The 102,334-nt window shown below is 46.1% G+C and overlaps 2 protein-coding genes and 1 non-coding gene across 10 annotated transcripts; 1 reads left to right on the forward strand and 2 right to left on the reverse strand.

The window, feature by feature from the left end:
- Positions 1–596: 596 nt before the first annotated feature.
- On the forward strand, positions 597–85,532 carry LZTFL1 (leucine zipper transcription factor like 1). 3 transcript variants are annotated; one of them, XM_042236380.2, is made up of 11 exons: positions 597–1,305; positions 2,197–2,330; positions 70,963–71,087; positions 73,107–73,301; positions 76,720–76,780; positions 77,818–77,889; positions 78,940–79,005; positions 79,093–79,170; positions 81,149–81,325; positions 82,071–82,174; positions 83,442–85,532. In XM_042236380.2, exons 3-11 carry the CDS (start codon positions 71,011–71,013, stop codon positions 83,458–83,460), a joined length of 849 nt encoding a protein of 282 aa, XP_042092314.1. In that variant the 5' UTR covers positions 597–1,305; positions 2,197–2,330; positions 70,963–71,010; the 3' UTR covers positions 83,461–85,532. The 3 variants fall into 3 exon arrangements, 2 of the variants coding, with proteins under 2 accessions (XP_042092314.1, XP_004018566.1); XR_001022818.3 differs by lacking the exons at positions 597–1,305; positions 2,197–2,330 and adding an exon at positions 66,318–66,475 and having other exon boundaries at positions 83,442–83,522; positions 84,613–85,532; XM_004018517.6 differs by lacking the exons at positions 597–1,305; positions 2,197–2,330 and adding an exon at positions 66,318–66,475.
- On the reverse strand, positions 5,675–25,527 carry CCR9 (C-C motif chemokine receptor 9). Of its 6 annotated transcripts, XM_060402034.1 has the most exons (4): positions 25,386–25,486; positions 18,812–20,673; positions 18,487–18,531; positions 5,675–12,032 (listed from the first exon to the last, which is right to left on the reverse strand). In XM_060402034.1, the coding sequence occupies exons 3-4, from the start codon at positions 18,505–18,507 to the stop codon at positions 10,950–10,952; spliced, it is 1,104 nt and encodes a 367-aa protein (XP_060258017.1). In that variant the 5' UTR covers positions 18,508–18,531; positions 18,812–20,673; positions 25,386–25,486; the 3' UTR covers positions 5,675–10,949.
- TRNAC-GCA (transfer RNA cysteine (anticodon GCA)) lies at positions 60,200–60,271 on the reverse strand. The gene has a single exon. It is a non-coding gene; the product is annotated as a tRNA-Cys (tRNA).
- Positions 85,533–102,334: the final 16,802 nt, after the last annotated feature.

The following is a 102,334-nucleotide window of genomic DNA, read 5'->3' on the forward strand; positions in this document are numbered from 1 at the left end:
CATCTCCCTGCTCTGCCTCATCCTGCAGCAGGGAGCACAGAGCACGGTGCTCACCAGCCTCTGAATCAGTGAAGACACTGGGCACCACGGTCAGCCCTAGGCCATCAGCAATCCCGGTGGCCAACTTGGCCGGAGACCAACCCCCAAAACCCCCATGGTAGAGAAGGACAAGGGCAAGGCCACAGGGCCGATTTGGGGAGGATGGACGTGAGCTGGTTACTGGATCGGACACGTATAGCCTCCTGTGCCCTCAAGCCTCTCCTGTCCAGGGATGGAAGAGTGCTCGATCCAAGTGCCTGAAACAGCACCGCAGAAGGAATTCTGTGTTCATAGGAAAGGCCCTGCAGAGAGGCCACGTGGACTGGGAGAACGGACCGGGACACAGATACAGGCTGCTCCATCTGGGCTGGGATCCGGGGCCTCCGTGCCACGCTCCTGGTGCACCTCTCCGCCCCTGCTGAGCCGCCCCAAGGTGAGCAAACCAAACCTCCGCTCCTGGTTTTCCAAGCCCCCACACAATTCTGGGAATTCTGGCCCCTCTCGGTGTCTGTAGACGCGTGCCGGTGCCTGCAATGCCTCTTCCGCCCAGAGGATGTAGCGATTCCCCCGGGTGACTCAGAAGGACACTTCAGCCAGGGTCAGACCTCTCGGTTTGAAGATGCGTGGGAAAAATCTGGCGAGTGAAGCCCGCCACCCACACACATCTGCAAAGCAAATAGATGGTGAAATCTGTCGCCTGAAATGAGAAAACGGACTTTTATTGAGAGAGCGGTTAAAGCTGAAGCTATCAAAACCCAGGGGAGAGCAGAGCTGTTGTGAAAGCCGCTCAAAGTGGGTTAGGGTTGAAAGAAAGGTCAGCCTTTTACTTTTCCCACACTCGCTGGTTGCTGAAGAAAGATAGTAAAGCCGAGCCACAGTATGATCACCGGTCTCTGGGCTTTGATGTGTGTCCCCTCGTCCCTCCCCCATCCCTCGAGCTCCGGGGGGAGGCTGGAGGCTGGAGGCTGGTGTGGTTTCTTCAACCTTCTGGCAGGTTCATACTGAGGTTATCGCAGACTTGGCAGCCTATCTGAAGCCTGGAATGAGTTGTCTTAGCTCCATAATGAACAAAGGGAGCCAGGCCTCTCCAAACCCGAGGTGCGGTGAGTGCCCTTCCCCAGGGAAGGCCTCATTTCCAGAGCACCTTTGGCTTTGGGCCTGCAGCTGCTGCAGGATGCTCCAGGGAAAGGCGATTTCAGGGAGATCTCCCACAGCCCTGAGGAGAGAAGGACACCTTTTCTGGGAGGTCACCCATCCGTCTGCCAGGTCAGTGGGGCAGGCGCTGGCTTCTCCTTGGCATGAGAAAGGAAAGTGGGAGGGGGTAGGGGAGGCCCAAAGGCTAGCAGAGCGAAGGAGGGGTGAGAAAGGAGGGTCAGCAGCAGGAAGGGCCTTCTCTTGGGGCCACGCCGCAGGCCAGGTGAGCAGAAGCCACCTTTCTCGTGGGAGGGAAGGAGCAGTGGGGGAATGGCAGGTGTACCGAACAGACAATAAAGGCAGTGACTGCAGGCCTGGAGAAAGGAATCCAGTTTGTTCCTCTGACCCTGAGGCTGACTTCAGGGCCCCACGTGCTTTCTCATAGTGGCCGCAGCATCAGCCCTCAAGTGGCCTTTGCATAACAGGGTCTATGTGTGAAACCAGAAGTCTTTGTAAAGACAGCCCTTCTGCACCAGCAAGGGCCCCCACAGACCTGCTATATGTTCTCAGAAGGACCACGCATTCATGCCCCCAAGATGAACCTGTGCAAGAGGGACAGGGGCCCATTAGGCGCAGATCAGGCGCACGGGCTCCTTGGCTATCAAGGGTTCAGGTGTTATCAGGAAAAGCCCAAGGCTCACCCAGGGCTCAGTTTTACTCCATAGTCAAACTGTTCGTTTATTAAGTGTCAGTAAATACAACGTAAGTAGCAGAGAGTTTCTTAGAAGAAAGTGCTTATCTTTGGGTTACATTAAAATACAGAGTCATGGGCAGGCGGCATGTCAACTCTGGTTCACTGGGTCCAGTTCATTCACAAGTCTGCCAGATGAAGATACTGGCGGAGGTGAGATCCATGGACCACGCCAGAAAGTCCTTGATGATCACCACTCTGTCACCATTTTGGTTAGAACTTGAAGGGGTAAAATCAGCTAATGGATCTGTCTCCTAATTCAACTTTGCCAGTGACCCTCAAATCTTGGAGCCAGGACCTCTCCCTCAGCTCATTGGTCCAAGCACTGGGATGCAGTGATGAAAATGTCATTCTTAGAGAGGAAGATATTTCCAAATGAACCACCTCGTATGAAACTATCCTACAGGTAAAACCTTTTTACAACCATAACTTTTTTATGGCTTATGTTCTTATTCAAGGGACATGTTACCCAACCGGTCATTTGTAAATGGAAAAACATTCCCTTCCCCAAGCCTGAAGTAGTTCCGTACGTGTCCACAATTTAAGATTTAGAGGAAGAACTATGAGTTTGGTATCAAAGGGTCTGGGTTAAATAGGGATTCCTAAACTGGTCCATACACAGAATTCAGAAGGTCTTTGAACTTGGGAAAATGACACCTTTCCTCTACTATCTAGCTAAAATTTAGCTCTTCCTTCAATTATGAATATAGACTACATGCCACATGAGTATTAGCAAGACCTGTGTCTCTGCCACTGGTGGGAGTGACAGATATTTTCTTGTTACTTAAAAGTTGTTGCAGACCCTTTACATATTATTTATGCTCATCTTCACTGTGAAGTGAAGGTGGTTGTTATACCTGCTGTAGATTTTTTTTTAACTGTGTTCATGAAGAGACGTGTATTACTAGTTCACAAATTTATTTTAATAGAGAATTATGCTTCCGTGTAATTGGCTTCCCTTGTAATCATATATATTTTATTCATTCTAAAACATCCTGAGAAGGCTTTGTCAGATTTTCAAAGGGGTATATAAGGGAAAAAAAGGTTAAGGACCTTTGGGTTCTGGCAGGTCTTCATGGAAAAGAAGAGAAAGATCAGCTCATTGCAGCACTGGCTTATTATTTATAACATATAATCAATAGCAGCATAAGTAATTTAATAGGCTCTTGCCATAAGTCAGCCACCTGTTACAGATGAGGAAACCGAAGACCCAGGGAAGCTGGTAAGTCTGAACCATTTGGAAAACATGTTACTACAAGGCTGAGATGGCTGTGGCAGCAGTTTCCTCCAGACCATTCTCATTTCACTGGGAAGTAGATTCTCCAATGATTAAAAACAAAAAACAAAAAACCTTCCATAAACCAAGCTATGCTGTGGCAGCCCTTGACTTGTAAACCCTTACTATGTATCATCCTCCCTACAAGAGGTTTATCAGTTATGTGCTGAGAATTACAGCTCATGGTCCCACACCGTCTCAGTGGATCAGATCTCTTCTGGCTCTGAGGTTTTCTGGATTCCAAAAGTTGAACAAGGGACAGTGCTGGGGCTCACTCTACCTTTGTTGGCCTTGCCAGAATATTCTGAGTTCCCTAGATTGTTAGTCCCACTAAGAAAGTGTCACCCACAGTATGAGACCTTGTAGTGTCTGCTCACTCATTCCCAACTAGCTTCATACCTCCCTTGGTCCCTTTGGTAAGAGGTGGCCTAGCCAAACAGGAAGTTTCCATCAGGTATTCATTCACTCATTTATACCTGGAGCTTTATAAGGGTAAGAGCATGATTTTATTATTATTTTTTTTTATTTTTGGCTGTGCTGGATCTTTGTTGCTGCACGCAGGCTTTCTTGTGATGCAGCGTGGGCTCTAGGCACTCGGGCCTCAGTAGCTGCGGCAGCCAGGCTTTCTTGCCCCACACCATGTGAGATCTTCCCGGATCAGGGATGGAACCCGCGTCCCTGAGTTAGCAGGTGGATTCGTAACCACTGGACCGCCAGGGAAGCCCCAGGAGCATGATTTTTGAGGGGAAGTATATGATGTCTTGGATTTGCTGTAAAATACCGTAGCAAAGGGAGGAGCTAACGGAGAAAGGTAGGAGTGAAGGAAGAAAGGGGGGAAGGGAGGAGCAAATGCAGGAAGGGGGGCAAAGGAAGCAAGAGCGAAGAGAAAGGGAAAGGAGGAGAAGGTGGGTGTTGTGGGCGGGACTAGAATGCAGAGAGTGTGGATTGCTGTTGGAGCTATGTTTTCTTACTTGGACTTCCCTGGTGGCTCAGATAGTAAAGTGTCTGTCTACAGTGTGAGAGACCTAAGTTCAATCCCAGGGTTGGGAAGATCCCCTGGAGAAGGAAATGGCAATCCACTCCAGTATATCACCTGGAAAATCCCATGGACAGAGGAGCCTGGAAGGCTACAGTCCTTGGGGTCGCAAAGAGTCGGACACGACTGAGCGACTTTTATTTTTTGACTGTGCTGAGTCTTTGTTGGTGCGTGGGCCACTCTCCAGCCGCAGTGCACGGGCTCCTCATTGCAGTGGCTGCTCTAGTAGAGCACAGGCCCCAGGGCGCACGGGCTCAGCGTTGCTGCCCCCAGGCCCTAACTGGACCGCAGCCTTAGTAGTTGTGGTGCACAGGCTCAGTTGCTCCAAGGCACGTGGGATCTTCCGGGATCAGGGATTGAATCCATGTCCCCTGCATCAGCAGGAGGGTTCTGTACTGCTGAGCCACCAAGGAAGGCCTATGTGTGTGTGTTTTTTAATTTTCATATTTAAAGACTAAAACGAGAAGAGCATGAGTGGTGATAACCTGAACTAGCTCAGTGGCGGGGGCACTTGGCCTGGCAGTGTCACACAGGCATGGGCACCGCAGGGCCTTTGCACATGTTACCCCATCCTCCCCGTGCACCCTCCCTCTCCTTCCTCCTGTAGCTCATTTCTGCTCATCCTTTAGCTCTCAGCTTAACGCCGCTTCCTTGGGGAAACCTTCCCCGCCTCTCATCCACACAGTAGGTCAGAGCCTCTTGTAACACACTAGCATCTCAAAACCCTCTCTTCATGATGGTCTGATTGTCGTCTGTGAACTGTGAGCTTTGTGGGCACTGGACCTGTGTCTGCTTTTCCTTAGCATCACCTAAGCCCAGTGCCTGACACCTAGAAAATGCTCCATAAGTTTTTGTTCAATGAGATTGGTAAAATATCGTTATCAAGTGCTGTATTTTCCCAAGACAGCAGGATTTCACAACAGTAAGTGCACTTCCCAGAACCAAATATTTGAAATTGGAGGGGCCGTTGATTCTCTCAACACATTGACTGAGTGTCCGTCATGTGTGGGGTCTGTCGTAGGCACTTGGGAAATAGCAGTGAACAGAAAAGAAGAACAGTCCCTGCCCGAGTTTATACTTCTGAAGCGTCAGGTGGTGCCAAGCGCGGAGAAGAGCAGAGCAGGGAAGGGGACTGTGGATGGGCCGGGATGGCCTGGAAAAGAAGGTGGTGTTTAAGCAGAGACCTCAGCAGGTGGCGGAGGAAGCATGTGGCTGGGAGAGATCCAGCCAGAGTCACCTAGGGGATTGCGGGGTGGACTCTCTGACACCTTATCCAGCCTCTTCTATAACGCTGGGTCTGTGCCATGAGCTCCTGCGGGTTCAGCCTAGGTTGCTCACGTCATTGCTTTGGAGTTGAAAGACTAATGGCAAAATTGTTGGCTCCTTGGTATTCCATTTATCAACTGCTATGTAACAAATTACCCCGAAACTCAGTGGCTGAAAACAATAATACATTTTATTGTATCTCATGATTTTATGGGTCAGGAGTTTGAGTAGGGCTTGACAAGATGCTTCTTCTGTTCCTTGTGGTATTGTCACACTTTGAGGTGGCGTCCAGCGGGCAGATGGACTGTTTGTGAGAAAGGAGCTAGGAAGACCAACGGGGACAGCGTGGGGTGAGGAGGACGGTGGGTGTCCAGAATTCTGGCCAGGTTTGGCTGCAGAGTCGTTGGATCTGCGCATCCTCAGACCTGCAGCAGAATCTGTGGCTCCCATATGAAGAATTTGAGGCCCCACAACTGCACGTGTTTGAGGAGGAGCCTGTGAGAATGATGTCATTGTCCCGTGGCCCACTTTTGACAGAGGGCTCAGCAGGGCCTCAGCTGTCCCATGTCATTGTTGAGTTTGTGTGCAGTGGTATCTAAAGCAGTGCCAGCCCAGTCTCTGCCCATGCATCTTTGCAGCCCCTGGTACTCAGCCTGGAGCTTGGCACAGTGTTGGTCAACCCTTCAAAGCAGCGGCTGATTTGTCTGACCGTGTCACACATGCAAGGTGGGACAGCCTGGTGGGCAAAAGTCAAGGCTTGAGTGCCAGACATGCCCGGGATGATGTCCTGGCCTTGTCGGTTGCTACAGTGTGATGCTGGGTGGGTTCCTGATCTCTGAAGCGCTCAGCCCCTTCGTCTGCAGACTGGTTGGAATTACGTACAGTATTATGTATGTGCCCAGCACAAAGCAAGCAAGCAGGAGATGACAGCCAGAAGACGCAAGCCCGTGTCTGTCCGGTGCCCACGGGGCCTGGCAGGCTGCTGGTATGCACAGCGGTCTGCTGATGGTTGAATTAAGATCAGTCAGGCCTCTGCTCCCAGCCTGCAGAGATGAGCTCTGTGACGGATGTTCACAGAACACTGTAGCTCTGGGTACCCTGTGCTCTTTGCCTGACAGGTCTCAAATGTGCTTTTGCTAGGCCAGCCTCTGATGAAAAGGTTGTTGCAAGCTGACTTCTCTAGAAGCAGATGCTGAGATGGAATCTTGGGGGCAAATGTCTATTCAGGATTGCCAACAGTGAAGGGAAGTAGGAGGAAATAGGATTGGGCAGAGAAACCTTGCCAGCCTGGCATGAAGCTGTGTGCATGCTAAGTCACTTCAGTCATGTCCAACTCTCTGTGACCCTATGGACTGTAGCCCACCGGGCTCCTTGTCCATGGGATTCTCCAGGCAAGAATACTGGAGTGGGTTGCCACGCCCTCCTCCAGGGAATCTTCCCGACCCAGGGATTGAACCCATGTGTCTTACATCCTGGAGAAAGAAACGGCAACCCACTCCAGTATTCATGCCTGGAAAATCCCATGGACCGAGGAGCCTGGTGGGCTACAATCCATGGGGTCGCAAAGAGTCAGACACGACTGAGCGACCTCTGTGTGTGTGTGTGTCTTGCATCCTCTGCATTGGCAAGCGGGTGCTTAGCCACTTGCGCCACCTGGGAAGCCCAAATATGTCAAGAGAGAAGGGGAACTCACAAAGAGTCACATGTTGGAGAGAAACATTTGCTCGTCTTTTGTAGGTTTTTATAATACATTGAAAGGGACATTAGCTATTTGGGCTGTCTGTAACAATAATACAGAATTGATTAGAGAGACATTCCCTGTCCCAGGAGATTGCTGGGCTCAGACCACAGTTGGAACAGGAGGGCCATATGGAGTCGGGCCAAGGAAACTGTTGCAGAACCACCAAGTCTTGGTTGCAATGATAATTCTAAAACCATGCTATTTATTAATCACTCATGGTAAACAATCAGTAACTACCTGTCAAATGAAGAGAGAGATTTCTCTGGAGTGTCTAAAATGTGTGAGGTGCAGATACTGGAGGCTGTGATAATCTCCCTTTTGTCAAAGTCATTTAGCACCCCTTGACCAGACCTCACTTTGAAACAGGGTATATTGGAGCTTCAGCATCAGTCCTTCCAATGAATATTCAGGACTGATTTCCTTTAGGATGGACTGCTTGGATCTCCTTGCAGTCCAAGGGACTCTCAAGAGTCTTCTCCAAAACCAAAAGCATCAATTCTTTGGTGCTCAGCTTTCTTTATAGTCCAACTCTCACATCCATATCTCACATCTTACATCAAAACAGCATTCCCCTTTGAATGTACACATTGTCATGTGTTGAAATTTTAGTAGGTAAAGCAGTATCTTTTCTGATGTATTTCATTCAGTTTCCTGATTTTTCTGATCTATAGAGTTCCTGTAAAAATGTAATTATATTATAATCCTTTTTTATCATTACTTCAGGAAGGTACTCACAGACATATTTCCTAGAAATGTTGAATGGGTGTCCTAGTGGGTGTCCCCTTGCTGATCCTTCCAATGTTTTTATCTTAGGATAAATCTGCTTCTAAGATCTAGTTTAATTTGAATGTAAAATGGTCCTATTTATGCAATCCTTTAAAAACTGATTTACCAACAGAGGATACTTAAAATCTTTAAAATATAATGCAGCTGCAGTGTATCTTTAGTCCTCCTTTGCCGCTGTGGTAGGACTGGGACAGTCAGGCGGGTGCTAACGGAGGCCCTTGGAACTAAGGGTGGTCATCGCGCTCAGTGCAGGGTCCGTGGTTCTTGTGGCGTTCATCTCCTTCCCTAAAAATCAAAGGGGGGAAAGTAGAGTCCGTGGCACTTTTTCCTCAACTAACGTTCATTGGTCAAAGCCTTATCCACCTCTGTTGTTGTTCAGTTGCTCAGTTGTGTCTGACTCTGTGACCCCACGGACTGCCGCACACCAGGCTTCCCTCTCCTTCACCATCTCCTGGAGCTTGCTCGAACTCATGTCCATTGAGTCCGTGATGCTATCCAACCATCTCATCCTCTATTGCCCCTTCTCCTCCTGCCCTCAGTCTTTTGCAGCATCAAGGTCTTTTCCAGTGAGTCCGCTCTTTGCATAACGTGGCCAAAGTATTGGAGCTTTAGCATCAGTCCTTCCAATGAATCATTCGGGTTGATTTTCTTTAGGATTGACTGGTTTGATCTCCTTATAGTCCAAGGGACTGTCAAGAGTCTTCTCCAGCACCACAATTTGAAAGCATCAGTTCTTCGGTCCTCGGCCTTCTTTATGGTCCAGCTCTCACATCCATATGTGACTACTGGAAAAACCATAACTTTGACTGATTGGACCTTTATTGGCAAAACTAACATGTAGTTCAGTTCAAACTACCTCTGAACTGCCACTTAATCTCCATCATGATGTCCCATAAGTGACTCTAGGCTGGAGGAGATTGAACAAGCACAGTCGTGGCTCCTTCCTCCCTGCTTCCATCCCTCTCCCCATCCTCAGCTCCAGTGGAGCCCCCAGGACACATAGTGCCAGAACCGCAGTATCAAAAGGGCATGGGATGAATAAGCCAAACCCAGTCAGGTTCTCCCACTGAACTGCACAGGGTTACTTAGGCTTGGCCCATTCCTGTTGCTTATTCTAGGTTTCTCAGAGGATATCTGAGTCGCCTTCTGGAAGAGGTGGGCACATGGACAGCTCTGTCCATAGACTGCCTTGGGAAGTTCAGCCTCCCCTTGACTGTAGGTGGTTCTTATTGTGCTGGGACCCACGTTGGCCTGCTGGTCCCAGGCCAATGCCTGTTTGCCACCAGCTGCCCACACTTGGGGTGGGTTGGCAGGGCCTGCGCATCGACTCTTGCTCTTCTTGCTGCTGTCCACTTTCTGCTCACTTTATTCCTCACTGATGTGTAGTTTAGAAGTGGGTGGGGAAAGGACGCTGTTGCAGAGTCCAGCACTTTGGTGTCCCCTTTGGAAGGGATGGCCTTGGAACGGAAACCACGGCAACTCACAATGCACTGGGAAAATGAGATGCCTTCTCTGAAGCAAGTGGCAAAGCCGGAATGGTTCATGATCCTGTTCTGATCATCCTCTTTGGAAATACCAATGGACTCACCTGGAGAAACTTGGAAGATAAGTTTGCCCAGAGAAGAAATTAGGAATTATTCAGCCAAAATGGTTTTATGGTATTTTGGAAGTGTTATTTCCTTATCCCAGTCTCTTATTCTTCATACTCTAATGTGGCTGTTTGATCTGTATACACATTTAAAATATAGAGACAGGGTAAAAAAAAAAAAAAAGTGAAAAGTAATGGATATTTGTAAACAGTCATTTAAAAAGCACTTTTCTAATAAATGAAAATATTTAATGTGATAAATTTGCCAAATAGTAAAAAGAGACACAAAGGTAAGTTACATTTTTTTTCAGCCTAATCTCTAAGTTGAAAGCTTTTTTAAAAATGTTAGCATTATACAATATGAAAAAGAGAAGCATGGAGGCAAATATCCGTCCAGTGGCCTCAGAAACAAGAGGGCAAATAGGGCCAGTCCATTGTGTAGGGAACAGAGTGGACCATCATACCAGCCACTCAATAGAGTGAGCCCATAGTGGAGCCAGGTCCCCACCAACCCAGGTTCTTAATCTCCCTGCACGGGTTGTGAAGACCACTTCCATGGCACCAGGGGACAAGCTGACTCCTGCCCAGATCAGCGTGGCAGTCAGGTGAGGAATCACAGGGCCTCCAGAAGACGTGGGTTGGAAGCCAGCAGAGTTCAGGTGACATGCTCGTACGGCCAGTCGCCCAAAGGCTCACTGACCAGTGCTGCAGATAGTTTCAGAACAGGAACAAGGACCCTCACTGGCCCCAAAGAGATCAAGGAGAGCAGAAGGGAATTAGATCCGAGGTTGTTTGGAAGGATCTAGATCAACACCTGCCATGGGTATCAGCCCCCAAAACCAGAGCAGAAATTCTCCAAAGACAGAAGCTTTCATGAAGCCTTGTGCATTCATGGACTGTGGCAGTGGCCGATGCTTCTGTGTCTTCTTTTGGAAGAGATGCCTTCAAGAACTAAAGCCACAGTGATTCCCAGGGCTCCGAGAAATCAAATGCCTCCTCCAGGGCTCAGCTGCATTAATGCTCAGGCAAGTGGCAAAGCCACGGAGGCCTGCAGTGTCTGTCATTCATTAATCCTCCTCTGAAAACCACAGGCTTTGCAGCCAGGAGCCAGGCAGCAGTCTCCTGGGATGGCCAGTCAGTTTTAAAGAGTCCAACTTGGCAAATCCTGCCCAAAAGTAATAATGCTATTCAAATTCATCCCTTTCTGAGTTTTCTATTTCCCTTTTCTCACTGCTTCTCGTTCTCCACTTTCCCTCTGGCCTGTCAGTAAGGGAAGCTGTCTCTGAATTTCTGGACACTTCCAAAAGGACCGCCCACCTCAGAGAAGCCACCTCAGAAGGAGAGAGCCCCTGAGGTTGTCTCCAGCAGCATAGATGACAGCTTCAGGCTTCCCTCTCTCCTCGTGAATGAAACCCACTGAGCCTGGCTAATGCAGCCCAGGTTCTTCAGGGTCTTCACAAGATCCCGGCGGAACCTCTCACCCACAAAAACGTAGAGAACAGGGTTCAGGCAACTGTGGAAAAAGGCTACGGTCTGAGTGACCTGGAAGCAGATGTCAATTTTGATGGAGAGGGCACAGCTGGAGATGAACGTGGCGTAGGCATCGATGGTCTGCACCAGCAGAACACAGTTGTGGGGGAACTGAGACAGGACGAAGACGGTGAGCACAGTGATGGTAACCTTGAGGGCCTTGTGCTTGGAGGACTTCTTGGCCCGGATCAGGGTGTGGATGATGATGGCATAGCAGCAAGCCATGACCACAAAGGGGAGGAAGAAGCCCAGGGTGACCTTCAGGGTCAAGACCGCCGACTTGAGTTTGGTACTCTCGTTGCTGGAGTAGACCACGGTGCAGATAGCAGTTCCGTGTTCCTCCTTGACCTGGCTGTACAGGAGCTCCGGGAGGCAGAGCGCGGCCGCCATCACCCAGATGGTAAAGCAGACCATCTTGCTGTACAGGAGCCTTTTCTGCCTCCACATCTGCGCCCTCATGGCCTGCGCGATGGCGATGTACCTGTCCACACTGATGCACATGATGAGCAGCACGCAGCTGTAGAAGTTCATCTTGTACATGCTGTTGACCACCTTACACATGAAGGTCTGGAATTTCCACTGGTCAGCGGCGGCAATGGCCCAGAAGGGCAGGGTGGTGAGAAAGAGGAGGTCAGCGATGGCCAAATTGAGAAGGAACATGTCGGTCATGGTCTTCACTCTCGTGCAGTACCAGTAGACCAGGATGACGAGGCTGTTGCCCACGGCGCCCACGATGAACACGAGCCAGTACAGGGGCGGGAGGAAGTGGCCCGCAAACTGCCTGACGTGGCTTTTCTCACAGAAGTAGTCTGTCAAGTTGGTGTCATACTCCATGGGCGGCGTGCCATCGTAGCCGTAGTCATCTGACGGGTTAAGGATTAGGCTCTGCAAGGAGACACAGGCGACACTGGGTCAGGGGCTGGCTTTTCAGTCTGATGGCAAAGGCACGGAGCCCTTGAACCTTCCAACCCCAAAAGGCTATGAGAAGGCAGAAGAAATGTGTGTGTAGGAAATAGGAATTCTGAGAGCATCTGCTTAGATTGTAAATGATTTATTTATTCAACAAATGTTTATTAAGCAGGTGCTGAAGAGTCAAGTGTGGTTGCCACTCTCAAGGAACTTTCCCCCTCTGGGAAGAGACACGCAAGCAAAGGAACAGTCACAGCCCACGTGACAGGTGCTCCATCGGGATGGAGGAGGGTCTCGGGGCCACTGGCCGGCGAACTTATCCAGCGAATTCACGAGCCTGATTGCTCCTTCTCCTGCCTACTCTGCACTCCCTGAGAGGTCCCCAGAGGCTTTCACACTTCTCTGGCTCCAGATTCCCCCGAATCCTCTGAAAGCTATGGATCCTCTGTTGAGCAGCAGCAGTCACACACGCACCCAGTTACACGTGTGCACACACATGAGCACACACGCTTATGTATACACCCTCACGTACATGCACATACACAGGAACCAGCACACGCTGCGTGATTTCAGGGCCCCTTGTTGAGAATTTGTTACGAATTTCAAGACAGTAGAGCATTAAATCAAGCAACACTTCTAAGCATGAGGCCCTTGCCACCCGCCCATGAAGCCAGCCCTCACAAGTCCTCACATTTACAGACGCATGCACACAAGCGTGCCTACACGAATACACATACATATTCACATGTACACACCCCTGCACATACGTGCACACATTCAGACACCTGTACTCACACCCTCACAATGTGCATACAAGCACGCATGCACACACACACCCCCTTAGATACAGCTAAGGACTCTCCAGGCATATTTTCAGAGTGATTGAATTCACACATAAAAAACCTGGAATTGAATGAATTTCGTCAAGACCACAAGGCCAGCCTGTGTCATCCTTACAGGGTCAGAGTGCTGGGCATCTTTAGGGTGATGACAGAGGAAGGGTTCGTGTCCTAGGCCAGGGGAAGCCTGGACACGCCTGTGTCGAGACTTGCACTCATAGCTTTGTCCATCACTGGTGGGTAAACACCCTTTGGCTCTCAGGCACAGGATCCTCTGAAAATCTCCCTGCAGATATAAATGTCAGGTATTTAGCAGCTTATTTGCTTCCCTACTGTCAGAGCACCAAGTGCATGCCAGACCTTGTGTGGAGTACAGGATATGCATGCATTTAATCCGGGACCTTCCAGGTAGGGGTGGGCCCCTCGTCCAGATGAGGGGCAGCTGGCTTCCAGGAGGAATTCTGAGGTGGCCAGGCCATTTCTTCTGTCCTCTCTGCTCTCTCAGCCCTGGATACACTGCTCTGGCTGGAGAAGCCATCCACAAAGGCTGTTCTCAAGGTCTGGGTCGGAGTAAGACCTAGAGAGGTCACTGTAAGGATCTGAAATCCACTCATTTCCCACTCACTTTCCATCCAAGAGCACGCACTGGAGCCCCCTGGCTGAGGACTGGGTTGAGGATTTCCCACAAGCTGCCCTGAGTTTATCCCAGGGACTGTGTCGAGGTGGCTTCTAAGGAGCTTGCCGTGCACCCTACCTCCAAGGGCGTTTCCGTCTAGCTCTGTGTCCACTCATCAAGACCTAGCTCAGACGTGCATTTGGCATTTACATATAAAAGAGATGTAAAGCAACACTTTCATATTTCCTGAAGAACAAGTGAGAGTTTTTTTTAAGTCATGAACCATATGAATTTTGTGACTGACGAGGATTCCCTTTGTAATTGGGAAGCTCAGTCAAACTGGTAGCCCAAGTACAGTAACCAAGTAAAACCCTTTGATCAGTGCTGCCTAATAGGAAATAAGGCAACTCCTTAATTTTGCATTTTCTAGTAGCCAAGTGAAGTCAAAAGAAATAGGTAGGTCTCACCGTAATAATGTGTTTTATGAAACCTAGCATGTCTAAAATAATTCCGTTATGTAAGCAATGACTTCCCTGGTGGCTCAGATGGTAAAGTGCCTGCCTTCAGTGCAGAAGACCCAGGTTCAATCCCTGGGTCGGGAAGATCTCCTGGAGAAGGAAATGGCAACCCACTCTAGTATTCTTGCCTGGAAAATCCCATGGACGGAGGAACCTGGTAGACTACAGTCCATGGGGTTGCAAAGAGTCGGACACAACTGAGCAACTTCACTTTCACCTTCAAGCGGTGTAAAAGTTATCAAGATATTTCACATCCTTTTGTTGCATAGACTATTTTTGGACTAAGTGCATTTTGCAATCAAGGGACATCTTGGAGTGACCACATTTCAAGTGTTTACAGCCCCTGCGTGCCTTGTGGCTACCGCATCAGACAGCTCAGTTTTAGGCTGAAAACTCAAGTTCTAACTCTTCCTGTTTTCTCGCTGTTCTGTCCATTTGCTCTGACCCTGTTTGAACGTATGTCCTTTCTTTTCTGTTGTATGCACTCAGTAACTGCCTCTTGCCTCTTATGGAACATGACAGGGGCTGTGGGAACAGAGTAAAACAGGGTGTCATTACTGCTGGGGAGTGCTCAGTCTCTCTGTGATGGGGCTGATCATTCTCTTCCACATCTTACGGAATGTCTAGAGAGCAAATTGTGTTGTTCTTAGACCCTTTTAAAAACATGACATCTTCACCAACTAGACCACTGCTCACAGCCTGTGGTCCCCCATGAGCAGTGGTCTGAGCCAGATCTAGAATCTTCTCTCACTGTGAGGAGCAGCAATCCGTGGCAGGGGTGGGGGGTGGGGGTGGGCCCAGACCTGGCCAGGATGGATGGTGTTTGTGTGAAGATCCCACCATCTTATTCCTTGACTAACTAAGAGGTCAGCATGATCACCTTAAGCTTGAGAAACAGCTGTTTATTTCTTGTTCATTGGCAATAAATAATGTGATTTGTTCACTCATTCAGCAAGAATTTACTAAGCATAGTAAAACTACATGCCAGGCAAGGAAACCACTTGCAAAGGACAGTGTTCTTGCCAGTGATGGTAAGAGCAGTGGAGCAAGTCACGAGAAAGGTCCCTGACTCGCCTGTCATGGGATGGGGGGAGGGTGGTCCGCCTGCATGCGGGGTCCTGAGCTCCACAGCACAGAGGGGCCCTAGACAGGGCAGTATCGTGGGATGGCTCTAATTCCCAGCGGGCTACTTAACTGGAGTATTGATATCACTCGGATGATTTTTAGAATTTTGATCAAGAAGAGAAGTGCCTTATAGTCACACATCTAAGTAAGTAAGAGACTGTCTCACAGCATGCCCAGGGACTGGCCTGGAACTCAGCAGCGGGGGCCGCCTTCTGCTCACATGGGCTTTGGTTTCTGCCCCAGACAGAGCTTTTAGAGGCTCAACAGGTTTTAGAATGATTTTCAGATGTTAGAGACCATCTTATAGAGAGGGGCTTCCCTGATAGCTAGTTGGTAAAGAATCTGCCTGCTATGCAGGAGACTCGAGTTTGATTCCTGGGTCGGGAAGATCCGCTGGAGAAGGATAGGCTACCCACACCAGTATTCTTGAGCTTCCCTTGTGGTTCAACTGGTAAAGAATCCGCCTGCAATGCGGGAGACCTGGGTTCGATACCTGGGTTAGGACGATCCCCTGGAGAAGGGAAAGGCTACCCACACCAGTATTTTGGCCTGGAGAATTCCATAGACTGTATAGTCCATGGGGTTGTAGAGTCGGACACGACTGAGTGATTTTCACTATAGAGGAGGAGACAGACCCAAGGAACAGAAGGTTCTGGCCCAAACCCTCTCCCCCTGGGGGACAGTCAAGGCCAGAGCCAGCCCCCTGCCCCTCAGCCCCAGGCTGGGCCACTTGTAGCCCCTCCAGACCCGGCACCTTGCCCTGCACCTTCCAATGTTGTCACTGTCATTTGTTGTTGTTCAGGCACTAATTCTTGGCTGACTTTTGTCAGGCTCCTCTGTCCTTTGTCTCCTGGAGCTTTCTCAAACTCATGTCCATTGAGTCAGTGATGCCATCCAGCCGTCTCACCCTCTGCGGCCCCCTTCTCCTCCAGCCCTCAATCTTTTCCAGCATCAGAGTCTTTTCCAATGAGTTGACTCTTTGCATCAGGTGGCCAAAGTATCAGAGCTTCAGCTTCAGTCCTTACAGTGAATATTCACGGTTGGTTTCCTTTAGGATGGATTGGTCTGATCGCCTTGCTGTCCAAAGGACTCTCTCAAGAGTCTTCTCCAGCACCACAATTCGAAAGCATCATTTCTTTGTCGCTCAGCCTTCATGGTCCAACGCTCATCTCTGTACGTGACTGCCGGAAAAGCCATACCTCGCAGTGGCCACACCAAGCCTGAGCCTCAGTGTCTGGGTCCCAGCACCTGAGCCGAGCGCCTGTCAGATCCCCCATCTGCATCCTCCCCCCACCCATCCCGGAAAGACTGTGGGCACCAGAGGATGCCCTGTGGCTTCCTCTGCCCAGGGCAGCTGGGAACTGCCTTTTGCTGGGGGCAAACCTCAGTGCACAGCAGATAAGGGGCCTGCCCTGCCTGCCAGTGCCCACCGCCAGGCGCTCTACCCGACAGGCCCTGGCTCCCGAGCCTGTGCAGGTGTGTCTTCCTCCCTTTGGCAGCCCTTGGCCCAGACATTGAAGAAGCTGCAGCTCCTGGACTCCATCTTCCCCCGACTTTCCGAGGCCTCCCTCCTGACTCTTGTCTCGGGATACCCTCCCCCGGCTCCAGGCACCTCTGGGAAAAGGCCACTGTGGAGGGCCAAGGCCATATCCTTCCCTGCTCCTTATACCAGGATGGGCACCTGGAGAGGAGACGGGGGCCTGGAGAGAAGAGGAGGGAGACAGGCAGGGAGAGTGGTGGGAGTGGGCAAGCCCCCCCACTTCGGGGAGGGGCGGCTTTCAGCCAGTGAGCCGCGTGGACACTCGCCTTCAGGGAGGAGCCTGGGAAGCCGGGGCCACGCCCCCAGCGCTCCTCGTCCTTTGCGCCATTTGACCATGAACCTTCCACCCCTCCTCCCGCGTGGCTTTCCTCGTCTGTTAGCGTGGCTCCGCCTTTGCTGTGAGACCACGGCGCCCTGGGTGGTGACTGGCACACGGCCGGTCTCAGAAGAGCGGCCCCAGGAGAGTCATGGCTGTTGACCAAGGTCATAGCCACAGAGGTCACAGCTTGTCCCCGTGTCGGCGGTGCTGGACGCCTCTTGACCACAAAAGGGCATTATCTGAGCGCATTTCCTTCCTTTCTGGGGCTGCCTTGCAAAGTTCGGATATTTTTCCAAGATCCCAAATGATAAAACCGAATGACTGACGTTATCAGCCCTGTTTCCAGCATCAGGGATAAAGAGCAGATTCTGTCTCAGGAGAAACTACGGTTCTAACTTTGGTCAGAAAAATAGAGACTTATTTTGTTAGTTCATCTTTCCAGGTGGCACTAGTACAGAACCTGCCTGCCAGTGCAGGAGACATCAGACACTCAGTTCGATCCCTGGGTCAGGAAGATCACCTAAAGGAGGGCACGGCAGCCCCAGGCCCTAGCCCGGCGGATCCCACAGACAGGAGCCTGGCAGGCTGCAGTCCGTAGGGTTGCAGAGTCGAACACAACTGAAGTGACTTAACGTGCACCTTGTTACTTCAGCAGGTCCAAAATAATCATCTTTTTGTCATTGCTGTTGTTACGGGAAACATGATGACGTATGCTATGCTGAATATCATCAGCATATGATAAATAACTTGCTTGACGGTAGTGGTGGCAACCACCACTCTCCATACAGCATGGAGGTCATTTGTCAACTCCACTAAGACTGTTTGACTTCAATACCTACATGTAAAACCCAGATTCTCCCTTTGAGAAAGCAAAATTAAAATCCTTAGATGTTTTTGTGAGCATTTAATATAAGTAAAGCATAGGAATTTTATTAGATTCTATAATTAATTATATTTGGCTGTAAACTCATGAATGATTCTCTGGATCATAGCTGTACTCACTCATTTCTATGAGCCTCTTTCAGAAAAATATATATCATTATTTGCTTTTTTGTAAAGACTATATAAAGTTTGATAAGAATCACGACTAACATGCCCACCATGGGTCTTTTAAAAGCAAATGAATTCTCCTTTGCCGTCTTTTGTCTGAGTTTCAGAACAGACACATGGGACTAGGCACATTGTAAAGATCATAAAACCCTCACCTATGAGTAAAACCTGAACCAGCCTTCTCCTCTGCCCCCGCACCCCCCACACACACACACACATACCGCAGAGCTCTTCCAGAGCTTCGTGTCCACAGAACCCTCTGTGCTGGGCACTGACCAGCTGTCTGGAGCACCGCTCAGCAGAACTCTTGCCCTGGGAAACCATAGAGCACTCCTTCCCCCACAATGGAGCCCTTCCCACTCCCTGAAAAGAGGCCCCAAAAGCAGTGTACTTCAAGGAGCCCAAGGGTGTGGCCATACTCACTGTGGCTTCCGTGGGGACCATGGTGGGTCAGACTCAGACTTGCTTCTAGAAAGAGAGGGCAAAAATCAAAACGAGGACTGGCTTTTAACTGAACAGTGGCAAGTACCGAGAGATGGAGATGAAGCATTAAATTTCTTTGTTCTCATGAACAAAAAAAATCTGCCAAGCCAGAGTTAGAATCCATGTTATACTGATGCCGACTTAAATAGATTTCAAGTCGAGTCTAGATTTCACAGTCATCTAGGTTGTTAACCTAGAGTTAAAAGAAACCTCTCCTTTGAGAGCACTTGGGGGCTTTGACGTCTTCCCAGCGCATCCTTTTTACCTTAACCCTTCTTGTCATAACTCAGCTTTTCTACCAGGCGCCGCTACTCCAATTTTATCCACCAAGTGTCCCCTGAAGGCGGCAGGACAGCAGACTTAAAAGAATGCTCCAGCTGACTGCTGGAGGGGCCTCTCGGCAACCAGGTGGCAAGAACCCCAGAGTGAGGTGGCCTCTGCCAGCGTCAGAGTCCCTCACCAGGAGGGGCCCAGCACCCCAACACCTCCCTGCGTGCTCAGTTTACAAATTCAGGGCCTGTTTGCTCTGTACCTTGACTTCAGCAGGAAAAGGAAGTCCTGCATTTCTTTACCAAAGAAAACACAGTTGTCTCATGCAGAGGGCCTCCAAACTAACTGAGGTAAATCTCTGCTGTTGTTTTCTTGTGTTTTGAATCTCTGCAAAACCCACCCCTCTGTGGCCAAGCAAACAACAGCTTGGTTCCTTTCAAGGAAGGGGTCTGTGCGCGAGTGGGGCATTTCTTTTTTTATACACCTTCAGTGAGTGTGTTTCCGAGAAGCATGTTCAGCCCACACCCCAAGCTTCTGGAAGGAAATTGCTCCCTCATACATCCAACCGTAACCTGTTGGGCTTTTTTATTCTTGTTTTCATAACACAGCCTCGTGACTCTCCGTGCTTTTCTAAGAGTGTAGTTGTTTTAGAAACATAGCACGTGAATGGGGAGATTGAGATTGACATATATACAGGACTGTGTATAAAACAGACAAGAACTGGTGAGAACTGCTGTATGGCACAGGGAACTCTACTCCATGCTCTTTCGGTGACCTAGATGGGAAGGCAATCTGAAAACAGTGGATGTGTGTGTATTAACTGATTCACTTTGCTCTATAGCAGGAACAAACACAGTGCCGTAAAGCAACTATGCTCCAATTAAAAGAAAGAAAAAGAAACATACTATGTGGGCTAGCCACTACGGAGACCCGTTAAACACATGTCATGCGGTATCTGCCTAAGAAAAGTGCAAGCTCATATCCATACAGAGACTGACGTAGGAATGTTCTGGCAGCTTTGTTTGTAATAGCCAACTACTGGGAACAGCCCAACTGTCCTTCAAGTAGAGTGAATAAGTCACCGTGGAGTATCCATACAGTGAATTCGGAACAGCTGCTGATACACACAGCAACGTGGATAAATTTCAAAATGACCCGGAAAAAAGTACATACTGTGTGATTCCACTTGTATAAAATTCTAGGAAATGGGAGCTAATCAATAGTGACAGAAAGCAGATAAGTGATTTCCTGGAGAGACAGAGAAGGGCAGGGCAGGGCAGGGCAGGGCAGGGCAGGGCAGGGCAGGGCAGGGCAAGAGGACAGGAAGGGACAAGAGCAGGCCAAGAAGCCTCTGGGGTGAGCGGTATGCCCACTGAATTGATGGCGTGGTGATCTCACGGGGGCACACGAATGTCAGAACTTGGGTTCTGTCCTTCAGACATTTGCGGTGCTGGTAGCTGGACCTCAGTAAAGTGGTCAAAGCAAAGAAAGGAAAAACAGCAAGATCTGATGAGACCTTTCTTCCTTCTGTCCCTCTTCAGAGTCATATCGGGCCGTTAGCAGGCGGGGGAGAGACACCCAGGACTTCCTCCTTGTGGCCTTCCTGCCAGTAGCCCCTCCGAAGTGCCTTGAAGTGCCTTGGGCTGTTGGGTGGGAGCTGAGGGCTCAGTATGAACCCATGGCTTTTAGGGTTAGAAGAGATTCAGCAGATGATGTTTGATAGATCAGTCGATCGATTGATAAATAGATACAGATAAGTTTGCGTGGATGTGTTTTGTTCAGTCACTTCAGTCGTGGCCGACTCTCTTTTGCGACCCCGTGGACTGTAGCCCGCCAAGCTCCTCTGTCTATGGGATTCTGCAGGCAAGATGAATATGAGAGTGGGTTGCCGTTTCCTCCTCCTCCAGGGATCTTCCTGACCTAGAAATTGAACCCACGTCTCCTGCATCTCCTGCCTTGCAGGTGGATTCTTTACCCGCTGAGCCACAGGTGTTCTGTATTTTAGCTTATTTCCTGACTCTCTCTGCTGAGACGACGTAAAAGCAAGGACACACAGTATAATGGCCAGCAGGTGCCCAGATCTTGGTATCTAAATACCTTTCTTCCTGACAAGGAACCAGGACCCCATGGAGAAATGCCTGATTCCAGTGCTAGGGCAGGGAGACTGTAAGATGAACTTGGGACTGATTTTTAACCCAGAAAGCAAGTGTTTAAAGGCACTGAGGACTTGTCAAAGGACAGAAGCACCAACTTGATAGGGTTCCACTAGCCAAATCTGAGGCAGTTTGAGCATCAAATTAAATAATGATGGCAGTTATTATAGCACATTCAATTAAATAAGGATCCGTGGATCCATACTGAGAAAAATAAATGAGAAAACTAAGCTCTCCTTATGGTGCCAACTAATAAGTACAGAGGATTACTGTAATTAGAAAAATCACCAATGGATGATGAAATTAGCAGGTGAACACTTGATAAGAAATTTGCTTAGTCTCAAAGGATCTCCCCCCAAATTACATATTGCCCCATGGACTTTATGATTTTTTTTCTCTTATGCTCTGAAACAAATCTTTGTAAAAAGTTGCCTAGTTAAGATGGGAAAATCTCAACTTACCTAATTTAATTTCAATACATCTTGGGAAATAGGGAAATAGTTTTTAAGACACTTGTTAGAAAACACTTCATATATTTCTAGTATCTATGTAGCCCCAGACTCTTTTCCATCCCATGTCACCTCCTTTTAACTTGCATAAAAAGACTAAATATTAACCAGATAATATCTGAGAAAACAAATTCCTGAAGGAGGAGGCCACACGAAGAATAAAGAATGGATTTGGTTATAGCTAGTTATAGGTTGAAAATAAGGACTGATGGTAATGATGCTGGTGAGAGTTTGAGGGAAAGGCCTCCACACAGCAGTGGGGAGTGTAAATTTGTGTGACCTTTTCGGAGGATTAAACCGTATCTGTCAAAACATACAGAGCACAGCAGCTCTGACTCAGCTGTTCATCTGCTGGGAACACGCCCGCCCTCCTAGTACTCACACAAAAGAACATAGAGGTGCATGAATGGGCTTCCCTGGTGGCCCTGATGGTGAAGAGTTCACCTGCAGTGCAGAAGACCCAGGTTCGATTTCTGGGTCAGGAAGATTCCCCAGAGAAGGGCATGGCTACCCACTCCAGTATTCTTGCCTGGAGAATCCCACGGACAGAGGAGCCTGGTCAGCTGTAGTTCATGGGATCGCAAAGAGTCAGACACCACTGAGCGAGTAACACACAAGATCCTGTATGTTGTTCCCCCGCCACCCCCAGAATCAGAAAAGCTAAAAGCAACCTATGTATCCAGCAGTAGGTGATATTCTGATACACTCATTCAGTAAATCGCAGGTAGCCAATAAAGAGAATAAATCAGACCTCACACTGATGCAAGGAGGTCACCAAGATTTTTAGGTATACACATGCGAAATGTAGATTATGATGCATGATCTTTTAAAAAATACAGAAAAGGTTATACACTTGATAGCTGGCAGTACTGAAGTGTTTTCTGGAAGGAGGTTAAACAAGGATGACCAGTGGGAAGTGTGACTTTCATTTTTTTCCTTTAGGTTTTGTAACCTATTTACATATTCTACTTTGTGTGCAACATTTTATTTTAAGGGCTATCTTAAAAATAACTTGTCAGCTTAAAAAAAGAAAAAAATAAGCCCCAGCGCTCTTCCGTCCTGTACACCTGTTTGCAAAAGTTGTCCATAGGAGGAACTCGTCCCCTCCTAACCCTGGAAGAAAAAATCTAGCAAGTAAATTCACTGTGGCTACTATTGGCAACTTTGGAATGCTACACTGGCTCTCTGTAAAGGTTTATCTTCCTTCCGTTATAAAGGTGCTTTGGGCTCATAGACGATTTGGAGAGAGCCCAGGGGTGAAACCGAAAATGAAAAACATTCCTCCCTAGACCCACCACCTAAAGACCCCCCTCGAGTCTTTGCATCTGCTCCTCCTGCCCTTTATCATATTGTTTGCCTCTGTCTTATTCCACAAACCGCACAAGTGTTAAAGCTTGCTTTCATTTTCTTCTGACCCCTGAGAAGGAGAGAAAAACAGAAGGGGAAAACCCACAAGTGACAAACACACTGAAAGCAAGAGACCTCTCTGCCGTCTGTTGGGAGAACACGAGGGCTGGGCTCGGTGCCCCCTCAGGTCTCCCCGCCGCTGCTCCACGAGGCCTCGCTGGGGTGCGCGAGCCACCCTGTCCGCAAAGCCTGCTTGTCTGTTGTCTCCTGGGGGAGGGAGGTGGGGGAGCACGCCGGCCCCCATCTGCTCCTTGGCCCATCTTTTGCTGCCTGTGGGACCTTAGCAAGGAGTGACCTGCCCTCCCCTAGCCTTGGTGTCCTTGTCTGTAAAATGAACTTGACCACCCGACCTACTCTAAAGGCTTGCTTCCAGGGTCAAGTGCAGTGCTGTGCGTTAAGGCTCTTAGTGGGATGCAAAGAACTCTGCAATGATGAGGAAGCAGGCTTCACCCCACAGCTCACTTAAACAATGCGCCTGGACACCGGATACACTTTCTTGGCTTAAATACTGTGCAAGACATGATCCATGTCTTCAAGAAGCTCACATTCAAGTACAGCAGATACATCATGGCTGCAAATACCAATAATGGGAAATGCTATGAGATGATTTTGGAATTGGGAGAAGGAAGCCGAGTCCCCAGCTCCGGGGAAAATCCAGGAGGGCTTCATTGAGAAGGCAACAATTTTGCTGGCTCTTGTAGGCTGAAGAGGGCTTCCCAGGTGGGGCTAGTGGTAGAGAACCTGCCTGTCAATGCAGAAGACACAGGAGAACTAGGTTCGATCCCTGGCTCGGGAAGACCCCTGGAGGAGGGCATGGCAGCCCTCTCCAGAATTCTTGCCTGGAGAATCCTGTGGACAGAGGAACCTGGTGGGCTACAGTCCATGGGGTCGCAAAGAGTCAGACACAACAGAAACAACTCAGAGCGCACACATGTAGGCTGAAGAGCATGAGGGCATTCAGTGAAGGGAGAAAACATGACTCCAGGTCAGGGAAATGTAAAAGACATCCACAAAGGTGTGAATGCCAGAAAGCAGCAAGTATGTGCCGGGTCCTGGGAAGTGGGGAGCTGCGCGTCTCTAAGAGTGGAAAGTGCCTATTAGAAAAGTTAGCCTGGGATCCACTAATATCTATCGTTTTTCTATTCTCTGCTGTCCTTCAAGGTAACCAGCGTGAAAATCCACATGGCGTTACTCATAGTAGCCCCAAAAAACTGGATACCGATACTAAAGTGAGTCAGGAAGGCAGGTCCTGACTTTGATCTTTGTCCAACTTGCCACACGGAAGTTGAATCACCTCTTGTGTTTTGTTTTTGTTTGGAAGCTCTGCTTTTTCACGTTGCACGACAGCAGGGACTCTGAGCTGTCCCTCGGGCTGTCTGCTCCCTAAGTGAGAGCCGGGCAGGCACTGTGCTGGGCCCGGGGGCTGTGAGTGAGGGGCATGTGAGGGGGCTTCGGAGCAGATGGACAGATATTTGGAAAAATAGGCTGTCAGACGCCAGATGCTGAAATAGCAGGTGAACTTGGGTTTGTGGGATGAGGGGAGGGAGGAACAGGCCTTGCCCACTGGTGGCTGTACCACATCCCAGCCCCACACCCAGCAGCTGCCCTCCCACAGAGGGTCCAAGGGGCCAGAGCCAGCTAAGAGCTGGACAAGTATGTTGACAGGACGAAGCAGTAGTCAGTGAGGAGTCACTTACAATAGAGCAGCTTTACTTTTATCTGATTGTAAAGGACTGTATTCACAATGAAGAAAAAATAATCCCCCAAAGCAAGCATATATAGTGAAGAAAATAAAATCTCCCCAAACACCCCTTTCCTAGGATGGCCAGTGTTAGTCTTCCGAGATGCGGTCTTTTAGACATTCTAACACAATCCCACATACATGCACACACATATAGCCCATAAAGGAAAGGGAATCAGACTACCCAAAGCGTTTTCTGTCTTGCTGTCTAGTTAACAGTCTGTCATGGACCACTTTTAATGCCAGTTCAGTGTGAAGTTATGTCACCAGATTGAGTGGCTGCCAAGTGTCCCACTCTCTGAATTCTATATGATTCATTTAACCAGTCACCTCTTGGTGCAGAGTTCACTTGTTTCCAGTTTTTCGCTGCTACAGAGAATGCTGCCAAAAACACACTTTCCCTGGGACAGCCCCTCAGACCCAGGGACCTCATCGGGGCTTCACTTTCCCAGCCCCGGCCCGCCTTCTTGTCACCCGTCCCCCACTCTTGTTTCTCCCTCCTTCAAGGAACAGATGACTGAACAGACTGTCTTGAACCCGAGCCTCACACGTGTGGGTGGGAGACAGTCTTATTACTCACCCTGGAAGCCTGGGCAAGGCACCCCCCTGGCTCACCTCCGCCTCCCTGGCAGCTTCTAGCCAAGTACCCAGTGCTCAAGGCCACTGAGCAAGCGAGTGGGTTTTAGAAGCCATCGTGGCAGCACACAGCTGAGGACCCAGTGCCCCTGGGATGGGGAGGAGGAAGAAGGTGGTACTCACGGGGAAGGGCAGCGAGTGAGGCTCCAGGAGGAGGCGGCCCCGCCAGCTCTGGGGAAGGGCCTGGCTTGCTCTCTGCCTGGGACGACGGGCAAGCCTTCTGTGAGCTCTGAGCAGGCTGCTACCCATAGAAAACACCCAAAAGGAAGCCAGGCCACCCCTGCCTGAGTTGTCACTGGTGGGGTGGCCAGGAGGGTGGGGAGAGGGAGTCACCAGCTGCAGCTTCCAGCAATCAGCAGAGTTGGTGATGTGCAACCAGAACTGAAAAGCCAAGAAGTGCTGGGCTAAGGGAAAACTGTCTTCTCTGAAGTTGCTCAGACAAGCCAATTGTCTGACAGCCACTTCTTTTCCTAGACAGCATGGCTCCTTTCAGGGAATGGGGAGGTGGAGAGTCCCATCGAGAGAGATCAGGCTGGCCCAAGTGTATCTTTATAAGGTCTCATTGTCTGGACAGGCCTGTGAGGGGTTGGTTATCACCCCTACCCCCTGCTCTGGGCATCACAGTGTGACCCGTTAGACCTTCAGTTCAGTTCAGTTGCTCAGTCATGTCCAACTCGGCAACCCCATGAATCGCAGCACGCCAGGCCTCCCTGTCCATCACCAACTCCCCAAGTTCACTCAGACTCGCGTCCATCGAGTCAGTGATGCCATCCAGCCATCTCATCCTCTGTCGTCTCCTTCTCCTCCTGCCCCCAATCCCTCCCCAGCATCAGAGTCTTTTCCAGTGAGTCAACTCTGCGCATGAGGTCGCCAAAGTACTGGAGTTTCAGCTTCAGCATCATTCCCTCCAAAGAAATTCCAGGGCTGATCTCCTTCAGAATGGACTGGTTGGATCTCCTTGCAGTCCAAGGGACTCTCAAGAGTCTTCTCCAACACCACAGTACAAAAGCATCAATTCTTCGGCACTCAGCTTTCTTCACAATCCAACTGTCACATCCATACATGACTACTGGAAAAACCATAGCCTTGACTAGATGGACCTTTGTTAGCAAAGTAATGTCTCTGCTTTTCAATATGCTGTCTAGGTTGGTCATAACTTTTCTTCCAAGGAGTAAGCGTCTTTTAATTGCATGGCTGCAGTTGCCATCTGCAGTGATTTTGGAGCCCCCAAAATAAAGTCTGACACTGTTTCCACTGTTTCCCCATCTGTTTCCCATGAAGTGATGGGACCAGATGCCATGATCTTCGTTTTCTGAATGTTGAGCTTTAAGCCAACTTTTTCACTCTCCTCTTTCACTTTCATCAAGAGGCTTTTTAGTTCCTCTTCACTTTCTGCGCAAGGGTGGTGTCATCTGCATATCTAAGGTTATTGATATTTCTCCCGGGAATCTTGATTCCAGCTTGTGCTTCTTCCAGCCCAGCGTTTCTCATGATGTACTCTGCATATAAGTTGAATAAGGGTGACAATATACAGCCTTGACATCCTCCTTTTCCTATTTGGAAGCAGTCTGTCGGTCCATGTCCAGTTCTAACTGTTGCTTCCTGGCCTGCATACAGGTTTCTCAAGAGGCAGGGCAGGTGGTCTGGTGTTCCCACCTTAGATCCACCTGAACCCATACAGCTGTGCTAATACCATGGCTACTCGTCACGTCTGCCTGTTTAAATTCAAATCAATTACAATGTGACTAGTTCTGAGTCACAGTAGCCACAGTTTGGGTGCTTGACAGCCGTGTGTGGCCGTGGCTACCGTGGAACACGGCATAGGTGAGGAGCAGGCCCGTCATCTCCAAAAGTTCGTCGGATGGCAGTGCCACCTTCGAAGGTCACGCATGGGACAGACACATCTGGGAACACAGGGAGTGTTGGAGAGCCAGGAACTCCTTAAAACTGAGGTCAAATACAGTAAGATTGTATTCTGACGTGACCACTATCCATGAGATATATCAACATCAATGATGCATTTCATCTTGCTGATCATGGATGTGCAGGCGACATTTTGAAAAACGCCTAAACAGATGTTATATTTTTGATGAAGTCACACGTGCAAGTCTTCACCAGCCACAGCAGCTTCGGTGGAGCCTTCAATCATGATACAGTTGCACCTCTCTGGGTTCCAGGGCCAGGCACCATGCCTGGCATTTGAGGGGCATTTGGGGAATAATTGTGAAAGAGAAGCTACAGTCAACAGCCTCTGATGCCCAAAAGAGAGAAAAGACTCAAGTTGATTCTTTGTTGACATTATGGCAAAGACTCTTTTTTTTAGATTTGTCCTGGGAGAGAAGTCCCCACAGCACTGCAGTGAGACCGAGTTCGCCTTGTCAGTATATCATATATCGGCCTGTGGCCTTGGCGGTGTTCTTCCAGGCACAGGACCCATCCATCACAGCCACCATCAGTTCCTACAGAACAAAGCCATGCAGAAGACGCAGCTGGGTTTCTTATCTGAATGGAAAGGCCAGCAAGTAGCCCAGACGAAACGTGCAGCGCAGTGAGCAGTAAGAATGAAAGCAGTGGCTGATTCAGCAGCCTTGAGGGAGCTGTGAATTCCCTAACGCCGTCCACATTCATTGAGCATCGTGTCTAAAACAGGGCCTGACTGAGAATCGGCTGAACGCCGTGGCCTTTCACTTCTCCCTTGGAGTTGGCAAATGATGACAGAGAAGGAAGAGGCCACAGGGGGACACAAATGCCCCCTGAACTGATTTCTGGGGGTCTTGGCGGAGGGAGTGGTGATGTTGCCCCTCCCTTATGTTTGCTTGGGACCCGGGAAAGCTACCAGGAGGCTGAGCGTGCACTACAAGGGCAAACGCCCTGGGCAAGGAAGATGGCTGTGCTTTCTACCTCCTCTTGACTCGGGCTGCTTGCCCACCACGTGGCTGGTGAGTCTGGTGGGAAGAGGCGCGTAGGGGGCGGTGGTCAGGGAAGAAGAGAAGGGGTCAGTGTGCTGCAGTGGGAAGAATTCTCTCTTCTGTGTGGCCCTGCGCCCGCCCCCGCGGTCCACGTGTTCTGGAAGTCGGTCCAGAAGTTCTAGATGAGCCACTTTGGAATTGCCAGGTTTTCCCTGGGTCGCAGAGGAGGCTGGGATGGCAAGGCTGGGGAGGCAGGAAGACGCAGGGAGGCAGCAGGGAGAACTTCTGGTGTCTCCAGTGAGCCTGGCACAAGTGGGGTTCCTTTGTCTGTCACTCAGTTTGGTTTCATTCCTCAGAGGGGACTCCCCATTCTTTTGTTTTCTTTGCTGTGTTTCTCTCTCTGCAGGTAGAATTCGGAGCTGGGTGATCATGGGCCATTGCTGGCTCCCTTTTGCAATGGGGATTTTTCTCTCTGCATTCTCACCTAGATGAGTTCTAGAGGGCAGGGGGTGGGTGCAGGCCCTCTGGGTCCCAGGGCTTGGGGCTGCACTGGAGTTGAAGGTCAACGAGGGACTAATGGTGAAATGAAATCTGTGCCCCACAGCGTCTCAAGTCTACCTCAGAGGAAAGGCCCACGGTGACTTTGTCGCAAGGGCCAGTGGGAGAGCCACGTCTGGGTTCCCCCTGTTTGTCCCCACATTCCGAGTGTCTAGCACAGTCTCTGGCAGAGAATAAATGAGTTTTGCTTCAGTCCTCTGCTTTCCAAGGTCTCCAGATCTAAGGCTAGGTTTGTAATCCTGCTCTTCTTCCTGAATCTTCGTTATGTATTAGGAAAGTCATCTTCCAAAAGCACAGGGGGGTCTTTGGAAGAAGGCAATGGGAGATTTCCGCTCCTCCTTGATTAAAGCCTTATCATCCCTTGGGAAGTCCAAACTGTCTTGAAGGGGTTGGCAGTCGTTTGGTGGTGAGGGTCTGACTAGTGTGGGTACAAGGAATTCCAGGGATAAACTTCCAAGGAGTAAAGTTCATAAGGATTTTCTTTCCCCACTAACTCTGTGAGCACAGGACCACGAGGTCTTGGCATAGTTGCAGTTCAGCAGCACGTTCTAAGAGTTTAGTAATCATCTCTTGGCTACATTAATGAGAAAAGAAGCCTCATCCAAGTGCTGGGGTCTAGAGCAGGGCCATGGGTTAGCGCTTTCTGCAAGCTGGTGGGAACAACATCCTGTGTTGGCGCTGTTCATGGCCCAGCTGCCACCACGTGTAGCAGTGAGCACGCGAGCTGTGCTTAGTGTGACTCAGAAATGGATTTCTCTAAATTTTATTTAATTGCAATTGGTTTGAATTCAGATAACCCCTTCAAGACACTCTGAACTTTCCAGGGGAGGAAAATGGCTAAATCAAGGAAGAGTGGAAATCTATCATCGTCCTCTTCCAAAGACCCCACTGTGCTTCTGGATTGTCTTTCGTAATATGTATCGAAGATTCAGGAAGAAAAGCAAGATTACATACAGCCAGTGGCCACCATGGCGCACAGTGCAGGTCTAGACTGACCCGCATTTCAGCAGCTGCTATCTGTTTTGTAGGAAGACTGACGCTACAGTGCGTGGCAGGGGGGCTTGAAGGAGGGCCCCTCCCTCCCAAGGAGGCTTAAAGTCGGTGCAGACTTTCCAGGATAACTGCAGATTGTTTTTTCTTTTTTGTTTTTTAATTAATTTTTTTTGGAGTATAGTTGCTTTCCAGTGTTGCATTAGATTCTTTAAATTCTTCATGTTTTACGATTAGCACTTAAAACCATGAGAGGAGAGGAAGGAGGAAACAAGTAGCCATTTTCGCTAATATCAGTTCTCATGAATAGCCACTGAAGGTTGGGAAGTGACCCAGGAGACAATTGTCAGAGGCAGACAGTGGGGGAAAGAGTGGTCGACACCGTGCCCAGCAGTAGGAATGAAAGGGATGAGAGAGACGTGCCGGGAGACCAGGGAGCTGGCAAGTGGCGGGAGGTTGCAGAACGGGGGAACAGAATCATTCAGAGGCTCTGGGGAGACTTGGGTGCCCGTAATGAAAATGAGATATCAGGGATGGTGTTGGTTTCATAAGGCGGTGGTACATTTAGCATTGGATGTGGTATGGTTAAGGTGTTGAAATGAAGGTCTCTGGAACCTGGAGGAGGTCAAGAGTTCATTGCGTGGCCGCCAGGTTCTTGCAGAATATACACAATTTATAAGGGAAAATAAACGTCATGCACACCTCCTGAGGTTTTGTGCTCGCCACGTGTGAGCCGTGAGACCAGTTGCAGAATTTGTGACTTCATTCGCACCGTCTGTTTATGATAAAACATCAGTCCTTCTGCCCGGACTTGCCTTTTCTCACTGGCCGGTCTCATTTGAGTCCTTCATTCAACTTCTGTTTGCCAAGTTCCTGCTCTGTGCCAGCGCTCAACTAAAAGCTAGGGATAGGGCAGTGCACAAGACCAAAAATACCAAGTTAAATGACAGACGATTAAAGCAGAGAGATGGTGGAGTGAGCAAGGGGGTGTCTCACACCGGGTGGTTAGGAAGGGTTTGCTAAAGAGGTGACATTTAGGACCTGGATTATAAATTCCCATGAGCCAAAGATTGGGGTAACCATTTCCAGCCCAGGGAACAGGTAGTAGGAAGTTGGGCATGTCCAAGAATGAGAAGAACATGCTAGGGGACAGAGAGGGGTGAGGCGGCTGGGGAACCGGGAGGCGCCTGGTGGGGTGGGCTCTTGAGGCCCAGGCCCATGGTGTTGACCTGATGCCCAGTGTGATGGAAGCCACTGAAGGGGTCTCTGGAGGCAATGACCCAATCCAGTTTCCATTCCTAAGAGATCACTGACTGCTGCGTGGGAAACTTCAGGGAAAAACCAGCAAAGCCTCGTGGTTTCTCTGCAGGCTCGCTCAGCGTGAGCTCCAGTTGGCCAGACCAGCTCACGGATTCTACCTCGCCTTGACTGGGCCACCGCCGGCTCCAGAACCCTCAGCTCTGCCTGTCTCTGCCCCTCTGCCCACTCCTGCCTCCAGGGAGGCTTCTGGGCACTTAGGGCTCGACAGCCCAGAGGGAGGGAGGGCACCCTGCTGACTGTCAGGGAACCTTTGCGGTGATGAGGACAGTTAGGCAGCAAGATTGCTGACAAGCTTTGTAAAAGACAAGCAGACACACTTTTTTGCATTTGTAGGTTCACTGCAAAGTTGAGCAGAAGGTACAGCGGGTTCCCGCATATCCCCTGTTGCTTCCCCACCCATATCCTGCCCCACAGTGGTGTATTTATAACAACCGATGAACCTACGTCAACATATCATCATCACCCAAAGTCCATGAAGGGTAACTCGTGGTGGTATGCGTTCTCTGGGTTTTGACAGATGTGTAGTGACGTGTGTCCACCATTATAGAATCATTCAGAATGGTTTCTCTGCCTTAAAAATCCTCTCTGTTCCACCTGTTCATCTTTCTCTCCCCTCTGACCTCTGGCAACCAGTGATCTCTTCATTGTCTCCATAGTTTTGCCTTTCCAGAATGTCGTTTGGTTGGACTCATCCAGCATATAGCCTTTTTAGACTGGCTTCTTTCATTTTGTGATATTCATCTAAGTTTCCTGCATGTCTTTTCATGGCTTGATAACTTCTTTCTCGCAATACTCCTTGTCATTCACCTACTAAGGGCCACTTGGTTGCTTTCAGGTTTGGGCAGTTACAAGCATTCATGTGAGGTTTTTGTGTGGACACAAATTTTGAGCTCTTTTGGGTAAATACCAAGGAGTTTGATTACTGGATCGTATAGTAAGACTATGTGTGGTTTTGTAAGAACCTTCCAAGGTGTCTGTATTTTGCATTTCCACCAGCAGTGGATAAGAATTTCTAAAGCTTCACATCGTTGCCAGCATTTGAAGATTTTGGCCACTCGCGTAGCTCAATGGTGGAGAAGGAGATGGCAACCCACTCCAGTATTCTTGCCTGGAGAATCCCAGGGACAGAGGAGCCTGGTGGGCTACCATCTCTAGAGTCGTACAGAGTCAGACACGACTGAAGCGACTTAGCAGCAGCAGCATAGCTCTGTGGTGGTATCTTACTGGTTTTTTTTAATTTGCATTTCCTTGATGACATACGATAAAGAGCTTTTCATAAGATTGTTTATATGTTTTCATATGATTGTTTGCCATCTCTGTATCTTTTTGGTGAGGTGTCTGTTAAGGCCTTTGGCCCATTTTTTAAAAATCAGATTGTTTTCATTGGTGAGTTTTGAGCGTCCTTTGTATATTTTGGATAACAGTCGTTTACCAGGCATGTCTCCTGCAAATACGTTCTCCCAGTCTGTGACTTGTCCTCTCAGTCTCTTGACATCTTCTTTGCAGAGCAGTTTTTAGTGCAGTCTGGCTTTTCAGTTCTTTCTTTCACGGCTGCCCCTGTGCTGTTATATCTAAAACGTGTATCACCTGCCCAAGGCCATCTGGGTTTTCTCCTGGTGTTGCCTCCCGGGAGTTTCGTGTTTTACATTTAGATCAAAGATCCATTTTGAGATGAATTTTGTGAAGGGCTTGAGGCCTGTGTCTGGATTCATTTTGGGCACATTTACGTCCTGTGTTCCTGCACCATTTGTTGCAAAGACGGTCTTTGTCTTTTTCCATTGTGTTTCCTTTGCTCCTTTGTCCAAGACCTGTTGGCGATACTCATGGGGGTCTCTGCTCTGAGCTCTCCTTTCTGTCCCATTGATCTGTCTGTCTCTTCTTTCACCAATACCACACTATCTCGATTACTCAAAGGCTTCTTTTTAACTTGAAGGCTTTTTGCAACCCTGAAAATCAGTCCGTTAAACTTTCAGCTCTTTTCCTGTATGAAATGTAAATAAAAAATAGGCCCCTCCTCCGCAGCCTCGTCCCCCTCTCAGTTTTCTCTATGATGTTGATCCTCACCGTGTCCCCGAGCCCACACTGCGTTGGTACTTGCTAATTTTTTCAGAAGCTTGAAGGTGGTGTTTTTAAAAAGTCAGAAATTTTCCACAGCTTTAAAATAGCTGTGTCAAAATGTCCCCAGTTTCAAAATGGCCACATCAGAGCAACCGCATCAAAGATCGAGTCTCCGTCACAGAGGCCTGGAGAAGCACTTCTCCGTGGGGGCTGCTGGCCTGAGGCCTCCAGTCTGATGCTCTCTCTGTAGAGTCTCTCACGTGCCGACACACAGGCACTTACCGAGTTCCTACCTGCTGGGCAGAGAGAAACATGGATTAAGACCCCATCCCAGGCTTCAGGTTGGTCACAGGTTTCCTTCTGAGAAGTAACAACCCGCTTTTCAAAATCAGCCACATTTGAAAAAATATGTCCCCAAATCAACGTGTAGCAGCTTTCCCAAACTTGAGTCTTGTGGCCTAGAGATGTGAGTGAGTATTCAGCACAATGCAAATTTGCAAAACAGGCAAACAGCACATCCAAGGTTCTGAGGCATTTGCAGGAAAGACATCTGCTTGCGATCTTTTCAACTTGGAATCTGTGTTTCAGTACCTACGCTGTGGGACCTGGGACTCACATTCCTTCCCCTCACCCTTGTGTTGATGAGGCCTTTCCCCCCACGTTCGAGATGACTCCAGAGGGAGACAACTGCTCTCTGGGCTCCCACCGTCCTGCATGCGGGGGGCTCGGCCAGGAGGCTGGAGGTAAGCCGCCTCCCACTCTGCTGTCCTGCAAGTTGCTCTGTGACGGCCTGCCCTTCCTTTCTGTTGGCCTCAAAGATTTAGCTCACTTCTCTTTTTGTTTTAAACTCACTGTTGACTTAATATCTTGACCTTCCCCCATCCCTGGGAATGGTCATGGAAGAGGGTGAAAACTGTCTCCCACTAGAACAAGGTTGGGATGACCGCCATGCCTGTGTGACCTGAGGCAAGAGACTTATTTCTGAAACATGGTGATGGTACCCCCCCTCCACCCGTAGCCCCCCCAACTGCTGTGAGGCTAAAAAAGAGCTAGTATATAAAAGGAGCCGAGAAGGGCCTAGCACTCAGCGTGTGCCCAGCGAGCAGTACTTTCTAGTGAAGGTACTTGCTGTCACGGCCATGACTGAGGTCTGTCCAGTTCTACGCTTACTTACAGGGTGGCCTTTGTCTCTTTTGTAAGACAGTACGTTAATATCTGTTCCATAAGGTTGCTATGAATGTTGCTATCCGAGAGCTTGGCATTTGGGAGGCACCAAAGCAAAAGTATTGGCCCTTCTTGTGATAAACAATTTCTCTTCTAAACACTGCAGAGAAATCTGTTAAATGACAATGCAGGGCTTATCGACCAAATTCAACCCACTTAACAGGCTTGCTTCACTATCTCACCCTGGGTCCCCTTCCTAATAACATTTCTTCTTAATGGTTCCAAGGCCTCTGAGGGCTTTCTTGGAGGAGAATGGCTCAGACATTCTCTTGACTGAGACTCTCCACTCTTCTCCAGAGAAAAAGGACATAAACAAATGTCCTGAGCCCCTAGCTGTGCCAAGAGCTTTACAACATCATCTTATCTAAATCCCATAGAAGGCTACAAGATAAAATGTGCTGTCCTTTTGAAATATAACGAAGCTGAGTCTTTGAGGAGCTAACCGAGTTTCCCAAGAAGGGCTCTAAAGGAAATAAGCAAGATGTATCAGTTAGCTGTTGCTGCCTAAGGAACCACTGCATAATTTAGTGGCTTAAAGCATTGGTTGTTACTTAATTCATGATTCCGGAAGTTGCAGTGTAAGCTGGGCTCTGCTGGCCAGTTCTTCTCATCCCTGGCAACCTCAGATAACTTGAGCTGGGTCTACTCATGTGTCTGGTCAGCTAACAAGTTGATGAGGGGCTGGCTGGCTAGGATGAACATAGCTCTCATCTGAGTGGTCTCCCATTCTTCCCCCGAGTCGCCTGGGTTTGTGCACATGCTGATGGTTAGGTTCTAAGAGAGAGAGAGGCAGGGAGGGGAGAACAGCAGGAGGGAGGGAAGGCGAGAGAGAACACTTGGGAGCAGAAGGACGCGAGGCTTCTGAAGATCTGGGCTCCGAGCTCACACCATCACTTCTGTCACATTCTGTTAGTCAAAGCAAGGCACATGGTCAGCGTAGATTCAGGGGGTTGGGGGGATGCAAACAGACTCTACCTCTTGGCGGAAACAGCTGCAAACTCCATCTTAGAGGATGTGGAAGGAGGGAGACCATTAACTGGGAACATCAATGACATTCATCTCGCACACAAGGTGATTGTCATCGAGGGTGGCTGGGTCATGAAAAGGGAGAGGATGGGACTACTTCCGATGGGCCAACAGGGAAGTCTTCTCTGAGGAGGTGACATGTATGCTGACGTATGGAAAGGAAGAGCCGTTGCCTGAGATGGCAAGGGGCTTCCGCTAAGGTGCAGTTATAAAATATGCAGTCCCCAAAGCAAAATGTCTGTGTCCTGCAGACAGACCTGTCAGGCAGACATACAGTAAATAAAGGACCTACCAGCAGACATGGGAGAGCAACGTGGCTTAAACATAGCATAAGACTGCTCAGCCATTCACCTCCCTCCACCCACAGAGGGCTGCAGAAAGCCTGAGGGCTTTTCCGTGGCTGATAATTTCATGAGGTAGTTTTGGTTCCTTAGAGAAAAATGTCCCTGAAAATGAGGATGTAGAAGCAAGAGGGAGGCAGAAGGATTATGAATAAAGAAGGAAGACAGGAGAGAATAATAAGAAACACAAGGGTAGAGCAGTCTCTGGCATGTGGTGAGCCCTTACAGATACTCGTAGAATCCATGCATGGCTGACTTCACTGTCTGCGGCATAAGATAAAACACATTACAAATAATCTAAGACAGAATAAGAAAATGTCACGAGCTAAATATGTGTGTGTGTGTGTGTATGTGTGCACTCATGCAATGGAGGAATAACGGAGATAAAGGGAAATGGAGAAAGACACTTCTGCAAGCGGGGGCAGAGACGCTACCTGTCTGCAGAAGGTCCTGTTACCCTTTGAGTGTTAAGCAACGGATAGCCCTTCAGGGGGTTGCATGAAAGCCTGAGTGGAGGAGATCTTGGGAGAGGAGGCATGACATTAGGAGTCATGAATGGTTTCAGGAATGCCCAGAGGCAGGAAGGGTTTGTTTCTGTTTGAATTTGGGGATGGAGTAAAGTGAGTGGGTTTGGGGAAGTATTCCAGAGTTAGGGGGACTCGGTAAAATATCTACTACAGGAGCTTGGGAGGAGAAACAGAGAATTATTATGAGCAAGACTCTATAAAAAAAGAAAAGAAAGCAATTCAAACCTCCTCAGCGACAGCCTTGACTTATTAGTCACGTTCGCAAAGGCTGGAAACACAGCCCACTCCAGACCTGTCTTCCGAAAGAAAAATGGCCAGAGCCTTTCCTCTCCAATCTTTTTAAACAAGATTTGACAACAGAGGGCTCGAGGGATGATGTCACACAGACCCAGCTCTTCGGCCCACACCACACCCCATCTTTGGGGTTTATCCTTGTGGGTAAACTATGGCGGTTTATCCACGACCTCATCCACAGACACGGCAGAACCAGCTGCAGAGAGGCTGGGTCCCCTACCCCCTTCCTCCTCGGCCCCTCTGTGCCCCACAAGTGCCCGTTCTCTCAAGCCCCCAGGCTTCAGCTTTCACCCAGGCAGATGCCCTGTGGAGATAAGTTCCCCTGCGGTTGAGAGCAAGTTGGTGAGCCTGGGTCTGCCAACCCCTTGCTGCCACCTGGTTGCTCCTCTGCCTCTGTCACCACTAGCAGCGTCGATGAGCCCCTCAGATAACCCCAGACAGGGGCCACAGACTGATGTCACTTCCTTAGGTGGGCAACGGATGAGCAGGAGCCCAGATCCCCAGCTCCCACCAGAGGAAAGATTCCTGCAGGAAAGAGTTGGTCCTCGGGCCACAGACCAAGCCCCTGCAGCCCGTGAAAGCCAGCCTGCAAAAGCCAGCCCACAGCTGTTGGCTGGAAATCGCCCTTATTATTAAGCATCTGGCAGAACTACCTCACTTTTCTGTCTTTCATCTTTGCCGTTGCAATCTTTGGGGGCTTCACTCCGTTTACTAAACATGTGTGGGTGTTAAAGTCACGCTATGGAAAAAAACCCATGCACACTCACACACACTGCAGGCTTTTTGCTCCCTCCATTTCTCCGCCAGCAGGTGCCTGTACAGCTTTTTGCATCAAACAAACTGTCTTTCGCTACTTGCTTTTGCAGTTTCTCTTTGAAAAGATGTTCTGCTCCTACAAACTCAGAAGAAAAAGACAACCCAAAATCTAAAGTGTGCAAAAATATGAAGAGGCAGCTCCCAGATGAGGACAGAAAAACACCTGAAAAGATGCTCTAAGTGGTCATCAGGGACATGCAAGTTAAACAACATTTCCACCCTTCAAACAGGCAAATCTGTATGAGTTTAGTCATGAGCACTGGGGCGGGGAACTAGGTAGTCTCACACTCCTCAGTGTGTGAATTGGTTCGGCCATACTGGGAGGGGATGGGGGCAGGATCTGTTCATGTACAAAAGTTGCAGCGGTTCCTTTAGAGACTATCCGCGCATGTTCTCAAGGAGGTGTTGCAGCAAAGGTACTTGTGTTGGTGAAAATGGGAAGTGAAGTGAAGTCGCTCAGTCGTGTCTGACTCTTTGCGACACCATGCACTGTAGCCTACCAGGCTCTGAGGAGCCTCTCAGTCCATGGAATTTTCCAGGCAAGAGTACTGGAGTGGGTTGCCATTTCCTTCTTCAGGGGATCTTCCCAACCCAGGGATCGAACCTGGGTCTCCCTCACTGCAGGCAGAAGCTTTACTGTCTGAGCCAAAACCACCCACATTCCCATCAATAAAACAAAATTACATCAGTTCAGTTCAGTCCCTAAGTCATGTTCGACTCTTTGCGACCCCATGGACTGCAGCAAGTCAGGCTTCCCTGTCCATCACCAACTCCCAGTGCTTGCTCAAACACATGTTCGTTGAGTCAGTGACGCCGTCCAACCATCTCATCCTCTGTCATCCCCTTCTCCTCCTGCCTTCAGTCCTTCCTAGCATTAGGGTCTTTTCCAGCGAGTCAGCTCTTCACATCAGGTGGCCAAAGTATTGGAGCTTCAGCTTCAGTATCAGTCCCAATGATACTGAATGAATACTCCAGTGAATATTCAGGACTGATCTCCTTCAGAATGGACTGGTTGGATCTCCTTGCAGTCCAAGGGACTCTCAAGAGTCTTCTCCAACACCACAGTTCAAAAGCATCAATTCTTTGGTGCTCAGCTTTCTTTATGGTCCAACTTTCACATCCATACGTGACTACTGGAAAAAAACCATAGCTTTGACTAGACGGACCTTTGTTGGCAAAGTAATGTCTCTGCTTTTTAATATGCTGTCTAGGTTGGTCATAGCTTTACTTCAAAGGAACAAGCATCTTTTAATTTCATGGCTGCAGTCGCCATCTGCAGTGATTTTGGAGCCCAAGAAAATAAAGGCTGTCACTGTTTCCATTGTTTCCCCATCTGTTTGCCAAAAGGTGATGGACCGTATGCCATGATCTTAGTTTTCTGAATATTGAGTTGTAAGCCAACTTTTTCACTCTCCTCTCTCACTTTCATCAAGAGGCTGTTTAGTTCCTCTTCACTTTCTGCCGTAAGGGTGGTATCATCTGCATATCTGAGGTTATTGATATTTCTCCTGACAATGATTCAAACTTGTGCTTCATCCAGCCTGGCATTTCACATGATGTACTCTGCATATATGTTAAATAAGCAGGGTGACAATATACAGCCTTGATGTACTCCTTTCCCAATTTGGAACCAGTCCATTGTTCCATGTCCAGTTCTAACGCTTGCTTCTTGACCTGCATACACGTTTCTCAGGAGGCAGGTAAGGCAGTCTGGTATTCCCATCTCTTTGAGAATGTTCCACAGTTTATTGTGATCCACACAGCCAAAGGCTTTGGTGTAGTCAATAAAGCAGAAATAGATGTTTTTTGGATTTCTCTTGCTTTTTCGATGATCCAGTGGATGTTGGCAATTTGATCTCTGGTTCTTCTGCCTTTTCTAAATTCAGCTTGAACATCTGAAAGTTCTCAGTTCACATACTGTTGAAGCCTCTCTTGGAGGATTTTGAGCATTACTTTGCTAGCATGTGAGATGGGTGCAGTTGTGCAGTAGTTTGAGCATTCTTTGGCATTGCCTTTCTTTGGGATGGGAATGAAAACTGACCTTTTCCAGTCCTGTGGCCACTGCTGAGTTTTCCAAATTTGCTGGCATACTGAGTGCAGCACTTTCACAGCATCATCTTTTAGGATTTGAAATAGCTCAACTGGAATTCCATCACCTCCACTAGCTTTGTTCATAGTGATACTTCCTAAGGCCCATTTGATTTGCATTCCAGGATGTCTGGCTCTAGGCAAGTGATCACAAGATCATGGTTATCTGGGTCATTAATATCTTTTTTAATAGTTCTGTGTATTCTTGCCACCCCTTCTTAATATCTTCTGCTTCTGTTAGGTCCATACCATTTCTGTCCTTTATTGTGCCCATCTCTGCATGAAATGTTCCCTTGGTATCTCTAATTTTCTTGAAGAGATCTCTAGCCTTTCCCGTTCTATTGTTTTCCTCTATTTCTTTGCATTGATCACTGAGGAAGGATTATCTAAAGATTACATAAAAATACATGGTTACATAAATGATGGCATATGCATTCTGCTGAATACTATGCAGTGGTTAGAAAGAAGATGGGTCTGTAAGTACTAACAGGAAAAAGTCTCCACAGTATGTTTCTGAATGAACAAAGCAAATTGTAGATAATGTGTTCAATATAATGATATTTCTAATAGAAACAAAACAGAACATCAGAATGACATTAGCTGTGTTTCTGGGAACGTGTCCATGTTTATAACTGTAGAGAAAAGACCTTGGAAAGATTTATACACAAATGGCCACCACACTACTTGCCTCTGGGAAGAAGTTGGCATTGGTACGAAGTGGTTAAGGAGGAATTTAGCTGTGTCTGTAATCATTGAATATTTTACAATGAGAGTGTTCAGGAGTAAATTGCATAATTAACATTAAACATTTTAGGATTCTAACAAGTGTTTATATCGAGTAGCATTAAAAAAAACTTGTCCCTTGTCTTAAATGTTTAGACTTTGCATACATACAGTTATTTGTCTTTAGAAAGTTATTCTAAAGTCATTCCATTTGTCAGAATCTCTCGTTGTTCACCTGAGAGTTAAAAACAAAGCCAGATTCTCTATCTTCAACCACAACCACACACAAACAAACACACACACACACACATACACCATCACTCATCCTGGGCATAGCAATTTCCACCCAATGCCACACTGTGCTAACTTTCAGGATATCTAAACCACATCCAAGCACGCCTTTCTGATTAACTGATAACTTTGTTTCCAGGCTTCCGTGCCATCTGATTGTCAACTCATAATTTCAGAGCTGCCAAAACCAAGAGACACCTGACTTGGTGGTGGTGCCTGAGTCTGTGGGTGTAGCCTGACAGTCAGGCACCTGGTTTCCTGACCCCAAACCACACGGTTCCCCATGTGGCCTCATGAGCATCTTTGTAACATGCTGCCCTGTCCCTCCCACCAGCCTGAGCTTGAGAGTGGGCCCTGCAGAGATGGTGAGAGCTTAGAAGGCTGCCGGTCTGGGAGAATTCATCTCAGGAATATCTTCATTACAGCCCTCCAACCCTCGTTCATCACCCCATTGAACGAGGCAGCATTGTGGAATGGAAAGACATGGAGGAAAATACAAAGCCAAGCATCCCTGGGGTCCATCTGCTTTTGTTGGCATAACCACTCCCTCTGCCCATGGGCCGACCCAAAGGAGAAGCCAAATTGTAAACCTGGAGGAAATGGTTTCAGAGCAGAGGTTAGAAGATGATGTACATGTCTTCTTGGATTCATTCGTCCAGACGTTGGGGGTGACCTCATCTTTCTGGATGAGACATGCATGAATTCCTCTTTAGTCCAATGAGATGGACATTTTAGGGCTCCAGAAACAAAGCTTACCTGGGACCTTCATTTCCTACCAGGCCTCCTCCAGATGTTATCCACATTGCTTCTGGCCACCTTCCACTGAGGAGGGGCTCATCTGTGGTATGAACTATTGTAGACTCAGAATGGGCTGAATTTCCGTAAGAATTGCAGATGAGAGGAGGTTTGCTCCTTGGCATGTCTGTGTGCCATCCCTGACAGGGGCAGATGGAACTTGTGGGCACAGGGTGACATCCAACCACTTCCTCCATCAGACACTGACCACGTTCTCTGGGAAACATGACAGAGCAGGCAGATGTGACTTGGAAACAAAAAGGAGCTTTACGTCGATACCAGACATGGCATCTTCTTCGCCCTGTCTTCAAGGAAGGTCTTCGTGAAGGCTGACAGTGAAAAGGGATCACAGCCTGCCCATCCCAGTAACCCAACAGTCCCCCATGATTGACGTGCCGAGCCTGCAGATCTGGACGCCTCATGTGTCCCTGGCTCAGCAGGCCTGGCCCTTGCCTCTGGCCTTTAGCCACAGCCCTCCACCCCTGAGCGATGCTGGCAGTGTCTGTCAGTGGCAGCCTAGCCTCCACGATGCTGGTTTCTCTGTCCCTCCCTGCCAGACCAGCCCATTACAATGGGCATGTGCTTGCCTCAGATCTTCAGTCGGATCACGCAAAATGTGCTTGCGTGGGGGACGCTGTCTTCCCAGTAACTCTGCTCATCTCTGCTCATCATTCGACGGCTGACTTGATGAGAGGGCGTTTCAGACTTGAATGTGCCTACCAGTCACCTGGGGACCTTGTTCAAATGCAGATTCCGAGTTGGCAGGGCTGCCTGGAGCCTGGGAGCCTGCATTTCTAGCAAGCTTCCAGGTCATGCCCCTGCTGCTGGGCCATGACTGCACTTGAGTAGCCTGCCATCAGAGGACAGTCTCATTTCCAGATTTGGGAGATGTGGGGAGAAGCCTGTATCACAGTAGTCACCTAAATAGCAGAGCATTTGTCAGGGCCCAAAGACAAAATGTACCTAGAGAACCTCATAAATTGTGGTGTGAGGGGAAAATTTTGATGGTTATTGTACTTTATATCATATAAAGTATATTATATGCTTACTTTGGATTTCGCTGCATGAGGGCTGAGCCAGTCAGTCAATCTCAGTTTCCTTAGCTGTGAAATGGGACGATATTATTTAAAGAAAGATACGTTTGCAGATATTCTGAGTGAATGTAGCTGCATATTCATCTTCTCTTTGTGAGCTTCCCAGGTGCTACTAGTGGTAAAAAACCCACCTGCCAATGCAAGAGACTCAAGACGTGGATTTGGTCCCTGGGTCGGGAAGAGCCACTGGAGGAGGAAATGAAGCCCACTGCAGTGTTCTTAGCTGGAGAATCCCTTGGACAGAGCAGCCTGGAGGCTACAGTCCGTGAGGTGGCACAGTTGACTGAGCTACTGAACACATACACACACTTCTGTTTGTAATCAAAATGAACAAAAGCTGTGCGTGCGTGTATTTATTGTGTGCCTCTGTGTGTGTGTTTAACTCACTAAACATTTCTGCTACATGCTGAGAATCTGGAACCAGCACTTGGGTAAAAATCCACTCCAAAACTATTCAATCAAACAGCTCTGTTAAGAGCCATCTGGTTATCTAAGATTTGCAGAGCTTCTTAAGGACCCCAGAATGATTTATGGTTTGTTACCACAACTCTACGAAGCTCATGGTTTCAACCAAATTTCACTTAGCCCTGAAATTCAGCAGAAAGCTAGGGAAAATCCACTCAAAAAGAAAATTGCTCCTCTGAATCCTGCTGATGACCAGAGCTATCACGGCCAGAACTTGGGATCCATTCCACTGGGACCAGCCTCTATCTTCAGCAGAGATGAGTTTTCTAAAGAAGTGCTAAGCAGTAGTGCATTTAATTTTGTCTTTCATTCTTGTGTAATTGCCAGATTTTCTATATTAAATATGTATTGCCTTTTTTAAAAACCAGATTCATCAAGATATATAATCAGCCACAATAAATTGAACCAATTTAAAGCATGCCTGCATGCTCAGTCAGGTCCGACTCTCTGCGACCCCATGAACTATAGCTTGGAAGTCTCCTTTGTCCATGGGGTTTCCCAGGGAAGAATACTGGGGTGGGTTGCCATTCCTTCTTCTCCAGGGGATCTTCCCAACTCAGGGATCAAACCCACATTTCCTCTATTGGTAGGCAAATTCTTTACCATGGAGCCACCTGGGAAGCTCATATTTAAAGCGTAAAAGTGGATATAAATTTTGATGTAGTATGCATCACGGAGCCTGTCTCCACGTGAAGGTGATGAGCTTTCCCTCATCCCCCAAATTCCCACGTGCCCTTTGTGAACCTGACCACTCACCCCTCCCCGTTCCAGCACCAAGCTGCTGTCCCTCATTGTTTGGTTTCAATTTCTAGAATCTTAGATAAATTGAAACGTATAGCATGTATTCTATTTTGGCCTGGCTTCTTTGACTCAACTTTGGCGTTCTGAGATTTACGCATGCCGTTGTGTGTGGCAGCAGCTGTTTAGTCCTGTTGAGTATCCAGTTATCTGGCCACAGCACAGCCCGTCATCCAGTCCCTGGTTAGAGGGCATTTCGGCTGCTTCCGCTGTTTGGTTTTTACAGGTAACGCTTCCCTAGACATCCGTGTCTTTATGCCTGTAGATATTTCATGTGTCCTTGTGTGCACAGCTCTGAGTGGAATGGCTGGGTCACACGGTAACTCTGTAGCTTTTGAGGACCCGCCCGATTGTCTGCAAGTAAACTACCATATTTACATTTCTACCAGGAGTATATGAGGCCATCCTGCTTTCTTTTAAAAATTACTTGAAAAGTAAGTGACTATCTTCTGCTTTACAGAGAAGATTCAGAAAAGTCAGAAATATCTAAAGTAAGAAAAGGTAAATTTCCCTTTCATTCCATTCCTTTCCTAGCTCCTCATACATACTTGTCATTAAGAGCTCGGTGCGTGTTCATCCTGAGCCTTTACTTTTTGCTTGGGCAGGCACGTGTGTGTGCGCACATGTATTTTTACGTGCAAATGTGTGTGGATTCTCTGGTCCTGCTGCTCTGGCTCTAGCTTCCTTCCTGCACAATGAAGCCTGGAGACCTTCCTTGTTGGTGCCTGCAGCCCTACGTTGGTCTTTTCAGTGGTCACCGAGCATCATACTGTAATCATCACATCAGGAAAGAGGTTTTTAACACAGTGAGAATTTATTTACCTGTCGCATGAAAGAGGCAGGCCTCTTGGAAATTGTAAATGAATGTGGAGTTTCTTTTTCTTCGCACACTGAGAAAGGGCCGCCGCCGGAGAAGGATTGAGTTTCTTGCAGTCAGTCCTGGTCTCCTGGTAGCAGCACAGGCTTGGCCGCCCTTCTGGAGGGTGAGAGGACATTCAGTGAACATTTACTGGATGCCACAGATTTAAACAGCTCTGACCTCGTGTTACGTGTATGCATATCTCGTGTCTGTCAGAGCAGGATTGCCTTTTCTGGGCCCCAGCCGGGGAAGGCTCTGTCAGTGAGAAGGCACACATACATTTAGTCATTCTGAGAAGGGCAAAAGGGCTTCAACTCTTCAACTTTCAGCTTTGGAGATGAGTAAAATTAGGAGTTTCTTTTTTATCATGTCAGAACATTTACCACACCTGCCCAGTGTGGTGAGAGAATTTACTCTCTGGTTTAAAACAGAATATAATGTAATCTATGCCTGATGAACCTGACAGAAAGGCAGAACACAGCCTTCCCCGGGTGTATTTTTTTTTAATTATTTTAACGGTCCAATGTTGCTGGGAATACATTAAATGGTTCCTGTTTATACCTCTCTCAACAATTATCTGGCGGCTGAGTCACTTATACATACATAAACTTAGGACTATCTTATAATATAGTTGTATATCTGCACTTAAATTTATATCATAAACATGTTTTCATGTTGTCAAATATCAATTCACAAGTTAAATCCAACTGTTGGTGATGTCACAATATTTTAGATATGGATGTTCCATAATTTTCTAACCATCCCCTTGTGATTGATTGATTTTTGCTAATAGATGAAGATTTTAAGTACCACTTTTCTTTAAGCAAAGAAAAGTTATGAAAACACTCATCATGATTCTTGGAAATTAGGTTCTGGTAGCTATACTGTTAGCTATCAAGTCTTGAATTTTTTTTAACTCATCTGATGATAATGCTTTCTTCATTATCCTTAAATTAAATATTTGATGCTACTCTTTTTTAACTTTACTCATCTTAAAGACTTCAGTGTTTAGAAAATGTACAAAATGTTTACTCATTATTTGATAGCAGCTTCTCATTACACATTCCTTGCTAGTCTCTGATGAGTGTGGTAGGTTAAAGGTCTGTGTGTGTGTGTGTGTGTGTGTGTGTGTGTGTGTGCGCAGCTCTTCTGTCGGGGACCTGGATGTCATATTCTATTTCACACATAATGTTCCACTGTACGTCGCCGGCAAAGAATAAGTTAGAGACATTGTGATGTTACCCGCTGTGGTGGTGGCGGTGTAGTCGCTAAGTCCTGTCTGACTCTTGGGACCCCAGGGACTGCAGCCTGTCAGGCTCATCTGTCCATGGGATTTCCCAGGCAAGAATACTGGAGGGGGTTGCCAGGGGCTGTTTTGGACCCAGAGATCCAACCCATGTCTCCTGCATTGCAAGCAGATTCTTTACCAACTGAACCACCTGGGAAGCCCACATTACCCTCAAAGCACCTCAAAATGCATTTCTAAAAAATAAGAACACTTTCCTTTGTAACCAAAAATAACATGATCACACCAAAAATTAATAATCATTCTTTAACATTATTTAATAGCCTATATATATTCAAATTCCACAAACATTCCCCCAAATGTCCTTTATAGCTTATTTGTCCAAACCAAAAACAAATTTCAGACCCAAAATTCAGATACATTATACCTGGTTATCATGTCCCCTTGGTGTCTTTTAATCCAGCCTCTTTCTTTAGTCTCTTTCTTTCCTGAACCTTTTAATGCAACTACTGGGTCTGTAGAGATTCCTTGCATCTCCATGTGTCATTTAGCTGGTTCCTCTTTTCCCTTCATTTCCAGGAAATTAACACCTACAAGATGACTAGACCCCAAGTAAATATCTTTGGCTAGATCATGGCATCTGGTCCCATCACTTCATGGGAAATAGATGGGGAAACAGTGGAAACTTTATTTCCACTGTTTAACAGTGGAAAGTCTAACAGTGTCAGACTTTATTTTGGGGGGCTCCAAAATCACTGCAGATGGTGATTGCAGCCATGAAATTAAAAGATGCTTACTCCTTGGAGGGAAAGTTATGACCAACCTAGATAGCATATTCAAAAGCAGAGACATTACTTTGCTGACAAAGGTCCATCTAGTCAAGGCTATGGTTTTTCCAGTGGTCATGTATGGATGTGAGAGTTGGACTGTGAAGGAAGCTGAGCACCGAAGAACTGATGCTTTTGAACTGTGGTGTTGGAGAAGACTGTTGAGAGTCCCTTGGACTGCAAGGAGACCCAACCAGACCATCCTAAAGGAGATCAGTCCTCAGTGTTCTTTGGAAGGGATGATGCTAAAGCTGAAACTCCAGTACTTTGGCCACTTCATGTGACGAGTTGACTCATTGGAAAAGACTCTGATGCTGGGAGGGATTGGAGGCAGGAGGAGAAGGGGACGACAGAGGATGAGATGGCTGGATGGCATCACTGACTCGATGGACGTGAGTTTGAGTGAACTCCGGGAGTTGGTGATGGACAGGGAGGCCTGGCGTGCTGCGATTCGTGGGGTCGCAAGGAGTCGGACATGACTGAGTGACTGAACTGCACTGAAGACTGCATCCCAGGTGATGCTGTGATTCAGAATGCATGACACCAGGAGACACATAATATCTGGTTGCGCCACCATTTCTGAGGCTAAAATCAATGCTTAGTTTAGGGTGATGGCAGTCTGATCATCCGTTGTACAGCTCTGATTTTCTCCTGATGACCAGCATATTGTTGCGGTTTTACTTGGTTCCATATGACTCTCCCAGGCCCCATCTGCTGCTCCCCTAGTGTCTTCAACACAAGTGGGTAGTCCTCACTTGGACCTGCCTTCCCATAAGGAGTTGCAAGATTATGATTGTCTACGTGTCTCATCCTTCTGCACTCAGCAGGCATTCTTCTCTGAAATAGAGCTTTATCTCATCAACTGGAACTATTTGTTTACCCTGCAATATAGTTTCTACTGGAAAGGCATTAAATGTATTTTCCCCTTAATTACATAGTTTCCAAATAAGAGGTTGTGAACTAACTGCCTCAAATGAGTTTCTTCTGATTTTCTCTTTTTAAAGTATCATTATGGACTCATGACTTTTACTAAATTCAATGGGTGTCTTTTTATTGAATTATTTTCAACTCCCATAATAATAATATTCTCATCAGAAACCAATAAGCCAAAACTGAGTGTAATTTAAAACAAAGTTTCAAAACAAGAGTGGTTCCAAGTATAACCTTTACACATTCTGGAAAGAGGAAGTGCTACTCTCTAAGAGAAGGATGGAAGACAATTAATTATTATTATTTGCATTCGTGTCCGCTCCTCATCTTCAAGATGTGGGAGAATTCCAGATGTGCACCTGATGGATGGTCCCGTTCACCGATCATCAGCGAGTTAGGTCTGTATTGTTACCGATGCCGCACAGATAAACTTGTATCCAAGGTCAGGATCTACTTGACTGGCCCCTACTTTAAGAGGCTTCCAAGACACATTTTAAAAAGTTTTTTTTCCTACCTGCAGCTGAGGGCCTGACCTAGGCTTTCTTTTTTTTCCTCACGTAACAGCATATAGAAACAAGATCAGAGTCCATCCCTCAGTAAGTCATGGTTTCCCCACCCTAGTCTGTGGAAGAAGCAAGGAGGAGACTGATGTTGTTATTGTTAAAATGGCTGTTGAGGCAGGTGTGTGCACAAAGTTCCCTGCCCTCACTGGCCTCCACGGTCCTGCAGGATGCTCTTGGATTGACTTTGGCCTGTCTCACTCCTGGTCTTCTCCCTGCGGAGCAGATGCATCTGGGGAGAAGCCAGGGCATTCCTGCTCCCCGCTTGGGACTTGGCCCTGCTTTGTGCACTCTCGGCAGAGGCTGAGGCATGCTTCCAGGCCACCTCTTGTGCCATAGTGCTTCAGATGGGAAATGCAGAGGCTGCCATTAGTCTGCACGTTTCTTCAAAGGAAGAACAAAGGTTTATATTATTTTTAATAAGTTTTAAAAATTGAAGTAGCATTGATTTACAGTGCTGCATTAATTCCTATGGTACATCAAAGTAATTCGGTTATATGTGTGTGTGTATATACATATATATATATATGTTCTTTTTAAAATATTCTTTTCCATTATGGTTTATCACAGGATATTAAATACAGTTCCCTGTGCTGCACGGTAGGACCTAGTTGTTTATCCATTCTGTTTAGAAAAGCTTGCATCTGGTAACTGCGACCTCCCACCCCATTCCTCCTCCAGCCCCCACTTTGGCAGCCACCCTCTGTTTTCAGTGTCTGTGATCCTGTTTCTGTTTCATAATAAAGTTCACCCGTGTCATATTTTAGATCCCATGCGGAAGTCATGGTATTTGTCTTTCTCTTTCTGACTTAACTCACATAGCATGATAATCTCTGGTAGTATCCATGTTGCAGCAAATGGCATTTTTTGTTCTTTTGTGTGGCTGAGTAGTATTCCGTTTTATATACACACACACACACTTTTTGTTGTATAGTTGCTAAGTCGTGTCCAACCCTTTTGTGAACCCATGAACTCTACAGGCTCCTCTGTCCAAGGGATTTCCCAGGCAAGAATACTGAGTGGGTTGGCATTTCCCTCTCTAAGGGATCTTCCCAACCCAGTGATTGAACCCGTGGCTTCTGCCACAGCTCCTGCGTTGCAGGCAGATTCTTCAGCACGGAGCCACCGGGGAAGCCCGCTGTGTACACACATAAGAAGGTGTGGTGTGTATTCACGTCTTCTTTACCCATGTGTCAGCGGGCACGTGCATTGTTTCCACGTCTTGGCTGTTGTGAGTAGTGCTGCTGTGAACACAGGGGTGCATGTACCTTTTTGAGTTACAGTTATGTCTGGGTGTATGCCCGGGAGTGAGGCTGCTGGATTACATGGGAATTCTACTTTTCGTTTTCTGAGGACCCTCTATACTGTTTTGCACGGTGACTGTACCACCTTCCATTCCTTCCAGTAGCGTAGAAGGGCTCCCCTTTCTGCACACCCTCTCTAGAATTTGTCATCTGTAGACTTCAATGATGGCCATTCTGACTGGTGTGAGGTGGTGTCTCATTGTAGGTTTGATTTGCATTTCTCTAATAATCGGCAATGTTGAGCATCCTTTCACGGGCCTATTGGCCATCTGTATTTAGAGGAACAAAATTTTCGAACCAAATTTTACAGCTGTAAGACTCACTTTGAAGGGGGCGACAGAGGATGAAATGGTTGGATAGCATCACTGATGCAATGGATATGAGTTTGAGCAAATCCCGGGAGATAGTGAAGGATGAAGAAAGCTCAGGCGCTGTCGTCCATGGGGTCGCAAAGAGTTGGGCACTACTTAACGACTACACAAGACTCCCTTTACCTCATGAGAGTAGAGGCTGTGTCTGTTTCATCATCAGGGTGACCCCAGAGCCTAAGATAGTGCCTGTCGTATGAACCATTTCATTATCATTTGATGAGCAAATAAATGAACTTGATAACCAAAAGTCTGTTGCTGGCCATATATCATTTTTTTTCCCCTTGGGAAAAAGAACTCCATAACAGTCATAGTGGCAATAACCGCCAGCGGGGGAAGAAAATGCTGTCACAGTGCCTTGTATCTCAGGCAGGCCCTGGGGCTGTTGTGGATCTCGGTTGTCCCCAAGAAAGGTTGTAGTAAACCATATGCATGTCCCTCACAGCTTTCAGTTTCTAAAAATAAATTGCTTTTTTTAGGTAAAGGGTGATCAGTTCTTGCAGTTAGGCACCCTGAGAGATGTCATTGGTGAAGCATAAGAAATTGATGGACCTCAAATCACTTGTGCACTATATCTTGTAATGAAACACCAGTATGTTCTCATGAGGTCTTACCTATGATTTTGCTTCTTGTGTCTGCAAATAATCAGGCATGACAACATGCACACACACACACACACACACACACACTTTTGCAAATACAGTTCACTCATAGGTAGGGTCACCTTACCCATAGGATTTTCTTTGCTAAACCTTGTCCCATACCCACCTCCCCACACACACACAAATGCACTAGCTGGGGCAAATGATTTTATGTGAGACTAGCAGCCAGTTAGAAAAACCTTTGAGGAATAAGACAGATGTATTCAGCAAGCGTCTGGCTCAGGAAAAAACAAATAGTCTGCAAACCAAACAGCACTTCTGGGCTTTCTGAGCTTTTGGCATTTTAATCAGCATTCTTGATTTTACTCATAATCCATCTTCCCTTTTAACAGTAAAAATAAATCCTCCCTTGAACTTTTGCCCTCTAAAGTTTTGATCTCTGAAGGCATTCTTTCATAATAACTGTACTACCCACAAAGGGTATCTGTCCTGAGATTAAGCAGGTTTGGAATAAATGCTATTCCCAGGCCCTCTCTGGTTTCCCAGAAATGACACCTATCTCTCTGGCCTAATTAAACTCTTTCCTATAAGGCCAGTGTACTTGGACCTTGTGTTAAATAGAGTTACATTTTTTTTTCCTTCTCTCTTAAAACAATCCCAAATAAAAGGCCCAGAGGAAAAAGGCCCAGATGAGAGGTAAGCAGGAAAATGTTGGCAATGGACTAGACCAGGTGTCAGTTCAGAGACTTGAGCTGAAAATCTCTCCTAGTAGCAGAAAAAGAGTGATTTTTAAAACTAAGGTGGGCAGGAATGTCGCTCAACTATTCCACGTTTATTATACAACCCTTGAGCTGAGCTTCCTCAATTGTGCCAGTGTTAATGAGACCAGATGAGAACCAACCTTTTTTACACTGTAAAGCTCCCCTGGAGCTCTGTCAGGCCTTGGTGATCCATTTTCCAGATTATTCTTGTGTTCCGCTTGCTCTGAAAGTCACATAGTACCTTTTACTGAAAACATAGGCACCTGGGCCTAAGTATTTTCACAAAATCTAAAATAATAAAAGACTGGCTTCCGGGAAAGAAAATCTTTACCTGCCAATGAGAACTCCAGAATTCTGTTATGAGAAAAACTATAATTTTTGTTGGCTGATGCTATTATTTTTATCACCTACAAAAAGCATTTATTAAGGTCAGCTCCTGATAAATGCTAATCCACCATCAGAATTATTTTAGGACCTCAAAGTCCTTTCCTGTTCATTTCTTTTCCTGCATACACACACATATACCCATACATTCATGCATATACATACAGACGCATATGCACCCATAAATGCACACACATCCATATACCACACAGATGTATGCAAATATATACACACATACTGGGCTTCCCAGGTGGTGTTAGTGGTAAAGAATCCACTTATCAATGCAGGAGATGCAGGAGACACAGATTTGATCCCTGGATCGGGAAGATTCCTCTGGAGGAGGGCATGGTAACCCACTCCAGTATTCTTGCCTAGAGAATCCCATGGACAGGACCCCGGTGGGCTATAGTCCAGAGGGTAGCAGAGTCGGGCCCAGCTAAAGCCACTTAGCACACACAATACACATATACCATATACTTTACACTCATGGACATATTCTTTCATTCTCTTGGCATCATTTTTTGAATCAGTTATTACTTTCAGCTGCAAATTTTTAAAATATACTTGAAATCTTCACTTTCTCCCTCAAAAATAACAGTGGCTGTTCATCACGCTGTGATCCGTAGCGGCTACCAGAGCCTTATTCTGTGATTGAAAGTGAAAGTGAGTCGCTCAGTCATGTCCGACACTTTGTGACCCCGTGGCCTATACATTCCATGGAATTCTCCAGACCAGAATACTGGAGTGGTTAGCCTTTCCCTTCTCCAGGGGATCTTCTCAACCCAGGGATTGAACCCAGGTCCCCTGCATTGCAGGCAGATTCTTCAGCCACAAGGGAAGCCCAAGAATACTGGAGGGGGTAGCCTATCCCTTCTCCAGCGGATCTTCCTGACCCAGGAATCAAACTGGGGTCTCCTGCATTGCAGGCAGATTCTTTACCAGCTGAGCTATCAGGGTGGCCCCTCTATTCTGTGACTAACATATGATTTATATGCCATTCCAATGTTCCCAAACACTTATTTTTCCAAAAGGAAGTGAACTTTATTTCAGTTCTTCACACTATTTAATAAGTATTCCATGTAATATTCTCTGTGAAACATTCCCATTCATTCACCTGTTACTTTTCACCATTGGAAAATGAGAACTAGACGGCACTGGTGTTTCTTGCTAATTAAAGATGAAAATTCCAGCATAAGTTAGAGGCCTGGACGAGGTCAGACATTTTTCTGATAGGTGTGAATGGATTAGAAAAGTTAGACCAGACTTCTAGGTTAATTATAAGATTAAAAATTACCTCTGTAAAGCAATTTTTTTAATACAGAAAGAGATTAGTTCCCATTTCTACCCCACATCTTGTATTATCAACTTGTGCTTTCCAGAGAAGCAAGATCCTGCATTTTGCTTTTAAGTCCAACTGTTAGAACCATACTTTTTACCTGTAAAATAACTTGTTTAAGGAGCAATGCCTCCAGCTGTCATTTCTCAGAGAGCTTCCTGGAGGCCTGTGAGCTCCCAGCTAGTGGGAACAGGTTGGTAAAGTAAATCACCCCTCTCTGAAACCCATGGTTTGTAACTGTAAATGAACAAACACTGATTGCTACTGTACACATCCCATAGCAAACATTTTCAACCTTGAGCTTCAAAAGGACAGCTTTTAGAATTATGTTTTTTAATAATGACATTACCGGAAAACTCTTTGCTCTTTTGGTAAACACAGACTCAGTTTTTTGGTGAGATAGAATATGAGCCCGTGTTTAACAGAATTGACTATCCTTTTCCTTTAGATCTAAATAAGGTACTTTCAAAGTAGTCATGTCTACAGCTTCTCATTCTCTCAAAATTTTTATATTTTTTTACATTGGGCTTGCTTTTTTGTTTTTATAGTATATATAGCATATAAATACAAGTTATAAAATATGCCGTCTGATTTTAACTTTAACAAAGGATTTTTTAAAAAGGTATTAGGTATAATAACAGATTATCTGCAAAACTTGAGGTAAAATGTAAGTAAGTACATTTAGTTTACCTGCCGCTTCGAATGCTTCTCTGTGACTGTTTATACCCTAGCAGTCTTGTGCCCTATAGTCTCCCAAATCTTCCCTTGACCTCGGAGGTGATGTTGAAGGGCTGATTCATATTTTGGCTAAACTACTTACAAGCCTGTCGAGAATATTTCAGAGGAAAGAAGAGAAGCATGAAATAATTCTTTTGTGAAACATTGGTGTTTTTTTCTTGACGGCACACCCTGACAGTTGTTAGAAGAGCCATGTATGGAAGCATTTATTTTTAATCTACCGTTTATATACCTATTCACTGTTCCTGGAAATAGATATATTAGCCAGTATTTTTTTCCCTGAAAACCGAGTACGTAAAAGTGTGAAATACCTGGAAAGGCTTTTTTATAAAACAAAAGAATGATGGCTATTCATTTCATCCATTTCACAGGAAAAGTGCAAACATAGCCAGTATTCAAACTGGTACATCTTTGATAAAATTATCATGATTAACTGACTCGCCCCAAAACTAAAACTCACAAAACTATTTTTTTCACATCAGAACTGAAAACTAAAACTAGATGTGTGTGAGAATCATCACTTTGATTTTCCAAGTCACAATTAAATTTTTATTTTGAACTCCATTTCATGGGGAAGGGTCTGTACCCCACCCACCCACCTTCCACAACTTTTCCATGAGGCTGGTCTAAATTCCAGGAGGTTAAGAGCTCTGTAAATTAGTACGTGCTTTAGACAGATTAGAATTATGTTCTGGTTTTGTTGACGTTTTTTGGTATTATTCGAGTTAAGAGGAATAGGACTGGGGAGTAGCTGTTAGAATGAAGAAGAGAGGGTCAGTGATTTTGCAAGTTATTTCAGGAGATGTAGTCCCGGGATATGCAGGTGGAGAGAATGGAGAACTCATGGAGGATTCTGAATCATCTCACTGGTGCGACTGGTGATAGAGCAGGACTAAGACAGACTGGCTGATTATCATTAGATATGCTGAATTTACACAGCTTTGGGGGCGCATGGAAAAACCTAGAGATGTAAGTTGTAAGCTTCTGGAAATATAAGTTGGGTAGGCAGGTGAGAAGCATGGCTTAAGGGTGCAGGTTTGATGGTCATCTTCCTACATGAGAGATGAAACCGCAGGAATGAGTGAAATCACACAGACGAGGAAGGCACAGTGTGAAGACAAGTTGAGGAGAGATGCCAGCAGACACCACTTTCCAGAGTGGAGCAGAAGAGGGGTCAGCCGCGGAGAGGGGAGCAGCAGGGAGGAGAGGGAAGAGCCGCAGAAGCAGAAGTGCGGAAAGCATAAGGAAGGAAGCGGCCCGCCCTGGGACACGCTGCCAGCCGACTCGGACAGGCGTGAGGGTCGGCAAGTGGAGCTCATCCGATGGCTTCTGAGAAGTCTGTTTCAATAGGGAGCAGGGGAGCAGAGCCAGACTGGGGGGGTGAGTGAGCTGTGGCACGTGAGCGGTTATCGGGGAGTGCTCTCCTCAAAGAGGCTGGCAGTAAGAGGAGGAGGAAGCCAGGGCAGCGGATGGTAGGGAAAGTTTAGACAAAGGAAGGGTTGGTTTAGGGTTAATATTTGGTATTGTTTTGTTTCACTCTGAATCTAGAGGAGACAAGCATAATTTGAACCTGACGGAGAATCAAAGAGAGAGAAAGGGATATAGGAGCTAAGCATTTACATATATGTATATATATGAACGTGAAAAGATTAGTTTCTCAGTCCTGTCTGACTCTTTGGGACTCCATGAACTGTAGCCCTCTAGGCTCCTCTGTCCATGGGATTCTCCAGAGCAGAATGCTGGAGTGGGTAGCCATTCCCTTCTCCAAGGGATCTTCCTGACCCAGGAATCAAACCTGGGTCTCTCGCATTGCAGGCAGATTCTTTACTGTCTGAGCCATCAGGAAATATATTTATATATAATGAGTGGAGTTGACCCAGCAGAGGTGGTGGATGGGACCATGAAATCTGGGTCATACTTAGCCCTAGACAAGACTTTCTCCTGAGAATCAGTAGGGAAAGAAGTTATGTGGGTGTTCTAGAAGATGAGGTAAGAACTTAGATTATGTAGCCCCTGAGATACTTTGCATGCATTTAATGACTTTGCCCTCTCTTTCTGGAAAAAAAAGGGTGGCAATAATAAACCATGATTGATAATCACTGATCATTTTGGTGTAAGTCATATCAAAATGGATATGCACCTTTCCCATAAAAGGTGTTACATGTAATGCAGTAAAGAAAATGAACCTAATGGTTTTATCCTTCCTGTACAGTGCATCTTTGTGTCCAAATGCTGGTTTCCTGTTTAATTTTGTTATAAAATATCTGCTCAGCCATCTGGAGAAAGAAAAAAAAAGAGGAAGAAAGCTAACAGCAGCGGGCTGCAACCAAAGTGAAAATATCTAAATGTTGGCCTTGTGTTTGGAGTGATCACCTCTGGGTGGGCTCCATACAGGTCTACTGTTGACCTGGCATTTCTGCCTCTTTTTTCTTGTTGATAGAGAACAGGCGTGAGGCTTGACCTTTCGAAGGAGGGTGCCTTGATTGTGGTGGACACATACAACACTGGCAAATGTAACAAGGGTACCTTTGTACTGGCTTTTATCTTACTTTCTCCTTATGTCACTAAATTATAAAAGTAATGCCCGCTTAACACATTATTGACCAGAGGTGTATTAACACATGCTGGGCCTTACTGACTGGAATGTTTCAGTATCACTTACAGAACAAGTCACTGGCCACAGACATTAGTTTCAGAAACCCCCCAGTGAATAAAGAGTTAATAATGAAATTAAAATGAACTACAATGCATAGTGTAGGGATCAACCACCGCACACACCTATCCCCATTCTATGACCCTGGCCTGGATTTGGGTATAAGGAGTTTGGTGCATCACCTTTCTGACTAAGTCTGTATTTATAACTGCGTTTATAAGTAACTAAGTGGAATCTTTCAGTGACTGCGATTCTCCAACTTGACTTTGTCACTTTTTTATATATTACGAATATCTTTCCATGTCAGTGCACATGGATTCTTCCTGGGCATTTTGACAGCTGCAGAAGACTCCACTTTATTGCAGCACAGTTCATTTAGTCATCCCCCCAAAAGAGGAACATTTAAACAGTCTCAGGGTTTTTACCACATCAAAGCCACAGTAAACATCTCTGTACATACTTCTTCACCCTCTTGTTTTTTCTTAAATAAATTCTTAGAAGTGAAGACAAATCACTGGGTCAAAGGGCGTGTGCATTCTCAGTTTTGATACTAATTTCCAGTTTCTCCTCAAAAAAAGAGAAGACCTACTCCATTCTTTATCCTCCAGCCAAAGTTTTAAAGCATGTCATTTCCTTATACCCTAGGCAATACCAGGTGTGTGTAATCTTTACTATTTCCCCACTTACTGATAAAGAAAATGGGAGCATGAATTCAGGGACTTCCAGGGAGCTTACCCTTCTAGAAAAGCTGAAGGGGATCATCTGTGGGGGTTGAAGAGAAAGGAGGGAAATGATGCTTGAGGACTAGGGAGCTTTAGGGGACGGCCACCTGGGTCATGTGGAAGAGAAGCTGAGCCAGGATATCCGCAGGTGTAAAGGCCAGAAGAAATTGAGAAAACATAGTTCAAAAGTTTTCATGCAGTAAATACAGTTAGTTCTGTGAGTTCTCTTGTTTTGGAACAAGAAAAACAACAACAACAAATAGATGGCTGGAGCGATTAAAGGCTGATCAAGTTGGTGTTGTAACAGAGTCAACTGGTAGGACATAGAAGCTTCTCTTGGTGGAGTGATGACCTGGAGGAGTGAGTCAAGGAGAAGAGATGCTAGACCAGAAAGACATAGAAGGTTCACAAGGTCACGGTTAGGTCACAGTCAGGCCAGAGGTAAGGTCTAAGGAAAGTGTAGGAATTGGAGAAACTCAGATAGCTGGGGCTTCCCTGCTGGCTCAGATGGTAAAGAATCTGCCTGCTTTGCAGGAGACCCGGGTTCGAGCTTGGAAAGATCCCCTGGGGAAGGGAATGACTACCCACTGCAGTATTCTTGCCTGCAAAATTCCATGGACTGAGGAGCCTGGCAGGCTGCAGTCCATGGGGTCGGGAAGAGTTGGACGTGACTAACACTTCTGTTGTTCAGAGAGTTGGTGATGATCAGAGAGGGTCACTTCTGAGCTGTCAGCATGGCAGTGAAGCAGCTTCGGGCTCAGGCAGAGCCAGGACAAAGGGGCGCCAGCCAGGCCATGCTCGGGTGTGCTTGAGTGCACGCGGGATCTGGAGGTTGGTGAAGATGACTGACGGGAGACAGGCGGCAGCGGGTGACTGGAGACGAGAGATGACTGAGGCAAAGGCCAATAAGTGACCGAAGGAGGCAAGCCTAGTAGTCCCTCCCAGGGTCTGTGTATCGAGGGGCGCAGCGGTGGGAAGAAGGAAGTATTTATCTTCCGGGATTGCTTTGAGGATTAAACTAAATATCACTTTTTAAACATGAAGTCTTTGTTACTGAAACAGTTCACTGTGCAAAAGATTTTGAAGGCTATGATGATTCACATCATAGAGGGTTTTAAAATACATACCTACTTTAAAGAAGCAAATCTTCACACTATTGTAAATTCTAACTGAAAAATACATAGGGCCTATGGACAATCTCTCAACACATAGAACCTTCTCTGTGGATACAAGCAGAGATCCTAGGGAAGAAACTAACTCCGTGGTTTTAATGGATTCTCTCACACAATATTAGATATGTAGATTCACACTAAATCTCTTACAATGCAAAACTTTCTCTGTCCTATACGTGCGGCTATTGATGTCTAAGTTGTCTTCTGACTTATATTCAGGTCTCATTATTTTTCAGTAAGGCCAGATAAGAACAACTGGGGATCATAGATCTCCGCTTATGCTCACTGAAAGTTTCAATTCTGTGAGTGTTAGATGTTTGGAGTTTAACCTCCACAGGTTTGTTCAGGGATGTTTCCATAAAGCCCCAGCCACATTTCTCCTCCACTGTACCTGCTGGTGCTGGGGAGGGTGTGCAGGCTGACTGAGTGCAGGCCAGATAGAGACACTCAGTCCTGGAAAGACATCCTCCCCTTAGGGGAACACCAGATGGGTTTCTGAGCCTCCACTGTAGCAGTAAACCAGGTACATTACCTTTTTTCTTTTTTTCATTTTTAAAACCTTTTAGTTGAAGGGAAAGTGACAGTCGCTCAGTCGTGTCTGACTCTTTGCCACCCCATGGACTGTAGCCCACCAGGCTCCTCTGTCCATGGAATTCTCCAGGCAAGAACACTGGAGTGGGTTGCCAATTCCCTTGTCCAAGGTAGCTTCCTGACCCAGGGATCGAACCCATGTCTCTTGTGTTTCCTGCATTGGCAGGTGGACTGTTTATTGAAATATTTATACACAAATACATCCAAATTTGTATAAGCATTTCCATTTTCAAAGACTTGATTGAAGTTATACATATAAGAATATAACTCATTATTTTTCACAAACTAAAAATATATAACTTGCATGCAGATCATGAAACAGAATAGTGCCACTGCCCTAGTACCCCAGAAGTCACCCTGTGCTCCCTTTTAGACAGTAACAGATAAAGAGATATAAGTTATCTTTATATCCCTTTGGTTTTTAGTGTTGGGTTATTTTTTTCCTTGTGAAGATAGTTTTTCCAGTCATGACTTATTTGCCAGTACTTTTAGCAAAGCAGTGACATTCTGGGCAGCAGTAACTCCCTATGCTGGATGCTAACATATTATTCATGCTTTGTTAGGAATTCAAGCACTGGACTGCTTGAGGTTTTGCTTCCTCTACCCTCTCTGCCTTGCTTTCCCAGGCTAGCTCTTGCCAATCCCTCAAGATTCAGTTCAGGGATCTTCTCAATGGTTTCCTTGAAGTCCTAGATTGAACTAAATGCCCCTTATCTAGTTTCCCAGAGAGTGACCAGTTACATGAACGTGACCTTCTAATGGGTCTAGCTCTTTTGCTACACAGTTAGGAGCCTAGAGAGCAGAGGTTTCAATCCTCTTTGCCCTCCCAACATCCACAGACATTTAAGGCACAGGGCCCAAGCCCTATAAATATGTGAAATAAAAGACTATGGATATTATATAATATATATTCAATATATAATATATAGTATGATATATGATAAAATATATAATAAGGGTTTCCCAGGTGGTGCTAGTGGTAAAGAACCCACCTACCAATGCAGGAGACATAAGAGGCTCATGTTCAATCCCTAGGTGGGGAAGATCCCCTGGAGGAGAGCATGGCAACCCACTGCAGGCGGTATTCTTGCCTGGAGAATCCATGCACAGAGGAGCCTGGTGGGCTGCAGTCCATGAGGTCACAAAGAGTCAGACACGACTGAAGTGACTTGGCATGCATGCACACATAATAATGTGAGTCCATGACAATGAAAAGAAAACCACATACCTTAATTAGTAATAGTTTTATGAGATATCTTCAAAATGTATCATTAAATCAACCAATCAACTAGAATTCAATTTGTAGTTATATAAAAACATAAGGGTTAAGTCACAAGAAATAAATAATTCATTCTCGAAGACTCACAATTATGAAAGTTATATAAACCAAACTCAAAATAACATTTAACACAGGAAATAGGGATAGCTGTGAGAGTGAAAGTGAAGTTGCTCAGTCGTGTCCGACTCTTTGTGACCCCATGGACTGTAGCCTACCAGGCTCCTCAGTCCACGGAATTTCCCAGGCAAGGGTACTGGAGTGGGTTGCCATTTCCTTCTCCAGGGGGTCTTCCCAACCCAGGGATCGAACCTGGGTCTCCTGCACTGCAGGCAGACGCTTTACCGTCTGAGCCACCAGGGAACGGATAGTTGGATGTTTGATAATATATGATGCATGTCCAGGAGAAGGCTTGCCCAGAGCAACCCCTCCCTGCCCCCTGAACACACACAGTATCTGGAACCCAGCTGCTGCTGCTGCTAAGTCATGTCAGTCGTGTCCGATTCTGTGCGACCCCACAGACGGCAGCCCACCAGGCTCCCGTCCCTACGATTCTCCAGGCAACAATACTGGAGTGGGTTGCCATTTTCTTTTCCAGTGCATGACAGTGAAAAGTGAAAGTGAAGTCACTCAGTTGTGTCCAACTCTTCGTGACCCCATGGACTGTAACTTACCAGGCTCCTCCGTCCATGGGATTTCCCAGGCAAGAGTACTGGAGTGGGTTGCCATTGCCTTCTCCAATCTGGAACTCAGCAGGCACTCACAAATGTTGAGATGTTCCCATTTAATTTCAATTCAGTTCGTTAAGCATTGCTCAGAGGTATTATAGCCCAGCCCTTGCTGGGGGCAGGGGAGGGGCAATTCAGGTTGATCATGTAATAAAGATTCCATCCTTCAAGGAGCTTGAAATATAGTAGTGAGAAAGACAGACAAGTATAAACCGACCAAGAATGACACCCACCCCATTGAGAAAACTTCCATCCATGAACACAGCTGCACTAGGCAATTCAGACTTAGCAAAGGGACTGCAGAACCCTATCTTTGTAAGCAGAACTTCCTGAGCAAATCTAAGTTTTCTAAGATGGAATGCAGTTGGTGAACATATTTCCATTGACATTAGTCCAGGTAAACATGTAGCAAAGAGCCTAGATCTAGGAAGGCCCACATTCCTGGATAAGACTCTAGTATAGATACTCCATCACTGTGTGCATTGTGTATCTCTTTTTGCAGTCTGACTTGAAATAACAAATTGAAAAGCACATCTCTGGACAGTTTTACTGCCTCACCTGATGAAAATTCTGGTTCCCTGCTCAGGACAACCTTCTCTCCCTCAATCATCATGCTCACTCACAACTCTCGCACACACCTTTTAAAGACCAGCTGGAATTCTTCTGCCTCCTGAAAGGCTCTCCTGAACTTCCTTTACCTTCAGGAGAGTTGACTTTCTCTTCTCTGAACTCCCATTCCCCATATTGCCTGCTCTGAGATCCCTTTGTAAGCTTGCATCTTCCCTTGACTTGATCATAAGGCCCTGTTTGAAAGGGATGAATCCCATCTTGCTTACTGTTCCCTTCCCCAGAGTGTCTGTTGTGTATCGGGTTTCCCACAAACGATTGCTGAATACAGGGATTGAGCTTGTGCGTCTGACTCTGATGCAGACATGCCCATGAGGCTGTGGAATGAGGATTTGGTGCATATCATCGTGTTGGCTCAGTGGGTAAAGAATCTGCCTGCAGTGAAGGAGACCAGGGTTTGATCTCTGGGTCGGGAAGATCCACCCAGAGAAGGAAATGGTAACCCACTGCAGTATTCTTACCTGGGAAATCCCATGGACAGAGGAGCCTGGGGCTCACAAGAGTTGGACTTAGTGGCTAAACCACCAGCACACCGTATGTACAGTTAATTATTCTTGTACTTCACAAGGAGGTATTCGTCCCAACCAATTCCTAACATTTCTTAGTCAGTCTTCAGTTTTCAATGTTTTTGGTGTTTTTTTCCTTTGGGTTGTTTTAATTTTGGAGATTTAGATCAGTGAAGCTAATCTATCATTTGGGCTAAGACATTACCGTCATCCACACAGTCTTAAAGGGAGTCGTAGTATTTTATGGTGAACCACTTCCTTGCCTGACCTCCTTTAAAACATGATATTTATTTCACAAATCTAACTTGTCAGCACCGTCTAATACTCTGTGGTCACTGGAGCATTTTGAAACCAATTGACTGAACGAGCAAATAGAAGAGCAGAAAATGGCCTCATGCCCACTAGTTGCTGTTGTTGTTAGTAGTTAAGACATGTCCACCTCTTTTGTGACTCATGGACAGGCAAGAACACTGAAGTGGGTTGCATCTCCTTCTGCAGGGGATCCTTCCCACCCAGGGATGGAACGCCTGTCTCCTGCATTGGCAGGCAGATTCATTACCACTGACCCACCAGGGAAACCCAATCAAATGCCATAGTTCTTGTAAAGACTCTTTGAATCCTGCATTCTTCCCTTCTTCCACGTTTTGACTACTTTCTCAGTTGTAATTGGATAGGGTGGGGGGAGTTACAGAGGACCCTGGTAGTATCACATGGACAAAGCCATATTCCTCCTTCAAGATAATCCCCTTCCCCTGCAATGATTCTCCCCTACCATTTCCTGCCTACTACATTCAAGATTCATATTTTTAAATGATTTTCTTTATTACTTTCTCTTTTAAGTAAAGCCTCACCTTAATCCCTCAACCCTACCCAAAGATTTATAGAGTAGGGGACTTTCGGGCTTCCTGAATCCTCCACTTCTTCCCTGAGATGCTACCTTGGCCACAGAACCTGGGAGCTCTGTAAATAGTGGCAGAAGAAGTCACTATGTCAAGACCAAGCAAATCTGTCACCTTCCTGTTCCTCCTTTTGCCTAGTCTAGGCTGTAAACACCCCCAAATTGGTGACCTGGTGTTAAGACTAGTCATTTATAAACTCATAAAAGTCTCATTTTGTAACAATCTAAAAAGACAAGACTTGATCTTTATTTACACTGAGCTCTGCTAAAAGGTGGACTTCCCAGGTGACTCAGTGATAAAGAATCTGTCTGCCAGTGTAGGAGATGCAAGAGATGTGTGTTTGATCCCTGGGTTAGGAAGATCCTGTGGAGGAAGAAATGGCAACATGCTCCAGTATTCTTGCCTGGAAAATTCCATGGGCAGAGGAGCCTGGTGGCTTGCAGTCCATCCATGGGGTTGCAAAGAGTGGGACATGACTGAGTGACTGAGCATGCATGCTGCTAAAAGGTATACAACAGCCTTGGTTGTATGCCTCCCATCCAATCCGTCCAGAGTGACACTCACGTGTGCACACACACACACACACACATTTTTTTAAATTGTCACAGTGATTTAAAAAAAATAGAAGGAGGCTGAGAAACCCACAGTTAAAGTAGGGTGGAGCTCTTCTCCTTCACAGCTCGAATTATTTGCTCTGGTAATCAACACAAGCTAGTAGGCAGCACGGGTTCAGCCTTTTCATGAGCCAGATTCATCACTTTAAGACCAAAATACACGTTCATATTTGCTGACACTATTTAGACAGCTTATGTAATAACACTTAGCTCAGCTGGATAGATGGGCTAACAGTGATATTGTTAACAACCTTGGTACAGAAGATTTTAGATTAAAGTAGAATTTTAAATTAAAATGACTGATGCAGCTTTGCAAAACAACTGAAAAAATCACCAAGCCCCAGACGTATTCACCAATGAAATATTTGCATCATCCACCCACTGCTTTGACTCCCCTGCATTAATAACACTCAGTAAGCATGGGAGTTTGCTAGCAAGAAAATACACTTAAGTTTCCTTAGAAATGCAAACTGGTGAACAACTGTTTACTTAAATTTCTTAAAAGTGTTTATGAAATTCCTTCTTTATCTACATCATCTAGTAAAGTGACCTCTCTGTGTGAATTCAGTGAGTACCTATTACAGTAAGAAAAAAAAAAACTAAAGATTTGGAGGATTAATTATGGAAATGGAATGTCTAGCCTAGTGTAGGCACTAATAATGGCACTCTTATTATCAAATTTGACAAACACTCATTGAACAGAAATGTAAGGAATGGCATAGCAAAGCAGAACTTTAAGTGATCTTAGAGGGAGTCATCATGGGGGTCTTGGGATGAGAACCTACCTTTAGATCCTGCAGGGAGACAATGGTTCTGCACAGATACTACTGGGAGGCCAGTCAAGTTGGTCAAAGTGCTCCCAGGCCATCCTTCCATGCCTGGGAGTGCTCCAGGTGACACACAGAGCAACCTCTTGTCCCTGAGGATTGAGATCCTTCCATGGGCAACTGCCTGCATATCATTCATGGATCATCCAAGCAAAGGACTCCTAACCATGCCCCATCCAAACAGAAAAACTGCCCTTTCACGCCCTGCTTTTCAGCAGTCATGGGACACTCAAGATCCCCTACCCAGAGGGTGAGAGGGCCTTATGTACAGAGGGGTGGGGATAAATTTGGAAGAAAAAGCTCTGTCACCTGTATTTGGGTGGAACTAAATGGTCAGGAAACCTTTGCCAAGAAGCTGAGAGATTTGAATTCCAGACCTGGTTCTGCTGCTCTTGTTCCTGGCCAAGACACTTTACTTTTCTGAGCTGTCTTTCCTCATCTGAAAGTATTATATCCTTCTAGCTCCTACTTTGTCTGAATTTAAAATTATCCATTTAAATTACTTCCATTTTACTGTATTGACCACTTAACTACTAAACGTTTTCATTGCTCCACCTCTTTTTCTAAAGACATCATCCATTTGTAAGTAAGCTTTATTCTACAGAATTTATCTGCTACTACTTTATTCTGGCAGTTACAGTGTCAAGGTAAAAAAGTATTGAACTCAGTTCTTGGGAAAATTACTAAGTTCTGTACACAATTTACATTAAATAAAACGAATATGGTGATAAATGAAAAGAAAAATGAAATTCTTGAAACCAGAATATGATTGAATATGCACCATACCAGAATAGTTCACACCTGCTTTCTGGTTTTGCTCTTTAGAAACATATTTGTATTAGTTTCATCACTGACTCAAAGCTTCAGATGCCCCCACCTAGTCTTCTGAAGACTTGGACATGTGACTTGCCCCTCGGTCTCTTCCTCCATAAATTAACCAGGTGGAACCAGCTCTCTAAAATCCTGTCTAGATTTTTAGGTTCCAATTGTGATTCCTTTTATTTTTCAATTATGACCCATTTTAAGTTGTACTGTGTAGGAGCCAAAATCAATCTAAGCTCCCAAAGCATTATCTACACTAGCTTGTCTCTTCCTGAGATAGGGATGATGGTTATCATCCTCCTCCAGCTTTGAGTGTCCCAGTGTCTGGGTCTATGCTCCTTCTCATTTCAGTGTCTATCATGTGGGGCTCTCTTTCTAGTTTACAGGCTGCCTCTCCAGTGATTGCATCCTCTTGTGTTAGTCTTCCGAGCCTCTGAAATGCCCCCTGAATGGCCTAGGCCCATTCATTGGCTTTCACCTACCCAAGCCCAACACTCCCCCTTCCCCACTGACATAGTCCATCCCTTTCTAGACCTCAGCCTCTTCCAGAACAGTGGTTCTTTTATGTCTTCTTGGCCACACCATGCAACATGTGGGATCTTAATTCCCTGACCAGGGATAGAACCTATGTCCCCTGATTGGGAGTCCAGAGTTCCAACCACTGGACCACCAAGGAAGTCCCTAGGACAGTGCTTCATAAAGAGTAGTCCACAGTCAGCCCTGGAGGTTGGTTAAAAATTGCAGATTCCAAAGGCCCAAGCTTGACTTCGTGATTCAGGATTTCTGGAGGTGAGGCAACGGAAAGCATTTGTACAATACTTTCCCCTGATGATTCTAGGCATAACAGTTTGAAATACACTGCTCGTTTGCGGTTTTTTGTTTTGTTTTGTTTTTTAAGGGAAAAGGCACTTTATTAGAGATTTTTTACCAAGAATGTGAAAAGAAGAAAGAGCAGTGGGGAGCGGGTTATTCAAAGCTCTGTCCAGGAATATGGAAGCTCTGGTGCTGGTGGCCTATTTCTGCCAAGTAGGAAGTCTTGGAGAGGAGAGAATTAAGTCTGGGACGCCCCCACGAGACCGATGGAAGGTCAGGAGTCAGCAGTCGTGGCAACGGCCATTCGTCGGGGCCGCCACGCCACAGGAAGTGCTGGGCAAGGCCTGAGCAGCAAGGCTGGCTAGGATGCCCCGCGGCTCTCGGTAGCGATTGGGTGCCAGGCAGCCGCGCCTTTCCTGTTGCCGTTGGCAACAGCGGCCGCTCCCGTAGTCGGCGTGGCGCGTGAGGGCGGGACTTCCCGCGCCTAGGAGCAAATGCGCGTGCGGCGGTCGGTCGGTCTCTCGCACTTCCTGTCACGTGATCTTGAGAACCAATCAAAGTGCGTAACTCCCTAGTCCCGTGCGTCTGTTCCCGTTAGCAACGCTTCTAAACAACCGGCCCTGCCTCGCGTCTGGCGCGGTCCGGTGTTTCTCGACGACCCCGCGCTTGGTGAGGCTGAGCCTGGCCTCTCCCGCTTTTCCAGACCGCTGACTTCCCTCCTCGCCGCAATGGTGAGTAGCCGGCCTGTCGGCGCCACCGCGCGCCGAGGAGAGACGCGGAGCCGGGGCCTCGGAGTGATGGCGTGCCTTGCGGCAAAACTTAGTCCGGCCCTGGGCCTCTCTGAAAAGGGGACGCCACGCCGGGTGCGAGAGACTGTTAACCAAGGTCGAAGCCCTTCCGGGATAATTCTTGGTGGAGCCCTCTTCTAGCAGCCGCTCTCCGCCGCGTTACCATTCCTCGCTGCTGCCTGAAGGGCCTAGGCCAAGTCACACCTCAGGTGGTTGGCGAAGAGAGCTGGAGGGAACCATCTGCCAGCAGAAGGCGCAAAGCGGTTTCTTGTTCCATTCCAGAAACTCAAGTTTATGCACGCGCGCACACACTCACACACATACCCCCGCCCCCCCCCCCACCCCACACACACCCTTTGGCAGTATTATGTTAACGAGCCGAGGAGGAAGAGCGTGATTGAATACAACTTTCTTATGTGAGAGTGATACAAGAATCCCCAGACCCCATATTATACCTGAGAAAACTGGAGTGACATTCCTTGTGTTCTGACCTGTTCAAAAGAAGGCATCTTTTTCCTGGATGCTTGAACATAATCCCATTTGTCATTCCAGCTGATACAGAATGCCAACTTAAACAGCAGCCGTCCTTAGAACAAGACACAGTACTGAAGTGTTGAGAAAAAAAAAAAAAAAAGATGAATCCAGAGTTGGGGGCACCACCGAAATAGGCTACTGAAATACTTCAGCAGCCAGAATTCCTCTTTAGCCCACGGGGTATACCAGTCACTCTTGCCGCTGAGGGTACAACTGTGAACGAAACAAACCATTCCCTACCATTCTTGGAGCCTGTCCCACACATTCTGTTGGTTTCCATAAAATATGAACAAATTGAAAAAATGGTGATGTCACAAGAAAATTGACAGCTGCTCGCATTCTTACCTGCTGTCATTCCATTTCCCAGGCTAATGCTATTTCTGCTACTGAAATCAGCTGCTTATTTCTGCTCCGTTTCTTCACTCCCATCCCTTTTAGACGAACTTTTCTGTCTTCTGTTATAAATTTCATTCTCAGTTTCAGTAATTTTTCTTCTTGGTCTGGGGACAGTCTTTACTTGACAGAAGAGAACAGGCATGCGCTGGGCACTTACTCTGCGCAAGGCACTATATGAGGAAACTGTATGGTGTAAGAAATGATTCATGCTGTGATGAGCTTACAGTCTACTTGAAGGAGCAATTCCTAAGGAAAAAAAGACTGCTGATAGTTTTTGTTTAGTCACTAGGTCGTGTCTGACTTTTTGACCCCGTGGACTGCAGCACGCCTGGCCTTTGGTATCTCCCGGAGTTTGCTCAAGTTCATGTCCGTTGAGTCGTTGATGCTATCCAACCATCTCATCCACCTATGTGCTAATTTTTGGAGGAAGGCATAACTAGAGTTAATGAGGGCATGTTGGGAGGCTTCACAGAGTAGGTAAAAAAGGTTTGATCTTGAAGGATGGGTAGGAATTTGGTGGATTTATGGAGCATGCTTATACCTCTGAGAGCCAATTATATGCATTTCTTGTCACCTCTGCAGTGCAGTGACATGTTGATAGCTTGAGACCCGCCATGCTGGGAGATTTTACACTGGAAATTAGCAAGGGCTGCAAATCAGTTTGATACTCCAACCCTCACCAGTGCCTGTTAAGCATTCACCAGCACACCACTGGGTTGGGACTCAGATTCTTGAATAGGCATGGAGAGGTGCTTTTAGTCAAGGACTGGGGTAATGAGGATGAAAGTATAGGATGTTCAAGGCTGGTAAGCAGACTAATCTGACTGAATAGGAGTGTTCTTAACAGAATCTTGGGAAATGGGTTTGGGGAGTATGGAGGGCTTATGAGTATAGATTTAACACTATAAGCAAGAATAATTGAAACTTTATGAGACTTTTTTTTAGCAAGTTGTGACATCATTTTGAGATTTCCAATTGTAGGATATTCTTGCTGACACATGAGTATAGAGATAACATCATTTCTAACATAGGTATTGAGGTTTATTTCAAATGCCTGGTGGAGATGTGTCTTCTTGTGAGTCACAACTCAGGTTGATTTGCAGCTGTAACATATCTGTGTTCTTGTATTTATTTAAATCATGCCATTTTTCTAAAAAGGATTTGAAAAGCAGAGTGTGGACTTTGGAGTTAGATTTCCTGGTTCAAGTCTGTGCTCTCCCACTTGCCAATTCAATAGCATAGAAAAAAAAAATTTCTTTGGACCTCAGTTTTCTATCTGTAAAGTAGGTTTATATTTACTTTTCCATAGGGTTGTATTGAGGACTAAATGAGATCATGCCAGGCACTTTGTAACTTGCGAATGACTTTTAGATGTTGTCATCATTACTGTTTCTAACGTTTAACATTAGAAATTAGACATTTGACATTGACGTTTGAAGTAGTTCGAGGAGTTGGCTAACAATCCATGTAAACTAAAACATAAGAAACTTATTTCCATTCACATTGTCTAGCCCTAAGGCAAAAAGTTAATTTACCAGTTTAATCAAATAAGGTAGAGTCAGGAAATGTCAGTACATACTGCAAATGTGTTGGTTTACCCTGGCCAGAATATCTCAACTCGTTGTTTTGAAGCAGTCTACTGGATAGGTAACCATTAGAGAGCATCATGATATCTTGGGTAATTCTTAACTTACTGAACTTTAACAGAAGTGTTAAAAATAATGTGGGGGAGAAAAAGACTTGATGGAGCCGTTCATGTGGTTGGGGGTACTGGTCTGTAGGCCAGGCTGTGATACTTGAGAGATGCTTGTAGGTAACACCTTGAAAGAGATCATGTCATCCAGAAGAGGATATAGAGTGACAAGAGTAAGGGTCTAAGGGTGGCGTCCTAGGAAGTGCAGCTGCTTAAGAGGCAAGCTCAAGAAGAGAAGGCTACCGGTGAGATCAAGAAGGGAAGGTGGGGTTAGCAGGCAGCGAATGGAGCAGGTCAGCAGACAGCAAAGCACCAGCCACAGAAGTTGGACTTGTTACTAAGTTGCTGGTGAGCTTTGCAGAGGTGGTCGGAGCAGCATTTAGGATGGAGACACAAGAGCAGAAGAGAGCTAGAGAAATGCAGTGGTAGCTGGAGGGAACCTACGGTTTTGTTTTGGTTTCACACGAATGAGGTTTGTGTGCAGCCTTGTCTGTAGTCTGAAGGGAAGAAGAAACCTCTATAGAGTGTTGAGAGAAGTGATTGGTTGAAGTCCCCCAGGAGCTTGAACGAGAACAGATTAAAGCCATGAATGACCTTCAAAAGAAGGAATTCTTTCAGTTCACTTGTTAGGCACATGGCCACTGTGTACAGGCACTATGAGGAGTCCTGGGGATCCTCAGGGAACCAGAGGGACAAGGTCATGGCCCTTGTGGTCTTATGTCCTACATCTACAGGTAAGGATGTATGTAGATGCAACAAAGCCATGGTGAGGGGCTGAGAGGGTGAAGGAGATTGTGCCCCGTGACCTTGGTGGTGTCCTCCACAGTGCTGGAGGCAAAGCCTGAAGAAGAGGATTGCAGAGGATACCGTTGTCTCCCGTAAGAATGCTGTGACACATCAAATTACTCTTCAGGAGAATCCAGCTGAATTAGTCCCCTGCATTAGATGTTCAATTTCATAATTTCCTTCTGTAATTTTCAGTGTAGCTTTAACATGAAAAAAAAATCAATCTCTAGCTTACAGTTGTCAAGCTCTCATCTGGTTTAAAATCAAGAGCAGTTGATGGCTGCTTCAAAACCAAATATTCTGTTTAAGGCTGTGTGAGATGGAATAAGGTTAAGGTGCTCTAATAGAGGTGTTTTTTGTTTTTGTTTTTTTATAAAATGTACCTTAAAGAATACAGAAGTTTATTTCTCTCACACTTAACAGCCTTCTCACTGCTCATCTCATGTATGTGGCTCTGTGCTGCTCCATGAGGTTATTCGGGGTACAGTTCCCTTTCATCTTGCTCCCCCAGCCCTGAGGCCATTGTGCTGTCTGCATGGTTCAGCAGAGTCTCACCTCCAGGTTTCAGAGACACAGGGTGTGGCAGACATGTACCCTGTGTATTAAGGCTTTAGAAATAGCTTTCATTCCTCTGTTCCCATCCGTTGCTGAGAAGTAGTCACGTGATCATGCCTGACTTCAAGAGTGCTGGAGTGTTTTCTAGTTGGGCAGCCAATGCGGGAGATGTGGGTTTGATCCCTGGGTCAGGAATATCCTCGGAGAAGGAAATGGCAACCCACTCCAGTATCCTTGCCTGGGAAATCCCACGGACAGAGGACCTTGATGGGCTACAGTCCAGGGATCACAAAAGAGTCGGACGTGACTTAATGACTAAACAACAGCAAGCCATGTGTCTGGAAAGATGGAAAGAACAGCATTTAGTAGACATCCAGCAGTCTGCACCACAGGACAGTCTGTACATTTTCATTGTTGGTTCTTTTATTATGTTTTCAAGACTTAACAAATTACTTCTCTCTTTCAGGCAGAGTTGGGTCTAAATGAGCACCATCAAAATGAAGTTATTAATTATATGCGTTTTGCTCGCTCAAAAAGAGGCTTGAGACTCAAAACTGTGGATTCCTGCTTCCAAGACCTCAAGGAGAGCAGGTATCAGAGAATTCTGAGGAGACCCGGTGGGAAGTGACCGTCATCCTTTCTGGTGGCCAGTGGGGGGCAGCTGTAGTAGAGGCCATACAAACCACTGCTAGGATACGATCGATTATCCATTGTGAGCGGCTACACATAACCTTACGGATATGTAAAATTCAAGAAATCAGATTGTGGTGGGAGCAATCTGTTATTAAACATCCACATAGGATAGTTAAGGGATTGCAGAGATTCAGAAGGGCAGTCAGAAAATTGTTAAGTGCTAGTGGGTTAATAATTGGCTTGCTGTAGTAGAGATTCCAGAACTTTAATTACTTGAGTTATGAATTAAAAGAGTAGAACCATAAGACATGACATTTAGCAAGAAAATACCTATACCGTTTTATATTGAAACAGACGAGGAGAAAACAGCAGGAAACCATGAAAAGATTGCTGACTAGTACGAAAATTGCTAGCCGACTTGCAGCAAGAGGTGATAATTCGCTTGTTTGGACCAATACTGGGAGATAATAAAAGTCCGTAGAAAATTTAGTGATAGAGGCTAATGGGAAGCAGCCAAAAGGACTGAATAATAGAGAGACCTCAGGCTGCTGGGGGATCAGATTTTGGCACACCTGGATGTGGTGACCTAAAGAAAAAGGGTCTCTAGGTGACCTGCGACTCTGGCAAGCTCTAATGTCACTCAGCGGCAGAGACCATCAGCTATAGACTTATCTGTTCAGTTTATTAATCTAGTCTGATAATCTGGCTTCCTGACTCACAGCAGCTGTACGCCACAGTCTTGGTTGGTGAGGCTGTGAGATAGCCAAAGAAGGTGCTGCTTTATTTACTTTACGCATTGGAGTTTGGAGTACCTTAATTGCTGTTCATAGTAATGAACTTGGGTTGCTCAAAAAGCAACATATTTTTAAGCAGATTTAGTTTGTTCTCTTAAAGAATACAGGAAGATTGTTGATGTTTTTAATAGGGACTTAAACTTCTGCGTTTTTAAGAGTTGTTAAATTCTGCTTGGTAAACAAAACATTAAAGCTTGCTAGAGCAAATAATATTACCTTGAGTATAGCTGTGAGAGAAGTTTGGTGGGGCTCCCTGCGTTGTGTCCTTCTGGACACATGTCCTTCTTCCTTTTGGAGTAAGGGAGAGGATGACTAGCATCAGGGCTGTAGCTCTCCATCCACTGGGTGTCTGAAGGATAAAGGACCTTGGGGGTGGGGCAGGGAGTGGAGAGGACTGTTCCTGTAAGCCTCTCACTGACAGTAGGAGGCCTACATGGATGCTTTCTCAAGGGTTCAGTTGTTGGGCGTGTTTCCGAGATTACTGGAAGTGACTGTGGGGTTGAGTCACACCCCAGTGGGACGCTGGGCGCGTCACCTCCACCTCCTGAGCCTGTGTTGCATCTGCGAAGTGAGGGGATTGAAGCAAATGCCTTTGGAGTTCCCTTCCAACCCAGACATTCTCTGTGAAAGAGTGAGGTTTTAATACTTTTGATGATGTTCATTTTTATGGAGCTTTAATTAAGTTCCAGGGTTTTTCTTTCAGGTCTCAAGATGCTAAGAAAAGCAATACATAATTAGCACTAATTTTCTTATAGGTGTTTACTAACTTGTGAATAGCCTGTAAGGTCTTTGAAATGCTAGACAACTAATACAAAGAAAGGGAGGAATTAACACCTCTCACGTGACTTATGAAATAATTAAATGTGATAAAGCTAATTTTCACTGGAAAGCTGAAGAAAAATTAGGTAGTTCGGGGCTTGTTTCTGAGCATATAACTTGTATGAAAGGATGTGCACATTTGAGGAGCGAGCCACAGTTTAATCATTTAACCAGACATCAAAAACTAATTGAATCTAAATTATTTTCAAACTGTTTTACGAATAAAGAAGATAGTTCCCAGAGAGACTTTCGCTGTAACCTTTTCATCCCTCCGATGACACGCTGGGGGCTTCTCAGTTTTGTTTTTCGTTGTAAATGGTTTCTGTTGTTTACGCAGAGGTTTAGGGTCGTGGTTGTTTTTCAGGCTTGTGGAGGAGACCTTCACCGTCGATGAGGTCTCTGAGGTGCTGAATGGGCTGCAGGCTGTGGTCCACAGCGAGGTGGAGTCTGAGCTCATCAACACGGCCTACACCAACGTGCTGCTTCTGCGGCAGCTTTTCTCACAAGCCGAGAAGTGGTACCTCAAGCTGCAGACAGACATCTCTGAACTTGAAAACAGGTAATAATATCTGTTTCCACAGTTGTGACCATAGAGGCCCAAGCATGAAGTTGAAAGCGCATGCCTGTCTCTGCTGCTGTTTTTCTTGAGCATAGTGTGTGAGAAAATTTGGGTAGCCTGACAGCAACGCATCCAGCTAATGAGTCATCTCTTAGGTGCCACTCAGAGTCCTCTTCAGAGTGCCCTGCGTCCACTGTGATAAAGGCCTCGAGGTCTGTGAGACTGCTCTGAAGGTGATTAGCAATTATTCCTCACAGCAGCTCTGGTTAGCCTGATCAACATTGTACTAAGTTTTTAGAGATAGGTCAGCTAAGAAGTAGCGGTTATGAAACAGATTTGAAAAATTAATTCAACTACCATCAAATCACACTTAGTAGTATGGGAAGTGTACTTTTATTAATTGCATTAAAATTATATACCACTCTTTAAAATAGGGAAAGTTTTCTTAGAAAGTTTTGTAATCTGAACAACATGAAAAAGCTCCCTTATTTTTTAAAAACATGGTAAAATCAGTGACATTGATACTCATTCTGTGAAAAGTCATGCCAGACACCTGGAAAGACTGACCTGGAGCCCGGGGGCCGTTTGCTAACCACAGAGGCAGCACGGCTCACAGTCCGTGCTGAGCGTCACTGACTGTGGCCTCGGGTAGGGGAGGAAACCGTCCAGCTTCACCAACTGTCAGTGGGTAATTGATGAGAAAACTTTGAGAAATTGACGTTAAGAAGCTTAAAAGAATAGTTAACTACCATTCACTGTAAAAGCTTTTGTATAGTAAGCATCCATGTACTTTTGCAAATAAGAGGAAATGTTCAGGTGGAAACCATCCGTCTTCCTTGAGAATTTACCATACTCAGTAGATGTGAACTAATTCCATTTTTCCCAGGCTATTCTATTAAAACCAGTTTTTCTTGAATCTCTACCAGATAACAATGTATGTTATATTAGAGCAGTTTCCCTTTCAGTTCAGTTGCTCATTCGTGTCCGACTCTTTGCGAACCCGTGAACCGCAGCACACCAGGCCTCCCTGTCCATCACCAACTCCCAGAGTCTACTCAAACTCATCTCCATTGAGTCGGTGATGCCATCCAACCATCTCATCCTCTGTCGTCCCCTTCTCCTCCTGCCTTCAGTCTTTTCCAACATCAGGGTCTTTTCAAATGAGTCAGTTCTTCCCATCAGGTGGCCACAGTATTGGAGTTTCAGCTTCAACATCAATCCTTACAATGAACACTCAGGACTGATCTTGTTTAGGATGGACTGGTAGGATCTCCTTCCTGTCCAAGGTACTCTCAAGAGTCTTCTCCAACACCACAGTTCAAAAGCATCAATTCAAAAAAAAAAAAAAGCATCAATTCCTCAGTGCTCAGCTTTCTTTATAGTCCAACTCTCACATCCATACATGACTACTGGAAAAATAGCTTTGACGAGATGGACCTTTGTTGGCAAAGTAATGTCTCTGCTTTTTAATATGCTGTCTAGGTTGGTCATAACTTTCTTTCCAAGGAGCAAGAGTCTTTTAATTTCATGGCTACAGTCACCATCTGCAGTGATTTGGGAGCCCAAAAAAATAAACTCAGCCACTGTTTCCACTGTTTCTCCATCTATTTGCCATGAAGTGATGGGACCAGATGCCTTGATATTAGATTTTTTGAATGTTGAATTTTAAGCCAACTTTTTCACTCTCCTCTTTCACTTTCATCAAGAGGCTCTTTAGTTCTTCTTCGCTTTCTGCCATAAGGGTGGTGTCATCTGCATATCTGAGGTTATTGATATTTCTCCTGGCAATCTTGATTTTAGCTTGTGCTTCCTCCGGCCCAGCTTTCCTCATGATGGTCTCTGCATTTAAGTTAAATAGCAGGGTGACAATATACAGCCTTGACGTGTTCCTTTTCATATTTGGAAGCAGTCTGTTGTTCCATGTCCAGTTCTAACTGTTGCTTCCTGACCTGCATAGATTTCTCAAGAGGCAGGTCAGGTGGTCTGGTATTCCCATCTCTTTCAGAATTTTCCACAGTTTGTTGTGATCCACACAGTCAAAGGCTTTGGCACAGTCAATAAAGCAGAAATAGGTGTTTTTCTGAAACTCTGTTGCTTTTTCGATGATCCAGTTGATGTTGGCAGTTTGATCTCTGTTTCCTCTGCCTTGTCTAAAACCAGCTTGAACGTCTGGAATTTCCTAGTTCACGTATTGCTGAAGCCTGGCTTGGAGAATTTTGAGCATTACTTTACTAGCATGTGAGATGAATGCAGTTGTGTCGCAGTTTGAGCATTCTTTGGCATTGCCTTTCTTTGGCATTGCCTTTCTTTGGGATTGGAATGAAAACTGACCTTTTCCAGTCCTGTGGCCACTGCTGATTTTTCTAAATTTGCTAGCATATTGAGTGCAGCACTTTCACAGCATCATCTTTTAGGATTTGAAATAGCTCAACTGGAATTCTGTCACCTCCACTAGCTTTGTTCATAGTGATGCTTTCTAAGGTCCACTTGACTTCACATTCCAGGATGTCTGGCTCTAGGTGAGTGATCACACCATTGTGGTTATCCAGGCTGGGAAGATCATTTTTGTATAGTTCTTCTGTGTATTCTTGACACCTCTTAAAATCTTCTGCTTCTGTTAGGTCCCTACCATTTCTGTCCTTTATCGAGCCCTTCTTTGCATGAAAATTTCCCTTGATATCTCTAATTTTCTTGAAGAGATCTCTAGTCTTTCCCATTCTATTGCTTTCCTCTATTTCTTTGCACTGATCACTGAGGAGGGCTTTGTTGTCTCTACTTGCTATTCTTTGGAACTTGCATTCAAATGGAAATATCTTTCCTTTTCTCCTTTGCTTTTCACTTCTCTTATTTTCACAGCTATTTGTAAGGCCTCCTCAGATAGCCATTTGGCTTTTTTTGCATTTCTTTTTCTTGGGGATGGTCTTGATCCCTGTCTCCTGTACAGTGTCATGAACCTCCATCCATAGCTCATCAGGCACTCTGGCTATCAGATCTAGTCCCTTAAATCTATTTTTCACTTCTACTGTATAATCTTAAGGGATTTGATTTAGGTCGTACCTGAATGGTCTAGTGGTTTTCCCTACTTTCTTCAATTTCCCTTTAGTACTTCAAAAATACAGTGTTAACTACAAACTTCAGACATGTTGTATTACCATTGTAGTTTAGTTCTGGCAATTATATTGTACACTCAGCAAGTACAAGATACCAGGTGCTATGGGGATTCAGAGTTGAGTGCATGGAACTTAGTTCTTCTGCCGTTAGTAACTAGTACCATATTTGATGTGACGAAGTTTTGTTCATCTTGCCCTGTTGTCTCTGGCATGTAATAGGTTGATACCAGTGCTTTTATTTGTCTTGTGCATATGATACAAATCTGTTTTAAACAATTATTTTTTCATATTTTCTTTTTATCTTCAAGAGAATTATTAGAGCAAGTTGCAGAATTTGAAAAAGCGGAATTTACATCTTCAAGTAAAAAGGTAATTTTGGGTCCATATCTTAATAGCCACTGTTTAGCATCCTCAAATTGCTTCGAACATTCAGAGGCTGAAGGGAGAACTCTCAAGGAAAAGCATTCAGCTCAAGACCAGAATTCAAAAGTTGCCTTGTGGATTTTTAGGCAAAAGAAAAGCTTTGGACGTTACTGTGAAGAGCTTGCTTCTGTCTGCTGCCTCACACACAAGCATGTGCACGCTCACAACGCCCCTTTGGCCCACCTGCCTCTCACTTGTGCAGGCTTCGTTGCAGCATCCTGGCACTGCCGCGCCGCAGCCGGGTGACCTTGAGCGGCTGACCTTGAGACGGCTGAGCCTCGTTCTCCTCGTCTCTCGAGTGGAGACAGCACTAGTCATTACCTACTTCTCTCTTTAATCAGTCTTATTATCTACGGTGACCCTTCCATGGTGTGCGCGTACCGTGAATGCTCTGGCGTTACGTAGTAAAGCCCTGCCAAGATGAACCCATGAATGTACACACACATATGAGTTTTCTGATTGTTCCTTTGGAACTTATTTCTAGCTAAGAAATTTCTGGTTCAGGGGCATGAATTCTTTTGTTTTAATACATATTATAGAATGTATGTATCAAGTTGTGTCAAGTTAGTCATTTGCAATGTAGTTTACCTAAATCCTCATCATTCTTGCAATTTTGGGTGGTTTGTGCAGAAATCTCGCTTCTAGCTCCCACAGTATTAAAACCTCAGTTCCTAGGTACTAGGATCTTTATCTGCTCTGGCTTTGACTACCGTCCCTCCCACCTTTCTCTTCCACCTGTTTGTTTTGTTTGTTTGTTTAAGATACAAGGAGGATGGGCTTCATTTTTATCTAACTTTCGTTGGGCACTGTGGGCCAGGCTCTGTCCTAAGCACCGGTGCGTGGTAGAAAAGCAAACCAGTAAAGGTCTAGCTGACATCCCGTTGGTAGGTTTGCACAGTGTCTGCCACTTAGAAGGGACAAGGGTTCAGTGCTTACACGCGCTTTATTTGGTGGTGATTTCAGTTCGGTTTGTTTCGTTTCAGTCCATCATAGACAGCATGAAGCCAAAACTTGCTCCACTTCACGAAGGTGGCGCGGCAGAACTGCTGAACAAGGTAATGTCGCCGTCACTGTGAGGAGCGGCAGCTCTCAGGGTGTGTGCTGGCCGCCTGCGCAGCTCCAGCTGGAGACGGGGTGGAAGGCCCAGCTTCTGTCCACTGAGGGTGATTAGTCCGTCAAAGTAGTTGTCCTTAATGGTACTTAGTAAGAGGTTTATAAAAAATGATTACCAACATACAGCTATTTTTCTTGACTCTTGTGTTTTCAACGTTATGCTAGATGTTGTTACATAAAAAGAAAAGTAATACCTGGCCTTTTGCCCTCAAGACCTTACAGTCTCGTTGGGAAGGGATAACTAACATTCTAGAAACAGAGACAGGAAACTGCTAACCTTTGTACCACAGGGTGGCAGAGAAGACACAGTGCCATGTGGATGAGAGTCGAGGAGGACTGGCTGTTGGGTACGGGGGTGCCCAAGCTGGGCTGAAAGGCGAAGGCGCAGTGAATTGTCAGAAGAGAAGGGGCACGAGCAGCAGGGGAGCAGAGTGGGCAGCAGCCCGAGGCAGGGCGGAGGCTGGCGTGCCTGGGAGCAGAGCACAGGCTCCGCTGGGCGGTGGTGTGTGCGCCAGAGCGTGCCGAGACCGCACTGGCAGGCAGTGCTCGTGGCGGAGCTGCTGACGAGCCAGGGCCGTGGGTCTCCGCTCATAGGGACCGTTGGGGGCTGGACACAGGGTATGGAATGGTGGTGGCTGTGCTTTGAGGATAAGTGCAGGTGCCACGCTGTGTAGGCCAAGAATAGACCAAGAGTTTCAGGATCTGCTAGGTGAGAGATGGCAGAGGAGGGGACTTTGGGAAAAGGCTGAGAACAGAGGGCTGAAAAAGTCTGAGAGACTGTGAAAGAAGGAACTAGAAGTCTTAGAGCCAGAGGTGACTAACAGATGTTGAGGCTGGTGGGCTGGGTGAAGCTGGGATGTTACCAGTAGCCAGGGCTTGCAGACTCTGGAGTTTCTATGTAATTTAAAAATTAAAAGTATGAGTGAAACAAGTAATTTCAAGGATGAAAAGTACTTTGGCTAACATAGTAAAACTTGAATCTACTCACAAAGGAAATTATAAGACTTCAAGAAGAGAATGAGAAATTGAAGTCAAGACTGAAGACCATTGAATCCCAGGTAACTGAGAAATACTTAAAACAAAATTATTGAAAGCATTCCTTACAGATTGAATATTGAATGTTTTCTGTTTACTTTTGATTTTAGGCAACAGATGCATTGGATGAGAAGTCAAAGCTGGAGAGAGCACTGCAAGATTTACAGCTTGAGCACGGGAATCAAAAGGTGAAATCCGTCTTAGCTTTTTCACATTTTCCAGATAGAATCAAGTTAGAAACTTATATGAAGTCTTAGTTACTATCATGCCCCACCACCAGCCACTCCCTGAGAAAGAGGCCGCCACCGCTGCCCCGCATCGAGACAGACTTGTCCAGGAAAGGCTGCGTGAGCGCCTGCTCAGGGCAGAGGGGGACATGCATGGCTCACGTGCTCCACGTGTCCCAGAGCACATGGGCATCTCATATTTGCTTAATTTTTTTTTTAAGTTCTTTTCCCTTTGACTTTCCCATTCCAGTTCCAGTAGGAAAGAGAGAAGAATGGAAAGGTTCTTAGTTAATTGGATTTATTGTTGTGGTTTAGCACTAAGTCCTGTCCGAGGCTTTGCAATCCCATGGGCTGTAGCCCGCCAGGCTCCTCTGTCCATGGGCTTTCCCAGGCAAGTATACAGAGTGGGCTGCCATCTCCTCTTCCAGGGGATCTTCCCGACCCAGGGGTCAAACCCCAGGCCTCCTGCTTTGACAGGTGGGTTCTTTACCACTGCGCCACCAGGGATTTGAATTTGGGTTTTATTATACAGAACTTATTTTTACTTAAATTTCCCTTTGGGAGTATGATAAAATGAAATGAATTTATTAGTTGCGCATCTTCAGATCCATCTGTATCTAGCAGAGCTTGGGTGAAACAGTGAAATTCAGTGTTAAAATTCTCTAGGTTTGTCTGAACGGAGTGCCCGAGTCCCGCGCCACCCTGGAAGTCATCGTGGGCACAGTTCTGCCTCGTGTGGCCTTTGCACCGAGATGAGATGCTGTAGTAGGACCCCGTCAGCAGGGCTGTTTGACTGAATCTTCATTGCAGCACTGACTTGCCTAGTGGGTTTAGTGCCATTGTAAATGTCTACCAAATAATCCCCGAACTTGCTTCATTAGACGTTGGCTACCGTTTTTCTGTGGAAACTTTCGAACATGTATAAGAATAGAAGAATAGTGTAATGTAAGCCAGGCACTCGCCACTCAGCTTTCCCGCTCAGTCGCCACGGCGTGGCCAGCCTATTTGATGCTAACCTCTAGTTTCTTCTCTTCTCCCCCGTGTTTTTTTGAAACGAATTTCAGGCATTACATTATTTCATCTATAGATTCTTTTTTAAAATAAAAGGATACTTCTTACATGGCTAAAATGAAAGGAAATATATATGATTTTCAATCATTATATACCAAGGACCATAAATTTATAAAACAGCTGAATACTCTGTAAAACAGTTGCATTTTTGGATGCTAAATTTGTTTTATAAGCCATTGAAGACTTTGCTCCAATTTTACTGTTTTAAGATTTGGCAAAAGCAAAATGCGTACAGAGATACAGTGAAGTAAAATCATTTCAAGACCGGATTTCAAAATAAGGCATTTTTGTTTTGTTGATAGTAGTGTTCCATCTTCGTAGTTAGCAATGAGAGACCATTTTCTTGTCTTATTAATATTACTCTTCTTTACATTATAAATGGTATCTGGTAGAAAACATGATCCAAGTAGAGAGAAGATCCAACTGCTTATGTTACACAGACAAAGTGTACGAATATGTGTATCTCAAATTAAGGTAAAAAATTTAGTCTTATAAATGTAGCAAGCCATATACTCAATAAGCATTAATTAGGCTCTTATAATATTGTGAAACATGTCACCCCAGCTCTGGGAAACACAGCCTTGTCAAATTTAGGATCTCACCTCTCTCATTCTCCCTTTGGAGTCCCAAGAGCTCATAAATCATATTTGACACACTTGGAAATCCGTGACCGCTGAGTGGCCATGCTTTTGTGCAGTGACCAGGCACTGGGTGCCGAGTGACCCTCCGGGACTGCAGCGGCGGGGGAGGCTGGCGTGCACGCGCAGCACACAGCCTCCCCTCTTTCCATCCCTGAGGTGTTGAGCCTAAAGCCGTTGCTGTTTAGGGTGTCAGCGTGAACTTATGTGGATGTATGTATTTTTCACAGGATTTTATAAAGGCCCAGGACTTGAGTGACTTGGAAAACACAGTTGCTGCTTTGAAGAGTGAGTTTCAGAAGACACTTAATGACCAGACAGAAAACCAGAAATCCCTGGAAGAGAATCTAGCGACGGCCAAGCACGACCTCCTGAGGGTCCAGGAGCAGCTGAGCATGGCTGAGAAGGTCAGCTTTGTCTGTCCACATGGGCCTGAGCGATGAATGCACTGTGACTGAGGGAAATGCAGATAGCTGCAGATTTACTTTATTTTTTCTCAAGGTGTTAGGCACTTTGTGTTCTAAAAGACTGACCCCTTTTGGTAGAAAGATTGCTCTTTGACACCAGAATGCCTGAGGTGATAGAAAGCCTGTGCTCCTCCTGGTGCGTGCGCACAGCCAGCACCCAGCACCCCCGCGTTGCTCTTGACTATCCTGCTCACAGTCGGCAGAGGCTTGGCGGGTGTTTTCCTGAAGGGGTCTGTCCCTGTTTCTTAATTTACAAGCAGTATGCCGAGAACTGTTCTTTTCACTTTAGGGATTAGACTCTTACGAATATACTAAACTGTAATTAAATTTAAAATCCTCTTCCTAAGAAACTGGCACTACTTTGGGATTTAGAAAGAAGAGCATGTCTATTTTACCTGAAAATGAATTAACTGTTTCAAATAGATTTCCTATCTCTGTGGCATAGTATGTTTGAGTTATTTGTTAATATTGTACTTGGGAAATGTTACCATTTTATTGGCTTCTCACTTGAAAGAATCTATTTTTAAAGTTTCAATAGTCTTAATTTTATATAAATACATTAAAAATAAATTAGAAAATAAGCAGAATATTAGTAAATTAGGGCAAAACTGTATATTTTCATCAAATGTGTTCTTTCTTTCCTTAACTATTTCTTATTAGTGGACTGAAATTTTTCCCTGTGTAGGAATTAGAAAAGAAATTCCAACAAACAGCAGCGTTTCGAAACATGAAGGAGATTCTTACCAAGAAGAATGACCAAATCAAAGACCTGAGGAAAAGACTGGCAAAGTAAGCTGTGCTGATCCTGCCGCTTGGGTTGTCCCCCTGCCGGGTTGGCGTCTGTCCTCCATTAAGTCTGATCTCGTGTCCGGAGAGGCCAGACCCGTGGGGAGTTGCTTTGTCATCCAGTCCAGCGGCCTTGTGTGGGGAGGGCAAAGGGGCTCCTGCCAGGCCTCACTCGCCACACCCCCTCGGGTTTCTTTTCAGGTTCAGCTGGACCCTTGGGGTCACTCAGGGCCACACTGGGCTGCCTTCGCCCCGCATTCTCTCAGCAGGATGCTGGACAGGGCAGCGCCAGGCGTTGCTGCTCAGCGGTGTCCTTGCTGCAGTCCAGGGCCTGCTCACACTGTGCTCCCACGTGACACTTTTGTGGTTTAATTGCTCAGTTGTGTCTGACTCTTTGTGACCCTGTGGACTGTAGCCTGCCAGGCTCCTTTGTCCACGGAATTTTCCAGGCAAGAATACTGGAGTGGGTTTCTGCTTCCTTCTCCACGGGAGCTTCCCAACCCCGGGATCGAACCTGAGTCTCTTGTACCTCCTGCATTGGCAGGTGGATTCTTTACCATCTGAGTCACCAGAGAAGCCCCCACGTGACAATCCAGGTGCTACCAAGTGAGGTCCGTGTGTGGATGCCAGAGCCCGCGTGCCTTAGAAGTCCATGCCCCATGTAGGAGCGCTGTCTCTGGCACAGCTACGTGACACTCTGGCGGGGATGTGTCCAGGAACTCACTGCACACGGCGAAGCCGAAGCCCTGATTTCTGCCGTGGATGTATGGTTGGCCACAGTTCTTGTGGTCCAGATGGAGTCTTCTAATCAGGGTCATTTCTGCCATCAGTGGTTCTGCCTGGAAACTCAGCTGACATTTTACTTTTATCAGAGTTCCAGGGTACCAGAGCTGAAAAGTGAATCCCAGCTCAAACTTCTCCTTAGAGAAGGGGGTTGGTTAACCTTGTACTCACAAGGTCATATCAGCTGTTTGTGTCCATCAGGCCTTCAATTAAATAATAATCTACTAAGCTGACATGGGTGTAGATGCCACACATGGTAGAGACTTAGAGCCTGATGGTATGTCAGTGGTTATCTGGTCCGTTCTCTGGTCCAGGAATCCTCCGACTCACCCCCATCATGCCTTGCACGAATCTGACTTGTACCACAGCGGTGATTGTAGATGAAGGATGCAACATTACTGGCTTAATCACTGGAAGTGTTTCAGGTAGACTCACTTGGTACAACAATTGACATTATGCTCTTAATTAAATACATATCTCTTTCCAGATATGAACCTGAAGATTAAAAACTGATGATTTCATCTGGAAGCTGCCGCAATATGAAAGTGCAAGCCCTTTCTCACCTCAGGCATGTATTTGAAGCAGTTTGTTATATTCCCTCTTTATTTTTCGAAGATTTAGACTTTGCTTATGATATTTAGAGCTAGAGTTCCTATTTCAGTTACCTAATTGAGAAGAGAGAAAACCTCCTGACTGATTCTGGCTGGTCATCCCAAACTCCTCTCTGCGAGTGCTCCAGATTCTTAGTTCAAAGGCAGTGAGAATTCTTTATAGTAAAGAAAGACTTAACGTTTTGCGTTAATATAAAGAGTACACCTTTTCAATATGTGTTAAAGCTAGCTTTGTCTACAGTTATGCATTCCCTAGAATGAAAATATAGAATTATTAAAGATAGTTTATTATAAATAAACCTTATTTTAAAAAATGAAATGTAAATTGTTTTCTCTATGTGATCAACAAAAAAATATATATAAATTTGTTGAAAATGTGAATGCCATCTATTATAGGCATCATTTTTACCAATTATAATGAAAGTTAACAGTGAACGTGAGGATTTGATTAACTCCTTCAGTCAGACATTTTTTGCAGCATACATTTTCATAAATCTGTATTACTGATGAAGAAGGCAGAGCATCCTTGTACTTCTAGAGTTGAGAAAGTATCTGGACTCAGAATAAATGTAACCTTTACACTTCAGTTTACAGAATATTCTATTAAATTATATGTTGAATGAGAACACTTTTTTAAAGATCTCTATTCAACATAGAATCAGTTACTAGACTTGAGATTCAGCTTTTGATTATAGTTTATTTATTTAGGTACATGTACAGTAGCTTCATTTTCAAGAGGATTTGATTATATTTCCGTTGGCCTGCTTTTCTTGTGTTTGTTTTGGGATAAATCATTAGAAATTAGGTATCTGGTATCTGTACTTGGATGATGCATCAATATACTATAAGGATAAACAAAAATAAAGTTCATAAGGCATTAATGCTTCAGAAATAAAGTACTTGCTTTTAACACATTATTTAGAAAGTAATCATTCCCACTTCCACAAGATTCTATTCACCAAGAAGAGTTTACTGATTCGAGGAAAAGGTTTGTTATTTTTTTTCAAGCTTTTAATACTAGCCTTGAATTTGTTGTTTTTCTTGTAGGTTTTATATTAAAATACTGAAGGAACAAATGATAAAGGGTAAGATAACTCCCCCCAAAAAGAACACAGAAGGCAGTGTTTAAGAGGTGGCAGGATGGGAGAAGCGAGGGAGAAGGAGCCGGCCATGAGTCAGCACTCCTGCATGGCTGCGCCTCACCGTCCCCGCTATGCAGGCTGCTCCTGGGGTTCTGTGTCCTTCTCGAGCTTTCACTGAGGATTCCAGTCACACACCATACTACTTCAGGCCAGAATTCATTCTCTCCCCAAAAACTATTCCATTATTTGATGGGCCAGGATATTCTATTAAATTCAGAGAGAGACTTTTTTTTTTAATGGCTTGGTATCTTTTAAAAACCATAAATTTTCTTCTTGCCTTAGTTTGATGCATAGGGAAGAAAGTTATGTTGAAAAACCTATGTCGCTAGGTAGAATTTCAACTTAGTATTTTTTTCTTTTTTGATAGCAACTTTGAAATATTCTGTATATCCAGTTCAATAATAAATCAAAAGTCTTTATGATCCTGTAAAACCTAACTATGCCCTGCATTAAGATAAACAAACATGACATTTTTTGACATAAATTAACATGATGATTCTTCACCATATAAATACGTTTTTGCCTGGTTGTGTCACTGTGTGTAACTCCTGTGCTTAGCAAAATGCAGTAGTGAAATGTGGTTTTTTTTAACATTTTCCTGGTCTTAAGACTTATCTCATTTAACTAAGAAAGCCTTTTTAGTTGTTGTATTTTGCATTTGTAAGAAGGCTGCCTCAAGCCCTGAGTGAACTTTCAGTCCCAGCTCTACGAGCTGTGCACAGTGGCTGCCACAATGCAGCTTTAGTTTAGCGTGAATACTCAAGGCTCCTGCTAAATTACAACTCAGACCTTTATGGACAAAAATAAAATGCATTTTGTTACTAATTTCCTCTGCTCAGAATTTAAGTGTTCATTTTTTCCTCATGATCCGTTTTGAGTCATATTAGTGTTTAATGATCATTTGTTTATGGCTTATATAACTCATAAGGAAAATACTGCTCTACATTGAACTTGTTATCCTGTGTGATAAAACCTTTGCTATTTATTATTCCACTCTGATGAGTTGAAGAGAGTTGATAGAGATGCTTACTTATTTATTCATTAATGTTGAAGTATAGCTGTGTACAGTGTTGTGCTAATTTCTGTTATACAGAAGGGTGACTCAGCCACACACATGCAGTACTTTTTTATGTGCTTGTCCGTGACGGCTTATCCCAGGAGACCGCATACAGTTCCCTGTGCTATACGGTAGGGTCTTGCTTATCTGTTCTAAAGGTGATAGTTGGCGTCTACTAACCCCCAACTCCCAGCCCATCCTTCTCCCTCCCCACCTCCCCACTGGAGTCACAAGTCTGTTGGCTAAGTCTGAGTCTCTTTGCTTGGTAAGTTCATTTGGATCATTTCTTTAGATACCACATATAAGTGATACCGTATGATACTGCCGTTGTCTGATTGACCTCACTTAGTATAATCATCTCCAGGTCCATGCCTGTTGCTGCAGATGGCATTATTTCACTCTCTTCTGATGGCTGTGTATGCATGCCACAGTTTCGTTACCCACTCCTCTGTCAGTGGACATTAGGCCGCTGCCATGTCTTGGCCGCTGTAAACAGTGCTGCAGTGAACACTGGGCTGCACGTGTCCTTTCAGAACCATGCTTTGCTCCAGATACACGTCCCGTAGTGGGACTGCTGGATCTGACGGTGGCTTTTTTTTTTCCAAGGAATCTCCAGCGTGGCTGTACCAATCATATCGCCCCCAACAGTGTAGAAGGGTTCCCTTCTCTCCACCCACTCTCCAACATTTATTGTTTGTAGACTTTTTGAGGATGGCCATTCTGACCATCTAATAATTAATGACGTTGAGCATCTTCTCCTGTGCGTCTTGGCCATCTGTGTATCTTCTTTGGAGAAATGTTGCCCGCTGTTTTGATTGGGTGGTTTGTTTTCTTCTTGGCATTGAGCCATGTGAGATGTTTGTAAATTTTGGAGATTAATCCCTGTTGGTCACGTCGTTTGCAAATCTTTTCTCCCATTCTGAGGGTTTTGTGTGCGGTTTTCTCCATTTGTCTGTTGATGGATCCTTGGGTTGCTTCCATGTCTTAGCTGTTGTAAATAGTGCTGCTGTGAACGTTGGATGAACATTGGATGCATGCATCTTTTTGAATTAGTCTTTCTGGTTTTTTCTGGATACATACCCTGGAGTGGAACTGTTGGGTCACTGGGCGGTTCTGTTCTTAGCTTTCTGAGGACCCTCTCTGTTGTTTTCTGCCGTGGCCACACCAGTTTACACTCCTGCCACAACACACTCTTGCCCTGTGTTTCGGCACTCTAACATCTTTAGAGCTGCTCCAGAGTCCACTTAGGCCATTATATATTCCAAACAAATAAGCCATCTTACTTTTAATCACCTTTTTCAGGTAACCTTTACAGTAATAACATTGATGCATTTTAAGGTCCTGTTGGATGGATTTTGGTTGATGGAGTCACCTGTGTATGTACTACCACAGTTAAGATACAGACATTTTCATCACCTACAAGTTCCTTCCCACCCCTCTACAGATGGTCTTCTCCACCCTGGGCCCTGGGAAGCCACTGATGTGCTGTCTCTCATGATAGATTAGATTTGCCTTTTCTAGAATTTCATATGATCTCACATAGTGTGTCGTCCTCTATGCCTGGCTTCTTTAGCTCAGCAAAACGTATTTAAGATTATCCATATTGGTACGTGTATCAATAGTTCATTACTATTATTATTGAGTCGTACTCCATCATAGGCTATCTCACAATTTTGTTTATCTACCCGACTAAACCTTAGAATACCTTAGCCAGTATTTACTGCACTTCACGTGGGAGTTGAAGATTAGACACTCTCTTTGGACAAATTTGAGATGCCTCCCTTCCCTGACCTCCAACTGGGGATTTGGGTAGGTGGTTAGACATACAAGTCCAAACATTAAGGTGTGGTCGGGGCTGAAGCTACACCCGTCGTGAGCTACAAATGTAGAGGTGGCTTTTAAAACACAATTACGAAAGATACAGAGGTGGGTGTAGATGAGAAGCCCCAGGGCCCTCCAGTATCACGGATCGTGGAGAGAGGAGGAATAAGCAGAGGAGAGCAAGGAAGAGAACCAGAAGACAGTGCCGCCCTGGCAGCAAGCCTGCAAGGCCCCCAGGAGGACAGAGTGACCACCTGGCTCAGACTCTGCTGGGTGGCCACGGGAGGGAGGCCTGAGAACGGGCCGCCCAGGTCAGCCACAAGGGCCCATCGGTGACCTGGACAGTTTGTCAGAGCGGCAGTGGCTGGCCTGGAGCGGGAGCCTGTTAGCATCAGTGGGAGGAGAGAGTCTGCAGACAGGAGTGGGTATAGACATCTCTTGATGAGTTTTCCTAGAAAATAAAGTAGAAACAGGGTAGAGGCCAGAAGGAAAAGGGGGATCAAGCAGAGAGATTGTTTTTCTTGAGCTGGAGAAGCCACAGCATGTGTTCTTACCAGAATGCCCGTCCCAGAGAGCTGGGGTCTGGGTTGTCCTGTTTACTCATGCCTGCCCAGTACCTAGAGCAGGGCCCACCCAGCACAGGAGGACAATCAGTAATTACCTCTAAGTAAATTGATGAATCAAACCTGATAAACCAGAAACTCACATTGTATGCTAAATGGTGATAAGGGCCAAGGAGATAGCATAAAGCAGGCAAGAAGGGCATAAAACGTGGGGTGGTGGTTGACCTGTTAGCTAAGCTTATCTCTGAGGCCTCGGGAGAAGCTGACTTTTGAGCAAAACTCTGAAGAAGTACAAACAGCTGTGAAAAGAAGAGAAGCAAAAGGCAACGGAGAACAGGAAAGATATACCCATTTGAATGCAGAGTTCTAGAGAATAGCAAGGAGAGATAAGAAAGCCTTCCTCGGTAATCAGTACAAAGAAATAGAGGAAAACAATAGAATGGGAAAGACTAGAGATCACGTCAAGAAAATTAGAGATACCAAGGAACATTTCATGCAAAGAGGGGCTCAATAAAGGACAGAAATGGTCTGGACCTAACAGAAGCAGAAGATATTAAGAAGAGGTGGCAAGAATACACAGAAGAACTGTAAAAAAAGATCTTCATGACCCAGATAATCATGATGGTATGAGCACTTACCTAGAGCCAGACATCCTGGGATGCCTAGTCAAGTGGACCTTAGGAAGCATCACTATGAACAAAGCTATGGAGGTGATGGAATTCCGGTTGAGCTATTTCAAATCCTAAAAGATGATGCTGTGAAAGTGCTAGACTCAATATGCCAGCAAATTTGGAAGACTCAGCAGTGGCCACAGGACTGAAAAAATTCAGTTTTCATTCCCATCCCAAAGAAAGGCAATGCCAAAGAATGCTCAAACTGCCACACAGTTGCACTCATCTCACACGCTAGTAAAGTAATGCTCAAAATTCTCCAAGCCAGGGTTCAACAGTATGTGAACCATGAATTTCCATATGTTCAAGCTGGTTTTAGAAAAGGCAGAGGAATCAGAGATCAAATTGCCAACATCCGCTGGATCATTGAAAAAGCAAGAGAGTTCAGAAAAACATCAATTTCTGCTTTATTGATTACGCCAGAGCCTTTGACTGTGTGGATCACAACAAACTGGAAAATTCTGAAAGAGATGGGAATACCAGACCACCTGACCTGCCTCTTGAGAAATCTGTATGCAGGTCAGGAAGCAACAGTTAGAACTGGACATGGACCGACAGACTGGTTCCAAATAGGAAAAGGAGTACGTCAAGACTGTATATTGTCACCTTGCTTATTTAACTTATATGCAGAGTACATCATGAGAAACGCTGGGCTGGAGGAAGCACAAGCTGGAATCAAGATTGCCGGGAGAAATATCAATAACCTCAGATATGCAGATGACACCACCCTTATGGCAGAAAGTGAAGAAGAACTAAAGAGCCTCTTGATGAAAGTGAAAGAGAGTGAAAAAGTTGACTTAAAGCTCAACATTCAGAAAACTAAGATCAAGGCATCTGGTCCCATCACTTCATGGCAAATAGATGGGGAAACAGTGACAGACTTTATTTTTTGGGGCTCCAAAATCACTGCAGATGGTGACTGCAACCATGAAGTTAAAAGACGCTTACTCCTTGGAAGGAAGGTTATGACCAACCTCAGTTCAGTTCAGTTCAGTTACTCAGCTGTGTCCGACTCTTTACAGCCCCATGAAATGCAGCATGCCAGGCCTCCCTGTCCATCACCATCTCCCGGAGTTCACTCAGACTTACGTCCATCGAGTCAGTGATGCCATCCAGCCATCTCATCCTCGGTCGTCCCCTTCTCCTCCTGCCCCCAATCCCTCCCAGCATCACAGTCTTCTCCAATGAGTCAGCTCTTCGCATGAGGTGGCCAAAGTACTGGAGTTTCAGCTTTAGCATCATTCCTTCCAAAGAAATCCCAGAGTTGATCTCCTTCAGAATGGACTGGTTGGATCTCCTTGCAGTCCAAGGGACTCTCAAGAGCCTTCTCCAACACCACAGTTCAAAAGCATCGATTCTTCAGTACTCAGCCTTCTTCACAGTCCAACTATCACATCCATACATGACCACAGGAAAACCATAGCCTTGACTAGACATAGATAGCATATTAAAAAGCAGAGACATTACTTTGTCAACAAAGGTCCGTCTAGTCGAGGCTATCGGTTTTCCAGGAGTCATGTATGGATGTGAGAGTCGGACTGTGGAGAAAGCTGAGTGCTGAAGAACTGATGCTTTTGAACTGTGTCTTTGGAGGAGACTCTTGAGAGTCCCTTGGACTGTAAGGAGATCCAACTAGTCCTGAATATTCATTGGAGGGGCTGATGTTGAAGCTGAAACTCCAATACTTTGGCCACCTGATGCAAAGAACTAACTCATTTGAAAAGACCCTGATGCTGAGAAAGAGTGAAGACAGGAGAAGGGGACGACAGAAGTGAGATGTTTGGATGGCATCACCGACTCGATGGACATGAATTTGAGTAAACTGGAGTTGGTGATGGACAGGGAGGCCTGGCGTGCTGCAGTCCATGGGGTCGCAAAGAGTCAGATAGGACTGAGCGACTGAACTGAACTGAGGAAGTAAGAGAGCCTGGCTCTCTCCAGGCAGCATAGCACCTTGATTAAGTAAGCACGGAAAATATTTCGAGCTCCTCCGGTCCAGGAGGAGACATTTTTGTTGTATATACAACAAAATTATCTTCAGATCTCTTTTTGTTTACTCAGCGTATTTTAGAGAGGAAATTGAAAAGGTGGGAAAAAGCAGGTAGAAGGGGACCATTTACAAGGGGCCCTGGGGACATGGGAAGTGGAAAATGGAGTGGAATTTTGAGGGGAGGAGATGTGCAGCTGTGAATAAAATGAGTGTGGAGTGGTAGCAGTAAGGCTCCTTCTTCTACTGGAAAAGGTAGCTGGAGCCAGCTCCCATGTGACTTCTAAAGGGAACATTCGCTGGGCTCCTACGTGTGTGCTTTAAAGCTGCATAGAGGATCCTGCTGTGAAACCAGGTTGAAGAATGCAGCAGTGCTCCTGAAACCCTGACATCCCTACAGAGCCCGTGGGGGTCTTGCTGAAACATAGGTTGTGACTCAGGAGGCCTGGAGCGGGGCCTGGGAGTCTGCATTCCTCACAGTCTCCCCAGGGGTGCCCCTTCTGGGCCGGTGACCACATTTTGAATACACACAGGCACAAGAAATCCAGTATAACTTGAAATGTTGAGCTTGTGAAACGAAGCATGTGTGTTTTTTGGCAGAGTGAGATTCACAGGGCTTCTCCTGTTATGAAATGAGAGAGCAGGCACAGAACAGCGCAGCAGGACATGGTGAAGCCCCTTAGGGGCCACTAATTGAGGCTGTCGGTGTGCTCTGACCCTGGGAAATATTTTCACAGGGTTCTGTTTGTTTTTCTCCACCAGATTATGCCTTCTAGTGGGTCCTGATTGCTTGTTCCTGGTAAAAAATATTTGAGGTGACGAAATAAGTTTAGCCAAGACCAACACAAAGCACGGAAGGGTTCTTTGCGGCTTTCGGGCTGCTGTTTTCATAGCACTTGGCTGGATCTTCCTCAGGCAGGTGATCAGCTGAGTGGTCGTGGGGAGAAACTGCGCTGTTTTCCAGATAAGCTTGTTTCTCCATCTGTTCCCTCTGACCTGAAAAAGCCTCTTTGTTCCGTCCAGGCCCTTCTAAACAATGCCCACTTGGTGCGCTTTACACACATGAGTTCCTGCAGACAGCGAAGGATCCATGTACAGAAAAGCGTCGCAGGTTATTCAGCTGAAACAGTTGTCCTTTGAAAGTGAGCCTGTGGACAAAAGGACACAGCATATTGATGTGTTATTTTCTCTAACCTTACTCTGGGTCTCACAAAGCCCTGAGTTTTGACCTGAATTAATAGTGAAGTCGCTGGTGTTCAGTCGCTCCATCATGTCCGACTCTGCCACCCCGTGGACTGCAGTGTGCCAGACTTTCCTGTCCTTCACTGTCTCCTGGAACTTGCTCAGACTCCCATGCATTGAGTTGCTGATGCCATCCAACCATCTCATCCTCTGTCATCCCCTTCCCTTCCTGTCTTCAGCCTTTCCCAGCATCAGGGTCTTTAGTACACAAAGTAAATTATACAAATTGAGACATTTATATTATGACTTCCCTATCATTTTAGATTAAGTCTTTGCATTCAAGCCTCAGACTTCTCATTCTCTTTTATCTTAAACTGCCATTGAAGTCGTCTGTGTCCCATTAGTTTTTCCCATCTCACAGCAGAAACAACACTGGAAACAGAGCCACAGCCTGCAGCTGCCACCCCAGGCCCAGCTCTGTGCGGTCACCGGACTTCGGTTCTAGCCAGCAGTTCTTCAACATCCTAGGGGCTCTTGGCTTCAGTGACATATGCCAAATAGTCTCAATTTAGTGGAGAACTTCAGTTCAGTTGCTCAGTCATGTCCGACTCTTTGCGACTCCAGGGACTGCAGCACACCAGGCTTCCGTCTCCATTGCCAACTCCTGGAGCTTGCTCAAACTCATGCCCGCTGAGTCAGTGATGCCGTCCAACCATCCCATCCTCTGTTGCCCATTTCTCCTCCTGGCAGCAGTCTTTTGCAGCATCAGGGTTTTTTCCAGTGAGTCAGTTCTTCACGTCAGGTGGAGATACGTCACAAAGTAGTGGAGCTTCAGCCTCAGTCCTTCCAATGAACAGCCAAGACTGATATCCTTTAGGATGGACTGGTTGGATCTCCTTGCAGTCCAAGGGACTTCCGGGAGTCTGCTCTAACACCACAGTTGAAAAGCATCAATTCTTCGGCTCTCAGCTTTCTTTATAGTCCAACTCTCACATCCATACATGACTACTGGAAAAACCATAGCTTTGACTAGATGGACCTTTGTTGGCAAGTCATGTCTGCTTTATAATATGCTGTCTAGGTTGGTCATAGCTTTTCTTCCAAGGAGCAAGTGTCTTTTAATTTCATGTCTGCAATCACCATCTACAGTGATTTTTGAAGCCCAGGAAAATAAAGTCTGTCACTGTTGCCATTGTTTCCCCATCTATTTGCCATGAAGTGATAGGACCAGGTGCTGTAATCTTAGTTGCTTGAATGTTGAGTTTTAATCCAGCTTTCTTCACTCTCCTCTTTCACTTTCATCAAGAAGCTCTTTAGTTCCTCTTCACTTTCTGCCATAAGGGTGGTGTCATCTGCATATCTGAGGTTACTGATATTTCTCCCAGCCATCTTGATTCCAGTTGTGCTTCATCCAGTCCAGCATTTTGCATGATGTACTCTGCATGTAAGTTAAACAAGCAGAGTGACAATATACAGCCTTGACATACAGATTTCTCAGGAGGCAGGTCAGGTGGTCTGGTATTCCCATCTTTTGAAGAATTTTCCACAGTTTCTTGTAATTCACATAGTCAAGGCTTTGGCGTAGTCAGTAAAGCAGAAGTAGTTGTTTTTCTGGAATTCTGTTGCTTTTTCTATGATCCAGTGGATTTCGGCAATTTTATTTCTGGTTCCTCTACCTTTTCTAAATCCACCTTGAACATCTGGTACAGTCTCCCATTTTACAAATGTAAAATGTAAACACAGGTTATACACTCATTTTTTTCCAAAGTCTGGCGATAGCAAAAATATAAAAATGCCTAAGTTTATTTACAGTGCTATAATATATATTATGCTTCCCTGGTGGTGCAGAGGTTAAAGTGTCTGCCTGCAATGTGGGAGACCTGGGTTCGATCCCTGGGTCAGGAAGATCCCGTGGAGAAGGAAATGGCAACCCACTCCAATATTCTTGCCTGGAGAATCACATGGACGGAGGAGCTTGGTGGGCTACAGTCCTGCCATATAAAAACTAAATTAAACACATTCTCTGCAAGTTATAGGGAGAGAAAAGGTGTTAAATAACCGCCAACGAAACAGTCAGGCAAATCCTGAATGTAAAACATTCTGCAATTTAAGCAGTCAGTTTCGTCTCTTCAGAAAGTCAATGTCATGAAATTTAAAAGTTGGGAAAACTGTCCTAAAATCAACTCTGTTCTTACCAACTGCATGCAATCTGTGACCCTAATTAGATCCTGGGGAGCTATGGAAATCATCTGGGCCGAGCCCCTGAAACGTTCACTGTGCATACCATCACAGGGTCTAAAGTTACTCATCTCTAGAACATTTGAATTCTTGGGCTGTGCTGCACTCAGTCACTCAGGTGGGTCCAACTCTGCGACCCCGTGGGCTGTAGCCTTCTAGGCTCCTCTCTCCATGGGATTCTCGAGGCAAGAACACTGGAGTGGGTTGGCATTTCCCTCTCCAGGGGATCTTCCTGACCCAGGGATTGTGTCTTCTGGGTCTCCTGCATTGCAGGCAGATTCTTTACCACTTCACCCACTCTTCTAAATTACATGCTATTCTACTTTTTCAGACCTAAGTTCTATTTTCTAGTTTTTCAAAAACCCCCCAAATTGCACAGTCCTCTGCAGCAAGACCTTTATCATGGATTAAGGGCTCACCATGATATTCTGGAGCTTCATCATGAGCCATCCTGATATATATTTCATTTTTTTTTAATCCTGCATAAGATTGACTGGACTAAATGAATCCATAGTGGAAAGTGCTGAGCTCCTAGTACTTTTATAAGTATGGGTCTGTCTCAGTTTCTTTTCTCATTCTAGAGTTATAAATAAGCGTATACTACTTTATTGCCCTGTGTATCTTATCTGTGTGTCTTCTCATATATTTTTTACCTGTTTCTGTGCAATCTTCCAGAAAATTTCTGACTTATCTTTGAGTTCATCAAATCTCTTCAGCTGTGTCTAATCCACTTTTAAACCCATTCACTGGGTTTCTGATTTCACTTATTTTTCATTTCTAAAAGTTCCATTTGGCTCTTAGTTTAATAATCTGTGTCATTTTTCATTCCTTGTTCTTTACTTTTTATTTTCTGCTCTATCAGTAATGGAGAGAGGAGTGTGGAGATCGCCATCGTGACGTGTCCATTTCTCCTTGTTGTTCAGTCGCTCAGTCGTGGCTGACTCTTTGCAGCCCCGTGGACTGCAGCACTCGGCGTCCCTGTCCTTCACTGTTTCCCGGAGCTTGCTCAAACCCATGTCCATCGAGTTGGTGATGCCATCCAACCATCTCATCCTCTGTCATCCCCTTCTCCTCCTGCCTTCAGTCTTTCCCAGCATCAGGGTCTTTCCCAGTGAGTCGACTCTTCTCATCACGCGGCCAGAGTATTGTAGCTTCAGCTTCAGCATCAGTCCTTTCCATGAATATTCAAGGTTGATTTCCTTTGCTTCTCAGCTGTGGAAGCTATATCTTCCTGGCGATAGATGTTATTTCTATCATTAATAATACTCTTTAAAGTCTTATTTTGTCTGACGTAATATAGCTCTCCTTAGCTTTCTTTTAGACAGTGTTTTCCTGCTCTTTTCTTTTTATCATTTTACTGTCAATCTTTCCGTGATCTTCTGTTTGATTTTCCTCTTGTATATGGCATGTAATATATGTGTGAATTTTTAAATTCTGGTCTTATAAGTCTCTGTCACCATACACATTACTGATGACATCAGTCATGTCCCCACCAAGTAATCCAACAAGCCTACAATAACTGTAATACCAGAGAGTAATTTAGTATTGAATATTTCCCAGATCATGTGAATCTGAAATTCATTTTAATCCGTTTCCTTTGTATTTCCAAGAATTTATGTAAGCACTAGTTTCATTGCAGCATATGTACTCTTAATTGCAGCACATAGAATTTAGTTCCCTGACCAGGGCTCGAACCCTGGGCCCTCTGCATTGGGAACCACAGAGTCTTAGCCACTGGACCACCAGGGAAGTCCTTCCTGCTTGAATTTAAAAGGACTCCCACCACCCCGTTCTTTTTAGTCTCAGGAATTGGAGAGGGTCAGGAAAGATCAGTTGAGAGTCCTGGTAAAACGCTTACATCTCGAAGGCACAGGGAAAAAGGAATGGGTTCCTCTTCCAAGACCAGCTTCTTCCAGCTGCGAACGCAAAAACCCGCTTGGGAATATCAGCGGGTATTCCCGCTTGGCCCATCTTGGCCATTTCATGCTGGTATACTTCAGTTCTCAAATAGCCAGTTCAGTTTAGACAGATCACAGTAATATTTAGTAACACATGTCATTCACTCACCTTCACACTTCCAGACAAACTTACCTGTTCTGAATCAGGCTCAAGACCACATTTAAACTGTCAGTTTCTAAGAGTGTCTCAACCACATTTTCAAGTTACCAAGGACTCTCTAAATGGTCAAAACCAGGGATAGAAAACGTGAACGTGTGTGTCAAGACACTCATGCACACACACACAAGATAAAAACCAAACCAATTCCAAAAGACTTATGTTGCTGCAATGGGATAAAAGCCCACACGCAAGCAATGTCATCCCAGTTTCCTTCCCTTTTACAAAGCGGTTCTAATGGAGAGACGGTGTTACAGTCTAAAGAGCATGGAGGGGTGGTGGTTCTCGAGATCCCAAGGAGTACTGAGGCTAAGCAGTATTATAGTAAAGTACCATTTTCTTCTTTTATGGGAACATAACTGAAGATCTCCCAGTTTTGAAAAATACACCCTAGAAAACTCCAAAATGGGATAGAGTTACTGTTTCCCATTATTCTTTCACACGGCTCGTATTAGTAGAAACAGGCAGATCAGTACCCGATGCTTCTCAGAGTCACGGTTCCCTAGCACAGGAATGGAAGATTTCCCAGATGGGGCTGCAGACAAGCCTTGGTCTAACAGTGAGTTTCCCTCTTAACCACTCAGGCGATACCTGATGGCCCAAGGACTCCTTGACCCAGAATGGAAAACCCAGTAAAAGCAGTGCTCCACTCAAAACCAGATGACCGAGTCCCATGCCTTCCCCTCCCCAGAAAGGGAAGGTCTAATCAGGGCAACCCAGCAGAGAGGGATAGCCTGGTGTCAGCACTCAGAGGTTGGGCCCCTTGCCAGAGAAGTGGTACGCGCCAGGGTCAAAGCCTTGCTCCCATCCCCATGACTCCAGAGCACCTGGGTTAGCAGCAAGTTTGGGGGGTTTGTCCATGAGACAGGGGCACTCAGGCAGCTGCCAGACAGGACCTACCTGCCACCATCAGCCAGGGGTCAGTGTGCCATCGGCAAGATGCCCACTTGGGACAGCTGTCCTTTCGTGGTTGCCAGTATTTTAAGTGAACTTGAGTTCTGCACAACAGCAGGTTGTGGTGAAGGAAAGTATAGCATTTATTTGCAGACCATCAAGCAAGGAAAACAGGGAGCTTAGGCTCAAAAGACCTTAACTCTCTGCATCTTTCAAGAAGGGGTTTCTACAGGCAGCATTTGGGGTGAGCCTGCAAGGTGGAAGACTCCCTTTAGATTGGTTGGGTAAGGTAACTGGTGTTTCAGGAACCTTAATTATTAGCCTCCTGATTCCAGTCTGAAGTCTGCATGCTTGGAGTCAGCAGAGTCACTGCCCTCCACCTGGGTTGGGGGTCTTAGTTTCTGCCTAAAAACTCAGAGATATGCATCACGTTGCTACGTGTGTCCCCTGAGGGGAGCTAGGGCTGTGTTTTATCACTGGAGTGATTGGTTTTCCTGCTGAACCGTTTGCTTTTCCTTTGTGTGTTCCTTCACTTCCCTAATTAGTAACAGGCTTGAGTCTGCTGTTTGGAATTCAGGGAAGGCCTAGGAGACTAAAGCCTTTTTCTCCAGACAAGAAGCAGGGGACATGGAGAAACTTCTGTACCCAGGAAGGCCTCACAGGACCCTGCTCGGTTTCACTGTCTCCTCTGCATCACACACACGTTGATGCACACACGAATACACATTTATATACATGTGTACAGGCACGCACAAGCATGTATGCAGGCACACATACAAGCACACACACACATACATGTGCACCGTTGCACACATAAACACACAGAAGCGTGTGTGTGCAGCCACACGTGCACACGTGCGGGCACACACAAATACCTGCACATGCGTGTGTGCACACTCAGCCCTGGGGCAGGGCCTCCCCTAGACTCTCTGGAAGGCCCCCCACCACCTGGGCTGGGCCAGTGACCCCAGCAGCTTCAGCATTTCTTCTGCAGGACCTCCTCCTGGTGGCTGCCACATGCCTGTGCGTACCGTGTGTGTGTGTGTGTGTGTGTGCCCCACAGGAGAACCGTGTGTGTGTGTGTGTGCCCCACAGGAGAATGAGCAGGCGCCTCAGACAACAGGGGAGGGAGGACCATCAGTTGTGCAGAGGTTTTGCCTCAAGTCCCCAAGCCGGCTCCAGGCACACGGTAGCAGGTGGGCAAGAAAGACTTGAATGTCTGCAGAACCTGCGGCAGGGGCGACTCGGGGTCTCGGCTGGAATTTACACTGAAGTGCTCGGAGCCTGCAGCAGGCTTCTCATGCACCCACAACCTCACTGAGACTCCGCCGTGCGCCTGGCACTGGGGAGTAAAGGGTGACTGTAAGACCTTCCAGCCACAGCCCAGAGAGGACGTGTATGTATCTTGCAGTTTTCCTGCCGAGGCAGCACAGAAAGTGTTTAGAAACCAGATATGCACCCGGCCCTGAGGGCAGGGGAGAAGAAGGAATAGATTCTGCCTGGGGATAGAGCTGCTGGCGCTTCTGGAAAAGGGTAATATTCCATCTGGGTCGAGAACAACAGACTGGCTTTTCCCGGGTCAAGGAAGGAGAACCTTTTCCTGATTGAGGGAGCTGCCCTGAAGTATAAAACCGCACAGCTGTTTCCAGGAGGTGAAAAGTCTAGGCTCTCCTGGAACCTAGGTGAGCAAGGGTCAAATTCCTCAGGGCCCAATTAAAGAGAAAAAAATTTCCAGAGCCTCACAGACCAGGCTGAGGAGTTTGGACTTTTATCTTGTGGGGAACCGAGAGCCACTGATGGGATTAAGTAACAGTGGGGTCACTAGGGTGAGTGCATTACTGAAAGCTGCGTGGCTGTAACTTGGGGGGTAAGAATCTGGAATCCTGGCACGGGGCTGTGACCCACACCCACACAGCTGAGTCAGGGCCACCCTCCCTGGTTCCACCCTCGTCCAGAAATCAGATAAGGCGCACAGGCTGGCTTCTTCGGGGAGTGTGTCCCGCGTGACGTGGCCCAGTGAGGCTTCTCCCACACTGCCCGTCGCAGCCCCCCAGGAGCACTCAGGGTGGGGCTTAGCTGAGCCGAAAACCCTGCTGCCCATGGGTCCTGGCCCCTGAGAGCTGAACTGCCCCTGTCGCCCCGCCACACAAGTTGTTTCCCCAGCCCTGGGTCCTTATAGAGAGCTGGGCCAGGGCCTGTGGGCTGGTGAGCGCCACCAGGTACATATTCAGGAATTGTGTGTGGGAGCTAATTGCTAAACACAGTCATTATTAAAAACTGAGTGTTAGAAACCAGGAAAGCACCCAGTCTTGAGGGCGAGGGAGAAGAAGGAATAGATTCTAGCGGGGAATAGAGCTGCTGGGGTTTCTGGGTAGCAGTCCATCGGGGTTGAGGAGAATGGACCAGCTGACAGTTTAAACCAAAAGTAGTAAACCCTCAAAGGCCGCCACTTCCTGAATGATTTCCTACACTATTAGCTCTGCTCTCACTGAGGTTGCTTTGTCACTGCGTTTGTGCGGTGGGCATTCAGTTTAATGGTGAGCTCCTGTACTTCTCTCCAAACTCCTCGTTCGGTGACACCATGTTGGTAGCTTGGAATCAGCCGTAGTGGAGACATCTACACCATAGAAATGGTTAGCTGATGTATCAGCGCTCCTCCTGCAGGGAGCCGGTTGTTAAACGCCTGCCAGCCCGCCGCTGCTTTGCTGGCCCCCCATGGAAGCACACCCCCCTTCCCAGGCCTGTTCTGTCCTCTCCGAGCGGCCACAGCAGCGCGGTGGGTCTTGTCAGCTTACAGTCTTGTCAGATGGGGTTCAGGAAGGTGTGGGGACCTTACCAGGACTCCTGAGGATTTACTTCGTCCTGTTATGGGGGGTGTCTCTGTGTGCTTCCCACACCCCTCCCAGGGCCTCACACCGTGAACAGGCCCCCACAGTGTCGGGCAGTGTGACTGGATGGAGGTGCTGGCTTGATCCCCAGGGTAGGGAATTGAAGAGGGGCCTGGCCTGTGTCAAACCAACAAGTGCCAAGCAGCCTCCTGTTTCAGGTCGTAGGCTGGGCATCTCCCTAAGGTGTCCTGTTCCTGAGCCGCTGTATAGCCAGCTTCCCTCTGGGGAAACTCATTTATGAGAATAAGAAAGTGCCAAGTGAATGGCTGGAGACAGCAACATGCCTTCTTTACCATTCAACAGCATTAAAAGGCCGCCCAATCTATGTGTCACCGAGGCTTATTTTGCCGCAGATTTTAAGTATCTCATTATGACCCTGGAGTTGAGAGATTTATAAAAATTGAAAAAGAAAAAGAAACCAAAGGGGAACACTGAAATTAGCCATTGGTAAATTAGGACTTTATTAAAATTAAGTATCTGTTCATTGGTAGATGAAGATACCGGTAGAATAAAAAGGCCACTCATTGAGAAAAGAAATCTGTAATAGACAAAACTGACAAAGAGCTGCTTTCCAGAATATATAAAGAACCATACCCACAAGCCATTTAGAAGTTGGCAGTAGACTTAGCCTTCCAGGAAAGGATATACAAATGACCCCATCAGCCTATGGCAAGGTATGCAATACGGAGCTTAAAAGCCACCGTTAAGGATCACTGGGCACCCACAAGGTGGGGTAGACCTTGGAAAACAGCATCAAGTGTCAGAGGCACAACCACCGTGTCAACTGGCGCAACCTCTGCAAAGGGTTTGGCAGCGTCTGCTAGAGGTGCGCGTGTGCCCACCTTACGGCCCCGAGTTCACGCGATGAGTGGGTTCACGCACCCAAGGCCTCGTACTAGATGTCGTTAACACTTGATTCCTCACAGTCACAAGCTGGAAACAACACAGACCCCATCAGCCGTGATGCACGCACATTCACACCTCGGAATACCAGGTGGCGGGGGTAGAGGACGTCATCCACTGCACGCTGGAATGTGAGTGAGTCCCACTGAGGAAGCCAGGCAGCGCAGCGCATATTGCAGAAGTTCAGTGTTGTAAAGATCGAAGCAGCTGAAACTGAGCCACGGGATAGAAACCAGGGGGGTGGGCTCCTCGGGCAAGGAGGGCCAGGGGTTAAAAACAACAACCAAACCCCGCTATCTAGAAGATGAAGTCTAGAAGTCAAAATCGTCTCCCTGTTGCATTGAGAATTTGTTCTGCTTTGGTTTTTGGAGGTAGGAAGGTTGAGGACAGGTAATATGTCTAAGGAGCCCCTACCTTCCTCACGACACCCCACTTTCTTTTCTGCCACCAGCCAGGGGCAAGTCTACCCAGAGACTGAGGCGCAATGGTGATTTCCCTTTGGCATCACATAAGATTTCCACTGGCAACACTGCTTTTCATCTCTTTAATTTTACTTATCAAGTATTTTCTTAACTGTTACTATATACCAGGTGGACTGTTCAAAGTATGTAATTATTAGTGTATTACCCATTCATTTATTCAGCCTATAATAATGGCTTCTTTACTGAGCACTTAGTATGTGCCAGATAATAAGCTAAATTGTTAATTCTCACATGAACCCATGGAAAGGGGAATATATTTGTTCACCCTATAGATAAGGAAACAGAGGCTCAGAGAGGTTAAAACATGCCTTGTTCAAGGTCACAGCCAAGTCAGAGGCTTTGAATCAGAACCGAGATTCAAAGCCAGATGGTGCATTATTCCAAAGCACCCCACTTAGTCGTTGCTAGGAACCTCCTTAAACCCAGTCACCTTGAGAGACTAATAGAAACAGGAGGCTTCTTAGGTCCAGACCTGAGGCTAGTGAATCGGAATCTCTGGCCCCAGGAGTAGAATATCCCACAGTGGTTGTCCGGAAACCTGGTCCGGCCCCATCTCTCCCTACCAAGACATACTCCTGGCCCTGCACACAGTAGGCACACACAACCTGCCTGTAGACGGAAGCAGATGGCTGCGTGCGTCACTCCCGGTCCGCTGGGGAAGTGGGGGAGCCCCTCACTTTTTCCTGGTCTCTGAAGAAATGTAAGCCCCCTCCTCTGGGAAGCCCTCCTTGACCACCCCAGCCTACCCACCCTGTAACTGCTGACCCCTTTGCTTTGCCTTAGTTGCCCTCCTTGTGTCTCTCTGTCTTAAGGACGGAGTAAGATA

The sequence above is a fragment of the Ovis aries genome, chromosome 19 (genome assembly GCF_016772045.2).
Source record: "Ovis aries strain OAR_USU_Benz2616 breed Rambouillet chromosome 19, ARS-UI_Ramb_v3.0, whole genome shotgun sequence".
NCBI lineage: Eukaryota > Metazoa > Chordata > Mammalia > Artiodactyla > Bovidae > Ovis > Ovis aries.

Coding starts and splice junctions, on each gene's coding strand:
- LZTFL1 (XM_004018517.6), top strand. Junction 79,006..79,092: donor TGAAGACCATTGAATCCCAG/GTAACTGAGAAA, acceptor TTTTGATTTTAG/GCAACAGATGCATTGGATGA. Junction 79,171..81,148: donor TTGAGCACGGGAATCAAAAG/GTGAAATCCGTC, acceptor TATTTTTCACAG/GATTTTATAAAGGCCCAGGA.
- CCR9 (XM_042235735.2), bottom strand. CDS start 25,511: ATGGGTAGCAGCCTGCTCAGAGCTCACAGAAGGCTTGCCCGTCGTCCC. Junction 12,033..25,385: donor CTCACTCGCTGCCCTTCCCC/GTGAGTACCACC, acceptor GTCTCCTTGCAG/AGCCTAATCCTTAACCCGTC.